At 33.7% G+C, this 144179-nt stretch overlaps 1 pseudogene across 1 annotated transcript; it reads left to right on the forward strand.

The window, feature by feature from the left end:
- The first annotated feature begins 24926 nt into the window (after positions 1–24926).
- Positions 24927–89823, forward strand: LOC308655481 (heterogeneous nuclear ribonucleoprotein A1-like 3; annotated as a pseudogene). Its single transcript has 5 exons — positions 24927–25060; positions 26574–26605; positions 76251–77185; positions 83535–83618; positions 89663–89823. The product of its transcript is annotated as a heterogeneous nuclear ribonucleoprotein A1-like 3 (transcript).
- Positions 89824–144179: the final 54356 nt, after the last annotated feature.

The following is a 144179-nucleotide window of genomic DNA, read 5'->3' on the forward strand; positions in this document are numbered from 1 at the left end:
GAAAGTACATGTATTAGAATAAGTAAATGATAAATTTTGCAACACAAAAGTGAAAAAAAATTAAATGAAACATATAACCAAGAGTTAATTAAGCTGAAACTGGGAATTTAGCAACATATATAATTAGTAAAAATTAGCATTTAGATTATACATTGTTTCCAAATATAAGAATTAACAGATATTTAAGGAGAGCATGATTGGTGATAAACATATGGGACTCTAAAACTAAGCAGTGAGCAGGAATTTAAAAATTAAGAGTACAATGAAATACTACTTAACAAACAGTAGATGGCCCAAAACTAAAAAGTTCAAAAATATAAGATGATGTGAGGATGTACAAATTCTTCCCACTATTAAACCCTAAATGGTACAATATTTTGAGAAGCTGTTTGGCATTATTGAAAGTTGAAGGTCAATGACAAAGTTTATTCTCCTGTCTGTCCCTTGGAGAAATTCATGTATATATGACACAGAAAATATATTTATAGCAGAATTGCTTTTCCAATCAAAGCAGTTTGAAACAAGAAAAGTGTATCAAAAAATTGTGATATATTAATAAAACAGCATATAACACATCAGTGAAATGAAAGAACTCCAAGTATACAAGTAACATGGCTGAATTCCTGAAATATAATGTTAAAAAATAATATTTAAAAAATTTATTAACATTATTTCATTTTATGAATTTGAAAAACAAGAAAGTCTAAATAATACATGATTTGAAATATATATGAAAATTTGAAGATGGCTACAGCAGATCTAGGCAGCAACCCCCCAAGTACCTCCACAGCCCAGAAAGGAAGCAGAGAGAAAACAGCTGACCAGAGAGATGAGTAACAGAGAGAAGACTCTGAAACATAGGATTGGATAGTCTGAGAGTTAGAAGGATTTGAAGTTTGGTTACTGGAGCAGAAAATAAAGATAGAATTCCTTACCTTCAACCTGGACCATAGTGGCGTTAAGGGGAAAGAGCAACAAAGAAGGAAGGAGAGGAAAAGCACATAAGCTTTGTTTCTTAACAACAGCTGGAAAGAAAAGCAAGCCAAATTAAAATACAACAGAAATAGCAAAGACAGTGAAGGATATCAGGCAGCTTAACCCAAATTGTGGACTGAAAGCTGTGCTGGGAATGGCAGCCATATTGTAGAGTCCACAGCTAGCCAACCTCCCTAGAAGAACTTAAATCAACACAGCTTCTCCCCACCTAAAGAGAGCAACAACAACAACAACAAAAACCTTCTGCAATAGGATGTCTCAATAATCTTTCTAGAAGGTACTTGTAGAAGAATCATGCCTGGCTGAAATTTACTGAAACTCCCTACCCTTCACTGCAAGCAGAAGTGAGGTGGAACAGTCCTAACAGCTAATTATTCCCAGCCAGTGCCAGTCCTGACCTAGCACTCCTCCCTGGGAGTTCAGGCAAAGATTGGTGTGGATACATACAATTTATGACTGCAAGTAGTAAGGGCTCAGATGCATGTAGTTCAACTGACTCCCAGTCACAAGGAAGGCACCTGGGTAATGTACATCAATCCAGGGAGAACATTTCTGCACCATGGGCCACCCACAGAGAAACCACAATCACAGCTTCCATGCTTGCAAACAGTCACTATGCTCTGTGTTACTTTAAAGAAAACTCTGTGGAGGGGAGCAAGTGCACAATATACCATAGCAGTTAGAATGACATCCCTGAATCCTGTATCGTGGGCTCTGGCATCCAATAAAAATAGCTAGCAGATGCAATGCAGCACCTGCCAAGCATAGAAGCCCTTTGGTTGACAAATATGAACATGCTGGTGAGAAATCCACAACAACCAGGGAAGTAATCCCTTTAGACCCAGCACCTACAGGAGGATCCAAAGCTGAAGAGTCATTAGACATTTTTTAAGGTATTAAATCCTGATGAAATCCAAACCAAGAAGGCTCCTCAGTAAGAATTTTCTCCATCTTGGCATGGTTTACTATAAATTACTCTAGTGTCAAATCTGTTCAGACATGTACTGCTCTTGATTTTCATTGAATAGTTGTTCCTCTAGTATTCAATATTGTACAGTCAACCCATTTGATTGTATTTCACTTAAGGTTTTAAAACATCAGCTGGAATAATTACCACTTTGTTTTCTTAGCTCAGGTTTACACTTGTTCTTCATAGCCCCTCCCCCTTCATTGCCTGCTACCTCAAATTCCCCACCCCCATCAATCTTTTCTTCTTCTTTTCACCTTGGTTTGTGTTATTTTTTGTACTTTTTTTTTGCAACTGATTTTCTCTCTTCTTTTCTGCTTCTATGTAAAATAATAGTCCTTTTCCTATTTTTAATAACTAATTCCTCAACCTGTTCCAGAAAATGATTGCAATTTTATATCTGCATTAAAAAAATTGTGGGGAACATTATCAATAACAGTAAAGTGGAAAAGAATGATTTTAATTAATATTTTTTCTTTGTGCATTACATCACAGCCTCCTAACAATTAGTAACACTGAATAGCATCTTAATACTATGCATCTGTGAAATTATAAAGAGTAAAGTCATCAGCAAAAATTAGAAATATGAAAAAAGAAACCATAGCAATCAATTGATTGTGAAATGAGCACTTGTTTACACTAGGAGATCTGAAACAAGAAAACAAGTGTAATTTTGTTTTCCTTTGCCCGGGAATATACATCTTGGGAGATTGAGTTTTTTCACTGCTCTGTGAATGACTGTGAGTATTCATTTTGGGGTTACAAGAAATTTATTCAAGTATAAAAATTTATAAATATACATCCTTGAATATTATGAATTGACTGTGTGTATGTATATTTTTATATATGTGTGTTAAATATATAAATATATATGCTTAAATAAATATACATAATCTCATAAGGTTATTCATTATAATTTTATAAAGAAATGCATATTGCCAGGTGCCATGGTGAACTCCTGTAATCCCAGAGGTCCAGAAGGCTGAGGCAGGCAGATTGAAAGTTCAAAGCCAGCTCTAGAAACTCAGCAAGGCCTTAAGCAACTTAAGTATACCCTATCTCAAAATAAAAATAAAAAGAGCTGTGCATGTGGCTCAGTGGTTCATCACCCCGGGTACAAAGAAAAAAAAAAGTATATATTAATACTACAGTGATATGCTACTGTACAGTCACTGGAATGGATAAAGTAGCAAGCACTGGTTAAGACTGAGTAAGACATGTAACATTTTCTATAACTTGTAGCAAAGTGAAATATGAAGATAATTTTCTGGATACCTACCAATTAAGTAATATAAAGAGTCAAAAGTGTGATATACAGAAAAGTTAAGTTAGGCTTAGTTGCAGGAGGAGGTAGAGAAATGTAATCTGTTGAATTGCAACAATTATTGATAACATCCAATTTCTAGTTAATGGTGTTGTATCGAAACATAATTGCTTTAAAACTAGTTTTATTACACATTATTAGCACACACACTAACACAAATACACAGAAGTAAAATAAATCTGTCAGGTACACTCTGTGAATATTTCTACTGCCCTGAAAAACAAGAGAGAGAGAGAGAGAGAGAGAGAGAGAGAGAGAGAGAGAGAGAGAGAGAGAGAGAGAAGGTAACTCATTACACACACACACATACACACACACAAACACACACATATATATGTAATAATTATATACAATATACACACACACATATATATATAGTGAGTTATATACTATATATATACATATATATATGCATATATATATATATATATACATATATATATACACACACATACATGCAGAATTTGTTATTCGTTCTTTTTTTTTGGGGGGGGGATCGGAGATTGGACTCACAGGCAGTCAACCATTGAGTACATCCCCATTCTTTTTTACATTTTATTTAGACACAGGGTCTTGCCAAGTTGCTGAGGACTGGCTTTGAACTGGTAATCCTCCTGCCTCAGCCTCCAGAGCCACTGAGATTACAAGCTTTCATCACTACACCTGGCTGAAAGCAGATTTTTGCACTCAAAACAAATTTGCAGCATCCTTAAAAATTGATACTAATAGGGAAGTAGCATCTGAATATGTATATAAATATGCATCAACATGAAGATGAAGCAGCTTTTCTTCTAGTATAAATCCCAAACTATTGATTGGGTCCTCATGTACATCCTCTGGCCACACCTCTTGATTCTCCTCTGGTCAGATATCAGTCATAGCATACTTTTATCCTGATGGTGCTTAAAGCCATAAGAAGCTTGTCAAATCCTACAGGTATATTTGTGCAATATGTAGAGGCCAGTTTGATAACAACTCATTTTCTAAAAATCAGTATAAGAAGTACAAAATTTTATAAAGAAAATCCTATGTGACTTTTGTGCTTATGATTTACTGTATGAAACAAAATATTAAAGGAGATATTAATGGCACACACATGCATAAATATTTTAAGATATGGCAGGTGGAATATATTTCTAATAGATGCTGCACTACATTTTTGAAGCAATAATTCCTATATATTTTAAAATTGATAATATATTTTTAAAATAAAAGGTAACAAATTTTTTTAAAAAATCTGTGCAATTCTTTACATTTAAAGGGTTAAAATTCTTGTAAAAAAGAAAAATCAGAAAACTTTAATTCCTTTAAGCATTTAATTTGCATGTACTTATTATGTTAAACCTATATCCTACATAGATTTTTTTTTCTTTTTTTGTTGTATTCTACTGCCTTTCCTATCCCCTACTATCCCCTCCTCCCTGCCCCTCCAATCTTCTCTCTCTACCCCATCTACTGTAAATCATTTCTCTCCTTGTTTATTTTCCCATTCACCTCACAACCTCTTATATGTAATTATGTATAGCAATGAGGGTCTCCCTTCATTTCCATGCAATTTCCCTTTTCTCTCCCTTTCCCTCCCATCTCATGTCTCTGTTTAATGTTAATCTTTTCTTCCTGCTCTTTCTCCCTGCTCTGTTCATAGTTGCTCTCATTATATCAAAGAAGACATTTGGTATTTGTTTTTTAGGGATTGGCTAGCTTCACTAAGCATAATCTGCTCTAGTGCCATCCATTTCCCTGCAAATTCTATGATTTTGTCATTTTTTATTGCTGCATAGTACTCCATTGTGTATAGATGCCACATTATTTTATCCATTCATCTATTGAAGGGCATCTGGGCTGGTTCCACAGTCTAGCTATTGTGAATTGTGCTGCTATGAACATCGATGTGGCAGTATCCCTGTAGCATGCTCTTTCAAGGTCTTCAGGGAATAGTCCGAGAAGGGCAATAGCAGGGTCAAATGGTGGTTCCATTCTCATCTTTCCCAGGAATCTCCAAACTGCTTTCCAAATTGGCCGCACCAATTTGCAGTCCCACCAGCAATGTACAAGTGTACACTTTTCTCCACATCCTTGCCAGAACTTGTTGTTGTTTGACTTCATAATGGCTGCCAATCTTACTGGAGTGAGATGGTAACTTAGGGTGGTTTTGATTTGCATTTCTCTGACTGCTAGAGATGGTGAGCATTTTTTCATGTACTTGTTGATTGATTGTATATCCTCCTCTGAGAAGTGTCTGTTCAGGTCCTTGGCCCATTTGTTGATTGGGTTATTTGTTATCTTATTGTCTAATTTTTTGAGTTCTTTGTATATTCTGGATATTAGGTCTCTATCTGAAGTGAGAGGAGTAAAAATTTGTTCCCAGGATGTTGGCTCCCTATTTACTTCTCTTAATGTTTCTCTTGCTGAGAAAAAACTTTTTAGTTTAAGTAAGTCCCATTTGTTGATTCTTGTTATTAACTCTTGTGCTATGGGTGTCCTATTAAGGAATTTGGAGCCCGACCCCACAATATGTAGATCGGAGCCAACTGTTTCTTCTATCAGACACAGAGTCTCTGATTTGATATCAAGCTCCTTGATCCATTTTGAGTTAACTTTTATGCATGGTGAGAGAAAGGGATTCAGTTTAATTTTGTTGCATATGGATTTCCAGTTTTCCCAGCACCATTTGTTGAAGATGCTATCCTTCCTCCATTGCATGCTTTTAGACACTTTATCAAATATAAGATAGTTGTAGCTTTGTGGATTAGTCTCTGTGTCCTCTATTCTATACCATTGGTCCACCCGCCTGTTTTGGTACCAGTACCATGCTGTTTTTGTCACTATTGCTCTGTAATATAGTTTGAAGTCTGGTATCTCTATACCGCCTGATTCACACTTCCTGTTTAGAATTGCTTTTGCTATTCTGGGTCTTTTATTTTTCCACATGAATTTCATGATTGCTTTATCTATTTCTACAAGAAATGCTGTTGGGATTTTGATTGGCATTGCATTAAACCTATAGAGAACTTTTGGTAATATCGCCATTTTCATGATGTTAGTACTGCCTATCCGTGAACAGGGTATATTTTTCCATCTTCTAAGATCTTCTACTTCTCTCTTTAGGGTTCTGTAGTTTTCATTGTATAAATCTTTCACCTCTTTTGTTAGGTTGATTCCCAAGTATTTTATTTTTTTTGAGGATATTGTGAATGGAGTGTTTTTCCTCATTTCCATTTCAGAAGTTTTGTCGCTGATATACAGAAATGCCTTTGATTTATGTGTGTTGATTTTATATCCTGCCACTTTGCTGAATTCATTTATTAGTTCTAATAGTTTCTTTGTAGACGCTTTTGGGTCTGCTAGGTATAGAATCATGTCATCTGCAAATAGTGTTAATTTAAGTTCTTCTTTTCCTATTTTTATGCCTTTAATTTCTTTCGTCTGTCTAATTGCTCTGGCCAGTGTTTCGAGAACTATATTGAATAGAAGTGGTGATAGAGGGCATCCCTGTCTTGTTCCAGATTTTAGAGGGAATGCCTTTAACTTTTGTCCATTCAGAATGATGCTAGCCTGAGGCTTAGCATAGATAGCTTTTACAGTGTCAAGGTAAGTTCCTGTTATCCCTAGATTTTCTAATGTTTTGAACATAAAGGGAAGCTGTACTTTGTCGAATGCTTTCTCTGCGTCTATCGAGATGATCATATGGTTCTTATCTTTAAGTCTATTGATGTGGTAAATAACATTTATTGATTTCCGTATATTGAACCATCCTTGCATCCCAGGGATGAATCCTACTTGATCATGGTGCACAATTTTTTTGATGTGTTTTTGTATTCGATTCGCCAGAATTTTATTGAGGATGTTTGCATCTAGGTTCATTAGAGATATTGGTCTGTAGTTTTCTTTCTTTGAGGTGTCTTTGTCTGGTTTCGGAATCAGGGTGATGTTGGCCTCATAGAATGAATTTGGAAGAGCTCCCTCTTTTTCTATTTCCTGAAACAACTTGAAAAGTATTGGTATTAATTCTTCTTTAAAGGTTTTGTAAAACTCCGCTGTATACCCATCCGGTCCAGGGCTTTTCTTGGTAGGTAGTCTTTTGATGGCTTCTTCTATTTCTTCCTTTGTTATTGGTCTGTTTAAATTGTGTGTGTCTTCCTGCCTCAATCTGGGCAGATCATATGACTTAAGAAATTTATCGATATCTTCACTGTCTTCTATTTTATTAGAATATAGGTTTTCAAAATAATTTCTAATTGTCTTCTGTATTTCTGTAGCATCTGTTGTGATATTGCCTTTTTCATCCCGTATGTTAGTAATTTGAGTTCTCTCTCTTCTTCTCTTCGTTAGCATGGCTAAAGGTCTGTCGATCTTACTTATTTTTTCGAAGAACCAACTTTTAGTTTTTTTAATTTTTTCAATAGTTTCTTTTGTTTCAATTTCATTGATTTCCACTCTTATTTTATTATTTCTTGCCTTCTGCTACATTTGCTGTTGTTTTGCTCTTCCTTTTCTAGGGCTTTGAGATGAAGTGTGAGCTCATTTATTTGTTGGTCTTTTCTTTTTTCGAGGAATGACCACAAGGCAATGAATTTTCCTCTTAAAACTGCTTTCATTGTGTCCCCTAGATTCCGATATGTTGTGTCTGTATTTTCATTTATCTCTAAGAATTTTTTGATTTCCTCCTTTATGTCTTCTGTAACCCATTGATCATTCAGTAACATATTGTTCACTTTCCATGTGATGTAGGATTTTTCCTTCCTTCTTTTATCATTGATTTCTAGTTTCATTCCATTATGATCAGATAAAATGCAAGGTATTATCTCCACCCCTTTATATTTACTGAGGGTTGCCCTATGGCATAATATATGGTCTATTTTTGAGAAGGATCCATGTGCTGCTGAGAAAAAAGTATATCCATTTGATGATGGTTGATATATTCTATATATGTCAGTTAATTCTATGTTATTGATTGTGATATTGAGTTCTATAATTTCTTTATTCAACTTTTGTTTGGAGGATCTGTCCAATGGTGAGAGAGGTTTGTTGAAGTCACCCATAATTATTGTGTTGTGGTCTATTTGACTCTTGAACCTGAGGAGAATTTGTTTTATGAATGTCGCAGCACAATTATTTGGTGCATAATTATTGATAATTGTCATGTCTTGTTGGTGAATGTCCTTCTTTATCCCTTTTGATTAACTTAGTCTTGAAGTCGATTTTATTCGATATGAGGATGGCCACCCCTGCTTGCTTACGAGGACCGTGTGCATGGTATATTTTTTCCCATCCTCTCACCTTCAGCCTGTGTATGTCTTTTCCAATGAGATGTGTCTCCTGGAGGCAGCATATTGTTGGATTTGTTTTTTTAATCCATGATACCAGCCTATGTCGCTTTATTGGAGAGTTTAAGCTGTTAACATTCAGAGTTACTATTGATATATGGTTTGTACTTCCATTCATGTTTGATTATTTATCCTTTTTTTAACAAAGTTAGTTTGTTTCTCCATGATTATCTTTCCCCTTGCCCTCTGTCTTTACCGAGGAACTTCCTACTGATGGTTTTGGTTATTGTTTTTCATTTCTTCCTCGTGTAGTATTTTGCTCAAAATGCTTTCCAATGCTGGTTTTCTGACTGCAAATTCTTTTAACTTTTGTTTATCATGAAAGATTTTTATTTCGTTGTCATACCTTAAGCTTAATTTTGCTGGATACAGAATTCTTGGTTGGCATCCATTGTCTTTCAGTGTTTGAAATACATTGTTCCATGACCTTCCTGCTTTCAGTGTCTGTGATGAAAAATCCGTTGTTAACCTTATTGGTTTACCCCGGAATGTAATCTGTCTCCTTTCTCTTGTAGCTTTTAATATTTTCTCTTTGTTCTGTATATTGTATATCTTCATAACAATGTGTCTTGGCGTTGGTCTACTGTGATTTTGTGTGCTTGGTGTTCTGTATGCATCTTCAATTTGTATATCTGTTTCCTTTTTTTATTTCTGGAAAGTTTTCTGTAATTATTTCATTCAGCAGGTTACTCATTCCCTTGGTTTGAATCTCTGTACCTTCTTCTATCCTGATGACTCGTAAGTTTGGTTTTTTTATGTTATCCCATAACTCTTGGATGTTTTTTCGTGATTTTTTACCAGCCTTTCTGAGTTGGCTAGACTGTTTTCAAGATGATATATTTTGTCTTCATTATCTGACGTTCTGGCTTCTGCTTGCTCCACTCTGTTAGTGATACTCTCAATTGAGTTTTTAATTTGTTTTATCATTTCCTTCATTTCTAGAATTATTGTTTGATTATTTTTTATAATCTCTATCTCCTGATAAAGATGCTTAACTTCTTCTTTTATCTGTTTATGTAATTCATTCTCAATGTGTTCTTTCACTGCTTGAATTTGCTGTCTTGTATCCTCTTTAAGGTTCCATTCCATCTGTCTAAGATGTTCCTTGAGTTCTTTATATGACCATTTTTCTGATGACTCTAGGTCCTGCTGAATATTTAGGCTGTCCTGCATTGTTTGTACTCCTTTTCTTCCTTGCTTTTTGAAGCTGCTCATGTTACTTCTTGTTCTGTTTGACTGATGAGTTACTGTTTACCCCTATAAATTTATTAGATGCTTGGGAGGAAAGGTATTAGAAGGGAAGGGAAGAAGTCCCTAAAGAGAATGAGAGTAAGCAGGTAGAATTCAAGGAAGGGGGGATAAGATAATTGAAAGGAACTGAAAAGACAAAAGAAGAAAAAAATAGGAAATAAAAAAAGAAAAATTTTTTTTAAAAATAATAAAAAAAATTAAAATTAAAATTAGAAGAAAATATATTTAAAAAAATTGTAAAAAAAATTTAAAAAACAACAAGAAATAAAAATGAAAATGAAAGAAAAACCCAAATCAAAAAAAAAAAAAAAAAGAGAAAAGAAAAAAAGAAAAAAAAAACTAATAAATGCAGACTTAGAGTTTGATTAACTTCTCTTCCAGTAGGTGGCGCTGTGCCCACAAAGCCAAGTTTCTCCTGTCAATACGCGGGAACCAATCACTGTGCAGCAGCTCCTCCCAGACTGGGCAAGTCTCCAATCCTGAGTGCCTAGGGCCTCCTCTTGTGTCTAGTCACTTCCCCACTTTTCCTCTAGCCAGGCCTCTCTCATGGGTGCTGCTCACCACAATACTGGCTACATGCCAGGTCTGGTGCTCCCGGGAGCCCTGTTTTCATGAATGACTGGGCACACTCTTCCATTTTGCCATTCCCTCAGATCCTATGTTTGTAGAGCTTGGAGCTGAGAATCCTCAGCGAATTTTACTTGCCCTCCAGTAGCCACACCCCTGGTAGCTGGTGCAAGAGACCTCAGCTGTCAGCACTGGTGGTAGCGGTAGTTCTGCACCGCGGGTCGTGCGCCACCTCTGATTCCCTCGGTCTGGCTATTGTGCTCACGGGAGAGCTGGGAGGGGCCCTTACGGGAGAGCCAGGAGGGGCCCTTAAGGTTTCCCCGATGTGTGGAGAGGTAAGGCTAGGGAATTACACACCTGTACCTGCAGGTTTCAATGAAGTTATCTCCTCTGCAGTCTGATGACGTCAGTTCTCAGCCATGGTGGTATCTCTTGCAAATGGCGACAGTTCGTTTCCCTTTGCTGGGTGACCAAATGCAACGGGTGGGTCCTTACTGTCTCTCCCAAGCCCCGTTTCAAACCTGTGGCCACTACCTATGAAGGCTCAGTAGGCATTTACCTCCTTAGGATGAGAAGGGCTGACCAGTTGTTTCAGCTGGATGGATTAGTGCTGAGACACAGCTGTTTGTCTGCAGGAAGCAGGCGAACGGGAGCTTGAATTCAGCCGATCCAGGCTCAATGTGTGTTCTGAGAGGCCCAGAGTGTTCGCCCCAGATCCACGTCAGCTCAGCATTGCCTAGTGACCCTGAGCAAACAGAATTAAATTGTTTACGACTCCCTATGCCCGCACAGCTGAAGAGGTCAGAGACTTGATCTCTCTGCGCCTGCCGCCATATTCTACCAGATTTCCTACATAGATGTTTAGAGACATTTCATAATCAATTAATAATTTCTAGGTTTCAGAAAATCAATTTTATTCCCATGGATTGTTTCACATTAACATTTTATATTTTCTCTACAATGTGTCAAATATTATTTTAGAACAATATTATTCCTATTTTTATATAGTGACTGCTAAGGATGATCAATCCCAATACCAAAAAAAAAATGACTAAGGGAATAACATTAATCTTACAAACTAAAGATGGAAATGGAATGATTTTAAAATTTACATACTAGTCAGCAGTCCCTGAACTAAGCTTCTTTGCTTTTTGAGTATGAAAATGTATCCTAAAATAAAACAAGTAAATTCAAGAAAATAAATTAGATTCTATAATAATAATTTATCCAATAACATATGTCTTATATACAAAATAGATATTTTCAATAAAAATTTAAATTTGGCAATATTTTTTTTTGGTACTGGGGATTGGACCCAGGGGTATTTAATCATTGAGCCACATCCCCAGTCCTTTTTTAAAAAAAATATATTTTATTTAGAGATAGATAGGATCTTACTGAGTTGCTAATTGCCTCTCTAATATCCCTAGGGTAGCTTTGAACTCACAATCCTCCTGCATCTGCCTCCAAGCCACTGGGATTACAGGCATGCACCACACAGTCCTCCTGCATTAGCCTCTGAGCCACTGGGATTACAGGCATACACCACTGTGCCAAGCAAAATTTGGCAAAAACTCAATTCCAAAAATCCAAAGGCTGAATGTTCTCCCTGATAAATGGATGCTGATCCATAATGGGAGGCAGGGGATAGAAACAATGGAGGAAATTTGGGCAAAGGGGAGGAAAGGAGGGTGGGAACCTGGAAGTAGGAAAGATGGTGAAATGAGACAGACATCATTACCCTACGTACATGTATGACTGCACATGTGGTGCAACTCTACATCATACTACCAGAGAAATGAAAAGCTATGCTCCATTTATGTACAATGAACCAAAATGCATTCTGCTGTCATGTATAACTAATCAGAACAAAATTTGAAAAATGGCAATAATGTTCTAAAATGATAAACAGTGTAGTTATATAACATATCAGGATTACATTTACTCCTAGTATTTTTAAAATATCACTCAGGTAAAATGTATTATTCAGATCTTGGAAATAAGGAAATTTGACAAGATGCTATTCCATTGGCTTATTAGTCCTATAGGTGAGAGCAAGCAGTAAGTAATTATATTGATAAATAGATTAAATCATACTAAACTGATTCTCTCTGGCTTCTCACATGATTCAGATTCATAGCAGTCACTGGTGACAGAGAAAAATTAGTCTCCTAGTCTCCTGACAATGACTCTTCATCTTTCATGGTCCAATTCAATTATATCTGCTTAGAGAAATCTGACTTTTTGTTGTAAGCAGAACTATTATTTTATCTCAAATACCATAAAATGTGGCATACTACTATTTTCTATTAGAAATTATTGTTTACTGTACATGCCTAATAATATTAAATAGTGCATTTTTTGTCAAGATAAGAGCTGTATCTTATTTCTCTTTATATACCATTATCTGCATGGATGAGACCATAGAAAATGGCAACTGAAAGAAATGTATAGCAACATAGAGTCCATGAAGGGGAAAGAATATTAGAAGGAAGATATTTTTCAAATGGAAAATATTACTAGATGAAAAGATAAATTCCATTTATCTTTACAATATGTGGATTAATATTAATAAGTTAAGAAGCATGTTTACAAATCCAAATTGACTCACATTTAAGGAGATATTCCCTATGTAAGTGAGGAACAAATACATTTGCTTTAAAATGAATGGTAATTGTATAATGAATTGATTCTTTGGAAGTAGAAATGCAAGGAGAAAACATGAGAAAATATTAACATCATGATGTGTTGGGGAGGAAAAAAACTTTTCTTACCCTCCAAGGTTTAGCGATTGGGGAAACTGCCATTGTACTGATAAAAGAGAGATTAATAGGAGAAAAAACTTTATATGCATGGATGTTAAGAGCCACAGCCAAGTAATATGTGGCAGCAGTTTCAAAAATAAAGTTTGTTCCTGCTTGAGTGGCTCGTGATTTTGTGCCCAGCCAGACTGTGGCACATGTAGAAGCCTACATTTCTGGATAAGTCAGCATTTTTGATGCTATGACTAAAAGACATGACCAGAACAATTTTAGAGGAGGAAATGTTTATTTAGGGTTTCAAGGTTTCAGAGTTCTTAATGCATAGAAGGCAGGCTCCATTCCTCAGGCTTGAGGTGAGACTGAACATCATGGTGGAAGAGTGTGGGAGTAAAGCAGCTCACATGGTGATCAGCAAGAGAGACTCTGCTACCTGGATACAAATATATACACCATAGCCATGCCCCCAATGGACCACATCCTCCAGCCATACCCTAGTTGCCTTCAGTTACCACTGTTAATCCCATTAGAGATTAATCCACTGATTAGGTTAAGTCTATAACCCAGTCGTTTCTCATCCAATCCTTGTATCATCTCACACATGAGGTTTCAGGGGACACTACATCTAAACCATAATTTTACAAAAGCTCAACAAATGGGTAAAGTTCAAGGCTTCTATAACTAACTTAGGAAAAGGGAGAAGAGAAGAAAAGCCTGTATGGAGACAACAATACATCAAGTTTGTGACAATCCTTGTTTTTGCAGGTGTCCTTCTCTTTGCTTCATAATAAATCCCCTAGAAAGGGAATTTACAGTAGAATTACTTTCTTCCCTTTCCTGGGAGTTTAAGTTTTCCCTAAGAGGAAATTTAGGACAGCCTCATTCCCCAGAATGTTCTGGTTTTAGTACGCTAAGAAAACCTCTGAGAAGGCATCTTTCCACATCTGTAGAATTCCAAACATCTTTGGCTTAAAATAATCTTTATATTAATTCTGAAGTTCTAAGTGGATTTCTTCAGAGGAAAGGATAAAAACAGGTTTACAATTTAGTTAGAAATTTTGGCACGTTAGAGGTTAGTACCGAAATATTATGATTATGAAAAATGATGAAGTTTAAATAAATAGTAAAGGTAAAATTTTATAATTTTCAAGGAGTCCAGAGAGTTCTAGAGAGCATCTAAACATTATAAATGAAAGATAAGTACCTCTTTAAGGGGGTACTAAGGGGGATAAATGCCTCTTTAAGGAGGAATTTACTTGGGACTTTTCTGTTTACTTCCTTTACTATGTATTTTTTTTTCTTTTGCTTTTCCATAGTGGGTGTCTATTGGCTGTAGCCTGGTTCAAAAATATCCCTGTTTTCTTTACTTGTATGTAATTCCCATTGCAATACACATGTTTCCTTGAAGGCACATGCACCCTAACTATGGCAACAGATACTGAGGACATTAACCAATGACAAAAACCAAATGTGTACAAAGCAGAAATAGCTGATGTTCTTTTTGCTAGAATTAGATAAAAATATACACTTTAGTTAAACAAGTGTGTGTTTATAGTTCTTATATTGATATAGTGTTATAGTTAACATTATGGGATTTTTATGAGCAAAATATGTTTATTCTTTTGTAACCAAAACCTCAGTCCTTGTCCTCCATGCCAATTAATGCCAGTTTAATGATGAGGACATGGTTTTGAGGAAAAAGGAAAAAGAAGTTTTATTATTTGCTAGCAACGGAGAAATGCAGGGGACTCTAGTCCCAGAGGCTGTGATTCTACTTGTCAGGAGGAATATGGGGATTTTAAAGGAACTCTTCAAAGGCTATATTCCAGGTGTGCCCTCATAGGGGGTCCCAGGGTGCCCTGATGGTGGGTTAGGATTCACTTATTAATTTGGGAGATACTCACTTCCTAGATCCTCTGGGAGATATCTTCTTCCTGTGGAGCACAGATAATTTAAGGTAATCTTGTTCCTTGCCCCCAAAGAAAAACAAGTCGCTTTTCAAATAAGCCTCAGTGATATATATTCAAAATGTGAAGTGGACCACCAAGAAATACAAACTTCAGGGATGGCATCAGATTACTGGAATCTGGAATGGCTTTCTCCCAAATTCACAAGTGAATCACAAACCCCACAGGGAACTTCTAAACTGAATCACTTCTTTAAACACCTTCTGTTCTCCTGGATGGGTGGATCACAGTGGGTCACAGCCACTGGGACAGAAGTTCCCTGTGCTTCTCCTTTGCTAGCAAAGCAATAAAACTACTTTTTCCTTTTTCTTCAAACCAAATCTTATCTTTTGAATTGGTATTAGGTACAAGAACTGAGCTTTTGGTAACATTAAGAGTTGAAACATTGTTTTTGGGGGGATATCAAATCATTTTTTGGATTCTCAAATCATTTACCACAGAAGCCTCTAAGAAGTTTTTTGAAAGAAAATGTAGTTCGTGTAATATGCATGTAATTACTATGCATTTTCTTGGCCAGCTTTATAACTTTTTTTAAATATATGTAGCATTACGAGAGTCTACAGTATAAGGTCCTTGCTTAGCATCTGGATGGCCATCTAAGTGACACCTGACATTTTAAGGAAAAAGTTTCCCTTTCCTTTCCAAGGGCGTTTTTCAGAAAGTTTCACCATTCCCTTATGCCAACCTAATGCCTAACTGCCCGAATTAGGACCTGCCCAGCTCTGATTCCTGAGCACCCCCAAATAAAAGTCTCAGAACCCCGGTCTGTTTTGCCCCTCTCTCCACTATAGAGAGATGATCTTTATTTGTCAGTTCTGTATCTTTGCCTGGTCTTCATCTTTCATTTCTCACTTACCTGTCTCTCATTCCTCACTTTACCTTCATACAGAACAGATAATTTGGTTATTAAAATTAAGACCACATCCTATTTTCCACACATACCTCATTTTTACATTTATAAACATTTAAATTTTAATTTCTATGCTTTAACTGCAAGCTACGTAACTGCAGATGTACAGGTATGCATAACTTAAATGATATTGATAGCTTTTAATAAAATGTATTATTCAATATTTGGAACATAAAATAATAAATATAACAAACAATGTGTATAACATTGAAATAAGACAGTAATTGGGAAAATACTGTTCAACATAATTATAATTTTACCAAAACTGTTCAAACTGCTTAAATCTAATAATATATGCACTTCATTTTCTACCTCCTTGCTTCTATATCCTTTCAATTTTAATGTCATGAAAATGAATAATTAAATGCATCAAATACCACTGTGAACACAGACACAAATGGCAAATGTTTTATAATCTTTCTTTTTAATATTTTTATTGGTGCATTGCAATTATACATAATGGTAGGATTTATTGTGACATATTTATGCATGCACATAGCATAAGTTTATTAATCTTAATTCCCAGTACCTTCACTTTCCCTTCCCCTTGTCCCCTTCAAACTCCTACTCTACTGCTCTGACTTCTATTTTTTTTTAATTGGTACATTATAATTATGCATTAAAGTGGAATTCATTGTGTTATATTAGTATATGAAAATATATGGTTGATTTTTTCCCCCAGAACCTCCCCTTCCACTCTTTTTCCATCCAATTTCTCCATTCTGTTTCTCTCACTTCAATTTTCATGAGGTTACTTTTTTATTCCTTTTTTGTCTGAAGCTTTTGCATATGAAAGAAAACACTCAACCCTTGACCTACCTAGTCTTGCTTACTTTGCTTACCATGAAGTTCTCCAATTCCATCCATTTAACAGTAAATCAGATAATGTTTTCTTCTTTTTGGCTGAGTGAAACTTCATCCTGAGCATGTATACTATATTGTCTTTATTCACTCATGTACTGATGCACACCTTGAGTGGCTCTTGGGGATTGTGTAGCAATAAACATTGATATGCATGTATCACTATAGTATGCTAATTTTAGGGTTTGTTTTTTTGATAAATCTCAAGGAGTGAGATAGCTGGGTAATATGCTGGTTTCATTCCTACTTTTCAAGAAATTTTTCTGCTGTTTTTTAATTTAATATTTAATGTAACTTTTATTTATTTTTATTTTTTAGTTGTTGACATACCTTTATTTTATTCATTTATTTATATGCAGAGCTAAGAATTGACCTAGTGCCTCACACATGCAAGGCAAGTGCTCGACCACTGAGCCACAACCCCAGCCCCAATACTGGTTTTTATTTTTTTTTATTGGTTTTTCAAAACATTACAAAGCTCATGACATATCATCTTTCATACATTTGATTCAAGTGGGTTATGAACTCCCATTTTTACCCCAAATACAAGTTGCAGAATCACATCGGTTACACATCCACATTTTTACATAATACCATATTAGTGACTGTTGTATTCTGCTACCTTTCCTATCCCATACTATCCCCCTCCCCTTCCCTCTCATCTTCCCTCTCTATCCCATCTGCTGTTATTCAATTCTCTCCCTTGTTTTTTTTTTCCCCCCTTTCCCATCACAAACTCTTATATGTAATTTTGTGTAACAATAAGGGTCTCCTTCCATTCCCATACAGCTTCCCTTCTCTCTCCCTTTCACTCCCCCCCCCACTCCTCTCTGTTTAATGTTAATCTTTTCCTCATGCTCTTCTTCTCTGTTCTGTTCTTAGTTGCTCTCTTTATATCAAAGAAGACATTTGGCATTTGTTTTTTAAGGATTGGCTAGCTTCACTTAGCATAATCTGCTCTAATGCCATCCATTTCCCTGCAAAATCCATGATTTTGTCGTTTTTTAGTGCTGCGTAATACTCCATTGTGTATAAATGCCACATTTTTTTTATCCATTCATCTATTGAAGGGCATCTAGGTTGATTCCAGAGTCTAGCTATTGTGAATTGTGCTGCTATTATCATTGATGTGGCAGTATCCCTATAGTATGCTCTTTTAAGGTCCTCAGGGAATAGACCAAGAAGGGCGATAGCTGGGTCAAATGGTGGTTCCATTCCCAGCTTTCCCAGGAATCTCCATACTGCTTTCCATATTGGCCGCACCAGTTTTCAGTCCCACCAGCAATGTACAAGTGTACCCTTTTCCCCACATCCTCACCAGCACTTATTGTTTGACTTCATAATGGCTGCCAATCTTACTGCAGTGAGATGGTATCTTAGGGTGGTTTTGATTTGCATTTCTATTAATGCTAGAGATGGTGAGCATTTTTTCATGTTCTTATTGATTGATTGTATGTCCTCCTCTGAGAAGTGTCTGTTCAGGTCCTTGGCCCATTTGTTGATAGGGTTATTTGTTATCTTGTTGTTCAATTTTTTGAGTTCTTTGTATATTCTGGATATTAGGGCTCTATCTGAAGTGTGAGGAGTAAAAATTTGTTCCCAGGATGTAGCTTCCCTATTTACCTCTCTTATTGTTTCTCTTGCTGAGAAAAAACTTTTTAGTTTAAGTAAGTCCCATTTGTTTATTCTTGTATTTAACTCTTGGGCTATGGGTGTCCTATTAAGGAATTTGGAGCCCGACCCCACAATATGTAGATCGGAGCCAACTTTTTCTTCTATCAGGCGCAGAGTCTCTGATTTGATATCAAGCTCTTTGATCCATTTTGAATTAACTTTTGTGCATGGCGAGAGAAAGGGATTCAGCTTCATTTTGTTGCATATGGATTTCCAGTTTACCCAGCACCATTTGTTGAAGATGCTATCCTTTCTCCATTGCATGCTTTTAGCCACTTTATCAAATATAAGAACGTTGTAATTTTGTGGATTGGTCTCTGTGTCCTCTATTCTGTACCATTGGTTCACCTGCCTGGTTTGGTACCAGTACCATGCTGTTTTTGTTACTATTGCTCTGTAGTACAGTTTGAAATCTGGTATCTCTATACCTCCAGATTCACACTTCCTGCTTAGAATTGCTTTTGCTATTCTGGGTCTTTTGTTTTTCCATATGAATTTCATGATAGCTTTATCTACTTCTACAAGAAATGCAGTTGGGATTTTGATTGTCATTGCGTTGAACCTGTAGAGAAATTTTGGTAATATCACCATTTTGATGATGTTGGTTCTGCCTATCCATGAACAGGGTACATTTTTCCATCTCCTAAGACCTTCTTCTATCTCTCTCTTTAGGGTTGTAGTTTTCATTGTATAAATCTTTCACCTCTTTTGTTAGGTTGATTCCCAAGTATTTTATTTTATTTTTTTGAGGATATTGTGAATGGGGTGGTTTTCCTCATTTCCATTTCAGAATTTTTGTTGCTGATATACAGGAATGCCTTTGATTTATGCATGTTGATTTTATATCCTGCCACTTTGCTTAATTCATTTATTAGTTCTAGTAGTTTCTTTGTAGACCCTTTTGGGTCTTCCTGGTATAGGATCATTTCATCTGCAAATAGTGATATTTTAAGTTCTTCTTTTCCTATCTTAATGCCTTAAATTTCTTTTGTCTGTCTAATTGTTCTGGCCAGTATTTCGAGAACTATATTGAATAGAAGTGGTGAGAGAGGGCACCCCTGTCTTGTTCTAGATTTTAGAGGGAATGCCTTCAGTTTTTCTCCATTTAGAATTATTCTAGCCTGAGGCTTAGCACATATAGCTTTTACAATGTTGAGGTAAGTTCCTGTTATCCTTAGTTTTTCTAGTGTTTTGAACATAAAGGGATGCTGTACTTTGTCGAATGCTTTTTCTGCATCTATCGAGATGATCATATGGTTCTTATCTTTAAGTCTATTGATGTGGTGAATAATAATTATTGATTTCCATATATTGAACCAACCTTGCATCCCAGGGATGAATCCTACTTGATCATGGTGCACAATTTTTTTGATATGCTTTTGTATTCAATTCACCAGGATTTTGCTGAGAATTTTTGCATCTATGTTCATTAGAGACATTGGTCTGTAGTCTTCTTTCTTTGAAGTGTCTTTGTCTGGTTTCGGGATCAGGGTGATGTTGGCCTCATAGAATGAATTTGGAAGAGCTCTTTCTTTTTCTATTTCTTGAAATAACTTGAAAAGTATTGGTATTAATTCTTCTTTAAAGGTTTTGTAAAACTCCGCTGTATACCCATCCGGTCCAGGGCTTTTCTTGGTTGGTAGTCTTTTGATGGCTTCTTCTATTTCTTCCTTTGTTATTGGTCTGTTTAAATTGTGTGTGTCTTCCTGCCTCAATCTGGGCAGATCATATGACTTAAGAAATTTATCGATATCTTCATTGTCTTCTATTTTATTAGAATATAGGGTTTCAAAATACTTTCTAATTATCTTCTGTATTTCTGTAGTGTCGGTTGTGATATTGCCTTTTTCATCCCGTATGTTAGTAATTTGAGTTTTCTCTCTTCTTCTCTTCGTTAGCATGGCTAAAGGTCTGTCAATCTTATTTATTTTTTCAAAGAACCAACTTTTAGTTTTATCAATTTTTTCAATGGTTTTTTTTTTGTTTCAATTTCATTGATTTCCATTCTGATTTTAATTATTTCTTGTCTTCTGCTATATTTGCTGTTGTTTTGCTCTTCCTTTTCTAGGGTTTCGAGATGGAGTGTGAGTTCATTTATTTGTTGGTTTTTTTCTTTTTTTGAGGAATGAACTCCAGGAAATTCATTTCCCTCTTAAAACTGCTTTCATTGTGTCCCATAGATTCCAGTATGTTGTGTCTGAATTGTCATTTATCTCTATGAATTTTTTGATTTCCTCCTTTATGTCTTCTGTAACCCATTGATCATTCAGTAACATATTGTTTATTTTCCATGTGTTGCAGGATTTTTTCCTTCCTTCTTTTATCATTGATTTCCAGTTTCATTCATTATGATCAGATATGGTGCATGGTATTATCTCCACACCTTTATATTTACTAAGAGTTGCCCTATGGCATAATATATGATCTATCTTTGAGTAAGATCCATGTGCTACTGAGAAAAACGTGTATCCACTTGATGATGGTTGATATATTCTATATATGTCGGTTAAGTCTAGGTTATTGATTGTGTCATTGAGTTCTATAGTTTCTTTATTCAGCTTTTGTCTGGAGGATCTGTCTAATGGCGAGTTCAGTGTGTTGAAGTCACCCATTATTATTGTGTTGTGGTGTATTTGACTCTTGAACTTGAGGAGAGTTTGTTTTATGAACGTTGCAGCACCATTGTTTGGTGCATACAAATTGATAATTGTTATGTCTTGTTGGTGGATGGTTCCTTTTAACAGGATATAGTGTCCTTCTTTATCCCTTTTGATTAACTTAGGTTTGAAGTTGATTTTATTCAATATGAGTATGGCCACTCTTGCTTGCTTCCGAGGGCCATGTGAGTGGTATGATTTTTCCCAACCTTTCACCTTCAGCCTGTGTATGTCTTTTCCTATCATATGAGTCTCCTGAAGGGAGCATATTATTGGATTTGTTTTTTTGTTCCAGGTTACTAGCTTGTGTCTCTTGATTGGTGAGTTTAGTCCGTTAACATTTAAGGTTACAATTGAAATATGATTTGTACTTCCAGTCATGTTTATTTATTTATTTATTTTTGTTTGGCTAGTTTTTACTTTTTGGTTATTTTCCTCCCCCTTTACTGAGATACTTCCCACTGTTAATTTGGGGCACTATTTTTCCATTCCTCTTCTTGTAGAATTTTGCCCAAAATGCTTTGCAGTGCTGGTTTTCTGGCTGCAAATGCTTTTAGCTTTTGTTTATCATGAAAGATTTTAATTTCATTGTCAAATCTGAAGCTTAATTTTGCTGGATACAGTATTCTTAGTTGGAATCCATTATTTTTCAGAGTTTGAAATACCTTGTTTCAGGATCTTCTCGCTTTCAACGTCTGTGATGAAAAATCAGTCCTTAACCTAATTGGTTTACCCCTGAATGTAATCTGCCTCCTTTATCTCATAGCTTTTAATATTCTCTCCTTGTTCTGTATGTTGGCTATCTTCATAATTATATGTCTTGGACTTGGTCTATTACGGTTTTGGATATTTGGGGTCCTGTAGGCTTCCAGGATTTGGCAATCCATTCCATCTTTCATCTCTTGGAAGTTTTCTAGGATTATTTCATTTAATAGGTTGTCCATTCCTTTGGTTTGAACCTCTGTGCCTTCTTCTATCCCAATGACTCTCAAATTTGGTTTTTTGATGAGATCCCATGTTTCTTGGATAGATTGCTCATGAGATTTAAGCATCTTTTCTGTGTTGACTATATTCTTTTCAAGTTGATAAACTTTGTCTTCATTATCTGATGTTCTGACTTCTACTTGATCTAGACTATTTGTAATATTCTTGTTAGCGTTTTTAATCTGGTTTATGGTTTCTTGCATTTCTAAGATTATTGTTTGTTTGTTTTTTTTTAAGATCTCTATCTCCTGGTAAAGCTCGTTCTTTGCAGTTTGAATTTGTTTGTTTAGTTCGTTTTCAAAATATACTTTCAATGCTTGGACTTGCTGTTTCATGTCTTCTCTAATATTCTGTTCCATCTGAGTTAGGTATGCCTTGATTTCTTTCCCTTCCATGTTTCTGATGCTTCTAGGTCCTCCTGTAGATTTAAGTTGTCCTGCATTATCTGTAATCCTTTTTTCCCAATCCTTTTTTCCCTTGTTTTTTTCATGTTGTTCATGTTACTTTCCAGCTCTGTTTGACTGCTTTGAAACTGCTTTCTCCTATACATTTGTTTTGGCTTTGTATATCTCTGTTGTCTCTCCTTTGTGGTGGGAGATTATGCCTAGAGATGTTGGGCTTTATTGTACTTTAGAGCTGATTCATTCAATTTATAAAGGGCTTCCAGATTTTGTATGCATATAGTGATTTGTTGTTTGTTCTTAGGACTTTAGGTTAGGTGCTATGAAGGTATAAGGTTTAGTATGTCTTGGCTACTTTAGAAGGTTGCTCTACTGAAGGGGGATACTAACCATCGATTGGATCAGGGTGTTGGTAGTAGCTAGGTATTTAGGAACACTATAAAAGGCCTCGAAACATTCATCTATTTGCATTTAGACAGTTACACGTAATGGAGGATATAATGCTTGGGATGAAAGTTGGGGGGAAGGGGAAGGAAGGTGCTCTTGAAAAGAGAGAAGGAGAGGGAGATAGCATAGAGGAGAATGGAAAGAACAATAAAACTTGGAAGGGGAAAGAAAGAGGGAAAAAGGGAGAAAAAAAATGAAATAGAAGAAAATAAGAAATAAAATTAGGTCTTAGAGATCCATTTTCTTCTCTTCCCATAGGCAAAGCTGTGCCCTCCGAGCTGAGTTTTGCCCTCAATGTGTCAACAGCAATCCCTGTAAGGCGGCTCCTGGGAGTCTCTCAATCCTGTTGGTCCAGAGCCATTTCACTTCTACGGCCCTCCTCCCCTTCCTCCTGCCAGCCAACCAGGTCGTGCTCACCGGAGGCGGTTCCCCAAGGATCTGGTTACATTTTCAGCCCCACCACGTGCCCTATTTCCCGGATGACTGAGCACTCTCTCTGTCATTCATCTAAGCCCCAGTGCTGTGGAGCTGTGGTCTGGGAGTCAATAGTTTAATTTTTCCAGACCCCTTTGGTGGGCACGTGCTGAGGGCCATTGCCAAGTAGGAATGACGCATCGAAATTTCCTTGCCAGCGTACCCCATGTTAAATGGACTTGCCTTGGAATTTCGCTGTTGACATAGCATGTGTGTTTGAGAAAGGTGACCCTGCTCAAGGACGAGGGTGGATCCAGGATTAGGGTGTATCCTGCAGGTTTGAGGAAGTATCCCACTCCTTGGGTTTAGGGCGTTCCCGGTTTAAGACAAGTTTAAGGTGTTCCCAGTTTAAGACAATATGGGTTTTAGGGAAGTTAGAGGTTGAAGATTATTGCTGCTGGGAACAGGGCATTCCTGCTGCCTGAGTTCCCATTGAGTTCTCGTGAGATTCAGAAAGTATTTGGAAAAAAGCCTTGTGGAGTAGGTGAATTGGGCGGCAGCAGAACTGGGATTTCCCCAGAACGTGTATAGAGGCTGGTGTGAGTTCGGGAATAAAGAATTGCTGTTTGAATCTACAAAGCTGTGTGGTGGCTCGTGATTCTGTGCCCAGCCAAGACTGCAGCAGGCATGCCCTCGGAAGCTGGTGGCTAAGACCTTGGTGTCGCCACTGGTGGTAATGGGAGTTGTGGGTTGAGGATCCCCTCTGCTTCCCTCAGCCCCTACAATCACGCCCACGTCACTGGCATTAGGGGGAGTTGGGGGTCGGGAGATCCTTGGCCCTTACTGTCATGCCCACGGAGAGATTTTTGAAGTTTCCCGGCCCAGTTGTTTGTATCTGATGTGGGTGGGAGTCACACACTTGCTAAAGTAGATTCCGCTGGGAAAGAATCTCGTTGGCCGAACTTTGGTGACTTCCCCTCTGTGCTATGGCGGGCCCCTGGCTTCTTGCTGGAGTGTCCGAAGGGAGGGGTGGAACTGGCTTATCTCTGGTCTGACTCAATCTCTGCTTTTAGTTCCCAGTTAGCTATTTCATAAAGGCATGGTTAGATTCCCTTCACGTTGCCTCATGAGCCAGGCGGGCGGGGCTGTTCGCAGAGCCGGGCGGGCGGCCGGGGGGGGGCTTTCACCATGCGGGCGGGGCCATTAGCAGATCCCAGAGGGCGGGGGGCCATCTGACGGGCTGGGCGGGGACCCTTCTCGCCGCACCGGGCCACCGGGGTCTGCTTGCAGAGCCGGGCAGGCTGCTGCCGCAGGACTGGACCTCTGTGCTCTGTGGCCAAGAGCCAAGCGGGCGGGGGGGGCATTTGCCGGGTGGGTGGGGCCGTTCGCAGTGCTGGGCTGGCGGGGGGGGGCATTCACCATGTGGGTGGGGCTGCCAGCAGCGCCGGGAGGGCGGGGGCTGTCTGCCCGTCCGGGCGGGGACTCTTCTCACTGCTCCGGGCCACCGGGGTCTGCCTGCAGAGCCAAGCAGGCGGCAGCCGCAGGACTGGACCTGTGAGCCGTGTGGCCAAGATTCACTCGTCTGGGACAAACTGTCACCTCTAATAATCTTACTAATTCACGGCAGGTCTCCTTTCAGCGGAATTTTGCTAGAAGTTCCTCAGTAGGTAGAATCTAGGTGTATTAATGGGTCTTTCTGATCCTGTTAATGTGGAGATACTGAATGTGCTGTTTCCTCGCCGGCCGCCATGTTGGATCCACTAATACTGGTTTTTATAAGTGGTTGTTTTAATTTTCAGCCTCTCCAACAAAGTATAAGTGTTACTTTCCAGCCAATATTCTCACTAGCATTTATTGTTAATTGTATTCTAAGTGAGTTGAAATATCAGTATAGTTTTGATTGGATTTTTCCTGATTGTTAAGGATATTATACATTTGTACAAATGCTTTCTTTGTTTAAATATTTATAGTTTCTATTTATTAAGAATATGATGCAAACACTTCTATAGGTTTATAAATTAAGAAGCTTATAGTCTGGTAATGTAGCTCAGTGGCAAAGTGCTTACCCAACATGTACAAGGGTTGGGAAGCAGGTGAAGGTCATGCAGTCAGTGTAGGCATGAATGATAAGGGTCAAAAGGGGGCCAACTTCTAATGAAAGAGAGTACAAAGGGTTGCTAATGATTAACCTCCATGCTCAGTGTTCCTAGGCACTATATATACATTGGGAAGAAAGGGAAGAAAATTATTAATGAAGAGAAAAATACGGAGGGCTATAAAAGACGAGGTGCTCCTTCTTCAACTTCATGGAATGCAAATTGGATTCCCATCTCTACTGGACCTGTATCAGTTCTGTCCCATAAAACAAATTTACATTTTCTATAACCTTTGTAATTGTTTTGGTCTAATACATTCATTTCTACAGAATGTGTTCAAGTATTTTACTATGGTCATATATTTATCTGTTTTATCCTGTAATCATGACAAGTTTCTTTACACATATATTTATTAGTATATTAGAGTTATAATAAAATTGCAGTTCATTTTGATGTAATAATACAAGCATGGAATATAATTTGCTCCAATTCAGACTCCAGGACTTCTACTTTTTCTCCTTTTGTTTTCCCCTCTCTTCCTTTTCTTCTACTCTACTGGCATTTCACACACACACACACTTAAATTAGTACATTGTAAATATGCATGAAGGTGAAATTCACAGTAGAATATCCATGTATGTATGTAAATAATAACAATAATGAAGAGGGGACAGAGACAAGGTGCAGAGGCAGGAAAATGGCAGAGTGGCTCCTTGTCCAAGTGGCCACATTTATTTATACCAATAGGTTACATTAGGTTATTAGTACCATAACCACATTATTGTTTAGAGTATCAGTAATGTTGCTTATTCTGAAGTTACATTTCATGGTTACAATAGGCAATGTAAGGAGACTTCTGCAATTCTCAAGAAAGCCCATTGTCTGAAATCTGTTAGGCAGACAGATCCAGGAGCACTGGAGCTTGGTGAAACTCTGTAGTTATGAATCCAAGCAAATTTCTTTATTCCCAGGAGTTCTGTGCCTAAGATTAAGGTCGAAGCTGGTAAGACTCGAACATGGGGAACAATACTATAGTAACTGGGCATCCTGTACCTTTGCATAGAAACTTTACCAGGCACCAAGCATGCCATAGCCATGAAATCATCAGCAACCCCAATCCCAAACACAGAACACCTACATATGTACCTAAAATAATTTGGTAAATTTCATTCCACCATTTCTCCAGTTTTCCATCCCTCCTGCCTCCCCATCAATCTTCTTGTACTCCACTGATTTCTATTTTCATAGTATCCTCTACACACCTTTTTTTTCCTCCCTTAATCTGCTCTCATTTCCATGTATAAGAGAAAATATTTGACCCTTGAATTTCTGGGTTTGCTTGACAAGATGTTTTCTAGTTCCATCCATTTATCAAGAAGTTAGATTCATCATTCTTCTTTATGATTTTTAATACAACTTCACTGTGTGATCATACATCACATTTTTTTATTCATTTATCTATTGACAGGCAGCTGGGCTGGTTCCAAAACTGTGCTTTTGTAAATTGTGCCTGTATCACTGTAGTATGCTGATTGCAGACCTTTGAGATAAACAGCAAGGAGTGGGATATCTGTATCATATGTTGCTTCCATTTCTCATCTTTTGAAGAATATTCTTACTGCTTTCATTAATTTAGGCTCTTAGACAAACTATTTCCATTTTTTCTACTGATTTTGGATTTAGTTTGTACTTCTTTTTCTAAGAACTTGGGGTATGTATTAATATTTTTATTTATTTAACATAGAAACACATTGCTATAAAGTGTACTTTTAGAACTGCCTTTATATTGTCCCAAAGATTTTGACATGTTGTTTCACTATTCTCATTTGTTTCCATTTTTTTAAAAAAATTTCTCCCCTAATTTCTTCTATAATCTATTTCTCCTTCAAAAGGATATTATTTAATAGTGGGGTACTATCTTCTAAATGGTTTACATTTTTTTTCTTGTCATTGATTTTTTTTATTCCATTATGATCTGATAAGATGTAAGAAATTCTCTCTCTCTTTTTTTTTGTATTTTTAATACTTGCTTTGTGCCAAAAGAAATATGTTCTAATTTAGAGAAATCTCCATTTCCCAATGGAAGAAAGTAAATTCAATTTTTGATGGATGAAATATTCTATAGATGTTTGCTAGGTCCATTTATAATAGTATTTTTAAATTTTGAAGTGTCATTACTTAGTATATGTCTGGATGACCTATGCACTGGTGAAATAGGTATGTGGAAATAGTCAAGTATTGTTGAATTTGTGGTCTATTTTTTTTGTGTGTTTATGTTTACAGATGTTATTTTAAATTAATTAATAATGGGTGCATAGAAAAAGCATTTCAGTTGATTTGTACATGAAACACCTCACTTGACATAATGTCAAGCTCACAAGTAACAGTATTTCATTTTTTTCATGCCCCAGTAATATTATTTGTGCTTTAATACTACATTTATTTTTATTCATTCATCTGTTGACAGACATCAAGCTGATTCTATAGTTTTTCTATTGTGAATAATATGGCAATAAACATAAAAGTACAAGTATGACTTCAGATGAGATCGGGCGAGTTCATGGTGGTATGGCCGTAGACAACAAGTATGACTTCAACACACTGATTTACTTTTATTTTGATTTACATAAATTAGAATTGTTGGCAAGAAACAAAAAGACAAGCACCACACATTCTTCTTCCTATATAGAAGCCAAAAAAATTGATTTCATAATAGTAGAGTGGATAATAGTAGTTACCAAAGCCTGGGGAAAGCAGAGAGAATGGAGAAATAGACAAGAGTTTGCTAATGGGTACAAAAATATAGGTGGATCATAGTGATGTTCTAGTGTAGTATTCTATAGCACAGTGCTGTGATTATAGTTAACAAAACTTTATTGTACATTTTAAAATAACTATGAGTGAAAATTTTATATTTCTTACCAAAAGAATGATCAATGTTTAAGGTGATGGATATATTAATAATTCTGATTGGATCAAAATGTATTGTGTATGTGTCCACATATCACACTGTACCCTATGAATATGGAATATGACTATATACTAATTTAGAAATGGAGTTTAATTATATAAGTATGTTATCCCAGCAACTGGGGAGTTTGAGACAGGGGGATCTCAAGTTCAAGGGACTAATCAGCAATTAGCAAGAATCTCAGTAACTTACGAAGACCCTGTTTCAAAATAAAAATAAATAAATAAAGGGGACTGGAGATGTTGTTCAGGAACAAAGTCATCAGCAATCCTTAATACAAAAACAACAACAACAGTGAGTATTAATATGCCTTTTCTCTGTAGGTCTATATGTTACCTCATTGCCTCTTAACATTTGTAACACTAGACAGCACTTCATTATTATCCATGTGTGCAGTTTTAAACAGTAAAATCATCATAAAATGTGTTTTTAAAAAACATATCCATTGATAGATTCTAAAATGGACACTTGTTTACATTATGAGAACTGAAACAAGAAGGCAAGTGTCATTTTGTTTTTCCTTCACCAGGGAACACAAAGCCTGGGAGATTCAAAATTTTCACTTCTCTGTGAATGACTGTGAATGCTCATTTGGTACAAAGAAAATTTGCCAAATATCATCACCATTTATTCTTTTTTAACAATTAAAAATTAAAATAGACTTTAGAAAATATTTTGGATTATTTTATAATAATATGTTTATTTATTAAGCCTTAGCTAAATCCATTTCTACAGGACATATTATAGATTGTACATTAGGCAAAAGAAAAACTAAAAAAAAATTTCTTGATCTTAAAAGACTATGAAAAAAAACAAGGAATTATCCTAAGAATGGATCAATATAAGAAAAAATAAGCAGAACTGAAAACATATGATATTAAGAATTATACAAAAGAAAAAAAATCAAAACATATAGTTGTTTCCTTTAAAATATAAATTAATTATGTAGTCATCTATTAAGTTTGATCAAAAATAAAAAAGCAAGAAAATAAGATTAATTCTGCTATATTGAGAGGAAAATGGGAGCATAACTAAAGATCCTGCAGATGGGAAAAAGATAAGAATAGAATAATATAAGTATTTTTACCAATTAACCTAAAAATTGGATGAAATAAAAATTAGAAACAAAAAATGTATGAAATAATAGAGTAAATTAAGTTTACATATAGCATCATATTGTCAATATCCCTATACTCTTGAAGAATGGCTATTATTCATTATTAGTTATAGCATTTTATGTATGTCTGTTAAAAAATTACATTTCAAAGATATTTTGTTTGCTATTCTTTTTAGCATTTTATTAAAAAAACTGTTGAGACAATTGTGTCAAAGTTATGATTTTTAGTCAATATATATTAGCTTTCTGCAGGTACTTATTTAGTTTCTTCTTGTTTCATTTTACGAAAATTAATCTTATTCATTTACTTAGAGTAAGATTTGCAGTGAAAAAATGCTGAGGAGTGATTTTGGTCAAATTATATTGTAATACTATGTGCATGCATGAATATGTAACAAAATCCCATCAATATGTAGAACTATATTGCACTAATAAAATTGTGGAAAATAATTAATGGAATTTTAATTCTTCCCTTTCGATTCCAAATGACTTCTGCTAGGACAAAGATTATTTTTGCATTTTTGTGTGTTTATTGAAATATTTTAAAAATGAAAACAGAAAAAAAAAACATTTGTTGTGATAAATTTTCTTAGTTTTATTTTAAAATCATAATCTTACCTTGTTTCTGAATTTTCTTATTCAAGAATAGAATTCTTTGCTGCTAGTCTCTTTTTCAGTAAACATGTCATATTATTGCCTTCTACTATTTGTAATCTCTAATGTAATATCTCAATTCATTTGCAATGCTATGACAAAACACCTGAGATTGGATAGTTTGCGATGAATAAAAATTTATTTTTTTATAGGTCCGGAAATTGAAAGAACAAGAGCACAGTGTTGGCAGTTTCAAGGTCTGGTGTGGAGGGCTGCTTTGTCTGCTTCCACATGGCACCTCCAATGCTAAGCTCTCTGGAAGGGACAAACAAGATATCCTGACATGACCCAAGTGATGGAGGGCAAAAGAGTGGGCATAAGATAGTACCCTCCATTCCTTTTAGAGATCACCACCTGTTCCTGTGGGTATGGCTCACAGGAAACTTCAACCTGAAATTTGGAAAGGACATGTGTTCACACTGTAGCATCCAGTATTAATATAATTTGCTTCTTTGAAGTGAATATATCTTGTTTCTTTTGTCTGATTATAAGATTTTTTATTGTTTTATTTTATAGCATTGTTTAAACTGCATAGGTGTAGTTTCTTTTTGTTTGTTTTATTTTTTTTTCCATCCTTGGGATCAAACCCTGAACCTAGTAGCTGTTTGCTAAACAAGGGTTCTACCTCTAAGCTACACCCTCAGCCTGAATATTTTTTAATCTATCTTTCTTGGTTTTTAAAATATTTTGAATATATAGTTGATGATTATCATTAACTTTGGGAGATTATTAAGCTTTTGTTTTCAAATATTACTTTTTATTTTTGAGGTTCTAAGTATGTATTTAGATAGTCCCTAACTCATGATAGTTCAATGTATTGTTTAATAACTTTAAGATGGGCTTAACTTTAAATAACTCCATCATAACTCAACTTCATCTTATAACACCATCCAGACATAGGCTAACTTCTCTTATATTTTTGATTTTTTACATATTTATGGCCCTACTCTAAGTCAAGAAATACCTATACTATGGAAATTTTCGTTGTCTTTTGTACTTTTTCTTCAATATTTCATATTGTTCAGTCTCTTTTTTTTCTTTTAGAATTATCATCTCTTTTAATTATCGATCCTCTACACTGTAGGATGCATTTTTCTGTTAAAAGTATGTATTGACTCATATATCTCACTCCCCAGTCTTTAGATAAAAGAAATAAAATTCAAATACCATAGCAATATATACACACAAATGTTCATAGCAGCCCAATGCTCAATAGGCAGGTTGTGGAATGAGCCTTGATGTCTGTCAACAGAAGAAAGGATTTAAGAGAACGTGGGACATATACATGATTGAGTTTTAATCAATCATAAGAAAGAATCAAGTTATGTCATTGGTAAGAAAATGGGGGCAACTGGAAATTATGCTGAGAAAAGGTAGACTCAGAAACCAAGGGCCGTATGTTTTCAGTCACATGTGGATGTTTCAGAGAAAAAAAAAGGAAAGAAAGAGGATCTCCTGAAAATAAAAGAGATATGAGTAAAGGAAGTGGATTGAGGAAGCAGAAGGAATTAAGGGAAGGAAATGAAAGGCATGGGGAAATGAAATAGAGCAATTCCTGCTACCTGAATGTATGACTAGATCACAAATGAAGTCCACCATTATGTATAATAACCACCACAAATTTAAACTAATGAACACCCATTTTTACCCCGTATACAGATTGCAGAGTCACATCAGTTACACTTACATTGATTTACATGTTGACATACTCATGTCTGTTGTATTCAGCTGCCTTTCCTATCTTCATAACCCACTTGAATCAAAGTGTGAAATATGATATATCAAGAACTATGTAATGTTTTGAACAACCAACAATAAAAAAAAATAAATAAACTAATGCACAAAATAAAATCTCCCCAGCTAATTATAATGGGCAGTCTTCCTTGAGAAGCAAAGCCTTTTTTGTTTCCCCTGAGCAACATCTCCCTTAATCAGTCTCTTGCAAAGGAATTACCAGCTCAGTCTCTTTTTTCCAGGGAAAGGGACCAAACAAACTTGCTTTCCACTGAATGTGTCCATCTACCAGCTTAGACCCAGCACTGGGGACATAGAGAATTTCTTTTCCAGGGTCGAAGCCCAATCTGCAGACAGGGAGACATTCTGGTCATGCAGCTAGAAGTAGCCAAATGAGGACTGAAAAATGGGGAGACAAGAGAGTGCATGTGGGAGAGAAGGAGGAAGACAGGAGCAAAAGATGAGTCAGACAGAAACAAACACCGAGGAGGAAAAAAATAAATACACATTGATTTTTAAAATTCATTTACTAATTTTATTCTAAAGTATCTATTTTATTGTAATCTAATGTTGTATTTCTATGAGATCTCATTAACTTATGGGATAAATCCAAGTAGATTTGTGGATAAATTCTCATTTTCCTCAGTTCGTTTTTGTTAATTATAGCTTTTGGCACCAGATATGTTTAAGACAAAAATAGCATTATGATAGTGCACATGCACATGCATACTCAAACACAAATTCATTTTCCACTGGGAATAATTATACATGTAACATCTTACTAATCACATTATGTGTGCAACTAGCATTTTGTGTCTTGTTTGTTACATGGTTTTCACAAATTAATCTATTTTGAAAATTTGGTAATGCCTTAAATAGTTATTGAACTACACAGAATCACATCACAACTTGAAAGTAGTGATTTATGCCTTTTCAAAAATTGAAACATCAAAAATACCGATTATTCCTAGAAAACATGAAAAGCCTCTGGTAATCTATGTCTAATCTGTGATTAGACACAACCCAAAACATTAAAACAAGTTTTGTGCAAGAAGATTAAAATTACAATGAATAAGATTAATTAGTTCAAGATATTTATATTAAGAAAACTTAATTTTTTGAAGGCATTGCTACCAACAGATTTTTCAGAACACTACTACCAATATTTTTCTGTCATCGCACTAGCCACTTTTATTTTTTATTTACTTTTTAACTTTTTTTATTGTTTGTTATTATTTATTTAAACTTTGGGTTTTTATTTCCCAGAAGAAAAGAGTGGAAGAAAGAGAGGTCTGATCCATGGAAAGAGTTTCTAGGACTCACTCCTTTAATTCCATCTTTTCCTTGAAGATCTTTTAAAGATGAATGGATGTGTGGGATGAATGGATGTGTCCTACTGCAGGTTGGTCAGCTGTCTTGGAGAAAAACATTCCAATTCTCCAACCCTGTCACACATCATGTCATGCCACCATCATTTGAAGAAGAAAGGAGATCCCAATGTCCCATAATCACAGGCTGAGACAGGACAATCACAAGCTCAATGCCAGCATCAGCAATTGAGGGAAACCCTCTACAAAAGCCCCCTGTACCTGATGATGGGCAGAATCACAACCTTTGGGACAGAAGGCCCCTGGGTCTCTCCTTTGCTAAGAAAGCAATAACCCTTATTTTTTTTCCTTTTTCTCAAAACCACATCCTTGTTATTGGATTGGCATTGGATACAAGGAACAAGTTTTTGGCAACAGGAAGAAGAGTGAGAAAGAGAGAGAGGTAGGGGGGTGATTAAGAAAGGAAGGAATGAAGAGGGACACAGTCACATAAACACATAGTCAGCCCCACACTGAACACTCCCACATCAGAATTGAGGCGAGGGGTTGGGGGGAATATTTTTTAAAAAATAAAATCAAAAGTGAAGGGAGGGAGAGATAGGGAGTTTGGGAAAAGAGGTGGTGAGGAGGGAGAGAGAGATGATTTTTTTAAGTTTTATTTGTTCTTTTTAGTTATACGTGACTGTAGAATGTATTTTAATATATCATATATATAGAGAGAGTATAGTTTTCCATTTTTGTGGTTGTACATGATGTAAAGTTACACTGGGCATGTATTCATATATGAACATAAAAATGTTATTTTGGATTCATTCTGCTGTCTTTACAATTCCCATCTCCCTCCCTTTCCCCCAATCCCACACGTCCAAGGCAGTAAAGCTCCCCTTCTCCCTGCTTCCTCCCCACCTACTTTTGAGTCCACATCTGCATATCAGAAGGGACATTCAGCCTTCTGTCATTTGGGATTGGCTTATTTCACTTAGCATGAATGCCTCTACTTCTATCCATTTACTGGCAAATGCCATAGTTTCATTTTTCTTTATAGCTGAGTTATATTTTATTGTGTATATATTACCTCATTTTCTTAATTCATTCATCATTTGAAAGGCACTTAGGTTGATTCCATAGCTTAGATATTGTGAATTATCATTGTCATTGTATTCTTCATAATTGCCACTCTCAGTGAAGTGAGATGGAATCTCAGTGTATTTTAATTTGTATTTCTCTAACTGCAAGTGATGTTGAACTTTTTTTCATATATTTGTTGACTTATCATATTTCTTAATTTGCGAAGTATCTGTATGATTCCTTTGGCCATTTATTCATTGAGTTATTTGGTTATTTTTTGTTTTGTTTTGTATTTTGTTTGTTTGTTTGTTTTTTGGTGTTAAGTTTTTTGCTCTTTATATATCCTGGAAATTAATGCTGAGATGCAGGTGGCAATGATTTTCTCGCATTCTGAAGGCTCTCTGTTCATGTTCTTGACTATTTCCTGTCCTGTGAAAAAGCTTATTAGTTTGATATCATTTCCTTTATTGATTCTTACACTTTAGGAATCTTGTTGAGACAGACATGATGAAGATTTGGTCTTAATTTTTCTTCTATTAGGCAAAAGGTCTCTGGTCTAATGCCTATGTCCTTGATTCACTTTGAGTTGAATTTTGTGCAGGGCAAGAGATAATGGCCTAATTTCATTTTGTTACATATGGATTTCCAGTTTTCCTTGAACCATTTATTGTAAAGGCTATCTTTTCTCCAATGCATGTTTATGGCACCTTTATCTTGTATGAGATAAATTTATTTATGTGAGTTTGTCTCTGTGTTCTATTCTGTAACATTGGTCTTCATGTCTATTTTGGTGCCAATACCACGCCATTTTTGTTACTATACTTCTCTAGTATAATTTAAGGTTTGGTATTGTGATGCCTCCTTCTGTTATGGGCCAGAGCATATGTGCCTTGACAAGGCAAGAGATCCCATTTCATATAAGGAATTCTTCTTTCATGAGAAAAACCCCACCTCTGCTACCCACATCCTGCTTAGCATGCCCTGTTTAGAAACACATGGTTGTTGGGAAATATTTGTGTTCTTTCCTTATACAATGCATTATTAAGAAATTCTTTTGTAAGATATTTTCTTTTTGGTTCCAGTTTTTCTTGTGTAGTGTACTGCCTCTTGACCTGGCTCATTCTGACCTACTCCTTATGTTGCTATGGCTCTGACTTACAGTTTTTGCTTTTTTTACAGTTGTACCCTACCTCTGCAAAGGGTTAAGGAGTGCAGAGGTGACTTGCTTACTGCCTCTTGGCCCACTGGCAAATAAAGTCCCATGTTCTGCTTCAAGACTGACCTGGTGATTTGTTTCAAATGTGCCACCACACTGTTTCCCTTTTCTTGCTGAGTACTGCTTCCGTTATTTTGGGCCTCTGTTTTTCCAAATAAATTTTATGAATGATTTTTCTATTTCTCTGAAGAACATCATCAGTGTTCTTCAGAGTTCGTCTGTGTATGTCTTTGCCTATGAGGTGAGACAGCATATTGTTTGTTCTTATTTTTTTAATCCAAGCTGCAAGTGTCTTCTGGTTGGTGAGTTTAATAAATTTATATTCAATTTTATTATTGATATATGATTTTTATTCCCCTCCTTTTGATTTATTTCTGGCATTTAATTCAAAATAGTTTCTACTTTGATAGACTATTCTTCTAATATGTTTTTGTATGCAATTTTCCAGTATTTCATTAAGAATTTTTGCATCTGTATTCATCAAGGATATTGGTCTGCAGTTTTATTTCTTCTATGTGTCTTCATTTGGTTTTGGTATCAAGGTGACACTAGCTTCACAGAATAGACTTTGGAAGAATTCCTTCTTTTTCTATTTCATGGAGTAATTTGAGAATAATTTATGCTAGTTCTTCTTTGAAGGTCTGGTGGAACTTGGCTGAGAATCCATTTTGTCCTGGGCTTTTCTTTCTTGGTAGGCTTTAGATGATATCTTCAATTTCATTAAAATTGATCTGCTTTTTGATTGTTTTTAATATCCTTCTGATTCAATTTGGGTAGGTCATATGTCTCTAGAAATTGTTTGATGTCTTCAAGATTTTGTATTATAATACAAATTTTTAAAAAAGTTTTGGTTATTGTCTGTATTTCAGTAGTGTCCATTGCCATATTATCTTTTAAAAAAATATTTTTAGTTATATATGGACACGATATATTCATTGTGCTTATTTATTTTTATGTGGTGCTGAAGATCAAACCCATAACTTCAAATGTATGAAGCAAGCACTCTACCACTGAGTCACAATAGATCTATAGTGTTCCTGAATGTTTCCAGTACCTCACTGTTTAGAGGGAGACTAATAATAACAACAACCAGTGCAAACAATGTATAGCATTAAATGAAATAGTTCTTGCTATGACATCTACAATGTTGACATATAATAATAAATAGAGATGCTATGATCAGTCATTGCCTACAAATGGGTATACAATTTCAAATGGTGGAAAGGGAAAGAACAGAAGTGATATAGAATATGATGATTATGAGGAAAGAGGAGAGAGACTAGAAGTAAAAAAAATGAAAGAAGAGTTAAAGAGAGAGCAATAGAGATTAGCTGTTAGCAGAGGAAAAGAAAGAAAGAGATTCAAGGAAAACATAAAACTGAGAGAAAAAATATATGAAGTGAAAATTTAAAAAATAAAAAATAAAAGAATACAAAACAAAATTTAAATATATCAATCAAACTTCCTAGTCCTCAAAACTCTAAACAATAAAAAAACTGACTTTAAAAATGCTAGAATTGAGAAAAGAGAAAAAATATGAATATGTATAAATGTCCATAAAAAAATAAGGTCAAAATTAAGAAGAAAAAAAAGATCTCAATGAAAAGTTAAAGAATTGTTTTTGTTGAATTTCAAAAAATTCTCAGCTCCTCTTCTTAGCAGTTAGGTGGTGTTGTCAGGAGTATGATGCTTGCTCCAACCTCAGGGTGAGGTTTTGAGGATGAGAGAAGTCATCAAGTAGATGGAACTTCTGAAGGGGGCATTTAGGGATATGTAGGCTCCAGGCTCTTCCCTGAATGCATATTGGTCTAGACATTTTAAATGAGTTCACCTCCAGGACCCAGAAATTGTCATTCCATGCTGGAAGACTGCACCCCAGAGATCTCCCTTTGGTTCTACTGATGTGTTGGTGGAGCCAATTCTTAGTCCACTATATCACCTGTGGAATCCAAGTGTCCTGGTCTTGGGATACTGGGAGCACCCAGGTTGAAGGGGAATGGGGAGAGTCAGGTGGTTTTCCACAAACAGTAGTCCCCTGTGTAAATCTCTCTCCATGTTTGATTTTCTCATGGTCACGTAAAAACACTCTATGTCATGCTGTGTGTGTTTGCCAGGCAATATTTTGGTCCAGATTTGGATTTGCCAGGCATTGGCTCCCTCAACTGCCAGCCCTTGTGCAACTCCTGCAAAAGGGTTCCTCTGTCTTCTGTAGGACTCCAGAAGAGATGCCATTTCTTTCCCATACAAGGCTATTGTGCAGTGCACTCTTTGGTTTAGTCTAGCAATATCTTTGATCTCTAAGATATGCCTCAGGCCTCCTAAAAATGGAGGTTTCTTTAATTCCCTTACCCATCCACTGTGTTCACAGAGATTTCTCTGGCAGGTGCCTCTGGCCTCTACATCAGCTGTGACACTGGAAGTTCCTTACTTTATTATACCCAACCTCCTGAATCCCCAGTCTGCTTTGAGAGTCCAGTATTAAAAGTCGTAAAGTCCTCCTCTGCTTACTTTTTATTTATTATTATTATTATTATTTTTGGTTTACACAACTTGTGAGATGCTCTCTGTCTGCTTCTTGTTTTCACACCACTGGGCAGCCAGGAAAGTGACCTGCTCTATTCTGAAAGCTTGAAACCCCTTCTCATTTGCCACTTTTAAATTAGGAATTGAAGAAGCAAATCATAGTTCAGTAGTTCAAAATTTTATTATTTAAATTTCTAAAACATAACACTTCAATTAAAAATATAAATATACTTTTGGTCTTACACATATGGTTGAAAACATCTAGAGTTCATGTAAATTTTCAGTTTGCCCAATTAAAGGTCCAAACATACTACAAAATATTTCAACTTTCAAAGGTAAGTAAATACACACTTGTTTCTCATTTACTATCTCCAACAATCTCTGATTGTGTCACAGAATTTACCCATTTCTAAGAAAATATATTTATGAAGCACTTTTGACCATGGTCTTCAAAACCAATTTGCAATTTATTAATGGTGCTGTACATCAGTTGTTTTCCTTTATTTTCTCATTTTATGTCATCTGCAAGAGTGACAAAATAGTTATGATAACTTTATTTCAAGAAGTAAATTTTAAGTATCATTTGGGTAATTTTTTTTGAAGTTATATTACCTCAACTCATTGGGATGTGTATTAAAATGCAGTATGTAATGTCATCAAACATGTTAAGAGTCATGTTTTGGTTTCTCACTTATTAATGACACAATTACTACTTGTTATCTTTTCTAAATGTATGGAATTCATAGTAAATAGTAATATTTATAATAACCCACTTCAATTAAGTAATTTTATCTTGTTCTAGAAACTCATTTACTTTATGCTTAACCAAACTGTATCTTACAAAAGTTTTAAATACTACAAGCAAGTATTAACCCTAGAAATTGTATTCTAGTGAATTTGTTTGCTTAGAAAGATTGATTTAATTTAAAATGATTTATAATGTAATTTTACTGTCCATAATCTTTAATTTTCTTTTTCAATAGTATCATATATAACTCAATGAAAATTATATATAAATATATGTATATAAGTATTATACATATATTATTTCACAAAGTATATGTATTTCCTTACTAAATACTGCATATGAAGTACTAAGGAAAGATCTTCAAGAGCAACTTCAGCAACAGCAAAAAGTTGGAATGAAAATAAACAATTAAACTTGCTTAAAATTAAATTTGAAGTAATTACTTACATTAATGTTCAATCAGGTTTCTATTTAAAAGGTAGGATTTATAGTACCACAGTTCTTTGTTTAAAACAATATTGAGAGTATAATCTCTATTCTTCACTGTGTTTAAATTACCATCTGTGATTTACTGATGGGGTTCTGGTTTGCCACTGTCCACAAGAATCTACTTCCCCTTCTGTGACTCTCAGCAAAACTACATGCCCCAGCCTCTGCTGGGATTGTAATGACCACAGTGACTTCACATGCCAGAAGATGAAAATTGTGATGCATTTGGCCATTTCAATCCTGCACCCTGAAAAGACTATGACATAGAATGACCTCTGATTTAGAAACCATGATTCCAGCCATTGGCTGACAAGGAACTAAATCCTAATATCCAGATGCTACCCAATTTTGAAAATCTATAACATTTATTCTATCTTAATAAGCTAGTTCTACAATATAAAACAAAAAAATTACCTATGTACTTCTGTTAAATAACCTAGAGATATTGATTTTGTTGAATGAATGAATGGAATTTATAGTTTCAAAGATTACAATTTCCTTTAAACAACTTATTTTCTCTCCATTAGCACATAGAGTTCAGTGGTTCAGTGTCTTCATACAATTTCTGAAATACTCCAAAAGTGAATGACTGTTTTTGGTTTATCTGTTTGGTTTTTGAGGTGGAATTTTGCCTTGCTTTGTTTTATAACAAAACAGTTTATAATTTTGTCATTCAGTTTATTTTTCATTCAGATTATAATTTTGTCATTCCATTCAAGCATATCTTTTACTACACTAAAACCACATGAACATCTTCATAGAAGAATTCTAACTATATCCCTATTCTTAAAAAGTTCAATGAGAAACTCCAAATCTTTGTACATTTTTCATTGCTATCTTTTAAAATTAAAATTAAAATTCTTTCGATTTTTTTTGTTTCATTGGTACCTTATAATTATACATAACAGGGAATTTAATTTTTACATATTTGTACATTCACATAAGATAATTTGATCAATTTCATTCCCCAATAACTATTTTTTTCCTATTCTTACCCCTCTCTCTTATCTCCTTTTTCTTCTCCATGGTCTTCTTTCTAGTTTCACAAGGTTTCTTTTGAAACTTCTTTATCTCTAGCTTCCCCATATGAAAGAAAACACTGACTCTCAACTTTCTGTGTCTGGCATATTTCACTATGCTTGGTGCTTTCCCATTCCATTCATTTTGCTGCAAATGACATAATTTTACTCTTGTGCATTACCTTCCATTCAAAATGTACTATTACTTTTGTGTCAACCATCCCATACAATTTCTAGAATCTCTGTTTTTATTTATTTTTTTTAAAGAGAGAGTGAGAGAGGAGAGAGAGAGAATTTTTTTTTAATATTTATTTTTTAGTTTTTGGCGGACACAACATCTTTGTATGTGGTGCTGAGGCTCGAACCCAGGCGGCACGCATGCCAGGCGAGCGCGCTACCACTTGAGCCACATCCCCAGCCCAGAATCTCTGTTTTTAATCAATTGATTTCTCGATAATCTTCAATAGTATCAAGTTTTTAAATTGTATTTGTTGTATCTTTTTTTTGAGAGAGAGAGAGAGAGAGAGAGAGAGAGAGAGAGAGAATTTTAATATTTGTTTTTTAGTTTTCATCAGACACAACATCTTTGTTTGTATGTGGTGCTGAGAATCAAACCCGGGCGGCACGCATGCCAGGCAAGCACGCTACCACTTGAGCCACATACCCAACCCCTGTATTTGTTTTATCTTAATACTTCCTATTGATAGAAATTATCTTTCCACAAACGTTCTAGATTATTTTAATTGATCCCATACTATTTTTTAAATTGTGGCTTAGATTTTTAACCCTTTATGAAAATTTAAGAGACTGCCCTACCAAATATAAATATAAATGCTCAAAGGGCTTCACCATACCATATACATTAGTACTCCCTAAATTTCATGACAATGCCTTAGATAGAATAAATATGTGATAAATGTATTCAGTACTTGATAAATAGATAATAAGTATTGTTAACAAATGTTGTTAATTAATGTATAATTTACTTATAATACTTCATGAATCCATGTAACAAATTTTTATATTGAATAATATTAGTACTTTTATTGGTCAATGTAGCATTAAATTATGTTATCAAGAATTCTGTTATTCCTGAGTTCAAGAATTGGTAATGTTTTTATTTTTTTTCAAATTTTATACATACATAATTTTTAGAAAAAATAGTGATACCTATAATCTAATTTATTTCAATTACAGATAATTTAGTAAAGTATGTGATTATGTACATACTAAAATGATAAAATTAAATAGTACATTATAAAATTATAAGATCAGATATTCATTTTAATTGCACAGATTAATTATGATATAGTGTTAATATCATTCAATACACATTGAGTAGTCTTAATGAACAAATTACTGTCACTCTAAATTCTGTGTTAACTAATTTTGTTATTACCTGTTGTTTTCTGTTGCATTTAATTATCTATAGAGAGTAGATACATTGAAGTCAGAGTGGGTGATTCATAGATCTGTTATTATTTCTCTCATAATATACTAATTACAACTTTTTGGAACATTTTGAACTTAGTATATATAATTGCAATGCTTTCTCATAATGTTTAAATATTTTGAAAACCCTACCTTCTTCCAGGTCTTAAATTACTTAAAACTCTTCTCAGTACAATATAATTGCTTGATTTGTTATTACTGATCAATGTGATTTTAAATTCTACTCAAGCCATTAAACATTGTCAAAGAAACTTAAATCTTAAAAATGATATGAATACAGTAATACTTTTTTGGAAACTATTCTAAAAATGTTCCTAGTGATATAATTACTCCAATTACTAACTTCCATGTTTTATCCATTAGATAATAGGACATACTGGTAACTTTCTCAGATGAGATAGTAAAGTTATTCAATAATATATCTAAAATTCTGTGAAAATTTGTCTGCATAATGGAAGTTTGTAGAATATATTAACTGGGAGATTCTTCTGTGTCCTATGATAATTTTGGTCATTCAAAGATAATCACTTTTACTTGTTTTGTTCAATAAGAGGGATGGACATTTAAAAATAGTAAAGTTTATCTCAGCAAACCCTCAAAGTAATAGGATATATTTTTAACTGAAAATGGGCAGCTGGAGCCCCTGAGGAGTAAAAGGACAGCTGGCATGACAACACTTGACATCCTGTGTGTAATTGGTTTTGAATGCTTGACAGATTTTTATAATGGTACGGAAGCACTCAGAGTGGCAGGTAACTGTTGGGAATAGATTGAGTGGATATGAGGCCGTTTTAACATAACTCTTATATAAGAATTCTTTAGATATATTGCACATTAAAATTGCACTCTCTTTGAAGTTCAAGTGCCTGCCCGCTAGAATACCATTTTCCTGTAATTGTAAGAGCCAAACAGAATTATAGACATAATTCGGTGGTAGAGTATTTGCCTAGCATACATGAGGGCCCTGATTCAATACCCATCATTTAGAAGAAGAAGAAAAAAAAAAGAATAACTTAACCAACAATGATTCTTTAAGTAATTATATTATTTCTTTTTTTCCATATTTAATGTGAAGGCCAGTTTTTGATTGAAAGTAAGATTGTATTAGCGAGAGAAAGGAAACGAACACTTTTTGGGTTTCCAGATTCTATTTATTGACCATACATCACTTGGATATCACAGTTTAAATCAGTTCGGGAACAACTCAATTGCTCAAATATTAAAATTTAAATAAGATAAATGGATTTATTTAATAGTATAATCATCATAAAACACATAATAATATTTAAATCATAACCTAAGTATAGTTTAGAGGAAGAAATCTATGATATAGAACCAAATGGATAAGATTTAAGATTTAAGTCCATTATTCATATCATGGAAAATTCAAATGTCTCTTCTTTCATCTCTAATGTCAGTTTGGGAGTAGAACATCCATGCTAGTGTTGGAAAAAAAAATTTACACATATAAATATTATTTAAATATTGTTTGTTATTTAAGCTTTCCCAATTATTCATTAGAATTTTCAGTGATTTGTAATATCAGTTTGTTACGTGGCCTCCAAAATTTTGCTGTTATTTTGCTTTGATTTTTGAGGGAAAATAATGTTTATAGATGTGAAATGATTAACTTTTGTGAAATGATTTATTTCCATCACGTTTCCCTATTTGAACATATCAATAATTTGGGATTTTATATTCCATCACTATCAAATAGCCTCGGAATTAACACAATGGTAGGAGAAAAGAAGAAAAACAATGACTATAAGCAGAAACAATAATGATTTCACAAGTAGAAATCTAATATTCTAGGTTTTAAAATAAATAATGATCAATTCTTATCAAAAGTGATCATTGTTTATTACAAAATGAGATACTGGAGATGAGACCTGCATGGTTGGAATATAGACAGATGTGGGGATACAGGGCAACAGAAGTATATTCACAGGACAGCAAAGTTGTTTAGGAAAAAAATGTAGACATACATCATTAAAGCTTACAAAGTTGAGTCACTATATGGTTGGCTGATATATTTCTTTGTGTACTTTGCATCAATTCACCTTTCTTTTTATTTGCTCTAAGTTGAGTACCAATTAATTCACATTTGATTTTTAGAAAAAACGAATTAGTCCCCTTTGTTCTTAGATACTATTTACTTGAATGTCTTTAAAATCAAACTTAAAATATATCTTTCAAAATTATAGCATTAATATATTTTATAACACCAGTGATAGTATTTATTTCTTATTTCCATAAAGTTAACCAAAGTTGAATTGAATTGTATTCCCCAAATTACTATTTATTCACCTCATATAAGAAATCAATACTCCTCACCAAACTAGGATCACCATTCCCAGAATACTCCATTAGTCTGTTCTTTAACAGTCTCCAAGCTCTGCATATCCCCTATAAATATACCTGATATGGAAATATTTTCCTAAATGTTTACCAGTTTTCATTAAAAACCTTCTTATCATCCAATTGCCATTGACATATTAACTCTAATTTATATAATTTCATTTGGTAATATTTATTGAATGACTATTATATGTCTAAATTTGTAATATGCCTTAATAATTTAATTTTTTCTCCAGTCCTCAATGTGCTCCTCCTTATTCATGAATGGAGAATTAACAATGAATTTATTCCTGCTCTCTTCTTCTAATGTTGCAGTTTCTAATGTCCTTTCCATGTGTTTGGATTTTTCTTTCATATGAACTCTCTACAGTTTGGTGCAAAAACAATATATAAACATAATATAATGTCTCTCAACTTTTGAAATGAAAATAAAACCTATGCCATTCTTCCCCCACTACTACATACATGTTCATTATTGTAAATTTGATTTTAGGGGGGCACAGTGATGCATGCATATAATCACAGCACCATGGGAGGCTGAGAGTAGGATCACAAGTCCAATGCCTGTCTCAGCAAGTTATCAAGGCCCTAAGCAATTTAGTGAGACTGTGTCTCAAAATTAAAAACAAAATGTGCTAGGGATGTGACTGCCGTTTATCATCCCTGGCATCAATCCCCAGTACCAAAGATAATAATTAAAATTTTAATTATAAAATGATATATCTACTTGTTTAAACCTACATTCTTTTAAAACCATAGTTTTTTTTTTTTCCTAGTGCTTCTGTCAACTAGTATTGTCAAGAATGGCAATGGTCTACAAATTCCAACATAGAATTGTGAAATGTCTTCTTTATTTTACTTGCTTTATGCTATGGTTCAGATATGAGGTATCTCCTGAAATGTACAAATATTTATAGGTGTAATTATTAGGTATGAAAATGGTAACCCAATAAGTGGATTAAACCATTTGTATGATTAGTAATTCAAATAGACAAGTTTTTTGGTGGTGGTTGTAGCCAGGTGGCATATAGCTAAAGGAAGTATATTGCTAGATTCATGAGTCCAGAGAATACGTTTTGTCTCTCAATCTTCATTCTCTCTTTCTCTATCCAATTCCTGGCTGCCAGAAGTTATTCAGTTTTCTTTCACCAGGCCATTCTGCCATGATGTTGTTCCTCACCTGAAGCACAGAGCAATGAATTCTGCTGACAATAGATTGAAACCTCAAAACATATGAGCCAAAGTAAAATGTTCTCCTCTAAGTTGTTCTTGTTGAAAAAATTGGTAACAGTGATTAAAAATGACTAACACAGAAACTGGCCCTAGGAGATGGATTATTGTTTTGACTAATACCTGACATTATGGTCCATAGACTTGGGAAAAGGTTTAAAGAAGATCAGAGATGCAGGCTAGAAAAGCCTTATAATGTTGTAAGTAGAGTTTGAAGGTCAATTTTAGTGAGAACTCAGAGACCAGAATGACAATAGGAATGTGGACAGTAAATACTGTGCTTATGAGATTTTTTGGATAAAAATATAGGACTCTACTGGGAATACACTATTCATGTTACATACTATAAAAAAAAACAAACAAACAAACAAAAAAAAACTTGTTCATCTTTTGCCTCTGTCCTGAAATTTTGTTTCAGGCAGGATTTAGAAGTGATGGACCAAATAATCTGTACAGGAAATTTGAAGGCATACATATTACTGGAAACTTTTCACACTGTAATAGTTAGGAGCAGAAAAAAAGGAGGGAAATTTTTAAAAACTTGATGGTTGTCCAAACAATTGAGGCAAAGGTGTGGTTGTTGAAGAGAATATTTCTATTAAAGGAAAGTCAAGTACTTTGCACAAAGACAATATTTTGGTAGGATTTTAGGAATCAACCTGATCACATCCATCACAGATTAAAGGGTTTGAAAGCAAATACTTATTCAAGAGACCATGTTACATCTTGTTCATAAAGGGACAGCTAGAAAGCTGTTTCTCCTGCTGAATGAAATAATTACAGAAAACTTTCCAGAAATAAAAAAGGAAACAGATATACAAATTGAAGATGCATACAGGACACCGAGCACACAAAATCACAGTAGACCAACGCCAAGACACATTGTTATGAAGATATCCAACATACAGAACAAAGAGAAAATATTAAAAGCTACAAGAGAAAGGAGACAGATTACATTCCGGGGTAAACCAATAATGTTAACAATGGATTTTTCATCACAGACACTGAAAGCAAGAAGGTCATGGAACAATGTATTTCAAACATTGAAAGACAATGGATGCCAACCAAGAATTCTGTATCCAGAAAAATTAAGCTTCAGGTATGACAACGAAATAAAAATCTTTCATGATAAACAAAAGTTAAAAGAATTTGCAGCCAGAAAACCAGCATTGCAAAGCATTTTGAGCAAAACACTACACGAGGAAGAAATGAAAAACAATAACCAAAACCATCAGTAGGAAGTGTCTCGGTAAAGACAGAGGGCAAGGGGAAAGATAATCATGGAGAAACAAACTAAATTTGTTAAAAAAAGGATACATAATCAAACATGGATGGAAGTACAAACCATATATCAATAGTAATTCTGAATGTTATTGGCTTAAACTCTCCAATAAAGCGACATAGGCTGGTATCATGGATTAAAAAAACAAATCCAACAATATGCTGCCTCCAGGAGACACATCTGATTGGAAAAGACATACACAGGCTGAAGGTGAAAGGATGGAAAAAAATATACCATACACACGGTCCTCGTAAGCAAGCAGGGGTGGCCATCATCATATCGAATAAAATCGACTTCAAGACTAAGTTAATCAAAAGGGATAAAGAAGGACATTATATACTGTTAAAAGGAACCGTTCACCAACAAGACATAACAATTATTAATATTTATGCACCAAATAATGGTGCTGCGACATTCATAAAACAAATTCTCCTCAGGTTCAAGAATCAAATAGACCACAACACAATAATTATGGGTGACTTCAACACACCTCTTTCACCGTTGGACAGATCCTCCAAACAAAAGTTGAATAAAGAAACTATAGAACTCAATATCACAATCAATAACCTAGACTTAACTGACATATACAGAATATATCAACCATCATCAAATGGATATACTTTTTTCTCAGCAGCACATGGATCCTTCTCAAAAATAGACCATATATTATGCCATAGGGCAACCCTCAGTAAATATAAAGTGGTGGAGATAATACCTTGCATTTTATCTGATCATAATGGAATGAAACTGGAAATCAATGATAAAAGAAGGAAGGAAAAATCCTACATCACATGGAAAATGAACAATATGTTACTGAATGATCAATGGGTTACAGAAGACATAAAGGAGGAAATCAAAAAGTTCTTAGAGATAAATGAAAATACAGACACAACATATGGGAATCTATGGGACACAATGAAAACAGTTTTAAGAGGAAAATTCATCGCCTGGTGGTCATTCCTCAGAAAAAGAAAAAAAACAACAAATAAATGAGCTCACACTTCATCTCAAAGCCCTAGAAAAGGAAGAGCAAAACAACAACAAATGTAGCAAAAGGCAAGAAATAATTAAAATCAGAGCGGAAATCAATGAAATTGAAACAAAAGAAACTATTGAAAAAATTAACAAAACTAAAAGTTGGTTCTTTGAAAAAATAAATAAGATCGACAGACTTTTAGTGATGCTAACGAAGAGAAGAAGAGAGAGAACTCAAATTACTAACATACGGGATGAAAAAGGCAATATCACAACAGATGCTACAGAAATACAGAAGACAATTAGAAATTATTTTGAAAACCTATATTCTAATAAAATAGAAGATAGTGAAGACATCGATAAATTTCTTAAGTCATATGATTTGCCCAGACTGAGTCAGGAGGATACACACAATTTGAACAGACCAATATCAATGGATGAAATTGAAGAAGCCATCAAAAGACTACCAACCAAGAAAAGCCCAGGACCGGATGGGTATACAGCGGAGTTTTACAAAACCTTTAAAGAAGAATTAATATCAATACTTCTCAAGTTATTTCAGGAAATAGAAAAAGAGGGAGCTCTTCCAAATTCATTCTATGAGGCCAACATCAACCTGATTCCGAAACCAGACAAAGACACCTCAAAGAAAGAAAACTACAGACCAATATCTCTAATAAACCTAGATGCAAAAATCCTCAATAAAATTCTGGCGAATCAGATACAAAATCATATCAAAAAAATTGTGCACCATGATCAAGTAGGATTCATCCCTGGGATGCAAGGATGGTTCAATATATGGAAATCAATAAATGTTATTCACCACATCAATAGACTTAAATATAAGAACCATATGATCATCTCGATAGACGCAGAGAAAGCATTCGACAAAGTACAGCTTCCCTTTATGTTCAAAACATTAGAAAATCTACGGATAACAGGAACTTACCTTGACACTGTAAAAGCTATCTATGCTAAGCCTCAGGCTAGCATCATTCTGAATGGACAAAAGTTAAAGGCATTCCCTCTAAAATCTGGAACAAGACAGGGATGCCCTCTATCACCACTTCTATTCAATATAGTTCTCGAAACACTGGCCAGAGCAATTAGACAGACGAAAGAAATTAAAGGCATAAAAATAGGAAAAGAAGAACTTAAATTAACACTATTTGCAGATGACATGATTCTATACCTAGCAGACCCAAAAACGTCTACAAAGAAACTATTAGATCTACTAAATGAATTCAGCAAAGTGGCAGGATATAAAATCAACACGCATAAATCAAAGGCATTTCTGTATATCAGTGACAAAACTTCTGAAACGGAAGTGAGGAAAAACACTCCATTCACAATATCCTCAAAAAAAAATAAAATACTTGGGAATCAACCTAACAAAAGAGGTGAAAGATTTATACAATGAAAACTACAGAACCCTAAAGAGAGAAGTAGAAGAAGATCTTAGAAGATGGAAAAATATACCCTGTTCATGGATAGGCAGAACTAACATCATCAAAATGGCGATATTACCAAAAGTTCTCTATAGGTTTAATGCAATGCCAATCAAAATCCCAACGGCATTTCTTGTAGAAATAGATAAAGCAATCATGAAATTCATATGGAAAAATAAAAGACCCAGAATAGCAAAAGCAATTCTAAACAGGAAGTGTGAATCAGGTGGTATAGCGATACCAGATTTCAAACTATATTACAGAGCAATAGTGACAAAAACAGCATGGTACTGGTACCAAAACAGGCGGGTGGACCAATGGTATAGAATAGAGGACACAGAGACTAATCCACAAAACCACAACTATCTTATATTTGATAAAGGGGCTAAAAGCATGCAATGGAGAAAGGATAGCATCTTCAACAAATGGTGTTGGGAAAACTGGAAATCCATATGCAACAAAATGAAACTGAATCCCTTTCTCTCGCCATGCACAAAAGTTAACTCAAAATGCATCAAGGAGCTTGATATCAAATCAGAGACTCTGCGTCTGATAGAAGAAAAAGTTGGCTCCGATCTACATATTGTGGGGTCGGGCTCCAAATTCCTTAATAGGACACCCATAGCACAAGAGTTAATAACAAGAATCAACAAATGGGACTTACTTAAACTAAAAAGTTTTTTCTCAGCAAGAGAAACAATAAGAGAGGTAAATATGGAGCCTACATCCTGTGAACAAATTTTTACTCCTCACACTTCAGATAGAGCCCTAATATGCAGAGTATACAAAGAACTCAAAAAATTAGACAATAAGATAACAAATAACCCAATCAACAAATGGGCCAAGGACCTGAACAGACACTTCTCAGAGGAGGATATACAATCAATCAACAAGTACATGAAAAAATGCTCACCATTTCTAGCAGTCAGAGAAATGCAAATCAAAACCACCCTAAGATACCATTTCACTCCAGTAAGATTGGCAGCCACTATGAAGTCAAACAACAAGTTCTGGCAAGGATGTGGAGAAAAGGGTACACTTGTACATTGCTGGTGGGACTGCAAATTGGTGCGGCCAATTTGGAAAGCAGTTTGGAGATTCCTGGGAAAGCTGGGAATGGAACCACCATTTGACCCTGCTATTGCCCTTCTCGGACTATTCCCTGAAGACCTTAAAAGAGCATGCTACAGGGATACTGCCACATCGATGTTCATAGCAGCACAATTCACAATAGCTAGACTGTGGAACCAGCCCAGATGCCCTTCAATAGATGAATGGATAAAAAAAAAATGTGGCATCTATACACAATGGAGTACTATGCAGCAATTAGAAATGACAAAATCATAGAATTTGCAGGGAAATGGATGGCACTAGAGCAGATTATGCTTAGTGAAGCTAGCCAATCCCTAAAAAACAAATACCAAATGTCGTCTTTGATATAATGAGAGCAACTATGAACAGAGCAGGGAGGAAGAGCAGGAAGAAAAGATTAACATTAAACAGAGACATGAGATGGGAGGGAAAGGGAGAGAAAAGAGAAATTGCATCGAAATGAAGGGAGACCCTCATTGCTATACAAAATTACATATAAGAGGTTGTGAGGGGAATGGGAAAATAAACATGGAGAGAAATGAATTACAGTAGATGGGGTAGAGAGAGAAGATGGGAGGGGAAGGGAGGGGGGATAGTAGGGGATAGGAAAGGTAGCAGAATACAACAATTACTAATAGGGCATTATGTAAAATTGTGGATGTGTAACCGACGTGATTCTGCAATCTGCATTTGGGGTAAAATTGGGGGTTCATAACCCACTTCAATCTAATGTATGAAATATGATATGTCAAGAGCTTTGTAATGTTGTGAACAATCAATAAAAAAAATAAAATTAAAAAAAATAAAAAAATAAGTAAAATGAGAGAAGCTGAAAAAAAAAAAAAAAAGAATTTGGCTCAGTGTATTCTCAGCCACCCAGGCACTCAGAGGCCATGTTACTGATGGTACAATAAGGCCTATCTACTACTTAAGAAAGGGGCAGACTTTGGTATCATCCATGCTTTACTAGTTCTGAAAGAATGAAGGAAGCTGAAGTTAGGCAAGCATGAGGATTTCCACCAAGATTTTAAGGGAAGGCTTAGGAGGCCAAACAATATGTAGTAGGATTTGAATTCATGCTGGTAGCCCCTGAGAAGGCAATGCATGAACTGTGAGGATTAAGTCAAAGATGAAATGAAAGCTATCAGAATTAAGAGATACCAGATATTTTGAATGTTTGTGAACTGTACAGACAGCCAACCTACGAAACAGGTCAGTAGGCAGCAGCCAACAGAGGAATAGGGGCACATGTTCGTAATCTGTTTGAAGATCACATCTCATGGCCATATGACCCGGATGTTAGGACATGACACTACAGGCTTTGCTTGTCCAGTTGGGTTTTGACTTTGTTTTGGTCCCATTTCTTTTTTATTAATTGATTTTATTATTTTTTAATACACAACAACAGTGGAATGCATTATAATCTGCAGTATACATATAGAGCACAATTTTTCATATCTCTGTATATAAAGTATGTTCACGTCAATTTATGTCATAATATATGTACTTTGTTTTTTTTGCAGTACAATTCTTAATAAACATATACACCACTATTTTTCATACCTCTATTTGTATATAATATATGTTGACACTCAATTCAAGTCTTCATACATGTACTTTGTAATGATGACCATCACATTCCACCATCCTTGCTAATCCCCTTCCTCCTGCCTTTCCCTCCCACCCCTCTTACCTATCTAGAATTAATCTAATCTTCCCATGTCTCCCTCCCTACCCCACTATGAGTCACTCCCCTTATATCAGAGAAAACATTTGGCATTTGTTTTTTTGGGATTGGCTGACTTCACTTCGCATTATCTTCTCCAATACCATCCATACCTGCAAATGCCATGATTTTGTTCTTTTTTTATGCTGAGTAATATTCCATTGTGTATAAATGCCACATTATTTTATACATTCATCCACTAAAAGACTACTACTATTCTCCTCCTCCTCCTCCTCCTCCTCCTCCTCCTCCTCCTCCTCCTCCTCCTCCTCCTCCTCCTCCTCCTTCTCCTTCTTCTTCTTCTTTTTGTTGAGGTGGGGAGTGATTATCAGGGGTTGAACTCAGGGGCGCTTGACCATTGAGCCACATCCTCAGCCCTATTTTGTATTTGATTTACAGACAGGGTCTCACTAAGTTTTTAAATATTTTTCCAGGATTTACAGTTAAGAGTTCGCCTGTATTCTCAGATGAGACTTTGAACCTGGACTTTGGGGCACTGTGGAACTGCTAAGACTATTGGAACTCTTGGAGATGGACTAACTGCACTTTTCATTTTGAGATGGATGTGAGCCCTTTGGGACTAGGTGTAGAATGCTATGGTTGTTATATGAGGTATCCCCCATCCCCCAATTCATATGTTAAGCAATTCAGGACTACTCAGAGATTAAATGACTATATTATAAGAGCTAAAACATAATTAGTGGGTTAATCCATTTGATGTTTTTTATGAATATGCCTGCATATCTGTGGTTCCATTTTATACCCCTCATTTTATTTTACAATCCATTTGATGGGTTAATAATTTCAATAGTAATCAGGAATAGGCTAGAAGAAATAGATCACTAGGGGTAGGTCTTTGAGGAATATATTTTGTCCCCTGATTCCCTTGTATCTGACACACCCCATGCTTTCCAGTCACCATGATTTGAGTAGTTTTCCTCCACTTGGCCACCCTGCCATGATGTTCTGCCTCACCTCTGGTCCAGAATAATGGAGCTAACCAATCTTGTACTGAATCTCTGAAACCCTTGACACAAAGTAAACTTTTTCTCCTCTAAGCTTTTCTTTTCAGGTGTTTTGTTCACAGTGATGCAAAGCTGATAGGCCACCTTATGAGGTGCATTTGACACAGATTTAGTTTTTCTTTACAACTTTGCTTTTTAATTGTTCTTAGACATTAATCCTTTGATATCTTCCTGGACTTCTAAATAATTGATTCACTTTATTTATTTAATTTTGGGGGGGCAGAGGGACACTGATGATTGAACTCAGTGTCATTGGACCACGGAGCCACATCCTCAGTCCTATTTTGTATTTTATTTAGAGAAAGAGTCTCAGTGAGCTTCTTAGTGCTTTGCTTTTGCTGAGACAGATTTGAACTCACAATCCCCCGGTCTCAGCCTCCTGGGTTGCTTCAATTACAGCTGTGCACCACAGCACCCTGCTCTTTTTTTTTTTTTTTTTTTTTTTTTTTTTGTACCAGGAATTGAACCCAGGGGCTTTTAAACACTGAGTCACATCCCCATCCATTTTCTTATGTTATTTTTTATTTTGAGACAGGGTCTTGCTAAGTTGCTTGAGGTCTTGCTAAATTGCTTAGGACCTTGTAAAATTGTTGAAGCTGACTTCGGACTTGTTATCCTCCTGTCTCAGCCTCTTAAAGTTCTGGGACCACAGGCATGAGCCATCATGCCCATCTTACTACTATTTCTTCTTTTTTAAATCTCTAATTATTGCAGCACCTTGGGGCCCAATCCTGGAGTCTCTGTTAGTCTCTCTACATTATCATTTCCTAGATGATCTTCGGTCACCTATAATTTATGAGTATGTCTGCATATCTGTGGTTCCATTCTCAATATCTTTCAACAGTTTACTTCACATATCCGAATGTCAACTCAGTATTTTCACTTGGATCATGTAATGGGTTATAGGCTCCCACTGCCAAAAATTCTTCCCTCATTTAATAGGCTTGAGTAGATTATAAATCAAATGACTGACATCTTTAAAAATAATTTGCCTGTAGACAACAATAGGAAGACAGAAGCAGATATTGATGTTAAATATCTGCAAGTCAATGAATATCAGGAATTTTCAGAAACTGAAAGAAGTAAAGAAGTGTCCCTTAAATTCTTTGGAATTGGCGTGACCCTGCTATCACCTAGATTTTGCACTTCTGATCTCTAGAGCTCTGAGAATAAATTCTGCCACCATGTTTGTGATAATTTGTTACATTAATCTCAAGCACAGATATAGGCATACATTAGGCATTTCAAATAATATACACATAAACTTTTTATTCATATAATATACTGCTAAATATTATTCTTCACTCAAATTATCTTGGGTTAGAAATTCTCATTTGCTTAGGCCAAAAGCATGAATTTATAAATGACATTTCCCTTTCCCTGTTTGCCTCATTAATTTATTTCTCAAATCCTCTTGACTCTATCCTCACAGCAATATTCTCAGTCAGATCACTCTGAGCACTTTTATTTCTATTAACCTCATCTAAGCTACTGCTGCTGTTTTTTACCAGCATCATTGTAATGACCCTCTAACTGGGGCCTGTAGTTTACCTGCATCACCTTCTTAAAAACTGCATCCCATAAAGTTACATATTGACTCTTTTCAAATGTACTATAGTTGCCATTTCTAGGGTCAAAAATCCTTCTAATTGTTTTCCATTTGAATCACCAAAAACCCAAATCCTTGCTTACATACTCCCATGTAATTAGATTTTATTTTCTACCAGTTTCATACTCCTTTCTATTCATAATAAGATGTTCTTGGTTTTCTTTGAAAACACACAAAATGGTTTCAAACATGTTTCCAAGAGCTGTTCTCTGTATCTTTATTCTTCTTTCCTCAAATGGCAATATGGACTTCTGATTTAAGCATAACTATATGAAATCATCTAATCCTAGATACTTGAGAAAAGAAGCAATAAATTTAGTTTACTTAGAGAGTCTCTTTTTCCTTATCCTTACCTATTTCTCTTTAAGGAATTACCACTATAAAATATTATATAGCTATTTATTTATATATTAATTATTCTACCCCCACACTCCAAACTATAAGTAGTTATAGCAGAATATTTCTCCCTACCATTATAATACAGTCTAGTCTGCGGAAGAACAGGTGACATAGAGTCAAATTAATATCAGCCTTCGAACTGATATTCTAATTATACAATATACAAAAATTAGGTCAGCCATTCAAGACTGTGTGTCTACCAATTTAACTAAAAGCATAACAAAGATAAATGGTTAAGCCCAACTATCAGCAGAGGCCATATAAGGCTGGTCCAGGTCAGCAAAATCCTGACATGACCCAAAGATATGTGAGCAACAATAAATAATTTTTCTTTTATTTTCCATATAAAATTGGTATAAAAATTATTATGTTACACTGTTAAGAATATTTCAAAATATCAAAATTTATAATTTATTTTGTGTTTAATAAAAATATTATTTTAATCAGTTAACATAAGTTTAACTCAGTTGTTACTTTAATGCTGGCAAAACCTCTAAGTTGAGTAAAATTTAATGGATTGCTACAGAAAGCTAAATTTGCAACTACTAGAAATCTTATGGCTTGCAAATTCCAAGTGGCATTGTAAAAGATACACACAAAATAATAAAATAGAGCATAAAGCCAATTTTTATATGAATAAAACATTATCTGTGTCACTAAAACTTTAAAAACAATGTTTCAAATATTTCTATGTCATAAGCCTCATAAAAAATCATCCCCAAAATTCTATAATTAACATCATGCTTAATATTGAAATATTAAATATTTCCTCATGAAGAGAAATATCAAGCAAAGATAGCCACTCCCACCATTTCTATTTAATATTGCACACACATTTGATTCAACAAACATGTTCAGTGAATTTTCAGGACAAAAGATTATTTTATAAAGTTCAATGATATTGGATAAACTAGCAAATACCAGTATAAAATATTAAATTAACAATTTTCTTTAGAATGACCTAAAAATAATAAAAGTACTTGGAATAAATTTAACAAAATAATGAGGCATTCACACTAAAACTATATAATATCATTCAACGAATTAATAATGTAAAAAAATAAAGAATATTTAAATAAATAGGAAGGTATTCATGCTCATGGATTGAAAGGCAAATTCGAAGAAGGGAATGTTCCCCAAATTGATCTGGAAATTCAAGGTAAGCCCTACAAAAATCTCAATCCATATTATTTTTAAGAAACAAGTACTGATCATAAAATTCATATGCAAATACAGCATTCCAGTATAACAAAGAGTCTTGAAAAAGAAGAGTAAGTTGGAATACTCAGACTTTTCAATTTCAAAGCTACTACAAATCTACTTTAAGCATAATTTTATGGTCTGGGCAAAATAATAGATAATAGAAAAATGAAATATAACTGATAGCCTAAAAATAAACTCTTATGTATATGACCACTAATTTTCAGAAAGAGAGACAAGATAGATCAATGGGGAAATAATTCTTATTTTTTTTCCCAGTGATACTGGGAAAATGACACATTCAAAACAAAAGAATGAGATCAGTCTCCTATCTCACATGACAAAGAAAAATTAAGACAACATGAGCCAGGTGTGGTGGCACATGCCTGTAATCCCAGCAGCTTGGGAGGCTGAGAATAGAGGATTGCAAGTTCAAATTCAGCCTTAGCAATTTAGCAAGGCACTAAGAAACTCAGTGAGACCCTGGCTCTAAATCAAATACAAAACAAGGTTGAGGATGTGGCTCAGTGGTCGAGTGCTCCTATATTCAATCCCTAGTACCCTCCAACAAAAATAAGACAACATGGGCCAAAGGTCTAAATTTAAACACTAAATCCAGAGACATTAGAAAATATTAGGCATAAATCTTTAGACCTTGGAATTCACAAAGTATAAAAATCATAATCTATATCAAACAAACTGATCAAAATTTAAATCTTTGCTTCAATGGTAAATGAGACTTTGAAAAAAATATCCTACTGTAGACAGAAAATATTTGCCAATAATGTCAAATAAAGAGCTAGTACCCAGAACATATAAAGATGGACATCTCATCAATGAGAAATACTAGGAACTCAATTAAAAATGGACAAAGAATTTAAACAGACATTTCTTCAAAGGTGATGATCTAGGGACTGGGGCTATAGTTCAGTTGGTAGAGTGCTTGCCAAGGTCTTGGGTTCAATTGCCAGCATCACACAGACACACTAAAGATGATAATTTAATATTCAGTAAAACAATGTTTTTGAATATGAGTAGTTAGGGAACATATTCATCAAAATATCAATGAAATATCATTTCAAACCCTCTAGGATGGGTATAATTTAAAAGATCGCAAATCTTTTAAATGTTGACAAAGATGTTCAGAAATTGAAATCTTCATACATTGCTGATGGGATTGTAAAATTACACAGTTACTCTGGAAATTAGTGTGCTAAATTTCCTGTAAAAATTTATTATAGAAATTTCATATAGCCTAGAAAATCTACTCTCATATATATACTTGATAATAAAAACAAAAGTTTGCATATAAATGTTTACAGTCACATTATTTATAATAGCCAAAAAAGGGGAAAAGAATTCTAAAGTCCATCAACAGATAGTTTTTAAAAAAATGATATATTAATATAATAAATGGGATATTATATATTCAAAAAGAAGAATGAATGATTAATATAAAAGGAAAACCTAAAATGCTGTGCTAAATGAAAATAACCAGATACAAAATATAATATATTGTATGACTTGACTTATGTAAAATTTTTGAATATACAAAATCCAAGCTAAATAAAGTCATTCTGTGGTTTCTGGGGCGAGGAAAGGTTCTGAGAGAATGAAATGTAACTATAAATGGATATAAAATCTGCTTCTGGAATAATGAACCTTTTCTGGAACTACAAAGTGGTAATGATTGCACAAACTTGCAATATACTCAAAACAATTAAATTTAATAGAGTCAATTTTATAATATACAAATTATAGCTCTGTAAAATTTTCTAGTTATAGCTTAATCATGACACTGAATATCTAAGTTCTATGAATAAGCTAATTTAACAATTATCAGTTCCATATGAAATAATCATTTATATGGAATAGTCATTTGCTTGAATTTAATAATGATTAATTTAGCCATGTCATAATTTTATGTGTATAAAGGCTAAAATTTTTATAGACCAATTTAACCAAATTATTGAAGGTTTCCTGTAAATTATATAATATGCAGGGAATATTAATTCTTTGATCAAGAAATAGTAGACCAGATTCTATAGCAATTATGCCTTGATGTTTTCATGTCAAATATAAAAAGTGTGGCCTATTACTTATTATTAAGTTACTTATTACTATGTTATAATTAAACTTTGAGAAGTAGTGTTTGAAATTCTAGGCTTCATTCTGTATATGGATGGGACAATGTAATCTCAAATGAGAAATTAGTTATATATATATATTCTTTGAAAATTTTCAGAACATATGACGTGCTCTGAGAGTAAAGCCTAATCTTATTCCTAAATCTGTTTAAAATGCATCTAAAAACATATGACTAGAGTTGTATAAACCAAACCATTAAGTTAAATATAAAATCAAGAAACAATGCAGTAAAAAAATAAAATCTTCTTTTTACTTTCATTTAAAAATAACCTATACTAGCTGTTCATTTTAATAACACTTCTGTTTTTGTTTCCTTATTAAATGAAAATTATTAAAACAAAAGTAGAAAATACAATAAAGTAAATAATAAACAACTCTATTATATAAACACCATTTCAATTTATCAAATGTCAAACAACATGATCTATTTGCCTTAAATTTTCTCTTAAAGAAATAAAAAATGATAGTTACAGTTGATGCAAAATAAATCACAGGGATTCTAATGGCTTCCCTTCTTTTCTATTCTGACCAGATGCAGCCACTATAAATTGAAGTAAAGTCATCTTCTGTAATTTTAAAAAATATTTTCAAAATGTGTATCAGTCAGTGTCCTCAGGAGGAACAAAACTAACAGGACACATGTATGTATGATTATAAAAGACAATTTGGGGGGATTATTGACATTTTCATAAGCTGGATAAATCACATGCACAACAGAGAGGCAGAAAATCCAGTAACTGCTCAGTCCAAGAAAGTGGAGATTCAGAAAAGAAGGGACCAGTGATACAGCCTAAATTTAAGACTAAGGCCTGGGTACTCTCTGGAACATTGCTATCCAGAGACCATACTGAAAGAGTGAGGGAGCTAGAGTCTGAGGTCCCTGGATAATGGTATCAGAAATCAACACATCCACTCAAGAAGAATTGAGCTTATATCCACCTGAGTTCCTCCTTCTTTCACCTTTTGATTCTTCCAGAACTCCAGCCTATTGGACAGTTCTCTCACCAGTCAATTTGATGTTGCACATAGCAATCATCTTTGAAAACTTCCTTATCAACACACCTAATACTCTCTTAATCCTAGGCATTTCTTAAGCAAATAAAGTTGATGATCCATATTAACCATCACAGTTCCACCCCTTGTCAACATGATGCTCAGCCATAATTCTTTAAATCATATTTAACCTTCACATAAATGCAATTGTAAAGTCATGACTCAGTCTAATATATATATAACTATTCTGCATGTAATAAAAATGCATTAATTTCTCCCCAAAAATTAAAAGGAAAATTTGAATGATCTTTATTCTTCTCCTGGCATTCCACATTTAAAAACTACAAAGTAAACTTAACAACATTAAGTCTTATTAAGTGAGTCAATATTATGTTACATGATAACAAAATAAGAGGAGAGAAAACAAAAATGTCAACTTCATACATGTGCTTATCTGCTCAAAAATATTCTTAATAAAATCAGAAAGAAATACTGGTGACAATTACAATTCTCATGAAATTAGCCCTGTGGCCATAGATGGTATTTATAATTAACTTCTCCCACTACACACTCTGTATTTTTTCTGCTTCAGAAGGCAATTTAGTACACATTGGTTCTTTATCTGCAGAAGTGACCTTCACCTTTATTCCTGAAGCATCTGAAATACTTCTCATCTTGCCTGGGTTAGGTTGTTATAGTTCCCCAATGAGCTTAGTAACAGGACATAATTCCTGAAAGATACCCTAAGAGATCTTCTGTATTCCAGGCATACTTTTTCTTATTGTTTGTGGAATTGTGTGGGTTTTGTGTCTATTTCACTTCTGGAAATGCCATGATTGATAAGCCATTGCCATATATCTATATGAGTCAAAATGTTCTGTTCATTGCTTCTCTTTTGCTGCCCATTATGATATATAAAATCACCTTGTCCTTGAAAGTTGAGTGTGGCCACTTGGCCCTTACCACTCTGTGATCCAATTATTTGGATCACATTAAGTTTTCCAATTGACCTGCCAAGACAAGTTCTGGCATAAAGGGGAAGAACAATGACAGCACTTTTCAAGAATACTGGTGATCTCCCAAATATGTTTCTACAGATGTTGGTGAAGGACTGACATTTTGTCCTTCCATCATAGGGAAGGCCTTACATGGTAAACTCATGCTAGCATTCCAATATCTTTGAGCCTCTGAATTCTCAAAGTATCAGTAAAACAAGGGATTTAGGCATTTCTAGCTCATTCCCAGCAAGGCTTGTTGATCCTTATTTTAGCCAAACAACCAAATAAGCTATTAATACATTTTAATACAATCAGCTGCTGCAGTAAATCCATAATATTTGCAGCATTGGCCCATATCAATAATGGGTCTATAGTGACAGTGGATCCTGAGGAGTATCAACATTTTCATGCTCGACAATGAATTCATGATAGGTTATTACTATTTACATAGGCAATACAAGATTAAGAAAAGGTAGAGAAGTCAATATCACAGAGGGTAGAAGTGGTGGTGATACTTTCTCTAAGGGTGAGGAGGTCAAATGTAGAATTGCAATATCTCCACTCTCTTCATGTTCCTGCTACATGTCTCCATCCCAATTTATAGGATCCCATTTTTTCCCCAAGCAGTACCTTTATTGTAGTATCAGGCACCTTTCAAGGCTGAGGGTGAAACATATAATAATCAATTGCAGGTTGATTGTGTTTGGTTTTGGGCAACCTCAAGATGGACAACAGGGAAGATTTCCCCCGAGAATCCTGAGAAGGCTTTAGATTGGTTATGTGCTTCTGGAGCTGATGAATGTTTGTTTAATACCTTTAATTTATTTATTTATCTTTATGTGGCGCTGAGGATCAGACCTAGGGCCCCACATGTGATAGGCAAACACACTACCACTGAACCACAACCTCCGTCCCTGGAGCTGATAAATTTAATCTCTGAGCATCCTTCTCTATTTCACTTTGTCCTACGAAGCCCAAGAACAATCAGTCAATATCATTACATTCTTCTATCTTCTAAAAATTTTCAAAAGTGTTATGTATAGAATTACTAATATCCTTGCCTCACATAAGTGGTAAATTTAAAGTATTGCATGCATTCATTTCTATGTCTTTTTAAACAGTTCAGGCCAGATAGAGCTCTAATATCCAGAGTATACAAAGAACTCAAAAAATTAAACAATAAGATAACAAATAACCCAATCAACAAATGGGCCAAGGACCTGAACAGACACTTCTCAGAGGAGGACATACAATCAATAAACAAGTACATGAAAAAATGCTCACCATATCTAGCAGTCAGAGAAATGCAAATCAAAACCACCCTAAGATACCATCTCACTCCATTAAGATTGGCAGCCATTATGAAGTCAAACAACAACAAGTGCTGGCGAGGATGTGGGTAAAAGGGTACACTTGTACATTGCTGGTGGGACTGCAAATTGGTGAGGCCAATTTGGAAAGCAGTATGGAGATTCCTAGGAAAGCTGGGAATGGAAACACCATTTGACACAGCTATTGCCCTTCTTGGACTAATCCTGAAGACCTTAAAAGAGCATACTACAGGGATACTGCCACATCGATGTTCATAGCAGCACAATTCACAATAGCTAGATTGTGGAACCAACCCAGATGCCATTCAATAGATGAATGGATTAAAAAATGTGGCATTTATAAATAATGGAGTATTATGCAGCACTAAAAAATGACAAAATCATGGAATTTTCAGGGAATTGGATGGCATTAGAGCAGATTATGCTAAGTGAAGCTAGCCAATCCCTAAAAAACAAATGTCTTCTTTGATATAATGAGAGCAACTAAGAACAGAGCAGGGAGGAATAGCAGGAGGAAAAGATTAACATTAAACAGAGATATGAGGTGGGACAGAAAGGGAGAGAAAAGGGAAATTGCATGGAAATGAAGGGAGACCCTCATTGTTATACAAAATTACATATAAGAGGTTGTGAGGGGAATGGGAAAATAAAAAAGGAGAGAAATGAATTACAGTAGATGGGGTAGAGAGAGGAGATGGGAGGAGAGGGGAGGGGGAATAGTAGAGGATAGCAAAGGTAGCAGAATACAACAGTTACTAATATGGCATTATGTAAAAATGTGGATGTCTAACCAATGTGATTCTGCAATCTGTATATGGGGTAAAAATGGGAGTTCATAACCCACTTGAATCTAATGTATGAAGTATGATATGTCAAGAGCTTTGTAATGTTTTGAACAACCAATAAAAAAAACAGTTCAGGCCATGGATTATCAGTTCTCTTCATTTCACACTAAAGAGAGACTGTAGCAATTGTAGGTCTAATCAATGTAGAGAGCCAACTCCACAAAACCAAATAGGAAATTCATTCTTAAATTCTGTTTCTCTAGCACCACTCCTTGTATCAAAATTTGTGTTAACCAGGGTTCTCTAGAAGAGATAAGATGTGATACATATTTGTATGGATATAAAAGGGGATTACTAGGGTGACTTGCATGATCAGAAGCAGGATAGTCTCACAATGACAGTCTGCACACCTGAGAACCAAAGAAAATAGTAGCTGAAGCTTTGGAACAAGAAGGACCAATGACATAAGCCCAGTGCAGGCCTAAGTGGGAAGAGTGAAGGAGCTGAATTCTGTGGTCCTTTGTTGTCAGCAGCTTGAGCCTCAGGTTCATCCTTCTACTGTTATTGTATCTGGCACCCAGCCTACTGGACAGTGACAATCTAAGTCAGAGATTTTGCTGTCCCATATGCCAATAGTCTCTGAAAACAGCCTCATAAATACACCCATAAATCTCTTAATCCTAAGCATTTCTTAACTCAATCAAGTTGATCATCCAGATTAACCATCACATTAATATTAATATTTACTATGAATATTAGCATAACTTTGAAATTTGTTTGTATTATTAACTAAATCTATCATGCAAAAATGTCTACTTTAGTAGAATTTAAGTTGTTTACAATTTTTCTTTAATCCACAAATATAAAAGCATATATCATAGTATTTCTCTATTCTAGATAGAACATATATTTACAAATAGATTTGTGGAGTCTTACACACTGATGGGCTACTGTTTTGCTATGCAGGTTTTCTACTCCAATGGGTTCACTTTATTATTATCTGTGTGAAGGACCTTATTCTGTGATGTAAAAGAAATCTACAACACTCAGCTCTATTAAGGAATCCTACCTCAGTGATTCTGGACTGCATTTTCTAATTTGTTTTTGTAATTTGAAAATTGCAAGTTATTTTTCCCAAAAATACCTGCAGATAAATATTTCTTTACTAGCTATATGAGTTCCTATTGCCCTACCATCCTCTATTCTGATATTAATAAATTAGAAAAAACTTCTGTCAGTCTAAATGTTTTAAAATGATATTTAATTACTTCAATTTGTAACTAGTTTATAGAGTGCATTTTCTTTTTATTTTTATTCAGATTTGATCTATTGAAAGCATCTATTTCTATCATTTTTCTATTTCAACTACATTATATTTTAACAAAATATTTTTTGAAACATATATATTATCATATATAACCTTTGATATATAAATTGCACATATTTATTACTGTAAGTTTTATTAAAACAAATACAAGAAGTTTATAAAAGCAAAGTAAAATTTAGCATTTGCAGTTGTTGTACACATACCAGGAATTTTTGTTAACCATTTGATGATATTTAGCCCACTGCATTAATCAGATTTTAGCTGGGTATCTTTATGTTTCTAGCAAACATTTTTTATCATTCTGTTTTATATATCTGAATGCAAATACAACTAGTACATGCTTAAAAATTATTGTTTGTCCTTTATGAAGGACTTCAGATTCTTTGTAGACATGAGATTTAGAAAGAAGATATAAACAATTCTGAGAAAAAAGGCAGATGAGGTTGAGAACCAGTGACCTGCACCATTGCCTCTGGGTGTTGTAAACTGAAGCTCAATTATAAACAAAGGGTTGTATATTTTGTGGTATATTATAAATGAGAGCTCAAACAAAAATGGTTGTAAGAAGAAGATCGTGTATTGAGCAGAAAATGGTGCAGTGCCTAGCTAGCAGATTTCCTCAAGAGCACTACAACCTTGCTTGGAAACATGTCCTTAGTTTCTATTTTTTAACAACCATCTTAAAATTTGGTTTTCATTCCATGGTTATAGTCCTTGAAAAATGTTTTAACATTTACCAAAGGAATTAAAACAATATTTTAAATTCAACCTCTTTATGTATATTTAGATTTTTTTGTGAACAACATTATTGACAGATACAATATATTTGTGATTTATGGTAAAAAATTGACATTTAAATCATTAATAATTAAAGTACCTTTAAGTCTATGCATACTTCAAATATTAAGAACTAATCATAATAACTAATACTGACATGTAACTATATACTAGTCATGCTCTAAATGCATCATATTTTATGCAGAAAAAAATACCATTGTATTATAACCATGAGTATTATTTTTCAGATGGGGATTCTAAGAAACAAACTTATTAGTATTTTGACAAAATAAATAATAGTAGGTTATAGGACTGGGATTCAAACCCTGAAAGTTTTGCTCCAGAATTAATATTCAATCTCTTCACCAGTTGTACTCAGTGGAACTGGGTGATCCAAATTCATTATTTTGAGGAAAACATAGGTGGGAATGGCTCTCTTTAAAATCAAAGGGAGATCAATAGAAGAAAGTGACTAAGGAGTGGGATGTGGGGAGAAAAGGGGGGAAATGCTGATGAATGATACTGGCCAAATTATATTATTATATAGTGCACATGTATGAATATGCAACACCAAATCCTATCAATATGTGTAACTATAATCCACCGTTAAAATGAGGAAATAAATTTCAAAAAGAATAGGGATCAAGATGAAACATTTATAAACAATAGCTATGTGACATTGATATATCATTTAACTATATGGTTGTTTTTATAGCAATACATTTTTATTATACTGCATTAAGAAAATTAATGGCCTGCAAAGTATTGGAAATTAAGCAAATAAAAATATTTTTCATTTTAAAGAAAGCACACATATATGTATATATAAACTTTCTCTATAAAGAGCCATAAGTAAACATTTTAGAATTATTGGGTCATATAGTCTCCATTATAACTATAAAGTTATGGTTTTCTAGAATTAAAGTATTCATAGACAATAGTAAACAAAATGGCATGACTCTGTCCCAGTAATATTTAATTTACAATAATTGGGGTAGAGTGGACCTGCCAAAGAAAACAAAGTTAGTAGACATATCTTTAAAATACATTATATGTCTATTTTGGCATAAATACCAATAGGATAGTATCAAATTATGGTAAAGGATGAACTTATATTCTATGGAAAAGCACATTAAATTGGGAGTCCATAGTCCCGACATTTATTCATTGCCCTTAATAAGTTGAGCAACCTTAGCAACCACAACTGACTTCAAAATGTGTTCTAAACATCCAGAAATTAGGATTGGAAACACAGTAAATGTATGCTTCCAACTGAAACCATATGAAATTGATTCTTTTGAATTTTTTATTATAAATATTAACATAGCACAAATCCATGAGTTTCACTGTGGTATTTCCACGCATGCCTGTAAGACATCAATCATATATATACACTCTCTTCTTCTACTCTCTCCCATTCACCTCTTGCTACTCCCTCCTTCAGTACTCTTCCCAGTCACTACAAGTTCACCATCTACTTTCAGCGTTTTTTTTATTTTTTTATTTGTTTGTTTTGTATTGTATTTAAGTTTCTATATATTAGGAAATATTTGTGAGATTTGTGTCCTTTTTTTTTTCATTTAACATAATGTTTTCCGGTTCCATCCATTTTCCTGCAAATGACTTGATTTCATTTTTCTTCAGAGTTCAATAATATGCCATTGTGTATACATGCAGTGGTTTCCAAATCCATTCACCTGATGGTGAGCTGGTAGGCTGATTCCATATCTTGGTTTCTGTGAACAGTGCCATAATAAACTTTTATGCAGGAGTCTCTTAGAAAGCTGAATTCATTTCACTTGTATAGCCAGGAAAGGTGTAGTTATATCATATGGCAGTTCTATTTTTAGTTTTTTGAGGAAAATCCATACTGTTTCCAAAAGTGACTGTCCTAATTTGCATCCCCAATAAACAGTGCATGAGTATAGCTTTTTCTCCATATCTTTACCAGTAATTGTGACATTTTTTATTTCTTAGTAATAGTCATTCCAGGTAAAGTGAAATGTAATCTCAATTAAGACTAAAGATATTGAACATTTTTCCTTGTACTTCTTAATTGTTAATCTCTTTCTTTGAGATGTGTCTGATCAGATCATTTGCCTATTTTTTGGCTGCATTATTTGATTTTGTTGTTAATTTTGTTTAGGTCTTTATGGTCTAGATACTAATCCTCTTTCAGATGAATAGCTGACAATGATTTTTATCACATTATGTGTACTGTCACTTTACTCTGTTGTCATTGTTGTTATTCTTGTTGCACAGAAGCTTTTTAAACTTATGCATAACATTTATCCATTCTTGCTTTTGTTTCCTTAGTTTTAAAATTCCTATCTGGAAAATTGTTTTCTGTTTAATATCTTTAAACATTTCCCAATGTTTTCTTCTAGTGGTTTCAAAACATCAGATCTTGCCTTAAGGTACTCAATCCATTTTGAGTTGATTTTTGTACTAAGTGAGAAATACTGTTCCAGTTTAAACCTTCTACATGTGGACATCCCATTTCCCTACAGAATTTGTGGAAGAGTTTATTTTTCCTCCATATATATTTTTGGCACTATTTTGGACATTTTGGAGAATCAATTTACTGAGAATTCATGGTTGTCAACATCATACTGTTTTTGTTACTGTAGCTCCATAGTGTGTTTTGAAATCAGGTTTTGTGATGTTTCCAGCATTACTATTTTCTCAGGGTTGCTTTGTCAATATGAGTTATTTTATATTTCCATATAAATTTTAGGAAGCTTTCTCTAGTTCTGTGAAAAATATCATTGATATTTTAATGGGAATTTTATGGAATCTGTGGACCAATTTGTATAGCAGTATAGTCATTTAACCATACCAATTCTCCCAATACATGGACACTTCATAGCATCTTCTTCAATTTCAATCTTCAGTCTTTTAATGTTTTCAGTATAGAGGGTTATTTCGCATTATTAGTTAGATTTATTACTAAGTATTTTATTTTTGTGATTCTTGTAAGTGAAATTGATTTCCTGATTTATTTCTTAATGAGTTCATTACTATTATATAGAAAGCTAGTGATTTTTTATGTTGATCTTGTATCCTACTATTTTACTGAATTTGTTTTTCAGTTCTAAGTATCTTTTGGTAGAACCTTCAGAATTCTTTTATGTACAGAATAATATCAGAAACAGGGATAATTTTAATTGCTAATTTTGTATGTGTGTATCTTTTATTTCTTTCTCTTATATGATCAGGCTCAGATTTCTAATATATTTAAGAAGAGTTGAGAATGGGTTAACATGACTTGCTCCAGATCTAAGGAAAAAACCTTCAGTTTTTATCCATTCAGTATGAAGTTGGCTGTGGATTGGTCATATACAACATTAATAATGCCAAGGTCTGATCCTAATTCATTTAAGGCTTTTATGATGAAGTGATGTTGAATTTTATCAAAGACTTTTTCTGTATCTATTAAATTTATTGTATAATTATCCTACTTGATTCTATTTATATGTTGTACTGTATTTATTGATGTGCCTGTTGAGCCAGCCTTGCCTCAGGAAAGAAAACAATTTGGTTATGCTGTAGAATTTTTATATTTTTTTGCTGGTGCTTGAGATTAACCCCAGCAGTGCTCCACCACTGAGAGAAGTCCACAGATCTTTTAAATTTCATTTTCAGATAGGGTCTCATTAAGTTGCCTAGGGTGGCCTTGAACTTATGATCCTCCTTTCTCAGTCAATTAAGGAGCTGGAATTAAAAGTCTATATCACTGTATGCAACCTGTACGATGTTTTAAATGTGACATTGCATTAGGTTCAAAAGTATTTTTTGATAACTTTTGAGTCTATATTCACAATGAATACTAGGTTATAGTTTTCTTTTTGTTGTTGTTATGCCCATGTCAGATTTTGGTGGTAAGTTAATATTGGCTTCATGGAATGAGCATAGAAGGGTTCCCTAGCTTTTTATTTTTTGGCATAGTTTGGGGAGCACTGGCATTAGTTTTTTCCTTTAAAGTCTGGTAGAAATCAGAAGTGAATTCATCTGGTTCTGGGATTTTCTTTGTTGGGAATATTTATTGTGAGCTCAATTTCATTACTTGATCTATTTATGATTTTAAGTATTATTGGTTCAATTTTAGTAGGTCTTATGTGTTCACAAGTTTTTCCATTTCTTTGGTACTTCCCAATTTATTGGCACATAGTTTTCCCACGTATTTTTTAATGATCCTTTGAATTTCTTGGACACTGTTGTATCTTTCTTGGTATCTGTTTTTACCTTTTTCGCTCTTTCTATTTGTTAGACAAGCTAAAGGTTTGTCAACTTTGTCTATCATTTTATTTATTTTTTTCTATTGTATTATTTTAATTGCTTCAGCATTTTCTTCAGTATGACAATGTCTGTAAGAAATTACTACTTAGTGGCTCAAAACAACACAGTTAGCCTCCTACAGTTCTTTTGGTCACAAGTCCAAAATGAGTCTCTTGAGAATGTTTCCTGGCTTTTCACAGTTTCTAGAGGTCACCTGCATTCATGGCCCCTTCTTCCACCTTCAAAGGCAGCAACATTGCATCTCTAGGATCCTTCTTCTGTAGCTACATCTCCCTCTGCTTAGAGTCAGGAAAGAATCTCCCTTTTGCAGGACTCAAGTGGCTAGATAATCCAGTGTGCTATCCCCATCTCAAGATCCTTAATCACACCTGCAAAGCTTCCTTTACAATGTAAGGTAATATATTCACAGATTTTAGGGAGGTTAACACAGGTGTCTGGTGTCTGACTGAATCCCTGTTTTCTTTTTTTTTTTAATTTTTATTGTTGGTTGTTCAAAACATTATATAGTTCTTGATATATCATATTTCACACTTTGATTCAAGTGGGTTATGAACTCCCATTTTTACCCCGTATACAGACTGTAGAATCACATCGGTTACACATCCACTGATTTACATATTGCCATACTAGTGTCTGTTGTATTCTGCTGCCTTTGCTATCCTCTACTATCCCCCCTCCCCTCCCTTCCTCTCCCCTCTTCTCTCTCTACCTCATCTAGTATAATTAATTTCTCCCCCTTGTTTTTTTCCCTTTCCCCTCACTTCCTCTTGTATGTAATTTTGTATAACCCTGAGGGTCTCCTTCCATTTCCATGCAATTTCCCTTCTCTCTCCCTTTACCTCTCACCTCTCATCCCTGTTTAATGTTAATCTTCTTCTCATGCTCTTCCTCCCTACTCTGTTCTTAGTTACTCTCCTTATATCAAAGAAGACATTTGGCATTTGTTTTTTAGGGATTGGCTAGCTTCACTTAGCATAATCTGCTCTAATGCCATCCATTTCCCTGCAAATTCTATGATTTTGTCATTTTTTAATGCATAGTAATACTCCATTGTGTATATATGCCACATGTTTTTTTTATCTATTCATCTATTTAAGGGCATCTAGGTTGGTTCCACAGTCTTGCTATTGTGAATTGTGCTGCTATGAACATCGATGTAGCAGTGTCCCTGTAGTATGCTCTTTTTAGGTCTTTAGGGAATAGACCGAGAAGGGGAATAGCTGGGACAAATGGTGGTTCCATTCCCAGCTTTCCAAGAAATCTCCATACTGCTTTCCAAATTGGCCAAATGTCTATCATTTTAAAGAAATAATTCTGTTACAGTGATATTTTAATTGTTCTTGTTGTCTCCATTTTATTTGTTTCTGCTCAGATATTTATATTTCTTTCCTTCTATTGATTTGGTATTTGATCTGTTCTTGTTTTTATAAGATTTTAAGGCAAATGATTAGGTTATTTATTCAAGATTTCTCTGAGTTTTAATGTAGACACTCATTACTACAGATTTATCTTTTAGGGATGCGTTTGTTGCAACTCACCAATCTGAGTATTTTGTATTCCTATTTTTATTTCATTTAATAGTTTTTTTAAATCCTCCCTATTTCATCATGGACTCACTGTTCATTCAAGAGTGCAGTTGTTTAATTTCTGAATTTCTCTTGCTTTTGATTTCTCATTTCATTCCATTATGATAAGATGCAAGACATTATATAAACACTTGTTTTTATTTGTTAATACTTGCTTTGCAAATTTTAACTTAATATATAGTCTATTTTGGAAAATGATGTAGGGGCTGATGAAAATAATATGTATTCATCAGCTAAAGAATGGAATATTTGGTTGATATCTGTTGAGTGTACTTATTCTATAGTGTAATTTAAATTTGATATTTCTTTATGAAAATTTTGTTTGGATGAGATATATATTTATAAGACTGGTGGACTGAAGCTACTCACTGTTACTACATTGGAGACTTTCTCTAAGTCTAATAGTATTTGTTTTATAAAATTGGGTCCTCTGGTTTTGTGTGTATGAAAATATATGATCATTGCATTGATAAGGGAAATTAGTTTTCCTTTTTGTCAGTCTGAATGAGCCAATCCTTTGATCACTATACAGAAGCCTTTGTTTCTTCTGAATTTGTCTTAAAGTTTACTTTGTTAGATAGAAATATTCCTTCTTGCTATTGGATACATTTGCTTGGGATACCATTTTCCATCTTTTCAGTTTAGGTTTGTGTATGTCTTTGCAGGTGAGGTGAATTTCTTCTCAGCATCATTTGTAGACTCTTGTTTTTCAATCCATTTAGCAAGTCTCTGCCTTTTAATTTGATAATTAAAACCAGTTACATCCAAGTTATTATTGAAAATTATTTACTTTTTCCTTTTCTTTTGGTTTTTTGGATGTTCTATGTATATTTCTTCCTATGTACTTAATCTTAGTAGCTTGATGATGATTGTTTGACCATTTTTGATTCTTTACTGTTTCTTATTTGCAAGGCCTCTTGGCTAGTGAGATACATTCTTTCACATGGTTGCATGCTTCTCTTCTGCATGTAGTATTTCCTTAAGTGTCTTAATTTAATTCTGGTTTTATAGTCATGAATTCTCTTATCTTATGCTTATCCTAGATTTCCTTTTGAAAACTTCTGAGTATAGTAATCTCGTCTAATGGGTTTTCTTTTAATTGTCACTTGGTGCTTTTTGCTTGCTGATTTAAATATTTTTCCCTTGACCTGTGCTTTTGGCAATTTAACTAATATATTGTGGAGAGTTATTTTCTGATCATGTATTTTTGGGTTTCTTAATGTCTGTTTTAATTAGATGTCCATGTCCTCCCAAGATTTGCATTTTTTTTTATTATTTCTTTGAATGAATGGTCTATGCTCTCAATCTATTTCTCTTCTTCCTCATGAATGCTAATGAACTGTGTTTGTTTTATGTTTGAAATTTTTTAAAATGGTGATTGAAAGATTGTACATATTTTTTTCATTCTTATTTTTTTTTAATTTATGTCTGAATCAAATTCTACTATTGCTCTATTCTGATGTCAAAGCTTTCAACTGAATTTTTTATCTGGCTTTTTCAGCTTTTAATTTTGAACAGTCCCTTTAGTTCTTTTGCAAAATCTGTCTCTTTACTGAATTTCTCATTCATATCCTACATCTTCTTCCTCAAGTCATACAACTATTTTTCTGTATTTCTTGTATTTTATTGATTTTTTAAAAAAAATCTTTATTTGAATTTTTTATCTCACATTTCATTTACTTTGACATTTTTAGAATCTCTTTCTGTAGATGTATAAACTTTAGGTACTATCCTATGACCTTATATTTTTTCATATTTCTTGTGTTTATGTTGAGATTTGTACATCTGCTGAGATGGTGAGCTCTTCCACTTTTATGTGAGTAACTCTTTAATAAGCAGCTTTGGGGTGGAGGTATTAGTTTGTTGTGTAATTTTGAGTTTACTTCTAATTAGACTTTGTAATGTAATCTTCTGTAGCTTCTATGATTAGTGAGTTTGAACACAATGTGTAATGTTTTGGTATCTTTCTCTGTTGTAGATCTTACTAGAGTGGCATCCTCTGCTATTTCAGAAGGGTGAAGTGTCACCAAAGAGTATGTGAAATGTACCCTTTTTTGGATACTCCAACAATGGGAGTGGAAACCCCAATCAGGTGGCATGGATTTCTGTGGGAATTCTAAATATTAGAACTATTACTTGAAAATAATTCTGATCCTGGTTGCTCCATTCATGATGAAGGGCCTGGAAATTTTATTCTTGTTTAGACACTGGTGTGCATCCTGGGATTTCATGGGGAGCTGTATATAACTCACATTCTGTGGCACTTATATCCATGTTCATTGTCAATGCATGATCTGACAGGATGTGGGAAGGATGGGTGCTGAGAAATGTCATGGGTGTAGTGTCCACAACAGTTGTGCTATTCATCTTTTCTGGAGCTGTGGGAATGCCTTTTCAAGAGTGGGACATCAGGCTCCCCTAGTTTCCCTACTTAGGGGTGGATTGTTAATTATAGTTTTTTGGTACCTACTAGACTTTTAAGTTGAGGTGTCCTTCAATGTTTTAATGAGACTAGGTCATGACTGGAACTAGGTAAAATTCAGCTTGGAGGAGCTAGGAGTATACTTCAGTGATAGTACTCCTGCCTGATATACATGAAGTCTTGACCTGAATCTCCAGTCCTGCAAAAGTTAAGATGAAAGAAGGAAAAAATAAATAAAACAAAGAAAAATATAAACCTCCAAAGATAAAAAAAATATAAACAACAACATTAACAACAATCACAACCAAATTAAGGTGGGTATTATATAGGATGACATTTTAAAAAAAAATGTGAAAATAAAAAAGGGAAAAGGGAAGAAAAAATGTATAAAAGATTAAAAATTTTATGTGTATATATGACCTATATATTATCAAATATGTATTATCATATAGGTGCATATATATTTGTCATATATGTGATTGGATGTGTGTGTGTGTGTGTGTGTGTGTGTGTATAACAAAAATAATTTTTCCTATCAGAGTACCTAATCGGAAGCAAGTGTGAAAAATCTCAAATTATTTTAATCAAAGCTGCTGCCTGGGTCTTCTTAGACTGAATCCAAATACAGAGTGAAGGCTGGGGGTTATTGACCTCCCAACTTTTTCTGTTGTTTTGTTTGTCAAGTGACTAGTGGGAGAAATACATGAGTGAAAACTTGGAATTTGTCTTAGCCACTTTGGACAATGGAATGAGCTAGTATGTAATGGGTAGCTTGACAGGTTGAGGTTATCTCCAGAGCTTAATAGGCTTTCTGTTCAGAGGACAGAGCAAATACCAGTGCTAAGGCATGTCATTGGAGACCTTAGAGAATGAGGAGAGGTACTAGAGCTTAAAAGATCTGTGCTGGGAGCAAGGGACAACATGATCTGCATGATCTGCCACCCTCACTACATCTGTCCTCAGCTTTGGGTTCTACATGAAATTACACATAGCAATTTACTTCCTGGACCCTGTAGCAGGTCTCCTGAGCTGTCCATTTTAAAAAGAAATGTCCTACACTCCCTTCCACATTGCAGTCTATGTTTCCCATCTCATAATTCTCAGTGAGTTTAAAAGTCTCAATTGATGTCAAAGTTTGTCTCCTGTCAAAAGACATCCACTTGCTGAGGTAATGCCAAGACAATGCTTTTGGATTCTAGAGATTGGAAAATGCGTGACTTCTGTCCCCAGAAAAGTGAACTCAGACAATAAGATCTTTCTGAAGATGGTTCCCTACCATAGTACCATGAGAACATTCCTGGAAATGCAGAGAACTTCTCCTTAGCCAGCTCACCATGCAGGTCTCAGGACTCTTAACTATTTAAAGCATACATTCTGAGGTGTTTTTGAATTTACCAGTGATTTTTGCTTAACAGGTTATTATAACATGCTCCATGCCATGGTGCCACCAAATTGTCAGATGGCTGAATCAGTGGAACAAATGGTTGTTAATTAAAACTTAGGTAAAATATATGTGGAAAATGTAACTTAAGTATAGCATATAAGTGATAGTCTAAAAACTCTTATAACGGAAACTTAGTAATATGTGTTCAGGTTTGAGTGTACAATTATTGTTTATTATTTCAAAATTCACATTTAAATTTTTTTCCTACTCATCATGACAACATCAGTATGGCCTTGAAAAACTGAAGCAAATCTTTTCAAGAAATATAAATATCTGTTTTGAAAAAAAAAATGTTTTAGAATACTCTGCCCAGAAATATTATTTAAGTATGAGGTTACAAAACAAAGGTAATTATACTGATAACTAAGTGAACATATCTTTTGGATAAAAAAAAGTATTTTAAATATATTTTTTCTAAGTCTTGTGTACTTACAAAAACAAAGCACTAGTTGCCGCAGTCTGGGTGGGCACAAAGTCACAAGCCACTCAAGCAGGAACAAACTTTATTTTTGAAACTGCCTCCAATGCCCCTTACGCTCCCAGGAAAATTGCTGACCGACACACGCAGGAAGTCCCTCCTCCGGAATTCCCTCCTACCGCACTTCCCCAACCAATGGGAACTCTCCAGGAGTCCCTTAGCAGGCCAACGTAGACAGCAGGGGTCTAATATCCATAAGAATGCAGATCATAACATAATCATATCATCTCAATGGCTTGCTGGCTTCACCTATCAACCAAAAATGCCATGCATGATACTACTTGGCTATGGCTCTTAGCAACTAGTTATTAAAGTGTTGACTCATTCAAATAATTTGAACTTCAAGAAAAGATACATTATTTCAACTTTATATCAGTTTTACCTGAAATTTGAGTAAAAATGAGCCACATACCATGGTTGATTTTTTAAAAATTTATTTTATGTGATCCGATCCACACAAATCTTTACAGAAGGGGGAAAATTCTGACAATATTTTGAATACTGTTATGAATTCAGAATATATGTTTAGTGCTGAACATGAAATTATTTCTAATCTACATGATAAATAATAAAAAAAATATGGAATACTGTATTGTGGAAATAATAATAGTTTTGTTCTATTGTGAAATTTATGAAGTATTTGGAATTGGTTGTGTTATTCACATAATTATTAATGGGACACAAACAAACTAAAGCCCTCTGATATGGAAGTAAGTTATTAAATTCTGAAATTTACAAATTTAAAAACATATAGATAGTGTGACTAAACTATAAAATTATTTTTTTTTAAAGCTGAATTTTTATAGTTAGTGCTTTAGCATGGCATGAGATAATCCTTTTTTCTTTTTAGTCACTTAAATGACCACTTTGTAAAGCAGCCCTATGTATCCTAAAATGCTATGAAATATTTTAGAAAGTTATTCCTGTACATTTGGATGCAGTTTTATCATATTAATTTGGGAATTTGTTAATCTAATTAAAAATAAATAGAATGCCCAAAACTCTAGTTTTCGTAGTATTTACAGAATTCTAATAATTGAAAATACATCTTGTAATTAAGAAGATACTTAAATGTATTTCTTCATATTAGACATAGAATTTTACAAAAGACACCATTTACTGCAAACAAAGCAATAAAAGACAGGATAGGCTTGAGAATGATTAACTTTAATGATAAGAACAATAGAAAGTATAGCACTAAAATCTTGATATAAATAAATAAATAAATATCACAAAAAAGAACCAGATAAATACAGTTTTATAATCTAAAGACTGCTCAAAGGAAATATTTCCAAAGAAAACTGTGTACACAAGAATAGAAGAGGAGTGAAGAAAACAGAAACTTAAAAAGGATCAAGCTTCTGTCCGTGGATGCCACTGAGAAAACACTGTTAAAGTCTCTCTTTCTACTGCTGTCACGTCTAAATCAGAGTCCCCTAAAGAGCCCAAACTACTGTGGAAGCTGTTTATTGGGGGACTGAGATTTGAAACTACTGACAAGAATCTGAGAAGCCATTTTGAGCAATGGAAAATGTCCACAGACTGTGTAATGAGAGACTCAAACACCAAGCACTCCAGAGGCTTTGGGTTTGTGACTTATACCACTCTGGAGAAAGTGGATGCAGCCATGAATGCAAGACCACAGAAGGTGGATGGAACAGTTGTGGAAGCAAAGAGAGGTGTCTCAAGAGAAGATTCTCAAAAGACTAGGAGCCCACTTAACTGAAAAAAATCTTTGTTGGTGGCATTAAAAAAGAGACTGAAGAACATCACCTATGAGATTATTTTGAACATTAAGGGAAAATGGAAGTTATACAATTTATGACTGCCCACCGCTGCGGAAAGAAAAGGGGCTTTGCTTTCGTAACTTTTGACGACCATGTCATTCAGAAACACCATGTGAATGGCCACTGTCAAGTGGGGAAAATCCTGTAAAATCAAGAAATGGCTAGTGCTTCATCCAGTCAAAGAGGTCGAAGTGGTTCTGGAAATTTTGGTGGTGGTCCTGGAGGTAGTTTTGTTGGAAATGACAATTTTGATCATGGAGGAAACTTCAGTGGTTGTGGCTTTGGTGGCAGCCGTGGTGGTGGTGGTGGATATGGTGTCAGAGGGAATGGCTACTATGTATTCAGTAATGTCAGAAGCAATTTTGGAGGTAGAGGAAGTTACCATGATTTTGGAAATAACAACAGTCAGTCGTCAGATTTTGGATCCATGAAGGGTGAAAACTTTAGAGGCAGAAGCTCTGTCCCTCATGGAGGTGGAGGCCAATACTTTGCCAAGTCACGAAACCAAAGTGACTCTGGTGGTTCCGGAAGCAGCAGTAGCTATGGTAGGTGGCAGAAGGTTTTAATATTGGCAGGAAACAAAGCTAAGCAGGAGAGGTCAGCCAGAATGACAGGGAAGCTACAGGTTACAACAGATTTGTGAGCTTAGCCAAGGAAGGTGACAGCAGGGACTAGCTGCTTCAAGAAGACATGGTTTAGACATTACTCATGTGTGTGGGCAAAAAACCGTCAAGGTTGTATTTGTGGATAATTGTATAACAGGTTATTTTAGTTTCTGATCTGTGGAAAGTGTAAATCATTCCAACCATGGGTTTAATGGAAACTTTTTTTTTGTACCCATACTGTTGATTGCTAAATGTCACAGTCTGATCATGATGCTAAGTAAATGTAAAATGTGAATTTAAAATAAAGAAACAATCAAAGGTTTATATAAGAATAATTAGCATCCAATGTTAAAGAAGTGAAAATATGGCAAACATATTGTAAAGATTAGGTTGATTTTTTTTTTTTCAAAACTACAAAAGACATCATTCCAGAAATCCAGAAGCATACATGCAACAAAAGGGAAGGAAGCACTACACTCATCATCATCATCATCATCAACAACATAAATATGCTGAAATAAAAAATAGAGATAGCTTTAAAATATGTAAAGATATACAAGGATATGACTGTGGATATAGTTATACAGATAAAAATATTTTAAAAGAAACAGATTGAGCCTCACAACTGACTTATCCAAAGAGAACATGGATACAATAAGGAAATGAAATAATACAACAGAAGTGATAAAGCAAAATGAAAATTAAAGAATGTAATGTATTTTAATGGGGAGCAATCCTGTGTGCGTGTGTGTGTGTGTGTGTGTGTGTGTGTGTTTGTGTGAGTGAAAGAGAGTGTGTCCAGCTCTGTGTGTTTTCCTTTAGATACTGATACAATAATTTGCATTAGGGTATATAAAATAAAGAACTAATTGAGATTATTTGCTACTTATGACTATGGATACCAAGAAAATAAGATTAACTAAAATCCCAGAGAGCTGTTTTCTGTACTGGCGAAAACTATAAAAGCAAGTAATGAAGTCATCACTTTGTTTTCAGCCTAAACCATGTTGGCTCCTAATCCAACTTCCATGGTTCCCCTAACACACACATTTTTATATGTGGAATGCTGATATTAATTTTAATCTGGACTTATTTTGTGCCTATGACATTATTACTCAATCTCTAGAACTGCCACACTCTTATTTCAGCCCCTGCTTATTTGGTAACTTAATTAGCATCCATTTTCCACAAAAATATACCCTCCTGATAATCTCAAGATATTATACAACTGGATACAAACACTTCTCTTTGAACTCCAGACTCCATATGTAACCACCTATGTAAGCTCTCTACTCAATGCATAATTGACCTCCCCCAAAGTAGCAATTGGTACATTTCTTTCATTAAAGGTCATCTTCATTCATCTGCTTGTCAAGAAATTCTGAGTCATCACTAGCTACCCTCACTCTTACAACATACCTTGAATAAATCATACCATTGTTTAGATAGAGTCTAGCTTTAAAATATTCTCATTATTTAATTTTCTCCAAACCCATTGCCATTTTGTTTCAAGTCACTATTAATTATAACCTACATTAATTCAATAAGACTTCTTTCAATATTTTCTCCTGTTTAGAAATGTACTCCAATATTACATCAGGCTTTAAACAGGGAGTCCCTTAATCTGTGTATTCTGATACACTATCATTTTCTCTATTTCTCACTTTTCTGTAGCCACAGTGGCTTATTTTCATATACAAATATGTCATGCCTGGGTAAACCTCAGGGCTGTTTTCTAAAGCATTTTCTCTCCGTAAAAGATTCTCCCCTTGGATATTCACATTGCTAATCCTCTGTATTCTTGAGGTCTTGATGCTAGTTCTACTTTCTCAGAGAAGCCTTTCCTTTCCTAATCTAAAATTTCAGCTCCCACCTCATATTTTGTACTACATTTATGATTTTTCCCCATAACAGTTACAACATATTTCTCTATGTTTTCATAATTTTACTTGTTTTTTGCCTCTTCCTATTTGTAACAAATAAGATCCATGGAGGAGAGTAATTATTGTAACTTTCTTCTTTATATCATATTTGCAATTAACATGTTTTGCATAAAAGAATAAGTGGATGCTCTAAACAGACCTTGCATTCCTCAACAATCTCCCCGTTGAGTGCCACACCCACAAGTTACACATAAGATAAGTTACCATTACATTTTGAATATTTAACTCTTACAGCAAAATTCTATCATAAGGTGTTCTGTTCATAGTACAATTGTTAGTGCCTGCAAGATTGTTTAAACTGGTGTTTTGAAACTTGCTTTTGTATTCCTAGCTTCAGAAATATTTACCTTTGAATCTTGCTGTCTGCAAATGCAGTAACTGCTCTTAGCATATAGAAATTGCTGTGCTTCTATTAAATTGTTAGAAAATTGTACATGTTTATGTAATAAATCTCCATAGACCCAGAACAAATCTGGAAACATTCTGAATCAATAACAGATTCTTAAATTGTAGCTTCTGTTTATTATCAGTGATGTCTCTGGGTTATTGAAGTTCTCACATACTAGATACCCTAACACAATAACTGTAACTCCCAATTAACCATTGTTATTATTCTCTTAAGACTAGAATTTTGTTTAGAAAGGGAAAACATAAAAGATCTGTGACAAAAACACTGAATGGATAATGCCACTGAGATTTCCTGTAGTTTTAAATTATTTTCTTTAATGTAATAAAATTTTATCTTCACATACTCTTGCCCTTAAATATATATAGCAATCATATCCTTTTGATTTTTTTCAATTCTTTTCTATTAGTTTTTATGAAAAGTTTGTATTAGAGTAACCCATATTTTATATATGATCTTTACTCTGATAATTGAAAACTTTTAGGGTATTTAGTTGAAAGAATCATGTGTTGCTGGTAGAGTAATATAATTTGTTCAAATTCTGAAAATTCTGAAGCTCATGGTTTGGAGATAGAGATATTTTTGAAGATACAGGTTTTGCTGGGTGTCAACATGGTGCAGAGTTGGGGAATTTTAAAAGCTCAGAGTTCACAGAATTTGTAATTAAAAGAAGAATTATATTAAATAAGGCCACATTAAATGTTTATAAGTGCAATAATACTGAAAAAAAAATCTAGTGGAATGTTCTGTTTTTCCCACATTGAGACAAATACTTGAATTTGGACTAATCACTAATCTACTTCATTCAGGAAGAAAGGGTTCTGAGAAAAAGAAGATAATTTGTGACCTCAAGTGTAAAACAAAGAGTGATAATACAAACCTTCTTGCATTACTAATTAAGAATTTCAGGTGGTTTACATTAAAGGAAAAAATTATTTCAAAACATAAATAAGTGAATATATAAGATAAAAGCTGAATATATAGCTCCCTTTAAAAAGGGAGTGCTATGCTGTTTAAGTCTGCTAATATTTGACCAATACATTCTGGAATTTTCCTATGTATTTGGGAAACCTTGTTCTAAGGTTTTGTTAGTTATAAGGATGTAGAGATAAGAGTGAGTTGACATCTTTCTTCAGAATGTGGTTTGTAATATTTTCAAATTTTGTGTTGGAAAGAGGCATGGGGTGCATCAAGCATTTATTAACATGATCTTTGAAGTAATAATCACTAAGGCGTATCCACTGACTTGTTGAATTTAAAGAATGATGTGAAGAATAATTACCTAGTTTTCTGAGGCCCTTTCATGGTAGTGAGTATCATTGTTTGACTAGATAGATTTGGCATCTTCTTATCAGGGACAAATATATATAACAATCATAAAACAAATATTTTTTGGTTTGTTTTTATTTTAATTTGTATAAAACAAATATTAATTAAGGCAATTCTTTTGTTTAATGATACCATAGCTGTAAGACAATCATCTTGGTCTTAATGTGAAGGGACAATTTGTAAAAGAATTAAACAATTGTAGATCCACAGAAAAGTTATTAAGATAGTATGGAAATTACTATTACACACAATATATATTTCAATAGCAGAGGAAAAATATCAACCCTGGTCATTTCAATGGAAATTAGCAGTTAATATTTAACATTCATTCTTAATTAATGACTATTAATTATAAATATAAAACCTCAGCATAAAAGAAACCTGTTGCTACAATAATTGAAAATACACATTGTAATAAAACTATACAGATTTAATTATTAAAGAAAAAATACTACAATTAGCTCAAGCTAGTGAAAAGATTGACAATTAGGATACAGATTGCTTATGCAATATATACTCAATAACATAGTGCTAATATTGAAGAGCTAAGTTAGTGCTACATCCAATTTTTTGAGAACTAGTATCAATGTTACTAATGTTATCTGTGTTATGAACATTTCATTAAATTCTGTAATTAATCGAAGTTCCTAAGAAATGAGATGCTTTACTAATACAAAGGTATTATTGCCCTAAAGATGAAATGATGTATCTTTATATGATTAGGTAACAATGGTAGCAGGATGGTAACATGTAATTTGAACTTCTGGGAAATAAAACCATAGGAATTTTAGTTGGAAAAATCTGAAAAAAATGTAATATCTTTGAGCAATTATGTTATCTGTTTATAGAAAGGAGAGATAAATAAGCCAATAGTTTGCTGAAGATGGTTTTAGTTACAAATATGATTTTTAGCTATAAATCTGAAAAATGTGGTATTTCTGAAGATCATGTGTGAAAAAATGATTACTGAATACATATAATTTTTTCACCAAATCTTGTGCACAGAAACATGATCAGGCAAACATTATTCTAACAAATCAATCAGCTTATGTTTATTGATGTCCTTCTCAGTTTTCTAAATTGTAAAATTGGGCAAAAATAATGCCAACATCATTAAGTTGTTAAGATAATTAAATTAATTTAATCTTAAGTGCATCAGTATGCAAAGCACTTAGAAACACATGCATCACACAGTATGTTCTCGACAAATATTAGATGTACTACTCTATAAAACAGGCATGCCATATTTTTACATACTCATTAAGTTGCTGTGCACTTACAAAAATTTATTCATTTTTCCATATTATCAACATAGTATCCTGCTACTAATTTATGTAAATATTCAAAAAGGATTATAGAAAGAAATATATTTTCAGATAATTCATGAAAAATCACATACATGGGCTGGAGTTGTGGCTTAGTGGTAGAGCACTTACCTAGAATGTGTAAGGCATTGGGTTTGATTCTCAGTGCCACATATAAATAAATATAATAAAGGTGCATGGATAACTAATATATATATATATATACACATATATATATATATGTATATGTATATATATATATAATTATATTACATACATACTATAAAAATCAAACAATACATACTATAAAAATCTCACATGCATACTATAAAAATCAAACAAAATATTATTCATCATTTTCCTGTAAAACTCCTTACTTCACATTTCCAGATTAAGCTCCATAGGTAATATAATTTTATCACAACCATTTTCTTTTAGCAACTAAAATTTTTAATTAGTACTAAAAGAATAGTTTAGATACATTGAGAACAGGTCAGCCATTCATTCTGTCGCATAAGAAATGTGACTTTGAGTTAACACTTAAAAGTTAAGACGGAATCAATTGATGTAATTATTTTTGCACATAAATACTAAATACCTGTTTATGACTCTTCAATTTACTATCATGAGTTGCTGATGCACTATCACAATATCTGCAGGTGCTAATGTATCTTCAAAAGACTAAGCAACGATTTTTCAAAATATATAAAGAAATCCATGTGTGACACAACAGTGAAAACATTTTTTAAGAACACAACTTCCACATATGTATCATATTTTAGGTATAAGATTTGTACTCATTGTGTAAATATGGACAATATTTTACAGGGTCAAAAATGAAAATAGTTTATCATAATGAATATGTGATATCCCATAAATGTTATTGAATAATGCACATGGTGTTTGTATAAATATTTATGACTAAGACAATATTTAATCATATTTTATCTGGTATATACAAGATTTTGTTAATATCTTGTGTAATATGTTTCTCATAACATCTCAGTCTCAAAGAGACAACAAATGCAACACATTATGACAATAATATCATACCTCTGAAAGCTATCAACTTAGTTTAGGTATGTAACAGGAAAACAAAGGAAAGGGGAAGTTTTTTGAAAATTGTTCTTTTTAAATGTAGTGGCAAAACTGCATAGTCTCAGGTACTATGTACACATTCTGAGCCACATTGACAAAACTGCCTAGAGAAAGGATATAGAAAAAAAGCGGTGGGCAATGTCCAATTAAAAACCGTGAACTTACATTGTGATTTTTAATTTTAATCTTTGTCATTTTTATTACTATAGGCTTCGCCCCCAGCGACAAGGGTACATGGGAGACCAGCCTCAGGTCTCCGAGGCACCTACTGTCAGAACCGTCCTCCGACAGAGGTAGTGAAGCGCACTAGACCAGCTAGTGTCTCCTGGGCTGAGCCAGAGGGTAAGTATCGCGATCAGGCTGCCACCCAACCTGGGCTGGGAGATGAGTCAACCGTGAAGATATAATAATCTCAATTTTATTGGTCAGGGACAAGGTTATATAGTGATAGGAGGGACTAAGAAGAGACAGTAGGGCTGGGGATGTGGCTCAAGCGGTAGCGCGCTCTCCTGGCATGCGTGCAGCCCGGGTTGGATCCTCAGCACCACATACCAACAAAGATGTTGTGTCTGCAGAGAACTAAAAATAAATATTAAAAAAAAATTCTCTCTCTCTCTCTCTCTCTCTCTCTCTCTCTCTCTCTCTCTCTCTCTCCCCCTCTCTCACTCTCTCTTTAAAAAAAAATAAAAAATAAAATGGAAGTATTATTATTGAGATTTAAAAAAAAAAAAGAGACAGTAGCAAGAACCAATAAGGAGCAGTTAAGTCACTATCACTAAGGGGCCTAGGCAGATTTCAGATTAAACCATTAAGCGGGACTAAAGTCAAAAGCTCCATAGCAGGCCAAAAACCCATGAACGCTGATCCAGCCAGGTCACATATATGGAAATGCTAAACCATGAGGCCCCCTCAGCCAACACCCAATAATGGCCGAAGTCCCAAGGGAGGTAAAAGGTCCCAACAGTAGGCCAGAGTTTTACAAAAGTTTTGAGAATCAAAGTGGGGAGATTTATAATCAACCCTAACAAAATTGAATTGGGAGACCATGAAAGGATAGTCCTTGTGTTTATTTCCTGAAAACAAGAACTAGAGCAAACAAACAACAATCACAAAAATCAAACAAAACAAAAACCTCTAGCTAAATCACAATGTCCAAACCTCTAGACACCTAGTCAAATTTCAATGTTCCACCTAAGGCCACTTCTATGAGGACGTCTTTCCAGTGCAGTCCTTACCAAAACCTTGCAAGTAGCCTTACTAAATCATAACATTGTAGTCAGAGCTTTTCTGTGAAGACCCTCTCCTAGCACTAGCAAGTTCACAAATCACTACCTGTGATTAGTCCCTGTAACCAATGAATTTTTCCTTGAAAACAACCTGCCTGCACACTTATTTCTTGTTCTTAACAAGTTTCTGCCTGCTTCAGCCCCCCCCCCCCAATATGCTTATGGTTATAATCCCTCTGTTATTTCCAAATTAATTATTCTAATTGAAGAATTGAAGCCTCTCTCTGTATCCTCATTTTAGGTTGAGGGTATTACAATTTGCAGTATTTCTCAATAAAATTGGGGATGGGCTGTAGCTGCCTAGATGCATCCATAGTCATCAGTATGAGTACAAGCCATGCTCAGAGCATGTCAAATATGTAAACGTCAATTAGTACAAGTGCGACTAGTACAGTTTGGATAATTTCACTACCAGTTGGAACCATTAATTTTCACGTCAGCTAGGATTATGCATTAATAAATAACTATCAAATCTGTTAATAGAAATATAGTACAGCTTTTCTTTATTCATTAAACTTCCACAAATTAAATTGTAGATGTGGAAAAATAAGCATTATTGCTTTAATTCATTATTATTAAATGAATTATTGTTATTAAGGTACATGCATATTTCTTAAAATATTTCACTCTGAATTTGTTTTATAATGAAAAATGCCTACTAGGGAAAAAGGAGTCAACATGTGTAAAACATGCTGGGCACTGTAGTGCACACCTGTAATAATTCCAGTGACTCCAGAGGTGGAGGCAGGATGATGGCAGGTTACAGGCCACCTCTCCATAATTTACAATTTACAATTTAGGGAGACCCTGTCTCAGTGAAAAGGTGTGTGTTGCAGTGGGGAGGGCTGGGTTGTAGTTCAGTGTTAGAGCACCCTGGGTTCAATCCCCAGTACAACCCAAAACAAAATAAAACACCTGTAGAGGATAATCCATTGTCTTTGTTTCAAAATAGGTTTTATCTTACTCCTCTGTTCTACCAAATGACTGTAACTTAATATTGGTCAATTCTAGATGGTCAAGGATTATTTTTCTATGTAAATTAAAGAATCATTTTGTCAATTAAGAGTCTATTGATTTCATAACTGATATCTATTTCAGTTTTAGTTGGTCCTCTTTTATTATCTTTCTTACTGGCATTCCCTAAGCTGGAGATGATCTTATTTCTCAGTTGTAATACCACTACACATTTCAAATGAATGAAAAGTTTATTCCACCATTTGATATCTGATCGGACAATTCATGACATAATTGCAGCTGCATTTCCTCATCTCATCCAAGAGTTCCTCCCAGGTGCACAAATCATATGTAATATATTTATGTTGCTAATTAATGTGTCCAAACACATTTGAATCCTCTCTTACCATTCTGTACTGTGTAAGAGTCCTGTCAGTTGTTTGAAGGAAATGTGTCCAAAATTCATGAGTGTAAGTTGATAAAACAAGAATGTAAAGGGATAAGATATAAAATATTACAGTATTTCAGCTCAGAACATGAGGAGGTTATTGGAGTTTGTGGAGAGTTATAAATATGAACTAATTATCTACAAAAACATGTCAAGATGGAGTGAATGTACTAGGGGAGTATAGTATGATTGGTAGGTAGCATTATAAACCTCCTTAAGATTATCCTTCAAGGTTTTAATTAGACTGGCTAGCTTCATGTGAGGTGTTTCTAACTTCATTTTGATATTCAGGTGCAGAGCTAGAATATAAGTCAAATTTAAATCAGGGTAAAGTTTTGTCGAGGAATTTCACCAAATAAAGCAAAAGAAAGTGATGCGTGGACAGACAAGATCTTAAAATGCCTACTTCTGTAATTCATGCGGTTAGGGTTTTTAGTGTTTAAGGTGGAGGCTGCTTTGCTCGATTGTGGAAGGTCCAGACATAAAGATGAGGTCATGGTTGTTTCTTTAATGAGACTAATATCATGATTTCAAATCACAGCTTCACATAAAAAGTGAATAGGTCATACCCCTACTCAGACAGTCTGTGGCTCTGTGAATTTAAGTTATATTTTGGATTTTCCACTTTGCACAAACTCACATATGATTATTATAACATCTTGACAGTCAGTGGATTGCTTTAAATTTTCCACAACTCCGATAAATTAGCATGCAAATAAAACCAGAAATTCAAATGATCTTCTGTGTACTATTTTCTGTCTTTAACAAAATAAGTTTGACATCAATCAGGATGTTCAATTTTAAATATCATGTTTACATCAATACAGATTTTAGATTTGTTTATTCATTCATTCTAAGTTGATAGATTTAACCAACCATAGGATGTCACTTGTATGCCATTTGATTGTCTAATCAACACCTGTGCTTTTTATGTAGTCATTTTTGACCCTGTATGATGGAACATGTATGCTTTCAGTCAGTAAGTTTGACACACGTGAGTTATATCATCATCATAAATAAAAATAATGCTGATTGTTGCTCATGTCCCACGCAGGCAACGGAATCAGTGTCACTCCTTGTGAATTGGGCTGGCAACAAAAAGACCACAAAATCACAAAATACGTTTTTCTGGGGTCAGGGACGGCTCTTTGACTGCAGAGGTCAGCTCCAAGCTGAGCAGTGCTGGAAAGAGCAATAGGTGTGCTCACTCACACCCGAACCCCACCTCCCACCCTATTTATTGGGGAGAAGACCTTTGATAGAATATTCTACCCAAACAAGACAAGGGGTAGGGTTTCGAAGGGTGGAGTCTTGCTTGGTGATGTCTTGTGGTCAGCAGATCCATTGACATGTTGGCAAGTCACACCTATCTCAGGTGCAGTGTGGGATTGCAGGAAGAGCAAGAGGAAAAGCGTATTTGCATTGCATAGCCCAATCAGCGTGCAGTGCCAGACCAGTCCCCTCATATGCTCAAACGTGCATACCTCATACACACAGTCAACCTGGCTCATGACAGCTGATAGTGGATTTAATAACTACCATGTTGCTTTCAAATTTTCTTCTCTCAGTACTGACTCATAATCGCTTTTAGCTACCTCCCTTTACTTGAAATTTTCTTTGCTATTGTTACAATCATCCCACTTTGAAGAATTAAGTCTTCAAGTTTATTTATAACTCCTCCAAATCATACTAAATATTACAAAATTTAAAATACCTCTGAAAAATTATTTATTTGCTTTTAAATGTCTTTGGAAACTTGTATTATAGAAAAAGGATTAGGAATTAAGTGCACATTTATATGCTATTTAAGAAGAAAAGACTTACATAAATTGAAAACTTTATTGACTAAAGAGAAAAAAAGTTTGATTCTTTGTTAAGAACTAGGCAGGTATGACATCCACATTACCACATAACCATCCATAACAACTTCATCACTAGAGAACAACCATTACTTTATTATTTGGGAACAGCCAGCAGATTTCAAAGTAAAGAGTTAGGGAAAAGAAACCATAATTTTGTTTGCTTTTTGTATTTCTGGGCTGGAACCCAGGGTCCTGCACATGTTAAGTAATCGCTCTATCACTGAGTTATATATTCCCCAGCCTCATAGGCAATCGTTAGCATGCATCTAGAAACCTTTAACAATTTAGCAACTCTACTGTACTATCATTGCCTGCTTGGTCTATGATGCAAATGCCATACAAAGAAGATTTCCTAATACTGTAGATAAATAATCTATGATATTTTTAATTTTTATTTTTATTTAAGTATAATTTTCACATTTTAAGTACCATTTTAATTTTTATAAGGTGATTTCTTTTAAATTTGAAATGTTTTTGATAAACACATAGTTGTATATGTTTGTGAGGTAAAATTTGATGTTTTGACTCACATATACATTATGTAATCAAATAAGGGCAATTAGCATACCCATCTTTAAAATTAAATATTTTAAAGTCAAACTAATGTTTTATCCATATTTGCTAAATTAGAAGTAGTCTTACAGATAAAAAAAGAATGTAATGTAGATCAGAATGATGATCCTGATAATTCAATGGTTTGGTATTACAGACAACATAGAATTTAAATATAATTTCTTATTAATATACTAAAGTATGTATCCAAATATGTGACAATTATAGTAAATAAAATAATATCCTTGCAACCAAATCTAATATAACATAATAATAATTAATGTATGACTAGCATACTACAAAGAGATAAATATAAATTAAATACAAACATTTTGTCTTTCTATCTGCCTTTCCACCTCTTCACCAGAATATTACAACCACAAAGCAGGGATTTGGTCTGGTTTGGAGCTTTACCTTTAGTGTCTGATACATTGAATGCACTTAATAATAATATTTTTTCAAGTAAAAATGTGATAATAAATTAATCACTTTCTAAGAGCAAATTTTTATTAAATACTTGCTAACTGCTAAAAGTTAAACTGAACATTTCTGTACATAATTCCACCTAATTTGCAAATTAACTTCTGATAAATTATTGCTTTTGCATTATTATTTCCCTAGACTACAAATGTGGAAACTATAGTTAGAAAAAGAAGTTCCAGAATTGTGAAATTTCATAATGTTGTTTTTCATAAATGGTACAATTAATCTAAATTCTCTTTCCCCAAATCAGTATTTTTTACAAAATTTCCTTCTGTATTTTATGTATGTATAACAATTGGGATTACATTCTACTTTCTTTATAAAATTTAAACAAGAAATTTAAACAAAGATATATAGTTCAAAAATCATAAAATATTATTTGTTTACATATATGAAATACATTCAAAATAACAGACAAGATCACACAGATATTTATAGCCTTCTGTTATTAAAAATTTCAACATGTTTTTGGAATGACTAAATCTTTCTTAGGTAAAAATGATTAAAAATTTAACAGATATGATAATACTTTGATTCTACAATTAATAAATTTTGTAATGAAAATTTGAATCCGGGGATCCAACATGGCCGCCAGCGAGGAAGCAGCGATTCCAATGTCTCCACATTAACGGGATCAGAAAGACCCTTTGGAACAGCGGCAGTCTACCTACTGAGGAACTTCTAGCAAAATTCCGTGAAGAGGGGACCTGCTGGGAATTGGTAGGTTTATTAGAAGTGTCAGTTTGTCCCAGACAAGTGGATCTTGGCCAGCCACGTGGGCGCAGAGGTCCAGCCCCGCAGACACCAGCGGCTTCAGAAAGCGGCTGGAGGCCCCGAGCAGCGCGGCCCGCCCGAACCCGCAGACGGCGCCCGCCACCTCACTGTCCCGAGAGGCCCCGCTCTCGCTCAGTGAACGGCCACTCCACCTGCCCGGATCTTAGCCACGCGGCCGCAGCTGCACGGCTCTACCGGCAGCCCAGCGCAGCGAGAAGTGTCCCCGCCTGGCCCAGCAGATAGCCCCGCCAACCCGGCGAACGGCTCCCCCCCTGAGACAGCATGAAGGGAATATAACCAACCCTTTACGAAATAGCGAACTGGGAACTAACACCAGAGATTGTGTCAGACCAGAGACAAGCCAGTTTCACCCCTCCCTTCAGACACTCCGGCAAGGAGCCAGGGGCCCGCCATAGCAGAGAGGGGAAGTCACCAAAGTTCGGCCAAAGAGATTCCTTCCCAGAGGAATCTACTTTAGCAGGTGTGTGACTCCTACCCACACCAGATACAAACAACCGGGAAACTTCAAAATCTCTCCGTGGGCGTGACCCTAAGGGCCAAAGGACTCTCGACCCCCAACTCCCCCTACTGCCAATGACGAGGGCATGACTGTAGGGGCAGAGGGAAGCAGAGAAGACTCCCCAGCTCCAAATCCCCCAACCGCGAACTGAGAGGGAGTGACGGTAGGGGCGGAGGGAAACAGAGGACACTCCAGACCCCCAACACCTCCTACCGCCAGCAGTGTGGTTGTGACTGAAGGGGCTGAGGGAAGTAGAGGGGATCCTAGACCCCCAACTCCTATTACCACCAGCAGCGACACCAATGGTCTTAGCTGCCAGATTCCAAAGGTGTGCCCACCAAAGGGGTCCGGAAAAATTAAACAATTGACTCCCAGACTACAGCTCCACAGCACTGGGGCTTAGATGAATGACAGCGAGAGTGCTCAGTAGTTAGGGAAATAGAGCACTCGTTGGGGCTGAAAGTGTAACCAAATCCTTGGTGAACTGCCTCCGGTGAGCAGGACCTGGCTGGCTGGCAGGAGGAAAGGGAGGAGGGGCCGTAGAAGTGAAACGCCTCTGGACCAACAGGATTGAGAGACTCCCAGGAACCGCCTTACAGGGATTGCTGTTGACACATTGAGGGCAAAACTCAGCCCGGAGGGCACAGTTTTGCCTATGGGAAGAGAAGAAAATGGATCTCTAAGACCTAATTTTATTTCCTATTTCATTTTAACTTTTTCTCTCCCTTTGCCCTCTCTCTCTCCCCTTCCAAGTTTTACGGCTCTTTCCATTCTCCTCTATGCTATCTATCTCCCTCTGCTTCTTTCTTTTCAAGAGCACCTACCTTCCCCTTCCCCCCAACTTTCATCCCAAGCATTACATCCTCCATTTCGCATAACTGTCTAAATACAAATAGGTGTGCGCCCTTCCCCCGTGCCTGCAAGGTAGCCAGAACTGCAACCCACCAGCAGGTCAGGCCCAGCAACCTGGGAGTGGCAGAGCCGCCCCACGCGCCTGCAAGGTAGACGCACCTGCTACCAACCAGCAGAACAGGCCCAGTGGCCTGCCGATGTGGTAGGCACAGCGCCCCAATTGGAGGAGGAGCAGAGCCCCTGCCCAAGCCTGCGCGGGAGACTTTGCAACTATACAAGAGTAATACAAATATATAGGGGGAAAATTCAACAACACAACAGTCTCAGTAAGCAGAAAGAAATGCGAACATTATGAAGAGACAAGGAAAGAAAGGACCACAAGCAATGCAGGTCAACTCAACATTAGAAGAGGTAATTTCTGCAGCAGATGGAATGTCAGATAAAGAGTTCAGGATATACACGCTACAGATGATTTGGAGTCTCAAGGAAGACATGAGACAGCAAAATCAGACAATGAAAGATCACTTTGACAAGGAATTACATAAACAAATCCAGGAAGCAAAAGATCAATTACATAGGGAGATAGAGGTAATAAAAACAAACAAATAGAAATCCTAGAAATGCAGGAAGCAATAAACCAACTTAAAAACTCAATTGAGAATACTACCAGAAGAGTATATCACTTAGAAGATAGAACATCAGACAATGAAGACAAAGTATTTCAACTTGAAAAGAACATAGACAGCTCAGCAAGACTGCTAAGAAACCATGAGCAGAACATCCAAGAGATATGGGATAACATAAACAGAAGAAACTTAAGAGTCATTGGGATACAGGAAGGCACAGAGCTCCAAACCAATGGAATAAACAATCTATTCAATGAAATAATACGAGAAAACTTCCCAGACTTGAAGAATGAGACAGAATCCCAAATCCTAGAAGCCTACAGGACGCCGAATGTGCAAAATCATGAGAGTTCCACACCTATACACATTATAATGAAGATGCCCAACATACAGAATAAGGAGAGAATTTTAAAAGCTACAAGAGAAAGGAAGCAGATTACATTTAGGGGTAAACCAATCAGGATAACAGCTGATCTCTCAACACAGACTGAAAGCTAGAAGATCCTGGAATAACATATTTCAAACACTGAAAGAAAATGGGTTCCAACCAAGAATTGTGTATCCGGCAAAATTAAGCTTCAGGATGGATGATGAAATTAAAACCTTCCACGATAAACAAAAGTTAAAAGAATTTGCAGCTAGAAAACCATCTCTTCAAAAAATCCTTTGCAAAACATTACAGGAAGAGGAAATGGAAAATAACAATGAAAACCAACAGTGGGAGGTAGGACAGTAAAGGGGGGAAAGTAATCAAAGAGGAAAACAAATCAGGCTTAGTAACATTAATAAACAAATATGGCTGGAAGAACAAACCATATCTCAATAATAACCCTAAATGTTAATGGCTTAAACTCACCAATTAAGAGACACAGGCTAGTTGAATGGATCATAAAACAAGACCCAACAATATGCTGCCTACAGGAGATGCATTTGATAGGAAAAGATATACATAGACGGAAGGTGAAAGGTTGGGAAAAATCATATAACTCATATGGACTGCGGAAACAAGCAAGAGTGTCCATACTCATATCTAATAAAATAGATTTCAAGTCAAAGTTAATCAAAAGGGATAAAGAGGGACACTACATACTGCTCAAGGGAACCATACAGCAACAAGACATAACAATCATAAATATATATGCCCCAAACAATGGTGCAGCTATGTTCATCAAGCAAACTCTTCTCAAGTTCAAGAGTCTAATAGACCACCATACAATAATCATGGGAGACTTGAACACACCTCTCTCACCACTGGACAGATCTTCCAAACAAAAGTTGAATAAGGAAACTATAGAACTCAATAACACAATTAATAACCTAGACTTAATTGACATATATAGAATATACCACCCAATATCAAGCAGTTACACTTTTTTTCTCAGCAGCACATGGATCCTTCTCAAAAATAGATCATATATTATGTCACAGGGCAAATTTTAGACAATATAAAGGAGTAGAGATAATACCATGCATCTTATCTGATCATAATGGAATGAAACTGAAAATCAACGATAAAAGAAGGAAGGAAAAATCATGCATCACTTGGAGAATGAACAATAGGTTACTGAATGATGAATGGGTTTTAGAAGACATCAAGGAGGAAATTAAAAACTTCTTAGAGGTAAATGAAAACACAGACACAACATATCAGAATCTATGGGACACATTGAAAGCAGTTCTAAGAGGAAAATTCATTGCCTGGTGTTCATTCCTTAAAAAAAGAAAAAAAAAAACAACAAATAAGTGATCTCATACTTCATCTCAAAATCCTAGAAAAATAAGAGCAAAACAACAGCAAAATAAGTAGAAGGCAAGAAATAATTAAAATCAGAGCTGAAATTAATGAAATCAAAAGAAACTATTGAAAAAATTGACAAAACTAAAAGTTGGTTCTTTGAAAAAATAAATAAAATCGGCAGACCCTTACCCATGCTAATGAAGAGAAGAAGAGAGAGAACTCAAATTACTAGCATACAGGATGAAAAAGGCAATATCACAACAGACACTTCAGAAATACAGAAGATAATCAGAAATTATTTTGAATCCTTATACTCCAATAAAATAGAAGATAGTGAAGACATCGATAAATTTCTTAAGTCATATGATCTGCCCAGATTGAGACAGGAGGATATCGACAACCTAAAGAGACCAATATCAATTGAGGAAATAGAAGAAACCATCAAAAGATTACCAACTAAGAAAAGCCCAGGACCGGATGGGTATACAGCAGAGTTTTACAAAACCTTTAAAGAGGAACTAATACCAATACTTTTCAAGCTATTTCAGGAAATAGAAAAAGAGGGAGAACTTCCAAATTCATTCTACGAGGCCAACATCACACTGATTCCTAAACCAGACAAAGATACTTCAAAGAAATAAACTACAGACCTATATCTCTAATGAACCTAGACGCAAAAATCCTCAATAAAATTCTGGCGAATCCGATACAAAATCATATCAAAAAAATTGTACACCATGATCAAGTAGGATTCATCCCTGGGATGCAAGGCTGGTTCAATATACGGAAATCAATAAATGTTATCCACCACATCAATAGACTTAAAAATAAGAACCATATTATCATCTCGATAGATGCGGAAAAAGCATTCGACAAAGTACAGCATCCCTTTTTGCTCGACTCTCAAAAAAATAGGGATTACAGGAACATACCTCAACATTGTAAAAGCAATCTACGCTAAGCCCCAGGCTAGCATCATTCTGAATGGAGAAAAATTGAAGGCATTCCCTCTAAATTCTGGAGCAAGACAGGGATGCCCTCTCTCACCACTTCTGTTCAACATAGTTCTCGAAACACTGGCCAGAGCAATTAGACAGACGAAAGAAATTAAAGGCATAAAAATAGGAAAAGAAGAACTTAAATTATCACTATTTGCAGATGACATGATTCTATACCTAGCAGACCCAAAAGGGTCTACAAAGAAACTATTAGAGCTAATAAATGAATTCAGCAAAGTGGCAGGATATAAAATCAACACGCATAAATCAAATGCATTCCTGTATATCAGCGACAAACCCTCTGAAACGGAAATGAGGACAACCACTCCATTCACAATATCCTCAAAAACAATAAAATACTTGGGAATCAACCTAACAAAAGAGGTAAAAGACTTATACAATGAAAACTACAGAACCCTAAAGAGAGAAATTGAAGAAGATGTTAGAAGATGGAAAAATATACCCTGTTCATGGATAGGCAGAACTAACATCATCAAAATGGCGATATTACCAAAAGTTCTCTATAGGTTTAATGCAATGCCAATCAAAATCCCAATGGCATTTCTTGTAGAAATAGAGAAAGCAATCATGAAATTCATATGGAAAAATAAAAGACCCAGAATAGCAAAAACAATGCTAAGCAGGAAGTGTGAATCAGGTGATATAGCGATACCAGAATTCAAACTATACTGCAGAGCAATAGTAACAAAAACAGCATGGTATTGGTACCAAAACAGGCGGGTGGACCAATGGTACAGAATAGAGGACACAGAAACCAACCCACAAAACTACAACTTTCTTATATTTGATAAAGGGGCTAAAAGCATGCAATGGAGGAAGGATAGCATCTACAACAAATGGTGCTGGGAAAACTGGAAATCCATATGCAACAAAATGAAACTGAATCCCTTTCTCTCACCATGCACACAAGTTAACTCAAAATGGATCAAGGAGCTTGATATCAAACCAGAGACAAGGCATCTGATAGAAGAAAAAGTTGGCTACGACCTACACACTGTGGGGTCGGGCTCCAAATTCCTCAACAGGACACCCATAGCACAAGAATTAATATCTAGAATCAACAAATGGGACTTGCTCAAACTAAAAAGTTTTTTCTCAGCAAAAGAAACAATAAGAGAGGTAAATAGGGAGCCAAAATCATGGGAACAAATTTTTACTCCTCACACTTCAGATAGAGCCCTAATATCCAGAGTATACAAAGAACTCAAAAAATTAGACAATAAGATAACAAATAACCCAATCAACAAATGGGCCAAGGACCTAAACAGACACTTCTCAGAAGAGGACATACAATCAATCAACAAGTACATGAAAAAATGCTCACCATCGCTAGCAGTCAGAGAAATGCAAATCAAAACAACCCTAAGATACCATCTCACATCAGTAAGATTGGCAGCCACTATGAAGTCAAACAACAACAAGTTCTGGCGAGGATGTGGAGAAAAGGGTACGCTTGTACATTGTTGGTGGGACTGCAAATTGGTGCGGCCAATTTGGAAAGCAGTTTGGAGATTCCTGGGAAAGATGGGGATGGAACCACCATTTGATCCAGCTATTCCCCTTCTGTGTCTATTCCCTAAAGACATAAAAACAGCATGCTACAGGGACACTGCTACATCGATGTTCATAGCAGTACAATTCACAATAGCAAGACTGTGGAAGCAACCTAGATGCCCTTCAATAGACGAATGGATGAAAAAAATGTGGCATTTATACACAATGGACTATTACTCTGCATTAAAAAATGACAAAATTATAGAATTTGGAGGGAAATGGATGGCATTAGAGCAGATTATGCTAAGTGAAGCTAGCAAATCCCTAAAAAACAAATGCCAAATGTCCTTTTTGATATAAGGAGAGTAACTAAGAACAGAGTAGGGAAGAAGAGCATGAGAAGATGACTAACATTAAACAGGGATGAGAGGTGGGAGGGACAGGGAGAGAGAAGGGAAATTGCTTGGAAATGGAAGGAGACCCTCAGGGTTATACAAAATTATATACAAGAGGAAGTGAGGGGAAAGGGAATAATAATACAAGGAGGAGAAATGAATTACAGTAGAGGGGGTAGAGAGAGAGGAGGGGAGGGGAGGTGAGGGGAGGGGGGATAGTAGAGGATAGGAAAGGCAGCAGAATACAACAGACACTAGTATGGCAATATGTAAATCAGTGGAAGTGTAACTGATGTGACTCTGCAATCTGTATACGGGGTAAAAATGGGAGTTCAGAACCCACTTGAATCAAAGTGTGAAATATGATATATCAAGAACTATGTAATGTTTTGAACAACCAATAAAAAATTTAAAAAAAAAGAAAATTTGAATCCATATATACAAATATCATTTTTGCATATGTACATATTTACATGTGTACATATATACACATTTTTCCCCTGTAAAGGGTTGCTATATATTTATATTTTATTAAAATATGTTTGTCATTTTACTGACTTCCATTAACACATTTTGTATAATGTGTCATATATTTAAACTTAAAAGATCTAGAAAACAAAACCCAATCTCCATAATTAGATTGTTGAATGTAAAAGGCCCATTGCTTTGAAATCAAGTCAGATTTATCATCATTTGTAATTCATTAGGACTGCTTTTTAACATGGCTTCAAGCATCTCCTAGGTATTTATACTGGAGGAAGGTAAAATGCATAGGTGCACGTTGCTGCCTAATAAATCTTTTTCATGCTTTTCACTTGCAGTGACAGAATAACCTGACCTTGGAGGAGGGCTGTTGTCTAGTGCTTTAACAGAGAGGCGGGAGTAGCTTCCATAAGCAAAGCTAAAACCCGGATGGTCTGGAACTCGCTTAACATTGCTTAATCTTCTTAATATACTAGGACAAGTCCTTTTCTTCATTTTTACATTAACATATTTCAATTTTATCACCTACTTTTTTATTCTTAAATAGAGCTGTGAAGGGTATAGGGAAAATGCTAGGCTAGCAGACTATTAATGCAGAACTCCCTAGCCTCAAAAAGCCACAGGAAAGCTGTTTTTAAATCAACACAAAATTACAAGAGGGAAAGATTAGGGTGGCAAGAACAAACCTATAAAACTATAAAGGATGAGGCAATAAAAGTAAAGCAGTGAGATGAAAAGTAATGTTTATTAATTGTATAGTGACTTTCCTTCCTATTGGGTCTCATCTCTCCTTTTGAAGGAGTCTAAATAAAAATCATGGCATCTGCTTTTTCATTTTTTTTCCTCCTAAGGGTGCATCAGTGGTGTCGTATATCTGTGGCTGCCTTCCTGAATCACAGGTAATTGTGTATGTGGCTTCTCATTTACTACTAGCACAGCCTTTGAAGAAAAAACAAAATTTATTCACGAGTGCTTTTTAAATGCAGGGCCATGGTTTTATTTGCCTAGGATTTAAGAAACAAGTTAAAGACATTTCACAGTTCATTCTCCCCAAACTATTCTCAAGTGTCATAGTCTCAATGATAGGTTATATTAATTAACCTAAAATTCTGAATAGATTACACGCTAACGTTAATATGGTCAAAACATATAGTACAGAAATAACTCTCTCAGTACATTTTGAACCTGGGCCTCCTAAAATTTATTCATGGTGTTTTAAAATTTTTACATTATTTAATATTTTCAAGAGATATCTTAAGGCTCTTCCTTGAATGATTGGTAAAGTTAAAAATAGGTACTTCTTCAGGATTTCTCTGTTAAATACTTCAGAAAAGTAATACTAAAATCCTTTACCATTTTTAAAATGTATGTACATATACAGATTTTGTCTGTGTTTTTCTACAGTTGATGCCAGCAATCTCTTGGTACCTTATTGATTCCATGATTACTCTATAATTGCTTCAATGTGATCATACACATTTTACTAAATCACTTGCTATTAAGTAACAGATGACTATTATTCTTTTTTCACATGGAATAAAGAAGCAGAAATAGATTAAAATATTTACATAATGGTATTTCCTACAGCACTACATAATCTAAGTTGATTTGACCAGAAACATAATATTCTATTTCTCATAAGAAAAAATTTAAAGAGCTATTTCTAGCTCATCCGTTTTTTAATAGGATTCTACCACTTAGAATGAATTTCATCTGGAAATAATAGGAATTCAAGATTAAACAGGCTTAAACAAGAAAAAGAATATTTATATTTCTTGTAAAAATTTGAAAGAAAACAGTACAATTTGTCTAATAAATATCTTAAACTCTTTATGTTCAAAACTGATGATTATAATTTTTTCCCAAAGAATGTTTCATCCATTCTGTATCTTAGCAGTCCAGTCAAAATAACATGATTATGAGAAATTATGAGAAATCCCTATTGACCTGTCCTTCAAACTGTACCCCAAATCTAATTACTGCTTATCACCTGAGTGCTATACTTATGTTCATGACAAAGTCATCCCTTACTTCAATGGTTGCAATGGTTTACTATCAGTTTTTTTGCTTTTAATCTTGTCTTTTTATAATCCCCTTAAAAGCTATTCTCAATAGAGTAGTTAAGTGAGACTTTTGAAATTATAATTCTGATAATTTTACTCCTCTACTAAAACAACTCTGCTATACCTCCTATTGTGCTAAGAATCACAGCAACAGTTTCTATGTGAATTACTGTTCTACTACCTTTTTGACATATATCTTTCTTCTCATTCCTTTTGTGATTCGAAGCACAGTAACCTCTTTGTCATTTTTTAAATGAGTCTGACATGAGTGACTAGAGCATTTTTCCACCTGCTCCTCTGCTTGGAATGCTCTTACCCTAATTGCCCACTTGGATTTTTCAAGTTTTGGTGAGATATCACATTCTCAATCAGGATTAGCCTAATGTTGCAGCTGGCACTCAAACTTCATCCACACTAGACTATAGTATTTACAATTCCTCTTACCAAGCTTTAACATTTTCCCCATAGTACTTACTTATTTCTGATATACTATATGATTTATTTATTTTATATTTATTGTTTATTATTGGTTCCCTACTCTAAGTAAATTCTAGGTTATGCCCTCAAACAATTCATAGAATATATTATGTATGCAATTAACATTTGTTAGCTGAATTGCTTGAATGAAGGATTTCATAGAAATGAAAGAAGAGAATTAGGAATGGTGGTAAGTAGTCTCTGTCATGGATCTACAGGAAACTGCATTATTTAAAAATTATCTTGGCAGCACTTAAGAATGAATAGGATAAAAGTTGCATGTATTACTAGATATCTAGAATTTTCTACATGTGAAATTGAATTTGAATTCATCAAACTGATAAAGATGCATTATTTGCTCTATTTTCCTGATGGATATGACTGAGACTGATGGAGTCAGGCAATTTATTTGAGTCACATAAGGAAATCAGAAATTGGGAATTGAAACTCCTTTGCAAATATGGTCAAATATGCAAATTTTTTTCTTCTAATTATCTATAATAATGATTTTCCCCCATTTAAAAAAAAATTCTGTCCATCATTGAGCTCCACTACTCTTTTTTACCCCTCTTTTCTATATCTGATTGAGCAGAGAAGAGTCTGACTGCCCACTTTGGCACCAGATGGGGATTGAATCCATAGGAGCTTCTTATTTTATGTAGTAACTGTCTCAACCTGGACTTTCATACCCTAACCACAATAAAACACCAAGTCAATATCCTTCTTTGGCTCTCTCAAGGCATTTTCAGCCCAAATTGGGGAACCTTCTGTTCAAACACCCTCAGTTATATAAGTGCTGAATCTGTGCTGTGTGTGTGTGTGTGTGTGTGTGTGTGTGTGTGAGAGAGAGAGAGAGAGAGAGAGAGAGAGAGAGAGAGAGAGAGATCACTTGTTCTCCATCCAGATAAATTGCTCTTTCTGTAAAACCATTCATACTGTTAGGGCACAGACAGATGTAATGGTGGGAACACGAGGTTAAGAGAGTAATTCTATAAGATGTGCCCACTGTGCTGACCCCCACATGCTGTCTTTTCCAAGAAGCAATTTACCTGCGGCTGCTGCCTGGCATACATGATCAGGCTGTCACATTCCTCAGCAAACTACCTGTTAACTGCAGGAAAGATGCAGGCCAAGATAATGTGAATGGGACCCAGGAGATTTTTGTGACCAGATCCTGAAACTCTGGGAGCTAAGGATTGTTTCTCCTAACCATAAAATCTGCATGACTATATGGTTAAGAATCCAATTAGTACCTGTCAGCATGGGCCAAGATGATCTAGATTTGCCATAATAATGGATATTTGAAAGTCTGATGTCACCCTGCTGTCAATCAAAAGTTAAGAGGTAGATCTGGGCAGGAATCTCTGGAAACTTCTCTGGAAACCCCAATAAAAATGAAGTGCAGCAAAGGAACATTGTCCCTCCCTTCTCTGAGAGGAATCACTCTCTCCCTTGAGAATGTCCCCTTTTCTTTTTCCCTTTCACTTCAAGAAACTCATTCCTGCTAACTCTGAGCAACATGTCTGAAGTCTTTCTGACTTGGTCTCAAGAATCAGGATTTGAAGATGAGATCTTTGGGCTGCCACAGTTTATCAGAAAGCCCCAGTTCCATAGCAATAACAAAAACTGATGTGGGAATGTAATTTAACAAGTTATCCTGATTGGTCTTTGGAGGAATGATTTAGTAAGGAATATTCAGTGGAATCACTGGAGACATTCACAGTGGACTTAACTATTGGTGATCCAGGCTTACGCTGTCATGCTAATAATTCAACCACAAGCCCTGTTATTTATGCACATAAAGAAGTATGAAAGCATGGGTAAAAAAAAGGTCTGATATAGTAACTCAAGCTTAAAAATTAAAACAATCAAGAAGTGTTTGCACTGGATTAGAGTATTGAGGAAATGACATGTTACTCTATGCTACATTGTTCATAGGCTGTAATTATCTCCAGGTTTAGAACAGACTGATCTCATGGGAATAAATATGAATCAATAGGGTAGAAAATGGGGTTGCTTCAAGATTATTGTTTCTGATTTTAAAGTGTAAATTAGAAGCAAATTGGTGTATTTTTATCTGAAATAGAGAAGGAATTACCCTTCCTTCAAATCATTCTCTACATTTTGTACATTGAAAAAATGTAAAATAAATAATTTCTTTGCCAAAATTTACCTAAATACAGTAACATTACACATTTTGATGAATCCATTCAGAATCTTAATTGACTTTGATACTGCTGTTAAGAATCAATCAGGATCTGGTCTGTTCCCCTGATGTTGAAGATTGAATACCTGAGATATGCAGAATTCTGAGCAAAAAGTTTTATTTAAAGGGTAGAACAGAAAGAGAAAGAAAGACAGAGATTCCTTTGCAGAAGGGGAGAGTCCAAGTTGGAAGTTGGTGCTTGAGGATGTGGGGGTGTCCTCCCCGAATTATAGATTTTAAATTTCCTTTTTTCTCATGCTCCCTTTCTGCTTTTATCTCGCTCATAGAACAAAAAAGAGCAGTGACCAGAAGGTGGAGTAATGAAGGGTGAGAATGAAGCTGCCCAGGGGTACTGGCATGAAGGGAGCAGCCTAGGGAGTATTCATTAACCATTCCTATAATGCCCTGCAGGGAGGAACAATTCCCTGGAGGTAGGTAATCTTGGCAACAGGTTGGAGGAGGGAGAAGTGTCCTGAAGGTATTAGCATTTTATTTTCTTTCCTTCTGAACAAGCCTCCATCTTTCAGATCCTAGGAGGTTATTCATTTCCTATACTGATTGTCCTTCCCCCACTCCACCTCGATTTTAAAACACATCTGTGATGTTGATGCTAAGAAGGGAATCTATCTATCTATCTATCTATACACACACACACACACACACACACACACACGTGTGTGTATATATATATATATATATATATACACACACACATAAATATATGTATATATGCATATATATAATATTTACAAATATTAAATAATATATAAAAATATATTATTAATATAAATTTAAAAATATATATTTTTAAATATATATATTTGTAGGATGGTATATGGTTTCCATGCTTAGAAGTCAATTGCTTAATAGAGCATATTTTTCACATTAGAAATAAGTCAATTAAACAAGGTTTGTTTCTTAGGCAATATATTAATGATTATGGCAGTATATAATTGTACTTTAAAATTTATCTACTTTTGTTTTTTAAAGACCCAAATCATAGAGTGCCAAATTCCTCTAAAATAATGTAGAAATAAGCATTCTAAAGTAGTTGAAAAATGTTATATGTAGGAGCTTTGCTATACTACTGGCTTTTCAACAATTAGCATAAACTTTTTAACTATAAAGTTTGCAGATTCATAAACATTCACTATGAAATAGCTGCTGTGAGGGGAAAAGAGGTGATGCATTGTAAAAGCCGTTTGAAAGCATTTGTGATTGTAAAATATAGTTTTTATGCTTTTTTATTAGACCAGTGCTAACAAAATGCACTTCTGATTAAAGGCTCATCATAACTCTGAAAAGCAAGAACTGTATGATTAAAATATTCCATAACTATATGAACATATTATTTTACAATAGCTATCAATTCTTGCCTCTGAGGTTTTCCTTTGATTCTGTATCAAAATTGAAAAATCTTTGAATGATCTCTGAATAACTGCATATGGCATCAGAAACAAAATATCTGTTTTGTGTGTGTGTGTTTGTGTGTGTGTGTGTATATGTATATATATATATATATATATATATATATATATATATATATATGAAAAAATTGTTGGCAATTCACAGCAAAAAAATCCCTCATTCCATATGTATCTTGTGTCTAATATTTTTTTTCCATCATTTTTGGTATTTTTATAATTGATCTCTGATTGTTTTATCAGATATCAGGCATGACTTATCTGATATTAAATCCACCTATTAGTTTTTATTTTTAGTTCTAGAGATTTTATTTATTTTAAAATGGCTCAAGTTCTTTGATGGAATTCTCTCACTTGTCTTGATTTTTTTAACATACTAATCAATTTTAACACATATCTGATCATTCTAATACCTGGATTTTTGTAGTAACGTTTTTATTGTTTGAATGTGTCAAAAATTATAATCAATAGTATCAATTTTGTCATTTGCTAATGACATCATTTGGAAATGAGACACTTTAAAAAATGCTCATTGACATTTTAAATTTCAAAGTAATATTGGTTAGGAAAACAGATACCCTGACACTGGTAAAAAAGAAAATAAGGAAGAAAGATCTTTTGTTTCTCTTATGGCTTGTTAGTTCTTGTATTTTTCAAATTTTTAAATTTTATTTTTGAGTTTAAAAGGTTATTTCTGCAAATGTTTTCCTAAATGTACATATGCTTAGTTTGGCAACTTGTTCTCTAGAGCTCATCCTGGGAAAGTACACACAACATACTGCTGACACAAAGTATATTATCTCATCTGGTTCAAGTCCAACAACATTAGTAGAATGAATGTTATGATTACTTTTCAGAGGCTATTTTAGACTAATCATCAAATGTGTTCAGTAATTTTCTTTCACAATACTGTATTGTCCTTATGCATATTCTTCATATTAATGAAACAATGACAAAATTAAAATTAGTATGCTGATACCAGAATTTTTTGATCAGCTGACCATATTGCAATGGATATTTGTAAATGTGTCTTTAAGACATACTAGTATTGTTAACAACTGATCAGAAGACATATTGGATATAAGTTGGATATGGCTTGTTGGAATGCATTGGCTAACCCTGCACATAGCAAGCTCAGAGTGTGAGAAATATTTAATTTTTAATTTTAAATTTGATTAGTTTCTAACATTTATTATTTTAGAACATTTTCTTAAGTTATTGCAAGTCACTTAAATTCTCTGATCTAGAAGTAGAAAAGGAAAAGTGGTCCCATTCTGTATTGGTCTATTGAAATCCCTGTAAACCAAAGAGGAAGCATCCATTAATAAAGAGGACTGAGTATCAGGTTTCTGACAAACATAGAATAAGTTGACTTGACCAGGTTATTGTAAACTTTGACATAGCAGGCATCTAGGAAGTCCTAAAATTTTTTGAGGATATATATTTTCATGAATGATTTACTATGTTATTTTGGAGAAAGAGAAAAATAGAGGATATGATCATTCTTTTTTCAAAGTTTGATTACATTTCACTTTTCACAAGGTATTTTTCACTTGGGTCATTGACTTTACTTGCCCCCTTTACATAATTAGAAAAAAAAACTTTGTTTTTGCAAAAGAAAACTGGGTCAATGAATAAGCTTAACACAAGTAAATTCATTAAGTTACATGATTATTTCTTGCAGACTATTCTCTATAAACTATTGCACAAGCTAATATTATTTTCTCAATGATCTTACCAAAAACCCATTGCCCTTATTTAAATTTTTTACACCTCTAATTCATCTTTTATTTGACATGAGATACATTTAAAATGTTATCTCATCATATAGCAAACTTTTCCATAATTTAAACCATATTAATCTTGTGAAGTAGGCCTGGCCATTATCATATATATATTTGCAGATATACTGATTTATGAATATGCTCAAATAGCTTAAATAAGAGAATATAATTTTTAATTATCTTAAATGAAAGAATACATCATTTGAATCACTTAAAGTAGTATTCCCATGTTTATTTTGTTTATTTAGGGTACCTGTGATGGAACTCAGGGATACTTGACCACTGAGCTACATACCCAGTCCTATTTTGTATTTTATTTAGAGGTAGGATCTCATGGAGTTGCTTATCACCTCACTTTTGCTGGGTTGGCTTTGAACTCACAATCCTCCTGCCTCAGGTTCCAGAGCCACGGCTAATACAGGCATGTGCTACCATGCCTGGCTTCCCTATTTATTTTTATTTATTAATTATAGGGCATAGGATTAACAACTAGCTTGTAAAATTTAAATTTATAATTAGAGAAAAAAACATAATGAGAATATATTTCATTCAATTCTATGTGATTTACAATATCTTATTTAGCATTTAGTACATAAATGATATGTATTATATACATATATTTTTTAAAAACATTGCATTCAGTAGAAATCATTAATTCAAATTATCTAATCACTTATTAATACATAAACCTGAAATTTAATTAGCATCTAGAGTAATCTATATCTGAAAACAGAAACAACTCTAATATATATTTTTTAAATGAAACCTTTGTTTGCTTGTTTCTAGAAATCTGCACATCATCACATTGAGTAATTAGATTCTCATTAGAAAGAAGCAAAGTGTTGACTAACAGTAGAGGAAGCAAATTTGAGTAATTTTCTATATTTCCTAGATTATCTGCTTGAAAATCAGCTAACTTCTCTGAATTAAATTTACCTGACTTGCCAAAACAAAATTTTTCAGGATCAAAGAAATTTATTTGAAATTCATGGAGAATGGAGATTATTTACACTATTCTACATTATTCCTGGTTCACTATTTTATGTCATTATTTTTACTGATTTGAAATATCCTCCTTGTCACACCTAATTGTGACATTGGATCTAGCTGTGGACTAAGCAATGTTCTCCTTAGTCTTTGTACAAAGTAAGATCCAGGTACTTTCATAATGATATTTTTGTCATTTATCTTCATAAAAATATTGATCTCTTTCAATGTTTTTTTTTAAATGTGATTCTATACTTATATTCATATTTTATTGTCATTTTTTTTTGTTCCTGGATTTCAAAACTATTTGGTGATTTGTTTGGTTGGGTTCTGATGGTTTTGGCAAAGCATAGCTAAAATACAACTGTATAATATCTTTTACATTTTGATATGTTTTTACCAAACCAGGCATTTGAAATAAGGTATCTTACTAAACTTCATATATACCTTGTAACTTGGACATAACTTCATAAATATTCATGAGTACACATTTGAAAAATGATTAATCCACTTGTTCTTAATCCTGAGTCAGGTATCTACAGGTTCTTGCCCATATTAACTTTCCAAATCTTGCTAGTTCTATGAAGAATGTACTATTGTATATTATCATGTACTCAACAAAAGAAACAGTTTTGTGTTGTGTGTCTTGTGCTATGTCTTTGTCCTAGATCCCCAAACTTGATTTACTTGTCTTGCTGAAGTTCTTCCATGACTGTAGAATCAAAAAGAGGGCATGTAAAATATTCTCAGTTTATGTATAGCTTTCATGTTTTAAGAACAGGTTATTGCTTCTAATATATTTGATCCAAAATTTTATCTTGGGACATGGTGTGAGTAATATGTAAATTTAATTCTTCTTCAGTGCCAGTGATTTTTAAATTAAATTAAAAATATAACTCAAATATAATGTAATATAAATACAAATTTCATACAATTTATATTTAAATTAGGTTTAAAACAATTTACCACTTACTACATAGTTTAGCTTTTTATTTTACACTATTTAGTAGGCATATATTACATGCCCAGTATTATTCTAAATACTGCAAATATAAGGGAGAGCAAAACTGACAAAACTCTCAGCCCTCACTGAACTTAAATTATAGTAAGAGAAGATCAGGGCTGGGGATGTGGCTCAAGCGGTAGCGCGCTCGCCTCGCATGCGTGGGGCCGGGTTCGATCCTCAGCACCACATACCAACAAAGATGTTGTGTCCTCCGAGAACTAAAAAATAAATATTAAAAATTCTCTCTCTCTCTCACTCTCTCTCGCTCTCTCTTTAAAAAAATATTATAAAAAAAGAGAAGATCAAACTTAAAGACAAATTAGAAATTTATTCCAGATGTAAGAAAATTATTCCAGATGTAAGAAAATTTCCATGATAAAATTCTATGGAAAAGGAATGAATTGAGAAACCAGTGAAATACAGAGTAAAAATGTCAAAAGAGTAATCCAGTCTGATTTTTGCTAATTTAGTTAGAATTTTCAGAGAAGATCACTATGAGAAAGGACAGAGGAGGACAGAATTTAATCCCAAAAATAACAAAAGTAAAATTGTCCAGAAAGTAGTTCAGGAGGCTGCCGCAGGTGGATCACTAGTTCAAAGTCAGCCTCAGCAAAAATCTAGCCGCTAAGCAACTCAGTGAGATCCTGTGTCTAAATAAAACACAAAAATTGGGCTGAGGATGTGGCTCAGGGACTAAGTGTCCCTGAGTGCAATTTCCCTCATATTAAAAAAAAAATGCCCAGAAAAAGAGAACATTAATGAAAATGCCATGAGGTGGGAACAGCCTTGTTTTTATTTGGGGAGCAGAAAGAGAAAAGAGTAGAAAGCATATCAGGTAGTATCCTGGAAGGCATGTTAAGGTCTTTGGCATTTTATCCTTTTATGTATGAAGAGATTGCAGTGTTTTTTGACAGAAGAGTGACATAATCTGGGCTAACGTTTCATCCTCTCTGTCTTGTGGAGAAATGGTTTCAGAGGGCAAGTACTTGGCAAGATTCCAGTGAGTCAGCTGTAGAATTGACTGTTAAAAGATGGCTGGATTTGGTCTAGGATGGAAGTAATAATGGAAATGGAAATCTTCATGAGACTGAGGGTATGTGCTTTCAGTTAAAATCTACAAGGATTGATGATGAATAGAATGCAAAATGAGAAATAAAAGGAGATGTGAAAGCAGTTCTAATGTGTGATCTGGGCAACTAAATGGAGTGTGATACCTCTTCGGAGATCAAAAATACTTGTGTGGGGCTGGGAGAGGTGGCCCATGCATATAATCCCAGTGACTGGGAGGCTGAGACAGGATGGCTGTGAATTCAAAGCCAGCCTCAGCAAACAGGAAGCACTAAGCAACGCAGTGAGACCATGTCTCTAAATAAAATACAAAATAGGTCTGGGGATGTTGCTCAGTGCCCTGAGTTCAATCCCTGGTTCAAAACAAAGGTAAGAAGAGGTTTGGGGGGAAAAAAAACATTTTGTATCAGATGCTTATTAGATATTCAAATGAAGGTGCCAATTATGTAGTTAAGTATATCAATCTTATTTAGACAAAAATTTGTACTATCATCTTGACATATAACTGATTTTAAACCTTCTATCATTCAAGAATAAGGAAAAACCCTTCCTGTTTTGCATACAGGTGCTCGTACACATGCACAAACAGCTCTGAGATGTTTCCGTTATGTGTCCAACTCTAAATTTCTTGCATTTAGTAATATTTATGAAATTACTAAATTTCAAGAAGGTAGATAGCTTTATTAGTGATTTACCAAGAAATGATATTTAGTTTAAGTACTTGACTAAGATCAGAGTTCCATTAAAGTGTCAGTTAGCAAATGATATTTCTTAACTTGTAAAAATCTAGACTAGTTTACTTATTTTAGAGGATGAAAATTATAGTATTTTGATATTTCCTTATAAATTTTTTGGCTGACATAATGCTATTTCTTGCCTTGGTAGCAGGCCAGAAATATAAAACACTTGACTTCATTTTCAGAATCAAAATAGTTTATTCTAGCAAAGTGCTGTGCAGTTCACCAACTGAGTTCTACAACTTAGCTACTGTGAGCATTTCTGGTACTGTTGAAAAACGTCAGGGATGCCTTTCATTTACTCACCCGTGCTTCCATCATTTAAAGTTTCACTTAGACCTTCCTTGAACCAAAATTGGCCACAAGATGTTTCCCACTGACTCACAATCTCATTCTTCTGGGGTTATTTTTCTCCTACTTATCGTTACTTCTTGAAATGCTTAAATATTAAATTTTTTTCAGCATGATATTTCTGTAAAGTGCCAGATTCAATCTGAATCCATAGATATATTTTTCCTCTCCCTTTTATTGTGCTATTTATTCAAGATAGCAAAGATCTTCCATATTTTGTAAGATTCATTTCATCTGAATGTATTTCTAAACCTGCCAGTTATTTTGTAGCTATCTTCTAAAATATCACATCCATCAATAAATATTTTGCATCTTAGTATTTAGAATAATTTATCAAACTATTATGCTTAAGTGTATATCTCATACTTTAAAATGAACAAAAACAGAACAATTTCTATAACTAATTTTCTGATTTTTATGAATTATAAAATTCACAATGTAATTTAGAAAGATTTTTTGAAATGAAAAAAAGTGACAAATATTGTATGTAGACATTGACAAATAGTTAATAGAAAGCCTTATTTTTACTTTAAAAATGTTTAAGATCCATCAATCTACTGTAAATATACACATGATCTAAAAGGTTTGGCCAGCTGCATAATATATTAAGATACTAAATTTTATTCTTATACTAATATTCTTTTTGCCAAATATTTTATACCATAAATTTACAGAATATGAATCCATTTAAAACAATAACATTCAAAGAGAATGTTTATACTGTATCTAATATATAGTTATTTTAATATCCTTTATGTTTGTACATGCATACTATTTCTAAACATTTTATCACTTAGATTTTTATGACAAGTTCTTCATCTACAATAATCCTGAGGAACCATGTTAATCAACATACTTAAATTTTTTGATCAATATAATTTTTTCTTTATTCAGCTATTAAATATTTTAGGAAAATACTATTTCCTAAATTGGAAGTATTTATGTGGGTTAAGTATTTTACCACATGAAATCTTCCAGCAAAGTAACCATATGGTCAAATTACTTTTAAAAATATAAAATTAACTATAGATTTTTAAGCACATTTTTCTGTCTATTCACTGGTCATACGCATGTCACCTCACTGCTCTGACTAAAATCTTCTCATTATTATTTGAAAAAGCATTATAGTCATTTTGATCATTAATGACAGAAACAAATGCCATATTGAGCAATTTCTAAATCATCCTCAAAGAAAACCAGCATTGGGCTGGGGATGTGGCTCAAGCGGTAGCACGCTCGCCTGGCATGCGTGTGGCCCGGGTTCGATCCTCAGCACCACATACAAACAAAGATGTTGTGCCCGCTGAAAACTAAAAAATAAATATTTAAAAAACTCTCTCTCTCTCTCTCTCTCTCTCTCTCTCTCTCTCTCACTCTTTCTTTAAAAAAAAAAAAAAAAAAGAAAACCAGCATTGAGAAAACAGATTTAAGAATGTGAATACTGTGGTTAAATACACTGCATTCTAAATCTGGCTCCATCATACATATGGTGTTCCATTAAGCAAGTTATTTTACTTCTTATTTTTTTCTTTTTTAAGTTACTTTATTTCATTGTACAAAAATTTCTTCTGTAAAATGGGAATATTTATTACCTTCCTAAAATATAATGGATGACATTTTAATTAATATTTGCAAAGCACCTTGCATTACATTTGCCTCAGTGCCTAAGAGGCTGTATTAACAGTTATAACTACTATAGTCATTCCTTATTCAAATTAGTTCAGTGATCTTTAATGATATTTGAATCTAAGGAAAAGTTGAAAATCCCTAACAAATGCTTCATGGTAAACAAATCATACAAAACCTTAACATACTAAATCAATTTAAGATAACATATAATTCCTAGCAAAATACTTTATGATAAAATTATTGAAAAACAGGTGTGTATACATGCCACAGTCTGGCTGGGCACAAAATTACGAGCCACTCAAAAAGCCTTATAGATTCAAACAGAAACTCTTTATTCCCAAACTCTCACCGGCACTCTGCACGCACGTTCTGGGGAAAATCCACACTTCCACTGGGCTCTGCATCTCAAAATACTCTCTGAATCCCGGGAGAACTCAACAGGAACTCAAGGAGCGGGCGCCTGGAGGCAGCAGGATACGCCCTATTCCCAGTAGGATACACCTTAAACCTGGAACCACCCTAAACCCGATCCTCCCTGGTCCTTGAGCAGGGTCACCTTTCTCAAACATTCATGCAATGTCACTGCAAATGACCTGGGTCCAAGGCAAGCCCATTTCCACAATGGAGAGTCCTCCCTCTAAGCAACATGGGGTAGGCTGACAAGGAAATTGCCATGCGTCATTCTTACTTGGCTATGGCTTTCAGAATTTACATAATAAAGTATTTACAAATTTTTATATTATAATCTCATTTAAAACTGGACAATAATTTGTAAGTTGTTTATCAGATTTAATAAAATTTAGGTCTATTTTATATATTTGTATGCTTTATGGTTATATATATGGTTTTTGTCCTGATATACAAGCAATTAAATTTCTCATCATTTCAAAATAAATCCTATATTGTGATTATTAGTAATTCAGTAAGAAATATCTGTAGGGATAAATGTATTTCTTACTGAAAATATGATTAAAGTAATTGCACCTTGTTATATGATATTCAATTCTAGCTCATCATCATATCAAAATATCAATAGACAATCCAGCGTCTCAAAATTTATTCTATTTTAGATTGTCAAGTTATTATGGGAATGCATGTATACACATGCATATATATCACACATATGTGTTTATGTGTACACATGTGTAAGTAAAGTACAAGTATATATGTATGAGTAAAAATTATTAAATATTTATAAATTTATAGTTTTTCTTCCATTGCAGTTTAATATGAGATTTGCAATTCTCAAATAACCCAAAAACTCATCAAGCACGTTACTTTAGGGGAAAGTTTGTTATTGGGTCTGGTTTTCTGCAAGGACAAGTAGGTAATTTTGCAACCATCAAGTTATTACTCAAGAGGAAATAGGGCTCATTTGCATATTATTATACACATAATTGTAAATTTGGCTATGCAAATAAAGCACTCCACATTCTGGCCTTGTTCCTAGGTTTTCTAGGGCTTAATTGTCCTGAACAATTTTAAAAGGTTAAAAATATTGGTGGTTGCCTATACAATCAACAAACAAACAAACTGATACCTATTAGCATTTAAGAGTGCATGGTTTCATCAGTTGAAATATTAAAAACATAAGGCTTGAATTCACTGAATGGAAAAATTTAAGTTGCACTCTTTTTAACATTCCATGCTTACTTTAATTTTTTTGTATAATTTAGTTGTTCTCTCCTTTATTTTATTGTACCCAATGGATCAGTTCACATTTATCATGGCATGTTTAGGACATGACAGGACCTGCTGGAAGATAGTAAATAAATTAACATGGATTAAGAAATGTGAAATGTGTGAGCTCCTGTGTTGATAGTTGAAGGTGCATACATAAATGGTTGCTTCTTACTGATCAAGAGTCAAAAATGGATCATCTACACAGGAGTTGCTATGGGATGAATTGTCCCCTAAGCCTCAAATTCTAATGGGGAAGCCTTAAACCCGGGTCCTTCAAAGAGTGACTGTATTTTAAGACAATAGTTTTGTAGTGGTAATTTATTCAGAGGCTTTTAAGGAGGGCACTAATCTAATCTGACTATAGTCCTTAGGAAAAGAGAATATGTTGGGTGTATAGATACCAGGGATGTCAATATAAAAGTGCTTGGAAACAACAACTTTTTTTCATTTATCATTTTAAGAAAACTTAAGCTTTAATGAATAACAGAATAGGTAAACAACTTAAAAAACAACTGATTTTTTTTCTCTCTGAAATGTCCCAAATAAAATCAGTGCTCCCTACTCACTGATTGTAATGCTAAGACAATAAACAGGAACTGCAGTGATATTTGGTCCAGCCTAAAATCATTAGGCTGTGTGTGTGTGTGTGTGTGTGTGTGTGTGTGTTAATTTTTTAATGACTATATTTAGTTAATTGGAAGTCATTAAGAACATTATATAAGTAATTACAGTTGTACTTTGAACATTTGATATGCTGGTATAGAGAAGTCACTCAAGTGATTCAACTGAGTATTAAAGTTGTTGTAAAGGTTCTGATGAATCCAAAAGGTTGGCTAGAAGATGGGTATAAAAAAGAAAAAAAAAAACTAGCATCAAGAACACCTCAGATGGTAGAATCATCAGAATTAATTAATAATTTGTTTAGAGGTGAGGACAAGAAAGTGCACAGTTACAAACCTGGATATTTAAGAAAAAGGCACTACCACCAACAGGGACAAAGGCTTTAACTGGGAAACAGTAATTTTTAAGGAAAAGATCATAGTCATGCATATAGACATACAGTTACTGAACTATTGATAATGTATGGAGATAATTTACTATGGGAATGAATTTAGAGAAACCCTGATTCTAACATATTACCTCTGTTCAAAATTTAAATCAACTTGTTCTTCGCTTCTCTCAATAATATTCTGATGGTTTGTTTTGTTTCTTTTTTGTTTGTCTCTTTGTTTTTTTGTCTTTCCCTATCCATGATTTCCTCAAGTCAGGATAGAAGTTGGACAGGTATTTTCATCTGTTTTGTTAGACATTATGTTCTGGATTCTGTATCTATCCATGATAAATATCATTTGATCAATATTTGCTGAATAAGTGAAAAAATACTTCTTGCTTGATAATAAAAAGTCTATTTGATGTACTATTATTTTTAAAGGAACTAAAACATGACTTGGAAAAACTACTGGTGAAAACAACCTAATAAAATTTCTACATAAATAATATTTAAAACTGAAAGCATCTTTGTGCATGTTTTGTATACAGTTTTATCTATAGTTCTATTGCCAGTAATGCAATTGTCTACTATTTGAAAAATAAATCCAATTAAAAGCCCTTCAAAATATTTTTAAAAAGTCTCAGAAAAGCACTTGAATTTTGACAAAAATTACCACAACAAACTATAGCAAGAACCCAGAGCAGTAAACTGAATAATATATTGGCTTTTGAAGATATTTCATAAATGGAATGAATTTCAGATATGTGTTTACAAACCTGAGGAGCATGTGGAGTAGAAAATAATATTCAGTGCACATCACATGTTGCAGGATCTAGTATAGGACTTTCTCTTAATACGGATAGGAAATGAAATTGCTAGTCACCATTTAACAATGACTCAGAAATATACACTTTCTATCCCTCACCTTGAGGGAATTTCATGAAAAATTACCAAGGTGATGATCACAGCACAGTAAACAAAAACAAAGTAAATATTTGTGTGCACCCAAATGAAGCATTGTACATTTATATATTTTCTTCAAATTCTCATTACTTGCATAGATTAATTAAACTCAAGAGATATGGTTACATAATTCAGTGAAAGAGACTAAGTAGTACAAAGAATGAGAAGTGGTTTTTTTTGTTTGTTTGTTTGTTTGTTTAATCTAACCAGTGTGTCAGAGGAAATTTGAAAGAGAAAAAGTGTGGGCAGAAATATTATTTGGAGAGAAAGAGAATTATGCAGAATGCTACTTAGAAACTATTTCTTGGGCATTTGGGGTTCTTACTATTACTGCTTTCCCATTGCTTCAAAGCCTTTTCTATGAACACAGTAAGTATATCCCCTACGTATAAGAGAGTTATGTAATATTTTCTTTCACTACAAATTAGAGTTAAGCATTTTTCATATATTTATTTGTTTTATTAAAATTATAAATAATTTAATACATATGTGTATAATGTCAGATATTTATATGTATATATATATATAATATCTCAATACTATGAGAATAAGAATGAATTTAAATTGTAGATTTTAAAAATCTATTTTACTTTTTGAATTTTATATTCATATAATTTTTCCTTTTTAAATTTGAATCAAAATGATAATAACAGGAAAATAATTTCTTATGCATAGCACTACAATTTTATCTACCTGTTTATGTAAATGAGTATATATCTCAATATAAGAACATAATATTAAATAGTAAAATTATTACATTCAATTTAAATTTAATTGTGACTCTTTTAAAGTATACTCTGTATATAGGTTCACAGATATGATTTTTCTTAGTGGGATTATGCCATCAAGTTTATATAGAGTAAGATAGGTTTTGTTTCATCATTTTCTATCTTAATAAATGTTTTGTTATTTTATTATGCTTTTAAATTATTTATGATATATATGGTAGTAAATCTGAAAATATAAAACCTAGAATTTTCACTTATATCCATGTCCTGTTTTGTTTCCTATATAATAATCAAATCTGCGATATATCATTTTATGTTTTTCCATTATGTATTTTGTATATATTATTAGAAGTAACATTTCTAGATTAAAAGAAATCTGCATGCATAATTCTGTTAAGTATTGCAAAATCTCCTCCAAAAAATTGCACTGTTTTGCATTTCTAGTAATATTTTAAAACATATTCTTACTTATAGCTCTGCCAAAATGTATGTTGATAAATATCTTATTCTCGAAAAGCATTTTGTCAGTGCATAGTCACCTCTTACCCATGATTTCAATTCCATTGTTTTAATTACTGTGATCAAATGCAAAAATTTTGAATGGAAAATTCCAGAAGGAAATTAATGATAAATTTTAGACTTCAAGTTGTGCTGAGTAATGTAAAGAACTCTGCCATTCTACTCCATCTAGGACAGGATGTGAACCATCACTTTGTTCAGCATGGTTCCCTGCATGTTAATTACATTAATTACTTAGTAATGGTTCTGAGTATGAGATTTACTGTCTTAGTATTGTAACACTCTTGTTCAAGTAACCCTGTTTTACTTAATAATGACCACAAAAGCAAAAGTGTTAGAAATTTGGAAATGCCAAAAGGAAGTCATGAAGTGGTTTCCTTAAGTGAAAAGGTGAAAGTTCTCAAATTAATGACAAAAGAAAAAAAAATGCTTACTGAGATTACTTAGATATGTGGTAAAAACTTTTAATCTCTGACCATGCCTAATTCATAAATTAAATTTTATTATCAGTATACATGTATAGGAAAAAACAGTATAGGGTATAACCCACAGTTTCAGGCATTTGTTTTGTTTTAATGAAAATTCTAAATAATTTTTTTATTGATTACTTCATTGGTTATTTCTTCTAAATTTTTGGAAGTTACAAAGAAATACATTTCAAGCAGAGAAAATATTATTCCATTTGGAAAGTCATAAATGGAAGAGAAAAGATCTATTGAATAATAAACTCATGAATAATCTGAATTCATAATGTGTAGTTGATGTATATTAGTAATAAAGTCTTACATGTTCAAAAAATGATACAATTTAAAGCATAAAATTAGCATAAAATGTTTAAAATAAAAGTAAAAAATCAGAGTGGTAAATGTATTTACACTGACCTTACATCACTGTTACCAAAACTCCCACAAACTATTAAGTTAAATTTATGCATTTTACACTTAAGAAACACATGATGTAAATTATAAGCTGATTACAAAAAAACAAAGTGCATTATTTCCAACATCATGGAAATTCGATGAAATAAGAATGATAATTTCAAAATAAGGATATAATAATTAGACCACAGACTTCACATCCAAAAAAAATCTAGAAGAGTGTGGGAAGATAGGTTTAAATTATAACTTGAAATAATTGTCAACCTATAGTAAGATTTCTTGTTCTGAAGATATATATATATAAATGCTATACTTAACAGAAAAACTATCTCAGCCAAATGATTGAAGACACAACTAATAAAAAAAAGTATAAAAAAGGAAATGTATGATCTAATCTCTTGGAATTTAAAATTAAAGATGGAATTATAGTCTGTAATAATTTGTAATCTAAGAAAATAATAATTAAAATTATATTTAAGGTCATGTATTCTGATAAAATTTAGATTTAATTTATTAAATGAGACAAATTTAACATAAAATATCATAAATACTCATAAGTTTCCCAAATGTATATGTTAAATATAAAAAAATTGAAGAAGCAAATGTGATACTAATTTAGCATTAAAGACAAATTACTTTAATATTAAAATACTTATGATGAATGAAAAATTACATGATCATGAAAGATACCATTTTGTGATAAATGAACTAGTATTAATATAAAATAAAGCTTGGTAAATAATTACAGGGCAAGAAATATGACAGAACATGCATATCTCTATTATTTCATAATATTAAATTTGCAACCATATAGTTTCATGGTCTATAGATATATATTAAGAAATATAAAAACATATTAATCATTTGTTGGTATGCTATTTTATTGAAAAATTTTAACTGTTTCAAGATTTTCCCCCAAATTTTATCTCCTGCCCTGCTCGACTAAACCTTAGAAGGTCACTCAGATATATGAATTAAGAAGTTGCTGCTAATGAATATCTCCTACACAGAGTTCCTTAAGAAGTTGTTACTAATGAATATGTCCCATACAGAGTTCCTCTGCTACTGAAGTAATATGTTCCCACAGCAGTTAAAACGTTTTACTGTTTTATTCATTTTTCAACATGATATTTATGAAGTTGGCTTCCCCTCTCTTTATGTCTTACATATATTTGATAACTGTATAAAATAAATTCTTAACCATATTGTGAACAAGATATATTTTTAAAATTGGCATTTTCAAAGGCATTTACCTTTTTTCTGAAGGCAATTTGCCCATTTTTACTTGACTTAAGTTATCATTTTAAATCTTCCACAATTCTGTGGAAGATGAACCTTAGGGTCCAGCTACTATATACATGTAAACAAATTATGACTAGTCAAAGTGGATTCTACTACATACACAGATATAAAGCATACATATGTGCCTATTGATATGAGTATACATTAATAATCCTTGAAATATTTATTAGCAACCTGTAATATCTTTGTTTCAATTAGACTTCTTTTTTTCCTAATGTAAACAATAGATTGGAATACTGTATTACAAAACAACGATTTCTATTGTACTTATAATTTATCACTCAAAATATTATGCACTGTCACACTGTGGCAATGCTTAATATTTCTTCTAGTATGGAAGAATTTCTTCTAGTATGGAAGAAATTACAAGGGAGCTTCTGCTGAAAGCCGTAAGCTATCTTCAATTTTCTCATACTACTCAATTTAATAAAATGTGAATGCTTTAAAATACAAATATCAGCTTCTACATTATACTGATTTATGATACCATGAGGATTAGTGAAAAAGAAAAAAAAACAGTAATAATTTTATTCAAGTATATATATACATATATATATATATAAATGATGTACCTGATTTTTTATATATATATATATATATATATATATATATATATATATATATCTTTAAATTTCTGTAAAGAAGAAAATGGCAAGAACATAGATATATAGTCAATAAAACAAACATCACACATGTGTAATTCTGAGGAGTTTTCAAGTGCAAATGCAATTTTTTTCCTTTTTCTTCTTTTTTCCTCCCCATATTTTTATGGAAAATTGTGCATTGTAGTTGTAAATAATGGTGGTATTCATTGTTACATGTTCATACACATAAACAATATAACAATGAAATTTGGCCAATATAATCCCTCAGTATCCCCACTTTTTCTCCCCTATGCCCTCCCTGGGGTCACTTTCCTGTATTTTGCTGGTCTCTTTTAGATTTTGATAAGACCCTGGCCCTCTTTGCCTTTATCTTCTCTAGCTTCTCTATGTGAGAGAAAACATATTACCCTTGCTTTTCTGTTTGTCTTAATCCACTTAACATAATGTTTTCAGGTTGCATCCATCTTCATTCTTCTTTATGCTTGAAGAAAACCTTCATTCTAAATGTAAACCACATTTTCTTTATCCATTCATCCATTGATAAGACACTTACACTGGTTCTATAGTTTGGCTGTTGTGAATTATGCTGCTGTAAACATGTGTATGCATGTGTTCCTTTAGTATTCTGATTTTAACTCTAAAAGATTAATTTATCTCTTCACTATCAGAAGATAGATATTTGGTTTAGTCAGATCAAAATATCTCATAGGTGGTAATTTGGTTTCTCTTATGAACTGCTGGCACAGAAGGACTTATTTCCATTCTGCTTCCAGAAGGCAATAAAAAGGTACATTTCCAGAGAATGAGAATATCAATAGATATTAATATAGATTATCAATAATTTATATTTAAAATATTAATGTATATTAATTATTAATATATTATCAATATTTTTTATTCTTATTTTTGTTATTCTACTCAGAGAAAGTTTTTAAAGATTATATTTTGGGTCAAGTAAATTTTATAAAATATAAGTTTAACAATGAAAATAATAACAGTAAAAAATGTCAAGAAAGTTTCACCTGCTTATATGATTTCTACATAAAAAGAATTTTCAGAATAAAATGGGAACTATAAGGGAGTACAGAATTAAGGAAAAGAGAAATAAAATAAGACATAAACATCAAGGCAAATAATAATTAGTGAACTAAGTAGGATTTGGAATAGTGATAGTATCCAACAAAATATGAAAAAAAAATTTAATCTTGCATTATACATTGTTTTTCTGTGTATCTGATACACCCAAGGTTTAAAAAAAAAAGAAGGGAAATTAAGAAAAAATAAAATGGTCATTAATTCTTTTAACGTATAGGGAATAACTCCAGTGAACTGGGTGATATGTGTAGATTCTTTGTGTAAGATGACTGAACAAGAGTTTTCTTCAAATACTATTAATCCAAGATCTCTATGGTATTAATACAAGTAAAGATGGTCTTTAAATGATTCATGAAGGCCTCAAAGGCTAAACAGATACAAGAAACTGTTTTATCAAATAATATATAAACTAATGTTGAAATTCACTTCTTGTTCCATATAAAATGATTATTTAAAAAGTATGATGTGTATGTATAACTTTGAAAAGTATTTACTTTAAAAATATGTTTGTATCCCTAAAATTTATTTAATAGAGTATTCATTTTAGATTCTATTTAATGTATATTTTAATGTGAGGGTTTTGTAGTATTTTTAAAATCACAAATACATTTTTGATTCCCTTTAGTTGGAGCCTGTAAATGAGAAAATGTTTAAGAAGAAATTTATACAAAGCACTTCACTGTTACAAGCCCTCTGTGGGTTGCATGTGGATTATTGCTCATGGAAGCTGTGTGGATAGAGATATCTGGTGTCTGGGAATGGCTACTGGACATGTCCTCGGGTTAATTGCCCAGTGTGAATCTCTTTCCTGCTCTGCTGTGGCCCACACAGCACCTAGGATGGGTGTGACTTGCCGAGATGTCAATCAGCCTGCTGACTGCAAGACATCAGGAAGAGAGACTCTGCCCTTGAAACCTTATCCCTGCCTTTGATGTACTCCCTTAAATAAACCACTGGACCCATTTTTTATTGTCTAGTTCAAGATCCCGTGTGGACTAGATCTATTACGGGCTTTGCTATCTGTAAATATATTTCTGAGTGTCTGTGTTTTATTATTTGTTAATTATTTGAGATATTAAGATTTAGGATGGTTTGGACTCCTCTGGGCAGAAGAACACCCCCCCCCCCCACCCCGCATATGATTTTCTCAAACTGAACTGTATACTTGTGAAAATCTTTCATTTAACACATCTTTGAACTAGCACCTAGAATTATTTAAGGTTGTTCAGAGCAACATGAATTTGCATTTAAGATTATAGAACACTAGATTTCTTTAATAGGTTCCATTCCTCCAGTTTACACTATATCTTTGCAAGTTTTGATTCCTCCATTTCACGCTAAAAGCAATGGAATATTCCCAGGACAGCCCAAGTACCAATTTAAATCCAAAGGGTATAAGATGTGAAAACCTAACTTTTTAAAATTTTTTTTTCTGTGCTAAGATTTCTATTACATGAGGAAAATATTGTCAGCCACTAAAGGCTTCTCAGGATTGTCTTGAGGATGAGCCAAGAGTCCTTAGATATATCCACTCATAGAATTTTATAATTTTAAGTTATTTTAGACCTATTATGCACAAGGTTCTCCTCTAAGTGCTGGGGATACATGACTGTGTAATACAAAACCTTTGTTTCTTTTACTAGATACACTAGCATCAAATTTTATTTCTCCTGAGACTTGGGTGACATTTAAAAAAAAATGAAAATTATATAGTGCATGGGGAAATTACTCAAGAGGAAAATCCTTCAACTTCTCCCACTTTTAAGCATCCTGACAATACAAAAAGTGTCAGTGCTAGGTAGTTTTTTGTTTTATACAATTGGCTTTGTCAACTTATTATTTTGTAGAGAGGAAAAAGATGATTACAGAAATATTGCTGAACAATGTTTTAAAGGATTAAAACCTTTAAATATCATCTTTTAAAATTTTAATTCAAAATAATCTTTTCTTTTTTATACTTAAGGCCCCTTATTATTAAAGCACAGACACACACACACACAACTATTCTCAAACAACATTTACGTGTTCATGTGCTTTGTAGCAATGAGAAAAAAATATAGTTGTTCACAAAAGTTGTCTATGTATTTTCAAAATTTTTAGACAATTTATCAATTCTAAAGGTAAAAGCAAAGTATTCTTTTTTATATTATGTTTTGATTTTAGGAAATATTTTTTAAACATTAATACATAAGAATATTGGTTAATTATCTTTTGCTATTTTAAAATGTTAATAAAAGTATTTTTCATTAATTCATAATAAACACATCAAGCATATTCCAGCTTTAAGTAATCTACTATTTTGAAGAATACAAAGGTTATAAGACAAAATTTATCTAAATCAATGTTTTGGTTCCCTACACTTATAATCAATAATCAATTAAATTAGCATGTATAATTTTATGAAAATAAGATTTAAGTGGATGATTTAGACAAACTAATAAAATAATCTTCTTATTCCTTAATTTAAGAATTTTGAAGTTTGGACATACAGACATGGGCAATTACTGGTCCAATTACTCAATTACTGGTTATTATTCAATCATTAAATTCTTTATAGAACCACTCAAAAATTTATACTTTTTCACTTTCTGTCATATTAACCTAGATGTGAAACTTACTTAGATGAAAATAATATTTTATAATAGCTAAAAATAGCTCAAGATAAACTAGTATTACATACAATGTCATATAATACATATCTATAAAAAATGTCATTGGAAAATAATTTGATCTAATTTTCCATGCTCTTTATTGTTTAGATAAAGACACCCTGCATCTAGTGTCTACTGCAGTGTAAAATATTTAAGATGTATATTTAGTCCAGTTTCTACACTAACAATTCACAAATGCCATTTAAATAAGTATGCTACGCTTTCTAATTATAAAATATGCATATTTTATTAAGATACTACCATGATTTAATCTGGGGAATTCTTTTTAATTGAAAAAGAAAGGCCACACTGATGACACAGCACATTTAAACAAAATTCATTGTAGATTTGCTCACATTAATCACATCCTTTTTGAACTAAGAAGATTTGTATAACATTGTTATCACTGCATTTTGAGAGTATTCACTGTGAAAGGGACTTTACTGGACTTGCCTATCTTTGGAAAAAAATATATGTCTGTTGGTTTTTTTTTTAATTGTTTCTTTGTAGTTTTATGTGACAGAATCCATTTTGACATAATTGTACAAGCATGGAATATATCTTATTCTAACTAGGTAAATCAATTAGAGTAAAGGTCAAAAATGATACCACTTTTCCTATCTTCAGGAACCCTATTCTCACCATTTCATCAGGCTATCTTTTTGGGATAAGGACTTTTATATCCTTAACGCAATACATATTTTTTTTCCAAATTCAATTAACCAACTGATGGAAAATTATTAAGTGAAGCTAACTAGTCACAAAAAGCACACAAAAATGTTACACAATGTTAGCTTGCCTACCCATCTACTATTCTTTCTTTATTTTTTCATGTTCTGTCTCTTTATAATTTTCTGAGAACATTCACTTCTCCTTTAATATTTCATAATCATGAAGCTCAGATTTCTCTAGATTTATTCTGTAACAAAACCCAGTCCTCTCCTCTATAAAATCTATCTTGTCTTATGTTTTACTTAAGCATACAGATACTTCTTTCTTTGAGGTGTGTAGATCATCTCTAGTTCTCTGTTTAACAGAAAATGAACATAAACTAAAATTTCTTACAACTTGGATGGAAAAAAAATGTATTTAGTTACAGGAAAAAAGTTTACATTGTAAGAGTATGGATCTGGTAAACTTGAAAGTTAAGAAGTGAGAGAACTTTATAGCCAATAATGTTAATAAGCACATGTCAATAAGTTAAAGATTAAATGACTATTTGATTAATACTTACTCTAGAACTTATTAATAGTACTATGTGAGCAAGTTAGAAAGGTCTGAAAGTTTAAATCACTTGAGCAATGGAATAAATTATTCTAATATTCATTAATTCAAATAAAGAGCACAGTTGATAATGATTAAATACTATAGTGTGAAGTTTAGTATATTAATTTAATATAATGCTAGGTTTTTAGAAAAATATACCTATAACTAAATTTGGACAAAATTTTGATTGTTCCAAAACAATGTTTCTTTTCTTTTTTTTTTTTTTTTCCTTCTGTGTTTGCCTCTTTAGATCTTTTGCCTTGGTTAATCTGTATTTGCACAGTTTTATGGTTTACCAAAAGTTATTTTATTTTTTTATCTTAATTTTGTGTTCATTTTCAGCAAAAATTCTCTACTTTGGTCATTTCACATGTTCAGATGAATCTAAATAGAACTGGCTCCTATTAAACTAGTTTAAGTGGAAACTACGAAAATTCTGTGAGAAAGGTCTAACAGGTTTCCAACTATGGGAAATTAGGTCATATTTGTGATTGGTAGCTTTTTCTCATCTAACTCTATAGGCCTACATCCAAGAATTGGGCTGAATTTTATTCATTTCACATCCAGATATGCTATACAGATTTGGAGTTAATTCAACATAACTCAAAATTGAAATAAAAATTATTCTAAAAAATATACAACAAACAGTAGACTATTTGGTATCATACAATAAACAGAACAATGTTCACCACAATCTAATCTAAAGTAAAAATACTTTTTCCACCACAAACATTTCTATAAACAAAACAAAAGTGAAAGATATACATAAAATATGATGATGATTTACATATGGATAACAAAGAAGTAACAATTTTATAAAATGAAACTGTGAAAACAGCTATTTTATATATTACAGAATTCAGAACTTAACAAAAACTTTCATGCAGCTTTAAGCCTTTGTATCAATTGTTTTATCTAGTAGTAACTGTAACTAAAGTAGCTAGTTTAAGGATAATTGAATGAGTTATTAATCTATAATATATGGAATTACATTTTAATCACATGGCATAATGTAGTTCAATTGGTGCTTACAATATGATATTTATATTTTCTCCCCTTTTACTACATAGCTATTTGATTCCATGGCAATGTAGTTATTTCTCTTTTAACAAGTAGAATTACAGAAATAAATTATGCATTATTTATCCATGACATGTGTGTATATCTATATATATGTGCATGTATGTATGTATATATAAGTCTACAGTCTTATTACATAGCTATTATATAAATACATATATATAAAGTGATATCTAATATATAGTGCATATGTCCACTAATGTGTGTATATATTTATAGACACATATAAACACATATAAATATATAGACACATATAGATAATGTAATCACATAATTATATATCTCTTTGATCTTTAATGTTTCATTTACTTAAATGAATGGTATCAAATTGTTCCTACAATTTAGAAAATAAAAATTAATAAACACCACATATTTTTCAGTAAAGAAAGTCTATATTGTATAAATTAATTAAAATTGATCTTAATATACATTGATGCATTTTTCTTCAGATCTTGTTCAGACATATGAAAAATTCCTGAAGAAATATAATGTGACCAAACTCTAAATTTCACTTGTTCTTAAGGATAGTACGATTCATGAATGGTTGAATAGAACACAGGTTGTGGGCTTTAAGTCTTATATAAAGCATTGTATAAAAATTTGAAACCAGAATCAATTTAATGTTTTAACTGACTCCTTTATATTCTACTATCTCTATAAAAGCTCAGTATAAAAGTGTAGCTGTATTCATGACATCATTAGTATACATTGTCTGTTATTAAACTGAAGAAAAATATGTCCTTCTCTCCTTTGAATTCACCTACTTATTTCTATTGTGTTAAAAAATACAGTTCTGTTGTTATGAACTAGATATAAAAGTTCTCATTTAAAAGGAATTCTTTAGACACTGGGGCTCAGGCCTTGGCCCAGGACTTCTCAGGTCACCCATGCAGGAGCCCAGGTCAGGTTAGGCCCAGGACCACCCCACTGACTGGCAGACCCATGCTGGAGCCCAGATCCTGGTCCAAGATCACACTTGTGACCTTCTGACCTACTCTGAATCAGGTCTCAGTCCTAGAATTGCCTCTACCAACCTGTGTGGAAGTTCAGGCCCAAGGTAGACCCAGTTCCACCCCTCCCTGGCCCACCTGGGAACCTAGGCCTAACCAACCCCCATCTTGGGATACTGCAGCCATTGCCATAGCCCTCCCCATGCAGTATCCTCAACCTGAGACAACAGATAGGGCTTAGAAGCAGCTGCATCTCAGAACAAGCATTCCAAAGCAACCGTAAGACCCAACCTTTCAGTCCCATCTCTGAAAGAGATTGCATCCATCTTGGGACACCCCCACTACTATCTCAAGTTACCTCCACTATTACTGCCAGAAACTTTAGTAGCAGTAGCATACATCATGGGACACCAGCAGGGTCTGGAAGCCAAACATCAAGATGAGGTTCAGATAATATGCATGAATAATACAAGATTGTATGGTAGAAACTAACACTTCAGATTTGAATTGCAAAAAAGGAAGACACATAGACAACATGAAAAACAAGGGAAGAAAGTGCCCTAAACAAACCAGGATACTACAATAACAGAATCTATGGACAGATCATATGATGAAATGTCAGAGAAGGAGTTCAGAATATACATAATTAAAATTATCTGAATTAAAGAATGATCTAGATGGGCAAACATAGGCAAAAATTGATCACCCCAACAAAGAAACAACAGAGCAAATATGGGTAGCAAAAGATTACTTCAAGAAAGAGATATTTTGAAAAGAAAAAAAAAAAAAGAAATCCTTGAAATGAAGGAAACAAAAACCAAACCAAAACAACAACAACAATAACAACAACAACAAAACAACAACAACAACATCAACAACAACAAAAACACCTCAATAGAAATCATCTCCAACAGAATAAATCACTTGGGAGACAGAATGTCTGGTAATGAAGACAAAGTTTACAAAGTTTAAAATCTGAAAAATAAAGTTGACCACACAATGAAGATGGTAAGAAACCATGAAAAGAACATCCAAGAATTGTGGATAGCATCAAAAGACCAAATCTAAAAGTTACTGGGATAAAGGAAGGTACAGAGATTCAAACCAAAGGCATGCACATACTATTCAATGAGATAATATCAGAAAATAATCCCAAACATGAAGAATGAATTGGAAAATCAAATATGAGAGGCTTATAGGCCACCAAATGTACAAAATTAAAACAGATCAACACCAAAGCACATTATAATGAAAATGCCTAGCATACAGAATAAGGATAGAATCTTAAAGACCACAAGAGAGAGGAATAAGATCACATATAGGGGGAGACCAATTTATATCTCAGCAGATTTTTCAACTCAGACCCTCAAAGCCAGGAGATCGTGGAACAACATATACCAATCTCTGAAAGAAAATAAATGCCAACCAAGAATTTTATATCCAGCAATATTAAGCTTCAGACTTGATGATGAAATAAAAACCTTTCATGATAAACAAAAGTTTAAGAGAATTTATAGTAAGAAAGCTCAGACTACAGAGCATCCTCAGCAAAATATTCCAGGAGGAGAAAATGAAAAAAAAAATGAAAATCTGAAAAGAGAGGAACTACACTAAAGGAAAGACCAATCAAAGGAGAAACCATGTCAAGTTAAAAAACAAAAATAAACCAAAATATCTGGGAATACAAATCATATTTAAATAATAACCCTGAGTGTGAATGGCCTAAACTCATGAATTAAGACATAGACTGACAGATTATGTTTAAAAAAAGAGCCCACAATATGTTGCCTTCAAGAGACTCAACTCACAGGAAAAGACATCCACAGACTGAAGGTGAAAGAATGGAAAAAAACTTATCACTTATATGGACTACAAAAACAAGCAGGGGTTTCCATCCTCATATCAGATAAAGTGGGCTTCAAACCAAAGCTAGTGAAAATAGTTAAAGACATATGGGATTCATACACCAACAAGATGAAACAATCATAAATATCTATGCCCCCCCCAAATGGTGCATCTATGTAAGTCAAACAAACCCTTCTCAAATACAAAAACCAAATAGACCAGAACACAATAAATACTAGGTGTCTTTAATTAACCTCTCTTACCTCTGACTATCTCTTCCAAAAAAACTAAACAAAGAAACTATAGAACTTAACAATATAATCAATAATTTGAACTTAATAGACATATATACAATATTCCATCCATCAACAAGTAAATATGTGAATATACTTTCTTCTCAGTAGCACATGGATCCTTCTCCAAGATAGACCATATGTTATGCCATAAACCAACTCTTATCAAATACAAAAGAAGAAGAGAAAGAAGAAGAAGAAGAAGAAGAAGAAGAAGAAGAAGAAGAAGAAGAAGAAGAAGAAGAAGAAGAAAAAGAGAGAGAGAGAGAGAGAAAGAGAGAGATACTGCCCTGCATTCTATCAGACATGAATGGAATGAATTAGAAAGCAATTATAGAATTCAAAAGAGAAGCTACTCCAACACTAGGAGACTAAATCTAAATAATATGTTATTGAATGATGATGCATGAATAACAGAAGACACAAGATAGGAGATTAAAAAATTATCAGAAGTAAATGAGAACTCTGATACAACTTATCAAAATCTCTGGGACACTATGAAGGGCAGTGCTAAGAGAAAAGTTCATTGCATAAAGTTCATCCATTAAAATAAGAAAAAGTCAACAAATAAATGACCTGATATTACAACTCAAAACCCTAAAAAAAGAAGAACAAACCAATACCAAAAGTAATAGAAGACAGGATATAATTAAAATCAAGGCAGAAATCAAAAAATTGAACTAAAGGAACAATTCAAAAAATTGACAAAACAAAAATCTGGTTCTTTGAAAAATAAATAAAATAGGTAAACCCTTAGCCACTGTAAGAAAAAGAAGGGGAAGAAAACTCAAATTACTGAAATTTGTGATGAAAAAGAAAATATCATGACAGACACTATTGAAATACAGAAGACAATTAGAAACTCTTTTGAAAATTTATACTTCAGTAAAATAGAAAATCTCAAAGACACAAACAAATTTATAGAGACCTATGATCAACCCAAAGTGAGTCAAGAGAGCATATGCAATTTCAACAGCTCAATTTCACACAAGGCAATAGAAGATGCTTTCAAAAGCCTACCAATTAAGAATAGCCTGTGGGGCTGGGGATGTGGCTCAAGGGGTATCGAGCTCGCCTGGCATGCTTGCGGCCTGGGTTCAATCCTCAGCACCACATGCAAACAAAGATGTTGTGTCCGCTGAAAGCTGAAAAATAAATATTAAAAAAAAATTAAAAAAAGAATAGCCTGGGACCTGAAGGATTCACAGGTGAGTTCTACAAGACTTACAAAGAAGAATTAATACCAATACTCCTCAAATTATTCCATAAAATAGAAAATAAAAGGACCATTCCAAACTCATTCTATGAAACTAGTATCTCCCTGATACCAAAACCAGACAAAGACATATCAAGGAAAGAACATTTCACACATTACCCTTGATGAATATTGATGAACAAATTCTCAACAAAATTTTGGTAAATCACATACAAAAACGTACTTAGAAAAAAAATAGTGCACCATGATTAGGTGGGGTTCATTCCAGGGAGGCAATGTCAGTTCAACATACAGAAATCAATAAAAATAATTTATCACACAAATAGACTTAAAGATAAGAATCATATGATCATATCAATTGATGCAGAGAAAGCATTTTACAAAATATAGCACCGTTTCAGGTTCAAAACACTAAAAAATTAGGGATAGTAGAAACATACCTCAACATTGTGAAAGCAATCATTGCTAAATCCAAGTCCAACATCATTCTAAATGGAGAAAAATTGGAAGCACTTTCTCTAAAAATTGGAACAAGACAGGGGTGCCCATTTTCACCACTTCTATTCAACATACCTTGAAACTCTAGCCGAAACAATCAGACAGATTAAAGAAATTAAGGGAATATAAAAAGTAAAAGAACTCAAATTATAATTATTTGTGGACAACATGATTCTATACTTAGATGATCCAAAAAACTCCACCAGATAACTTCCAGAATTATTAAATGAATTCAACAAAGTAGCAGGATATAAAATTAATACCCATAAATCAAATGCATTTCTATACATCAGTGATAAATCCTCTGAAAGAGAAATTAGGAAAACTCAACCCCTTCGCAAGAGTCTCAAAATAAAATAAAATAAAATAAAATACTTGGGAATCAACATAACAAAAGAGGTAAAAGATCTCTACAATGAAAACTAGATAGCACTAAAGAAAGAAATTGAAGAAGACCTTAAAAGATGGAAAGATCTCCGGTGTTCTTAGAAAGGCAGAATTAATATTGTCAAAATGGCCATACTACCCAAAGTGCTTTACAGATTCAATTAAAACCAATTAAAAACCCTTCATCATTTCTTATACAAATAGAAAATGCAATCATGAAATTCATTTCAAAAAATAAGAAACTCAGAATAGCCAAAGCAATTCTTGGAAAGAAGAGTGAAGCAGGAGGCATCACAATATCAGACCTTAAGCTATATTACAAAGACATAGTAACAAAAACAGCATGTTATTCGCACCAAAATGGATATGTAGACCAATGGTATATAATAGAAGACACAAAGACAAACCCAAATAAATATAGTTATCTCAAACTAGATAAAGTCATCAAAAACATATTGGAGAAAAAAAATGGCCTCTTTAACAAATGGTGCTGGGAAAGCTGGAAATCCATGTGCAGCAAAATGAAAATAAACCCCTATATCTCACCATTTACAAAACTCAACTCAAAGTAGATCAAGGACGTAGGAATTAGTCCAGAAACCCTGCACCTAATAGAAGAAAAAGTAGCCCAAATCCCCTTCACATTGGATCAGGCCTCAACTTCCTTAACAAGCCTTCTAAAGTGTGAGAAATCAAATCAAGAATTAATAAATGGGAGGGACTAAAATTAAAAAGTAGCTTCTCAGCCAAAGAAACAATCAATGAGGTGAACAGAGAGCCTACAACTTGAGAGCAAATTTTTGCCAGACACACATCAGATAAAGCACTAATCTCTAGGATATATAAAGAACTCAAAAAACTTACACCAACCAACCAACCAACCAACAACCCAAACAATAAATAGGCTAAGGAGGTGAACAAACACATTTCTGAAGAAGATATGCATTTAATCAACAAACATATGAAAAAATTTTCAACATCACTAGTAATTAGAGGAATGCAAATCAAAACTACCCTAAGATTTCATCTCACTCCAGTGAGAATGGTAGCTATCAGAAATGCAAACAACAATAGGTGTTGGCAAAGATATGGGGGGAAAGGCACACTTATACCTTGCTGGTGGTACTGCAAATTGGTGCAACCAATCTGGAAAGTAGTACAGAGATTACTTAGAAAACTTGGAATGGAACCACCATTTGACCCAGCTCTCCCACTCTTCAGTTTATATGCAAAGACTTAAAATCAGCATACTATAGTAGTGCAGCCACATTAATATTTATAGCAGCTCAATTCACAAGAGCTTAACTGTGGAAGCAATCTTGATGCCCTTCAATAGATGATCGGATAAAGAAATTGTGGTATATATACATAATGAAATATTACTCAACAGTAAAAGGGAATAAAATTATGGCATTTGAAGGTTACTGGATGGAGATGGAGAATATCATGCTAAGTGAACTAAGCCAATCCCCCCAAAACAAAGGCAAAATGTTCTCTCGGCTGAATGGATGCTTATCCATAACAGAGGTCTGGAGGATGGGAAAAATAAAGGAACTTTGATTGGGCAAATCAGAGGTAGGGGTGGGGAGGGTGCATGTGGGCAGGAATGATGGTGGGATGAGATGGACATCATTACCCTAGGTACATGTACGACTCAACATATGGTGTGATGCTACATCGTGTACAACCAGTGAAATAAAAAGTTGTGCTGCAATTTTGCACAAAGAATCAAAATGCATTCTGCTGTCATAAATACCTAATTAAAATTTAAAAATTAATAAAATAAATAAATACATTTGAAAAAGAAATCCCTTAAAATTTTTCAATCTTTAGACAGTCCTTAACTAAAGAAGTAATAACTAAAATGGTGATAGATATGGAACAGATAGCATTTGGCAGTTTTACTGAAGTATATTTTATAAAAAGAAAGTATATGTACATATGTAGACACACATATATATGCAAGTAAATAATTTGTACAGAGAATTATGTGTGTGTTTATGTGTTCATATATCTAATATATGTATACATACACATACAATGTTCAATTTGATGTTTTGACATGTATACACCTATAAAATTGTCACTATAATTAAGATTATAAGTATATCTTTAGTCTCTCAAAAGTTTTGGAAAACATTAGTCCTCCTTTTTCTTCTTTCCAAATAAAGTAGTTTTCACTTTCTCAAGTTTTATATTAATAGAATATTATCGTTTATAAACATTTTGGCTTCTGAAACTTATAAAGTTAATTTAAAAATCAGTCATATTGCTTTGTGCACCTTTGTCAGTTTCTTTTTTTCCCCCTGAGTGGTATTCCATTTTATTGATTTACATATTGATCTGTTTGTGAACATTTTAGTGGTTTCCACTATTTATCTAAAGAATAAGACTCCTAGTCAAAGATAAAACAAATAATCCAGTTGGGGTTACATTAATTAATTCAGTCAACTAACTCAATTCAAAGTGGTTTGGACTTTTAAAATTTTTATTTATTCAGTTTTATCTCTAGGCCTTAAAATAAATTCCTGTCAACTTCCTTTTCTTTTTCTCCACTCTGCTCTCTTTCTCTTTCTCTCTACTCTCTTCCTCTCTGCTCTCTGCCTCTCCTTTTCTTCCCCTTTGGGCAGCCCCCCAATAAAATCTATTGGTTGAAAAAAAAAGATATTCCTGTCAAAATATAAGTTAACCACAGATACGGGAAAAGAGCAGACAGAGAGAACAAACAACAATTAATATTATCTAGTCTTTACAAGTACAGTTTATAAAATTCACTACATGGACCAAAACACCTTGAGAAAGCAACAAACAACATAACTGAAGAGTTAAAAAAAATTTATCTCAAAATGGATCAAAGACTTAAATATAAAGGCTAACGCTATAAAGTTCTTAGAAGAAAAGTTAGGAAGACAAATTTGTTACCCCAGATTTGGCTATAGATTTTTAGATACCACAACATAATAAAGAAATAAAAAATGGATGAATCACAACTCATCAAAATTAAAAGTTTATGCATCAAAGGACATTATCAAGAAATTGAAAATAAACTGAAAGAATGGAAAAAATAATTGCATTTAAATAAGTGATGAGATATACAAAGAACTCTACAAATCCCAAATAAAAATACAAATTACCTAATTAGAGATCTTATTAAGTTATTAATAAACACTTCTCCAAAAACTATATATAAAAATTTATTTAAAATATGGATATGGATATATATATATATATATATATATATATATATATATATATACACATACACACAGCATGGACATCAGGGAAATGCAAATGAAAACCACAATGGGATTCTACTTCACACCCCTGTTTGGTGAGTATAATAAAATAGAAATAGACACTTTAGAAATGTGGGTAGGATAGTTGTGTTCACCATCTTCCCACAGCTGTGACAAAATACTTGAAATATAATAACTTACATGGAGGAAGTATTTAATTGAACTTCTGGTTTTAGAGTTTTCAGTTCATGTTCAGTTGGTTTTGCTGATTTGGGACCAAGGATGAAGTAGAATAATGGTGGTTGATGTTGTAGAGCACAGATATTCACCTCATGGAAACAAAAGCTGGAAATCAAAAAGAGAGAGAAACAAAGAGGCTTAAGTCTCAATGTGTCTTTCAAGTGCACATCCCTAGTGATCTGATATTTTCCTACTGGATCCCCATTCCATCTGGGAACCAAGCCTACAACATATGAACTTTTTGGAGACATTTCAAATACAAACCATACTAATTGTTTATATTCAGAAATTAAAACCCTTTTAGATTGTTGGTGGGAAAGTAAAATGATGTAGCTACTTTAGAAAAAAAATAAAGATAGTCTTATTATTTGCTCCAACAATGCCACTCTCAGGCATATATGGAAGAGAAATAAAAATAAATGTACACAAAACATATATATTAGTGTTCATAGAAGCAATATTCAAAATACTGAAAAGATGTAAACAACAGATACACACAATCCAGCATACTCCTATTGTGTAACATTAGTTGGCCACAACAATGGAACTATTTGATAAATGCTCTTGATGTATATGTGCCTGGAAAACATCGTTTCAAGTAAAAGAAGCCACTCATACAGGATCACACATAATATGATTTTGTTTACATAAAATAGCAAAAGTAGGTATTTACATAGGTGTACAGATGACTGGAAGACTGGGATGTGATCTTAAAGGGCAAGGGCCTTATTTTTGAGGTAGTAAGATATTCTACATTTGATTGAGATTATAGCTGCACCACTTTGAATATAATAAAAATCATTTAATTTTACATTAATAAGTAAATTTTGTGGTATGTGATATTTCTCAACAAATCTAATACAGAAAATATGTGGTCTATATATTCATCAATTTTTAACTTTCTAAAAGTCATACTGTAACAATTCTATAGAATTATAACTTTAGAAATCTGGATGATTGTCTCAATTTGTCTTTGTGGGGTGTGTGTGTGTGTGTGTGTGTATTGTAGATGAACACAAAACCTTTATTTATTTCTATGTGGTGCTGAGGATAAAACCCAATGCCTCACATGTATTAGATGAGCACTCCACCACCGAGTCACAACTCCAGTTCCTGTCCTTGTGTTTTGAAAATTATTTTTGAGATTCTAGGTCCTTTGGAATTCAATTAAGAAATAGCATGTTCTACAAACATATTATTGAGGTTTCAGTAATCATTTTATTTAATTTGTCATGTTTTTAGAGAGATTTGATGCTTTCACAATAGTAAGTCACTGGAGACATGATCAAAATTCTTTCTCTACTTTTGTTTAAGCCTTCTTTAATTGCTAATGGCAGTGTTTTGATTTTAAGTATGTTTGTGTAACAAATCTTTCTGTATTATTTTTCAAATATTTGAGCTATTATAAATGCTATTTTAATTTTATTCACTTTAATAACATTTTAAATATTATTTATTTAAATATTTATTTATTATTAACATATTAACATTACATATTATTTATTTGAATAATTTCACTTATTTATTTTAATATTATTTATTTCTATTTTATTTCTAGCATGAATTTGGTATTTATGTTACATCATTCAACTTTCCTAAATTCATCTAATAAGTAGTTATAGTTGTAGGAATTTTGACTGTGGAAATATATAGAGAAGTGTTCCTCTGGTAAGCAAACTCCTGGAGGGTAACAGAAACTCTGTCCCAGCCTTAGAATGCCCCGTGGTTTCTCCTAATAACTAGTAAAATAACTAAATACATGTGCGATGTCTAGCTGCTATGGTAATGCCTGCATGAGAAGGTTCTGTGCTAGAGTCTTATCAGTGTTAAACTTGATCTCAGGCACATAGTTCCTAGGAATAATGGAACTTGCTTGCTAGATAACTACAATGTTTCACCAAGCTCTGGTGCTCCTGGATCTGCCTGCCTAACAGTAACTTCAGACAATGGACTTTCTTGAGAGCTGCATAAAGCTCATGGCATTGCATATTGAAACTGTAGAATGTAATTCCAGAATAAGCAACCTTACTGATACACCAAACAATAACGTAGTTACGACCTAAAGTAACCTATTGATATAAATAATGATTGGCAGTTTGGCCTCTCTGCCATTCTGCCATCTTCCCTGCCTCTGCATCTTGTCTCTGAGCCTCCTTTTATTTTCTTTATATATAGTGAATTGTTTCATATCTATAACACTTTCTACGTAGACAATTCTGTTACCTGCAAATTAAAATAATTTTTCCTCTTTGTTTCTACTCTGAATAGTTTATGCTATATTTTATTATAGTTATTATAATCTTCAGCACAATATCAAATAGAATTCCTCATAATGAAATTCTTGTGCTTTTCCTGATCCTAAGGGGAAAGCAATACATTTAGTCATTTGCTATTAAATATGAGGCTAACTATGTAATTGATATAGATGCTTATTTAAGGCTGATGAACTTTTCCTTTTTTCTAGTTCATTAAATACTTTTATCAAAATTAGATTTTGGATTTTGTTCTACTTTAGTGCTTATATTGAGATGACTGATATTGACTATGAGTAATCAAAAATAATTTCTGGAGCTTGATACAGGATCATCTTCTCCTCAATCACATATTAGAGAAATCAGTACCAGAGAAAAATCAATGTCAATGATAGATATGGATATGATGTAAGATCCCAATAGTATACAATCATCTACCTTTCTACGGAAGCAATTCTATTTCCTCAAACTTTCCATCTAGTCAAAATTAATGTGCACAAAACATATTATTTTAAGCCTCTCTGAATTCATATATTCTATTTAGTATTTCCAACTTACACATTTCAAGTATCTTCATTTTTATAATGTACTCACAGTCATTATAACACCTCAAAAATATGTTAAATTTATTAGGAAAAAAATCTATATGGAGACTTACAATTTGTTTCAATATTCCACATGGAAATCCAAATAAAATGTATGTTTCATATAACACATTGGTATTAGAACATTGATAGTATTTGGGGATTTGAGGACGTTGTATCACAGTAAAAACTGGGAGTTACACAATATTTTTTCTAACTTTCATGATTTTTCTATTTTCTTGGGACACACATGATTCTATGATTTCTAAACCAGGCTTGTCAGACTAACAAATGAAATGCTGAAAGAAATAGAATTTAGAACATTTCAAGAGAAATACATCTTTCTAGATGTTTTAATCAGCGTTTTTGTAACTGTGATCAAAAGACCTTGAAGAATAATGTAGAGGAGAAGTTTATTTTAACTCACTTTTTCAGAAATCTCAGTGGATAGATGGCTGACTCCACAGCTCTGGGCCCAGGTTGAGATGGAACATAATGGCAGAAGGACTTGGTGGAGGAACGCAGCTCAGGATGAGGAAAGCAGCTCAGGACATGGCAAGCAGGAAATAGCAAAAACTCTACTTATCAGGGAAAATATGAACCCCAAATTCATTTTCTCATTGTACTCTTTCTTCCAGCCACAACTTACCTGCATACAGTTTCTGCGCTGTTAACACATCAATAGGTCAATTCACTGATTAGGTTACACATTTCATAATATTGTTTCACTCCTGAAACTTCCTTCATTGTCTCTCACAGGAGCTTTTAGCAGACATCTCATATACACTATAGAGCTAGAGTAATTAGAACCTAGCTCAAAATCACTACATAAATTCCTATAATATTAGAAAAAATATTTCAATAAATTTTACTTCTACATAATTTACTGCAAGAGAATATAAATTTTTCTTCTTGTACTGAAAATTTATTAGAACATCATTGTCAGAATAATAAAAAAAAATCTCTTCCAGAGAGATTAACTATAGATACTTAATATTCCTTTAACTCTTAGTTTTCCTCTATTTCATACCTTTACAAATCACCTAAATAAGGGAATGGACAGTGGAATTATATGATGATTATCTGACAAGGTACAGAACTTCTAGAAGAAACAAACGATCGAATTATATATGTAATTCAACCTTATATTTTAGAGAATATCATAGTGGCTACACTTAGTAGAAATTTTGATATATAATGGACCTAGTATAATTATAAACATTTCACAAATAAAGGTGACACAAGACATCCAGAAAAAGAAATTAATGTGCAAATATGCAAATTAACACAAAATGAGGAGACATGCTATACTTAGAATTGAAATTGATATCACTGGAGATACTGCAGCTATATTATTGTGTTAATCTGGGGCACTTTAATACCAGGCATATGTAGTAATACTGAAAAATACTCCAGGAAAAAAAACTGAATAATGAGAAGGGGATTCTGATTTATGGGAGGAAATTGAATTAGTGTAATGTTTATAGCTAGCTATGGGAATATGAATATGATGTACAAATATGTGAAAGATGTGAATAGCAAGTAGAAAAAGGATTCAAGAAGTGGAAGAATCAAAAACTACAAAGTCTGAATGAAAATGGCAAGATTATTCGTGCCAAATAAGGATTAAAACACACATATAACTTTCTGACTGAATCACTAAATAAAAGCATATTTTTTTGTTGTTAAGCATTAAATATCCTTCTGCATAAAACACTAAAATGTGTTATTTTACAGATTACTCATGCATTGGCAGGCATAGAATGTGAATTATTATTTTAAATCCAGTAAAAAATACATATGTTGTCTTATTTACTCTCTGAACCTATTTACTAGCACTCAATTTCTTTATGGTTTAGTAATGTACAGACTTATTTGCTGTTGTGTAAGCCATGTACATAAGAGATAATTGAGAAAGGTTTATCAGCAAAGAGAGGTTAATCAGAAAAGCTGTACCAAGATGTGGCTAAAAGAGGAGAGGTGAATGGTTAACTCTTAAGACACACAGATGACAATTGCTTCAGGATACCTCTGTGAATCTGACCTCTCAGTCCTTAAAAATATGAATTGAAAATGCGGTTCTGTGTTTTTTCTTCAATTTCATTAGTATTTACACACCCTAAAATATTTAATTTGAAATATCTCAGCTTTTTAATGTCCCATGTACTTTGATGTATTTTAGAGTTTGAATGAATCCAAAGGCCCATGTGTTCAAAGCTTGGCCCCATGGTGGTACTGTTAGACGGTGGTGGATACTTTAAGAGGCAGAGCTTGTTGGGAAATCTTTAAGTCATGGGGGGCATGCCCTCAAAGTGTATAGAGGAGCTCTGATTTCTTCTTTGTCTCCCTTGCTCCTGGCTAAGAATGAGATAAGAAGTTTGCTCTATCACATGCTTTTATGATGATGTGCTCTGTTGACAAGCCCATTCATAGACTGGAACAACCATTCATAGACTGGAAGCCTAAGACTGTGAGCCAAAATAAATAGTTTCTAGTTATAAATTCATCATCCTGGGTGACATATTATGGTGACAGAATATATATACTTCCTTCAAAGCTATATTTCTCATTTATTTCAGTAATTCTCAGTAGCATTTATCACCCCACAACTTTAATTCTCACAAAACTTGGATTTTTTTTTTCATATTATAATCATATGTTTGCATACATCCTCAATTTCCTGGGGCATCTCTCCTTTCCTTGGAATCTCTTGGTAAATAAAACTTTGTTTATATCCAAACATTTACTTACTTTATACATAAATATTAATGGAAAAAACATTTTTGAGTGTTTTCAAAATATGGTGGACATTAAATGTTAATTCAAGTTTATTGTTTCTGTTTTGTATAATAGACAGGGGTCCAGGTAGATATACTTTCCAATGTTCTATACCCCTGTTTCAGGCTGTATTTACATTACTAATTTGTTGTTGTTGTTGTTGGTATCAGGTATTGAACTCAGCGGCACTCAACCACTGAGCCACATCCCCAGCCCTGTTTTTTATTTTAATTAGAGACAGGGTCTCACTTGCATTGCTTAGTGTCTCGCTTTTGCTGAGGCTGGCTTTGACCTCATGATCCTCCTGCCTCAGCCTCCCCAGCCACTGGGGTTGCAGGCCTGTGCCACCAAGCCCAGCTTACATTATTAACATTCAATAATTAGATGCTAGCAAAGAAATATTTGCATCATTTGTTTTTCTAAATACAAAGAAATTTAAGCAAAAGATATTTTTTTATCATTCATGTTTATGAGTCATATTTCAACGTGGGGATCAAGTCAGTTCCTAAAGTAAATACAAGATAAGTTTGGAACAATCCAGGTAATTTCATGATCTTCAATAACACTGCAAAACTACCCAACGTGAAGCAAAAACTTCAGATCTGTTTCTTGAAAGAGAAATAAATGTAGCTTTAAGCCACCTCATTTTGAGAGTCTCTCAATTGAAATTATTTCTCGTTTAACATAAATTATTCACTAAGATATCATAATAGTCACTACTATTAGCCTTAGTATCTCTCTGATTGCAAAGCAGTACTTCCATATTGACTAGTCCATCTTTCCACTCTGCTAAATGATGATGTTACACATTGTTTGCTCTCCTCAGGAATCTGACAATTCTTTCCCCATGCTTCCTTTGTTTCATAATTGCTTTTCATTTCACTGAAAAGAAGAAAAAGAATCAATGAAAATAGAACTTGCAAAATTTCACACCAATAAATCTACTTACCTACCACAGCTTGTGTAATTTGTGAGTATTGATTTACCCCATGACAAATTCCTCAACATACAGATACCACTTCAGCAATTTTTCTCTTTACTAAATAATCATAATTTCTTTCAATGTTTATATGATTCCAATGAGCATGAACATATTCAATAGATACTTCATCAAACATAACAATAATAGGAATGGGGGTTTAACTCTGTGGGAGAGTCCATTCCTAAGTCAATCTCCAGCACCCCCCCCACAAAAATAACAATAATAACTATTTTATTGATAGCTACTCCTTCCTTTACAGCTGCTTTATATTTATAGTCTTTTTTTTCAGGTATAGTCATATTCTGAATCAGAGTTGAAAGTCTCCAAAAGTTGCTTTGGATATTAAGTTTTGCTAATATAGGTCAAATTCTTTAATTAAGTAAAAGCAATGTGTACAGATATTTGTTATAAATAAATATATTAGTATTGAATTCAAACAAGTGAGTTTTTAATTAATATAGAGGAAATTGCACAATAAATATGCTATATTCAGATAAATCCATCTAATACTTTTTATCATGTCACTCACTTAAAAAGATAAAATCTAAAATTTGTGAGATGATAGTTCAAAACATTAGTAATCTGAAAGTATGATCATTTTATATATGTATTCTCCATTTATAATCCAACTAAAATTATTTCATTGTTTAGATTGTTCTATATTTTATTCTCTGAATGCTTGTGTACACCTCACCTAACTATCATTATTCATGTTTTTTTTTTCTGATACTTGAATGAAATCTCTTTCCTTTCATAGTTTTCACACCTCTCAAGTAGACCATGAAAAATGTCTTGTCCAGAACAAAGCCATGGTATCAATTCCACTACTCATTTTATACTTCAGTATAAAGCACAGCATGCTTGTCGTTTTATTCAATAGTAGCAAGTATTATACTTCAAACTTAAGGTGTTAAGTGGGAAGGAATGGAACTGTGATACTTAATATAGGAACATGTAGGTTAGTATGTTAATAAGTTTCTACTTTTGATTCAGAGAATGGCAAAAAGACCACATTTAGATCAGTTCAGAGTATTCTTCCACTAATTATGCCTTTTTTGCTATAGGCAACAGAAACAAATTTGAGAGAAAATAACCAATAATTCAATAAATTAGAGGAAGTTTGCAGAACATTTATTATACAAATAGAGTTCTGTTTCTTACAAGCCAAGTGTAAAAATACTAGTGATTGACATTAGAACCCCAGGCTGTTACTTTTTTTTTTTTTATTCTCTGCAAATTTGCTTATTGCTTGCTAAAAATAACACAGTCCTTATAACATCCAATTTTGTAAATAACTACAGAGAAAATAATCTGCAGATTCATTTTCTTTCCTCAAAGAAAGATATTGGTCTAAGATGATCAATAGACATTATGCTCAATTCCCTATAATTTGTAACAAACACTTGTAATATTTTTTGAAAATATGGATATCATGAAGATAGTTTACAAACCAATCAAAACTGTTTACTCATAGAAAAGTGCTCCAAAACCTGAATGCAATAGTTTGCAAATTTACCTTTTGGCTTTACTAGAAAATGACAGATTTAACAGCATTTAAGAGAAATTTAAATTTACATGAAATTATAAAGCCTAAAATTAGAGAAACAACTAACTGACCATGGAAAATATTTTCAAAATACTTTTTCCTGTATTAGAGAAACATTTAGTGCATTATACTCTCCAATTTGCTTATGAAGAGTTTAAATGTTTTTACTAAAATTTTGTTTTTTTGAAATTATGTTTATTTTTGCTTGGATGTCTGTGATTCAGAAACATATAATAAACCAATATGTATAAATATAACATGGATTGTAAAGGGAAAATTATTTAGAAAATTGAATATAATAAAAATTAAAGATACTTAGAGATTGTTTTCAGAAAATAATTATTCAAAATTGTTTTTCAAGAGTAATGTGATTATTAATTTTGATACCGATGTTGAGAAGCAATCAGAATCCTGGTCTGCTTCCTCCTTTGTTGAAGATTGAGTACCTGAGAAATGCCCAGGCAAGCACAAAAAGTTTTATTTAAAGGATACAACAGAGAGAGAGACAGAGACAGAGATTACTCCAGGAAGCAGAGGAGAGGTCTAATTTGAAAGTTAGTTCTTAAGGAAATGGGGGTGTCCTGGCACTTTAATAGATTTTAAATTTCCTTTGTTCTCATTCTTCCTTCATTTATCATCTTTCCAAAGTGACCAAAATTGGCTCAAAGGTGGGAAAGGAGACTTTGGGGGGGGGGCGAAGGGTAGTAACCCAGGGGTCATTCATTAATAAGTACTACAACTCCCTGCAGTGAGGAACAATCTCCTTGGAGGCAGGTAACCTTGGCAATAGGTTGGAGGAGGAGAGGGAAGTGTCCTGAAGGTATTAGCATATTATTTCCTTTCCTTTAACAGCCACCATCTTCAAAATCTCACCCAATCATTAACTACCTACACTGAATTGTCCTTCCCCTCACAATTTGTCAATTGATTAAAATCATAGTTAAATTTTTTAGTGAAACAAAATGTTTCAAGTTTTGATCAGAATGGAATTTTAGTAAGAGAATTAATCCAAATACCTGAGTATTGAAAAAATAAAAAGTTTACAGCTTTTCACTTCTTTAAGTTATAAATTTGGTGATATTAACTTATGTGTACAATAAAGATACATTACATCATAAAATTCACTCTAGGAATAGATATTTAAATATTTTATTTTTATCTGCATTGGCCAAATATTTAAAATAAAATTATTCTGCCACTATTAAGAACTGTTAGAAATGTAAATAATAGATGTTTAACCCATGATGCAAAGACCACTGACTCTAATTTTAAATCAAATTAAAGCAAGGTTATATTTTATACTCAAGAGAGCTGGCCAGTGGCTGTCTCACCCAAAGTGGGGCTAGAGATCTGAAACAGCTCTTCTGGGAAGAAAGGTTTTTATAGCACAGAATGTTACAAAGGACATGTCTTGGGAACTTAACAGCTAACAGGGTTCTGGGAAATGTAATACAAAGACAGATAGCAGGTTAATGATCTACATGGCTTAACACTTCAACGTAGGGAGTAAATTGAGATTCCAAAATCAGAACTTAAGAGGTACCACTGAGGTTTTACAGAGGGTTTTTATCTGGTCAAGGAGAGCCAGACATGGGTGTGTTCCGAGCATGGGCAGGAATTCCAAACAAGTTATTAATTCATCAAAGTATGGTCAAGACAAATAGCAATCTTAGTATTTTATAGTAAAACAGAAATGAACTTTTTATGACTTTTTGAAGAGATGAGTAGCAATCTTAAGATGGAAGTAGGATGGGTTCATCATAGGTTTCTAGATTCAAAAGAGCTTTTAGAATATCATGTATTGGGCTGGGGATGTGGCTCAAGTGGTATGGCATCCATGCTGTCCGGGTTCGATCCTCAGCACCACATACAAACAAAGATGCTGTGTCTGCCGAAAACTAAAAAACATAAATATTAAAAAATTCTCTCTCTCTCACTCTCTCTTTAAAAAAAAATCACGTATCTCCTTTACTATTATAGTTTATTTAAAATCTTGTCATATAAATTTATTACAATACTAGCATGCTCATCCTGATGAGTGAATCTGACATAACTTTCTTATGCACATGTATGAATACACCACAGTGAATCTTCACATTATGCACAACCACATAACTGGGATGGTATTTAGAATAAAATATACTTTATGTTTTTATAAATATGTCAAAATATACTCTACTGTCATATGTGACTAAAATTTTTTTAAAAAAGTAAAAAATTTGTAATACCCTCAGTGGCCTTCATTTGGATACATTTGAATGCAAATTTAGGGAGCCTTCTTTTCTATAGTATGCAAATGGTATATTTGCACATATAAAATGTGAGATATTAATATCAGAGAGTATACAATATTGTCATAGAAAAAATATTTTCAGAAACTATGGATGTATCTATTCAGCTGTTCAAAAGAATAAATTGGAGAAAATTATTACAAATGTACATTATATTTCCAGCTACGATAATTATCACAACTATAGTTAGAGAAATTCTACACCCAAACCCTTGAGTTGTAAAAAAGGCAAATTTATTTAATGGAGTATTTATTTATTTATTTTTATTATTTTTTTTTTGGTGTGTGTGTGTGGTTTTAGTAATTTTAGTTCTTAAAGGTGTTTTTTTAATGCATGCAGAGTAATCACAGTTACACAGAATTATGAATAAGCTTTCATGACACGAGTAAATTTCTTTGAAGTAGGTAGAGATCAAAACTGGATGGAAATTGAGTACTGATATCAAAGCCAGACTTGATTTTATATGTGATTGTATACAAGTCTGTGTACCACTTTAACATTCCAATCCAGTCTAATGAGTTATGTTACTTCATTATCTGAAATAGAAATAGAAATATATATGTGTATATCAAAAAAATGGGGGGGGGCATAAAAAAACAAGGTTAATGTCTGCTGAAGGTTGGTGGTGTTGCAAATTATACATTCAATAAATAGTTAGATATTGTGCTAACAAGTGCCCAGAATGGATTTTAAAAGAGCAGATGTAAGTCTGTTCATTCATGAATGCTAAATTTTGATTGATTATGTGCTTTCTTACTTATTTTCAATCTATGTTGG

Source organism: Spermophilus citellus (assembly GCF_964194105.1).
Source record: "Spermophilus citellus genome assembly, chromosome: 9".
Taxonomy (NCBI): domain Eukaryota; kingdom Metazoa; phylum Chordata; class Mammalia; order Rodentia; family Sciuridae; genus Spermophilus; species Spermophilus citellus.